The sequence below is a fragment of the Symphalangus syndactylus genome, chromosome 4 (assembly GCF_028878055.3).
Source record: "Symphalangus syndactylus isolate Jambi chromosome 4, NHGRI_mSymSyn1-v2.1_pri, whole genome shotgun sequence".
Lineage (NCBI taxonomy): Eukaryota > Metazoa > Chordata > Mammalia > Primates > Hylobatidae > Symphalangus > Symphalangus syndactylus.
The window spans coordinates 138,675,210-138,804,657 of NC_072426.2; the positions used below are offsets into that span (position 1 = coordinate 138,675,210).

At 38.8% G+C, this 129,448-nt stretch overlaps 1 protein-coding gene, 1 long non-coding RNA gene and 1 pseudogene across 2 annotated transcripts; 1 reads left to right on the forward strand and 2 right to left on the reverse strand.

The window, feature by feature from the left end:
* Positions 1–1,434: 1,434 nt before the first annotated feature.
* CPE (carboxypeptidase E) lies at positions 1,435–118,910 on the forward strand. Its single transcript, XM_055276329.2, has 9 exons — positions 1,435–2,093; positions 84,105–84,301; positions 87,410–87,577; positions 101,946–102,063; positions 104,129–104,311; positions 107,148–107,287; positions 113,615–113,714; positions 116,242–116,360; positions 118,227–118,910. The coding sequence occupies exons 1-9, from the start codon at positions 1,787–1,789 to the stop codon at positions 118,323–118,325; spliced, it is 1,431 nt and encodes a 476-aa protein (XP_055132304.1). The 5' UTR covers positions 1,435–1,786; the 3' UTR covers positions 118,326–118,910.
* On the reverse strand, positions 20,967–30,995 carry LOC129480394 (trifunctional enzyme subunit alpha, mitochondrial-like; annotated as a pseudogene).
* Positions 97,129–104,130, reverse strand: LOC134736520 (uncharacterized). Its single transcript, XR_010120601.1, has 3 exons — positions 103,996–104,130; positions 98,539–98,728; positions 97,129–97,729 (listed from the first exon to the last, which is right to left on the reverse strand). It is a non-coding gene; the product is annotated as an uncharacterized lncRNA (long non-coding RNA).
* Positions 118,911–129,448: the final 10,538 nt, after the last annotated feature.

The window sequence follows — 129,448 nt, forward strand, 5'->3', positions numbered from 1 at the left end:
AACACAGGACTTCAATGAAAATATGTTGTTTATGTGTGTAGTTACTAGTCAGTATGCCCCACCTCGCCACAAATTAGTGTGGTTACTCTAAATTGCTAACATGAAAATCTTAACCTCCTACTTCTGAAGTTATTTGGTTTTAGCTACTCAACTTTTTTTTTCTAGGTTTCCAAGTTTGCTGTTTTGGGCATGATTTTAGAAATATAATTATAAGTTTGATTTCAAACTTCTGACCATGTAATCAAGCACAGACTGGTCATAGTGGAAAATATACAATTTTTAGCTCTGCCTACATTGACAAAAAAAAAAATGGCTGGATCCACATCAATTCAACTTGAGTGCCATGTGTTTACAGTGACAGTTTCTCCCCAAAAACGCAAAAAAAAAAAAAAAAAAAAAGAAGATCCATGCTGCTGTAGTACATGTACATAGGAGTGTTTGAAGCCAGCCCCTCCAGCAGCACCTTACCAACCATGTCTGTGCTTTTATTTATGGATCCAATAAGACGACTTAAATATCCAACTCCTTTTCCAGGTAAAAGTTTTTATTATGTGCAATGCACTGTTAAACAGGTGAAGAATAAGCAAGTTTAGAAAAACAAAAAAGCCTAACATGAAAAATTACCCGCATGGTGTCCACTTTTCCTGCTCGGTTGCAATACCCGATGGATTATTTATTTATTTAGATTTGTGCTGTCCCTGAATCCAAACAGCAGCCTCTTTAGAGTAACATCTGCTCCAGACATTGCTCCAGGAATATAAATCCCGACTAAGAGGTGGGTATTTAAAGCTGTAAATGATTTTTTATTTTTACAATAGCTTTGCAAAAGGAATGGAGGTGTCATGTCATCGTCGGAGTTTTCTTAACAGGATTTAATCTTAATGCCAAACTAAATCCTTTGTCTAAAGCATCAGCAGAGTTGTACTTTATTTTCCCCATAGTATTAAAGAGGAGGGCTGGTGCAGGCACAGCCACATGACATTGCCTTATCTGTTTTGTCTGTTTGTTTTCTGGAAGAATCTAGGAATGTGCATAAATACAATTAAGGACAGTATCTACAAACTGGAAGAAAGCATTTCTATTCTCTTAAACTTCTAAATCAAAGCACTTAATGTTCTGATTTCCAGCAAGACCTTTCAATAAATGGAAACCCGACCCTTGGGTTTGTGTTTTGACTCTTGATACAGTTATGAAAGACGCATCAGGAGATGGCAAGTGGCTGCCAGTACTTCCTTTTTTTCTGGAATATTCTCTAATTCTTGGTGTATCAAGATGGAAACTGGTAGGCTTGGAATAGATGTCCCTTTAAAAGGCTCCACTAACAATACAAGAATATTTTTTCCATACGCAGTGACGTGGGTGGGTCATGGGTGTCTCAATGACAGTAACGTTCCCGAACCCCGGACCTTAGCTGTCATTTCACCTGCGTCGTCCCGGACGCCATTTGGCTGTTGACGTGGTTCCGAGCCAACAAATAACGCCAGCAGCCCTCGCAGATCCACGCCGGCCCGTCTCTCCGCCGGCCCCCTCCTCGCAGTGGTTTCTCCTGCAGCTCCCCTGGGCTCCGCGGCCAGTAGTGCAGCCCGTGGAGTCGCGGCTTTGCCCTTCTCCTCTGGGTGGCCCCAGTGCGCGGGCTGACACTCATTTAGCCGGGGAAGGTGAGGCGAGTGGAGGCTGGTGAGGAACTTGCCGCCCCCAGCAGCGCCGGCCGGCTAAGCCCAGGGCCGGGCAGACAAAAGAGGCCGCCCGCGTAGGAAGGCACGGCCGGCGGCGGCGGAGCGCAGCGATGGCCGGGCGAGGGGGCCGCGCGCTGCTGGCTCTGTGCGGGGCACTGGCTGCCTGCGGGTGGCTCCTGGGCGCCGAAGCCCAGGAGCCCGGGGCGCCCGCGGCGGGCATGAGGCGGCGCCGGCGGCTGCAGCAGGAGGACGGCATCTCCTTCGAGTACCACCGCTACCCCGAGCTGCGCGAGGCGCTCGTGTCCGTGTGGCTGCAGTGCACCGCCATCAGCAGGATTTACACGGTGGGGCGCAGCTTCGAGGGCCGGGAGCTCCTGGTCATCGAGCTGTCCGACAACCCTGGCGTCCATGAGCCTGGTAAGGGCGCTGCCCCCTGACAGCCCTGGGGGCATCCCGGAGGGCGGGCGGCAGAGGGTGGGACTGGTGGCGATGGGGGGAAGAAGGGATGGATGGGCCCGGGGTGCCTCTTGGTAAAAGGTATCTAAGGTGGAAGGTGGGAAGTGGGGGGAGGGATGGAAATGGGGAAGAACCCGACTTAGAGCGCCAGTGGCCCAATTTCTGCTTTCCTGTCCCATCCCCCGCAGCACCAATCCCATCTCCCCAGACCTTAGGCCACCCTCTAGTAAGTATAGGCTTGGGAGGCTGGGGTGGCGGGGCATGGGGGGGTAGCAATACAGAAAAAACAAATCCTGAAGCACGCAACCCCAGCGGTCGCTCTCACTTTGCTGTGTGAAAAACCCGAAGGAATGATTGCAAGTCCCCAGCAAGGGGGTTTGGTCTTCCTTGCTGAAAAGAGTAGAAAGATAAGGTGCAGAAGGCAGTGATTTAGAGGAAAGGAGAACGAGGGAGAAAGAGTCATTTATCATTTTTTCTCTAATTTCCAGAGGACCAGTTTATTGGCTCTGTGTACCCATCTCTACCTGTGTGTGCATACGTATTAGGTACACTCGCTGCTGTGGATGCTTGGGGAATCTTAGGGATATTGCCAATCTGGGGTGGTGGTGTATACAAACACGTTGGTGCCCATCTTCCTACCAGGGTGAAAAGTGGTTTCTGACTTTTGAAACCAGATTTTGAAACCGCACAAGGCCTCTCCAAGGAAAAGGGAGTATTCCATTTTCTCTGCTATAACCATTTGAGATGAATAGTTTGTGATGGGGTCTTTATTCCAACTGATGTTTACAAATAACCATCTGTATTCATCTTTCCTAGAAGTACGTTAAAGCACGTTTTGGTTTATGTTAATTGTGATGCATTTAGTATTAATAAAGAGGTATTTAAAAATGTTCTTGGGACTTTTTTTCATTATGTTTCTGCTTAGGAAATAATTTGGGCCTGGTCTTCTGATAATCAAGGTACAGCTAAAGTAATCTGTGCTAATAATATCAGCATGGGATGCTTAATTTTTGTTTAATGACAAAGCAAGCAAGAAAAGTAGGCTAAAAATTCTCAGTGCAGGGCCAGTATAGTTTTATAATGATACATAAGAACCAAACCAAGAAGGGATTAAAATAGGTGATCAATAGACATTTTGATCTTCAAATATATAGTAGATGGTTTGATCAAGAATAAATCTTCAGGAAATATTTCTTACCTTCAAATAATATAAGAAATAAAGGTTTGTGTAAGTTTGCTGTCAAAATTCTAAGATCAGATCCTAGAAAACATTTAATATTAACTACTCTGTCTAGCAGGATTCAGCATGTAGGATTGGACATTTTGAAACTTAGTTTCATAATGTTATCTGAAGAAAGGGAAAAATTTACAATGTGATAACTGATTTTCAGCTAAATCCAATAACCAAAGCCAAGATATCCTAGGCACGGTTAAAGCTAATGTAAGTATTTGTGACTCTCCTGCTGCCTACTTAATGAGAACCCTTTGTTACTCTATTTTGTAGATTGATCCCAGAGTTTTTTGCATTGTTACTTCAAGAGATTATATGAAAGCTAATGTTTAACTTTTTGTTGTTTCAAATTTGGAAATAAAATTTTAAAGTGATATTACAGTTAGAAAGTGATATGCTTTAGAAAATGAAAACAATGATCCCTTTGCTTAAGTATCTGGAATATATAGTTCATCAAGGTTTGCGAATCCTTCTTTTCGATTGCAAGCTGTATGAAGTGGGGACCCTGACTCCAGCACCCAGCTCATGTTTGGCACACAGCGGGCTTGAATATACATTATGAAATAATCTACATTATGGAAAAATACTGAATATTTAGTATGGAAAAAATGAATCCATCAATAGCTGCATAACACAGTGTATTAAAATGAAATGTTTAATTCTTCATACATACAAAATACGTTGATTGAATTCCTCTTACAGAGACAAACTCGGAAGTGTTGTACAATGTGTACTTTACAATTCCTTTTTAAATGAAGGAGACTCTAAGTCTATGGTATTACTAATAGAATACAAAATGTCTCTGTCCCTTATATTTTTAAAAGTAGGAATAAACTGTTATAAACCAACACTAACAAAACTACAAGGTGATATCCCCCTCCATCACCTTTTATGAGGGTCAAGGAGGTTAGAAATCTTCAGGAAACTAGTAAATATAGAGATCTGATCAGTATACAAGTTTGATGGTGCTTGTGTGAATTAACTTTAAGGAAGTTTGGATAAAGGAAAATGTTCACCATTCTTAAATGGCTTTTCAGTTTCTTTTAGGTTAAACTATTTTAAGAAGTAAAAAGGAATACGGTACAAGTGAGCTCATTCAGTGTTTTTTTTTTTTGAGCACCTGTATACTCAGTGTGGACCAGACTTCTGTGAGTCGTGCCTCTGCACGACCCATAGAAGATAACACAGAAGATAGTCCCTTGCCCTGAGGGGAATAGAGAATTGGGAGCTTGAAGAACAGCATAAAGGGATGTGAGGCTGCAAGATCGGCTTTGGGAGGACTGGAGAAAAAGACAGTAGGGTCAGCATGTCAGGGAGACTGGATTATTGAAGAATGGATGACAAAAGACAGGAAACGTACAGTTTGTTGACATTTACAAATTCCAAAATAGCTGGTATAGATATCTGTCTTCACTAGGACCCCTGCTTTTGAAAAAGGGCCAACTGTCTTTACTATTTTCACCTTTTAAGTACCTTATTTTTTGTTTGAAATAACATTTCTGATTCAGCTTTAGGAAATAATATTGAACTTAAGAAATGTGTTTACTTGACTGAAATTTTGAGGTGAAGTTGCTCATTTTTGTTTTATTTTCCAGCAAGAGAGGTGTCAGATTTGTTGATTAGTTTTCTTAATCTAGATTCTTTTCCTGAACATTAAAAAACCAGTGGATTTCTAAGGATTTAGTTGTCGTAACAGAAGAACTCCAAGAAAATACAACAACATACCCACATAAAGCCCTTTCTTGTGGTAGAATCAGCAAGCTAGAGGTTTGCTTCGTTAGACTAGCAGTTTTGGGACAGAGATGTTTGTTGATACAATTAGCTCTTTTCCTGAGCGGAAAGAAGTGATCTTTATACATACTTGGTACAGGACATGGGGTGTAGTTGAGCTTATCTCCTGAAAATGACTCTCTTTGCAAGATGTTCAACATTTGAATTCATCAAAAGGCAAAGCAAATTCCATTTTGAATTGGTCATCGAGGAATAGCCAAACCTATTCTGTGATGACATCTTAGGAATCAGCTTGATTGTTGACCAGCTGAATGTTGGGTCTCAGTCATCATTTTGTATCACTTCTGAGGTCTGCAAAAATCTGTTGAAAGAGGGTTGTGAGTAGCAGCCAATTTTAATAAGCAGAACCACAAATGGTCCTGTCACTGGTCTCATCTTCTCAGACATTGTTAAGTCTGGACCCCAGATGGGTTTCCTCTACACTGGGAGTTAGTGTTTGTGGCCCATTTGGAACTGGGATGAAGAATGAGCTTAGACTAGGCTAGGGGCTGATTCTAAGTGCTCAGATATGCCCCATTAGATATCATACCTGCTAGGCATGATCATTTTTCCCATTTTTCTTTCCTTTTACTTAGATTTTATACTTTTTTCTTATTTCCATGCTTAAGGACTCACGTATTCAAACCCAAATGTATGCCTTCCTAGGCATGTATATCCGTCATCGAAATACAGTACTCATAAAAGAAACCTTTATTATCTTATGTTTAAGTAATGGATTCTGTGTTCCCAGACCACTCCACCCAGAGTTAAATCTGAGTTAAGATTAATTTGCTTAAAACACTATTTCTTTTACATGTAGTTCAAGATAGCTTTTGGGAAGTAAATCTGATTTATAGCTAAAATGCTATCTCAAAAACATTCTTTAGAGCAGGATTTTTCTTTCTCAAAGGCTGGAATGATTATTTTGGACGTATTCCTCTCTGAATCTGTTAAAATTTAAAGTGTATAAATGCCAGTGTGTATTTGCCAAATATTGTGATGGAACGTTTAATGCTGGCAAAGTTTCCACACAACTTAAAAAAAGAAGTGTGGATTTTTATTATTTGTATGGCCTCTTTTTATAGCAGATTAGTATGTATTAGTGGCAAATGGTTACAACTAAGTAACACCTTAAAATTCGTGAAGATAGATGTTAGATCCTAGAGAAGAATCTGGACCTACCACACATAGTCAAGAGTTATTTTTAGACCTGAATGAGTCAACACAGCTTTTGCCAGAAGTGATGTTCTTGATTGACTTGTGATTGGTTAATGGAAGAGAAGGCAAGTTGGGCTTGCCCCTACACGATAGCCTTTGCTCAGACAAAAGAGGCAGCTTTCCATGACAACTGATTTCAGAGGTGGCAGACAACTCATTTGCTAGTAACTCCCTTACCGGCTTACCATAGGGGCGAAATCCTATTTCTAAATATTATTAAGAAATATGAAATAGCTCTTGTAACGGGTGAGACATTAACCTAGCTTTTCTCAAAGTATATTCCATGGAACATATATTCAGCACGGTTTGATAGGCATTATGTAAACAAAGATAAACAGGTTTGTATATTGAAAGACTTAACAGAGCTCTTAATAAGCTAAGGTACATTTCAAATCTCCAAGTTAGATTCGTACTATATAAGATTTCCCAGCCTTTTACCATGGGATCTCCTCCTCTCCCGCTGGCTGGTGGCTCACACCTGGTTGAGGCTGGAGGAGTGCTTAAGGCTAGGAGTTTGAGATCTGCCTAGGCAACATCATGAGATCCTGTCTCTACAAAAAGATAAAATTAACTGGGCATGGTAGCATTTGCCTGTAGTCCCAGCTACTTGGGGGGCTTAGGAGGGCGCTTGAGCCCAGGAATTTGAGGCTACAGTGAGCCATGATTGTATCACTGCACTCCAGCCTGGGCGACAGAGCGAGACCCTATCTCAGAAAGAAAATAACAACAACAACAACAATAAAAAAGAGAGCTTATCTTGGAAGTAGTGTTACACTTCCATTAGCCCATTATCATTCTTTATCATAGTATTAAAGATTCATTTGTCACAGGAGACTGGATGTAGAACAAAGAAAAAAATGATTCAGTTGGCAATTCTCCAGCAGAGGGCCTCATACAGGGAGCTCTTCAGGGATAGGGAACATATGTTTTCCATTTTTCCCCTCCATAAACAGCTAGTGTAGTGGTTTGTGTAGAGTAGGCTTTTAAGTTATGCTTAGAATCAGAGCATGATTCTGAGGCAATGAGGCAGAGGAGAAATAATTTCATTTGCTTTTTCCTCTCCCTGTCTTATGGAGCTGAAAAGGACACATAATTTTGATGAAAATGATTAAAGTTGGACAAATGCATCACGATTCTTCTTTTATTGTTGAATAGCTTCATGCCTTTAACTTTTGTTCACCTCTTTTCCTTGTGTATGACAAGGGAATACGTTAAGAACTCAGAACTCACAGGATCGCTGTGAGGCCAAAGTAGTGTAGTATATAGAAACACATTTAATGAAGTTGCTTACATCTGGTTATTAAGAAGAAATGCTAATTTGTAAATATTCTTTTTTTACTTTCAGTTGGTCTGGAAACTGCTCCATGGCCTTTAAGTCATTTAGCGTAGGCACTCTTGGCTGGCATGTCACGTGAGATCTGCCTCCACCAATCCTGCGGAATGCTTTCCTCTTAGAATGCTGTTGCACAGGCTTAGTTGATAGCCCTGAAGGACTTTTTCCCTCTTCTTACTGTTTTCTTTGTTCACAAATGTTTGTTTTTTTTTTTTGAGATGGGGTCTTGCTGTGTCACCCAGGCTGGAGTGAAGTGGCACGATCATGGCTCACTGCAGCCTTGAACTCTAGGGCTCAAGGTGTCTCCCTCCTCAGCCTCCTGAATAGCTGGACTACAGGTGTGAGCCACCACACCCTGCCTGTTTGCCTTTTATCAATTTTAAAATGTGGGACATTCTTGCTTTTCTTCAGTTTGATATGATGATGAACAATAATCATCAAGCAAGCTTGAATCAAGCAAGCGTCACTCAATAGGAACAAAGTGTGTGTCAGTATTTGAGAATGTCTTTATGGTTGTTTCTTTAGGTAGCCAAATAAATCTAGGGCAATATCAACATTTTCATTGGCAATCTGACTTATTTTTCTAAAGAATTTATGATGAAACTGCTCCGGTCCTGACTAACTTAGTCTTTTACAGTCTCAGCAGAAGCAAAAGCTCTTTGAAACCTCCTTTCTCCCTGCTCCCTAACTTTCTTACCCCTACTGGGGCTCTTTCTTTATGCTTCCATATTTCTTTGGAGAGCTGTAAAGAATTACAGTGTGGACTTTGATGTCAGGGAACTTGAGCTCAAATCCTGAGGCTTCTTATTTTTAGCTGAGTGTCCCTGGGCAAGTCAATTAACTTCTCTCTACCTCCCAAATTCATCACCTATGAAATGACAATAATGTGATGATTAAATGAGGTGGTAAATATAAAGTTCTTAATTCAATATGTGGCAACAATTATTATTACCTCATTATGGCATTTTCCATTGTTGGTCTACATGGGATAAATCTATAGACAAAACACAATCCCGGACAAGAAGAAGCTCCTATAGCTCCTGTAGCTTCTTGTGCTCTAGGATTGTATTTTGTTTATATATATTTTTTAATTCCAAATGTCTAGTATTATGCTTGGGATATAGTGGCCACTCAGTGAATATTTTTGAATAAATGAAGTTCCTCAAATAGGCAAAGATGCATGTCATAAAACAAAGCCATGTTGGTTGATGTTGACATCATGCATATTAGCATGCCAGAAGTGTGATAACAAGAAAGGATAGAGATGGTACTTTTCTTTTGCATATGCTTATTTTTTGTGTGCGCTGAATCCAGTTTTGCATAATGGAGAAATACACCAACGTGAATTACATGTCTTTTCAAGTTTCAGTGCTGAACTTGCTGTGTTTGTTGTCTCATATAACTGGACTAGTAAGGGGTTCTCTTCCTTTTGGAAGCGAAGGGTCTTCAGACATCTTAGAAAGTTAAGCTGCTTTTTAAGTGTTAAATACACATTTTAAAGATAATTGGTAAGCATTTATTTCATAAAATTTTGACCTTTAAAAACGCTGCATGAGACCTGAGTGTTAAAAACTAAGAGCTGTGTGGGTGTTTTTAACACAGAAGATATGCATCTCCAGGTTTTCATTTTCCTTTTTCTCATGAAATGGTATTCAAATTGTGCACTTCGAAATGCCACAGAGGAGGAGGTTTATCCGAGCTAGGTGATGGGTCAAATGAACTTAAATTTGAAACATGAGCTAGGTGATGGGTCAAATGAACTTAAATTTGAAACATGTTTAAATTTGCCCTTTTCTTTCCTTCCCATTAATTACTGGAATTGCCATGAGTCCGTTGCTCTGTGAAGGTTTCTCTTTCTTTGAACATTCAGGATATGGTGTTTTGTAAGTGATCTAACAGCCAGCTTTCTCTAATAAAACATGGCCTAAGAGAAGAGCCTGTTTGTGTTACTAGTGTCTTTTATGATTTTCAAATGATTTACCCACTTCTTTAACTGTCCCTAGATGAGTAATCTTTGAAGGGTAGGGTGGCACATGTGGAATATTAAAGAGATGGCTCTTAAGCAAAGATAAATGAATTACTTATGATAATACACCGTGGAACAACTTTCCACTACTGGTAAATATTTTGTTTTCTACAGAAATCTCTTTACTATCGAATCATTGCTAAACGTCATAGTTCTATAATAATCCCATTTGAAGACATTTCATTTCAAACACAGGCTGATTATTTTAAAATGGATGCAAATTGTTTATTTTCTAAATAAGCCTAAATATAACTTAAATTCAGGTTGCTAAAAAACCTCTTGCTGGCCGGGCGTGGTGTCTCACACCTGTAATTCTAGCACTTTGGGAGGCCAAGGCGGGCGGATCACGAGGTCGGGAGTTCAAGACCGGCCTGACCAACATGGTGAAACCCTGTCTCTACTAAAAATACAGAAATTAGCCAGCCGTGGTGGCACGTGCCTGTAATCCCAGCTACTCAGGAGGCTGAAGCAGGAGAATCGCTTGAACCCGGGAGGCGGAGGTTGTGGTGAGCGAGATCGCACCACTGCTCTCCAGCCTGGGCGCAGAGTGAGACTCTGTCAAAACAAAAAACAAAAAACCTCCATGTTGGTCAGGCTTGTCTTGAACTTCTGACCTCAGGGGATCTGCCCGCCTTGGCCTCCCAAAGTGCTGGGATTACAGGCATGAGCCACTGCGCCCGGCCCCCCAAAATTTCTTGCTGTGGTTATGCATGTCAAGGTAATTAGAAGGAACAATAATTATCGCATTTATTTGCTCAATGTAGGTAGGCAACTCCTCATATGTTCAGATCCCAAAGTGATGCTGACTGATTGGACCTATCCAATTTCTCTTCCTATATAGGCAAAGGTATTTAAAATCATAAAATCTTTCCTTCACTATGCAGCTGCTAGTCACTGCCATTGTGTAACGTTTTCTCCAAGAAATAGCTGATTTCTAGAACTCTGCTCAAAATTTGCACAAATCATAACCTTTAGCCATGAGTTTAGGGTAGTGAAACTTCAATATAAAGATCGGATTGTCACCTTCCTGACCCATGTCCTGAATACCCTTTTTCCCTTTCTTTTTTTAGCCAAGTGGTAATTTGTAAAACAACCTTTCTTCATAACTATTATAAAATATTACTGTGTGGCATTCCACACTGAAATTAACTTTCCAAGATGAAAATGTAGGCCTTTTTTAATAGAACTAATAATTTCAATGTAATTTAGGGAATATTTAATGAACACCTACTATGTCCATGCCATTTTACTTTACCTGCTGGTCACCATTTGAGGCAATGCCATTGCATTTCTTGAAATGTGTTATTTTATTTTTTGCTTTGGATTCACTCTTTCACACACATTGAGCTTATATTGCATACTGTATAACCAGTGGATACATTACTTGATTCTGCATAATGCCTGCTGCATATGATGCAGGGGTTGAAGGCTTCTCTGTCTTATTCTTAATGTAGGAAACACAGAAACAGTATCTGTAGGGGAAACTACTGAAAATGTTAAAGACATTTGCAAAATGAAATACTTTTTGTCCTTTTTGTGTTTTAGTTGCAGTGCTGGACATCTGATTTTAAAGTACAACAGTCCTATTCAAACATTTTCATTTGTCTCAGATCTTGACATTGTTCAGCACAGATTTTTTTTCTTTAAGTTTACTGGAGGAAACCAGTCTTATTCATTGTGGGGACTCAGTAAATGTTAAGCCAGATTTTTAACATAACCAGCATCAGGGGAATTAAGTTAATGCACTTTTGGAAACTGCATTAACTCCACAAAATCAACAAGACTTTTATAGAGCTCACACAAAGAGAAATCAGCTGCTACATGTATTTTCTCAAGAGTCAAATTCAGTTTTGGGAAAATGCTAAAGCCATAAAAATACATAGATAGATAAATCTCATGTGAATACTATTACATAGATATATAATGAATGATACTATGTAGCTAAATAGACTAAAATACTATCTAGACATGTAGGTTTTATTTAGGGTTCGATGACGGCAAGATAATTGTGAATGCAGAAGTCGTCTTTGTTTTAAATTTCAAATTAGTTTAACTATTTATATTTATAGATTTCACTCCTATCTATAAAATAGCCTTTGTTTTTCTTGTTTTTACTTCTACTCATAGCTATTGTCAGGAATTGAGAGTTTTTTCTTTAATCTGAGTGGTTGGTTCTTGTAAAAAATATCATTTCTCAAGAATGTTTTTTTCAGGAAGTTTTCTTGGGCTATTATTGTTCTCTGGGTTTTTAAACAGTTGGGCTAACTTTGCCTTTGCTTTCAACAGAATGCTAACCAGATAGCTTCTGAGATAGGTTACAACTTCATGGCTTAAAGTATTGGTTGTGCTGGAGTTGTCGTTCTCCCTGGAGAACAGTCCTTGAGAACTAATTTCATAGCCAGATATGCTAAAACTGTTAGAAGGTTGAGGTGGCTTAGCGGCCATTTATAAATTAAACTCTGTAAAATTATTTGGCAAATGAATATTATTAAATGCCACTAGCATAATAAATGAACAAGACCAAACATCTAGTGAAAATTATAATTTCAATTAGATTTAGGACATATTTTATAATGTCAGTGCTTTATTTTCACAGTTGCCAAATTATAAAGTGAAATGTCTTCTCGTTTCTTAAGGAGACATTTTCAAACTTGTCTGTCTTCTCCTGGAATCAAGATAGTGACCGCACATTTCAGCGTGAACTGTCCGGTGCACGTCTATAGTAGGTTCTCGATGTGTTGTTGAAAGCGTTGAGTGAGCGAACACTTTAGAATGAATGACACACATATTAGATCTAGTTATGCACACTTTGCCAAACCATAGGCATGCATGCAAGCACACCTGCTTCTCCAGCTGCAAGGCAAGTAGTTATATCAATACGTAATTCTGCCTTCCTTCTAGAACCATGACCTTGAGGAGAGGTGGCTATCTTTGGCAGATTAATTACTGTATCCACAGTGCTTGGCATGTATATTTTGTCACCAACTGGGTCTTATGTTAATGTTCCACTCTAGGCTGGTCGTGTTTCTTGTTCTGGTCTTTTCTATATTGAGCCCTGGTTCTGTGTTACCTTCAGTCTACTCAGTGAGATGCAGGTCCTCATTCTGTTCTTGCATTTAACATTAATTTCTGCATACAATGGGTCAGACTCAGTACTTAAAATACGGAGGCTTCCTCCTCTGGAAGAATTTTTGCCGCCATTTCTTTATTCCAAATGTATGAGCTGCAGAAAACTTTAGAGGTGTTGAACATGTGCAAAATACCTGATAAAAATGCTTCTATGTGTTAATGCATAGGAGGAATTCTATAAACTTTCCTCAAATTAGCCTCCTTCAAATTAGAATAACCTTTGGGTTGAATGTTATTAGATACTTAGAATGGTCTCCCCAATGTCCATAATGGGTTAGTTTCAGTATTCCACTGGTCAGTGTAGCATTGGGATTAGTAGCGTTTTTATATTTTCATATGTATGAGTAACACACATTTTTACTGTACTTGTCAAACCCGTTTCAATTTCTAATTTCCTCTCCACTAGTTAACTATGGAGTGAACATGAGAAACTTCATTAAAAGAGTATATTCATTTTACTCATGTGTCTAAATTTTTAGGTTGTATGTTGAGGACAACTCTAGGTTTCTCTCCAGCAGTGAAAAACATGAACTATGTGATATTTTTAATATTTTTGAGATCCTTTTCTATTGTTTCTAAACTTCTGAGTAGGCTTTTTTATATAGATTCAGAGTACTGGATAGATGGGAGTGAGGGCACCTTATGCCATTTTAACAAACATTTTCCCTTCTCCTTTGAGTGTATTTCAGTTTGCACAAACTGTATCTTAAAAAATTACACCTAATTTTCAGGGACATCAATTCAGTGTGAGGTATTTTTCCTGGATAGTTTTAAAACTGTTATTTTTGTTGCTGTTATTATTTTAACATTAAAGCTGAACTCATTGGATACTATAATTTTGTGACCTCTGTGTACAGGGAAAGTGAATCAATGAGTGCATTTTTTAAATGAATGTACAGAAGAGTGAGACTTGTTAATATTTTTTCAAAAATTCATTGGACAAAGCTAATGCATTCATGGGCTCCATAAAGATAGTAGTATAAGGAAAACATTCATACCTCTGCCAACATTTCCAAACGGCCAAGAAGGCTCCCATTCGTGGAACACGTTACATTTTCCACAATGTTCTCAGCCCTCAGACCAAGGTAGTAAGAACGCTTTATTATCAAAAAGGCCCTACTAACAACTTGCAGTGTAAATCATCCTAATTGGACAGATCACTGAGAAAAAACAAAGACATTCATTCACCAGACATTTGGAAATTCCAAGTAGAAATGCTTTCAAACCAGGCCACATTTGGAAATCAAACTCTGAGTAGTAGAGGGCTGTAAGCGAAATACTGTATCTTTTATTTCTGTATGTGTGATTATATTTGTAGCGTGAATGTACTTATTTAACAATAATAACTAAGTGCCTCCTATATGAGTGACATTCTGCAAATTGAAGAGGTATTTCAAAAGGGAGCAAGAAACAACAGTATTTTACCAAGTACTTTGTATGAAGGTATTGACTCTGATTCTTCAGGGAGTTATGAGAGAGTGGTCTACAGTGGAGGGCTTTCAGAAGGAGGTGGAGCTTTGAGCAGGACTTAAAAGATGCATAAGATATGGAAAGTCAAAGAGAGGACTTTATTCTAAGCTAGTAAAAAATCATTCACATTTCTTGTGTTTTTTTCTTCATTGTTCTGAATGTGGTGACATATAAGCATTCAAGATACATTGTGCCAGATAATTATGTTCCATTAACATGTGAAATTTTCATCTACAGAAAATTTTTGTTTGGAGAATGCAGTTTTGGGGGTGCTGTGCTTTGGGGCTGATTTCCCTCATCAAGACAGTAAAACTATTTGGGATGGAGAATACTAATATAAATATAATATACTTATATATATAGTATATATATAGTAGTGGATATACTAATATATAGTGTATATATACTAATATATAGTGTATATATAAGTATATAATATATATTTATATATTTACATATAATAGTATGTATACATAATATATAATATATCATATATCATAAATATGTGATATATGTATCTGTAATATGTAATATACATATTATGTATATTATGTATATAACATATGTAATATTATGTATATTATGTATATAACATATATAATATTATATATATTATGTATATAATATACATAATATTATGTATATAATGTATGTATATATTATGCATACATATTCAGAGCTAACCTTTGGGTATTAATGAGAGTTGGAGTCCAGAGCCTAGCATATATGTAATATGTAATATACATATATCATATATTTACAATATATGATATATTATATACATATATCATATATTTACAATATATGATATATTATATACATATATCATATATTTACAATATATGATATATTATATTAAATATATGTATATATTATATTAAATATATATTTATAAATTATAATGGAGCTTATACTTATATATTATATTTATATTACATTATTATGTAATTATGTATATTATGTATATAATATATATCATGTATATAATATATATGTATATATTATGCATACATATTCAGAGCTAACCTTTGGGCATTAATGAGAGTTGGAGTCCAGAGCCTAGCATATATGTAATATGTAATATACATATATCATATATTTACAATATATGATATATTATATTAAATATATATGTTTATATTATATTAAATATATATTTATAAATTATAATGGAGCTTATACTTATATATTATATTTATGTTACATTATTCCATTACTATAGTATAAATATTATACTATTATAATGATATTATAAATATAATGAAATGTTATCCATATTTTATTATATTTATATATAATATCATAATGGAGCTTATCCTAGTATAAGCTCCATCCCAAATAGTTTTATTGTCTTGGTGAGGGAAATCAGCCTCAAAGGACAACACCCCCAAAACTGCATTCTCTAAAATGAAAATTTCCTCTAGATGAAAATTTTACATGTTAATGGAACATAATTATCTGGCACATATATAGTCTGTTATAATATATCACATATATAAATAATATATATATAAATCAAACATAAACAGTTATATAGTATATAATTATAAGTAGAATTATATTAAGCATATACTAGATTATATTGTAATTAGCAACAATTGATTAGTAATCATTATACTAATTGATATCAGCCAGATATCAATTTTGATACTAATCAAAAGTATTGATTAGTAATACTTTTCCTCCCTAGGTAGCTATTATTGAGTACTCTCTAGTAAGCCATGGAATATAAAGATGTTATGTAATTTTGATTTTGTTAGGCTAATTTCCAGCAGTTAAGTATAGTTCAATTAGTGTTCTGTTTTGACTATGTAATTCAAAAACTATGTTTTGTAAAAACCCACAAAAATAAGAACAAGAACAAAAAAAGCAATGTCGTTTGAGTTATTGAAGGAGAATTCAGCCCATAGATTTTCTCCATGCTTTGGCAGCTGTTTTAGAGCATTCATCCAGCTGCATTTGTCTAACACTTGAATAATGATCATGCAGTTTGTCAGATGCTTTTGGGAGAGAAATTCACTATGCAGAAATATTTAGTATTTAACTAATTTTTCCAATTATAGGTTTTTGATTAGAGTAAATTTATTTTGAATTACTCCTGATGTTAAACCCAATCTTCATTAGTGTTCCATAGAATTGTGAAACATTAGAATTATAGTTTTTTCCTAGCTAGAAGGAGCACTCTCATTTTATAGATGATTAAGTTGAGCTTCAGAAAGAGATTAAACAACCTGCCCAAGGTTTTGAAGCCCAGGAGGCTTGGAACTCATTTTCTGATACACAGTTGGACACTCTTCTTAAAGTATTTCCCATAACAATGTACACAGTTGGAGAAAAGAACATAACTATTTCTTATTGGTCATGGAGGGTCATGAGCTGTTTATGTCTGTGAGGGCGTTACTGGAATGTAACTTATCAGTTATGTTTTCAAATCCTTAGAGCAGAGCTTCTTGACCTGTGTGCTGTAAATGGGTATGGGTGTGCCGGAGGTGGATGGACAGGGCCTAGGGTGGCAAAAAATCAGGAAAGCATTGAAATAAATCACTCCAGCACACTGTAAGTACATACAGAAAATGTTATTTTTCTTGGCAGTAGAATCCACTCTCTAGGAAGAAACAAGCTTTTGTTGGAAGACTGCTCTGATAAACTTTTTGGAGGGCTGGGCCTTCAGGAAGGCTGAGGACCTAAACTGGATAAAAGGGAGAGGGACATATTCAGAGGGTGTGTAGAGAGTCAGAGAGAGAGAGAAGAGAAAGACTTAAGGGCTGGTGGCTCAAGAGAAACTTTGGGGAAACAGAAATAATGGATGCGGACATCAGCAGATCTACAGTGCTCCATAATGATTTGTGGAGTAAATTACTTTGGGAGATGGGATGAAGTGCTTAATCTTGCTTTGAGTTAGGGACTGGTAAAATCCAAGATTGCCCAAGGAAGGACTGTTCCATATAAGTTACAATACAATTATGAAAACTTATTAGCAAAGATCAGATACCTACTATACCACAGTGCTTCTGCGAATAGATTCAAGTAATTTTTTGAATTTAAGCCTGGCATCTCCCACATGACTGACCATTTAGGAATCCTGGTCCTAAGAGAACATGACCATTGGGAGTGGGCCTCTGGGAAGGGTGCTGTGGTGTGCAAGGGCAACCCTCAGTTATGTGCACCAAGCAGAATGAATCATGTGTTGTGTCACAGGAAGTGAAGGGTGAATAATATAAATAACTAAAAATGGGTGAGGTTTCCTGTTAAAAAAAACATACTCGTGTTGATCTGTTCATGTGTCCGCATTACATTTCAATGTGATTGAGTGGGGAGGATTGCTTGGGCCCAGTAGTTCGAGACCAGCTTGGGCAAAATAGCAAGACTCTGCCCCATTAAAATTTTTTCTTACGTGAAAAATGTTATTTGTGCTGAAGGGGATCACATATTTGTTGAGAATGTTTTCCAAACCAACAATCATCACACAGTTTCTCAAAGGACGTTATTTCCAGGTTTGTAAAAGTTTTATGAAACTTATTAAAATGTTTAAGAATCATTGATAATATATTGCATGTTTAATGAACAGCCTTTATTAAAAAGAAGAAATATATAAAGGAACTATATCCGGAATGAAGAGCCTCCTTAAATGATTGGACAGAAAATAGTAGCATGAATTACTGTAGGAATTTAAGAATATATGATATACGTGTGAATGACGTTTTTTTGTTTTGATTTTTGTGCTATGAAAAACTCTACCAAAATGATTAGTTGATGAATTCTGTTGGTAATTTATAGTCAGGATATTAGCAAGCAAAGTATTCCAAAGTCTTCTGGCTGATATTTGTGTGAAAGGGTGTGTTCTCATATGAGCAGGAAATGGGCTAATAAGGCAATGAAAAGACTGGAGATAATTTCACGGTTAATTTGGGGTACAATTTATTTTGATTATATTATTTCTGGTGAAAGTATTAAGTCTGAATTATTCAGACAATTGCTTTAATTCTCCATTTGATATTTGACCTGTGCATAGAGCTAACCTTCGGGTATTAATGAGAGTGGGAGTCCAGAGCCTAGTCAAGTAAGAGATTAGGAAGCAGAGATGGAAAGAAAGTTCTAACTATGCCAAAGGTCAATGCACAGTACTGGTAATGATTTGACTGGGCAGTTTTATTAGCAGCCATTTCTTTGAAAGACTAATAAAAATGACTTACAGATTCTTTTCCAAGTTATCTTATATAAATGAATTATGATGAAAAGAATGTGAACCACATTTCATCTTCTTTCTTGTCTTCTGTTAAATATGTGTTCAGCTTAGAAATTAAATAGCACAGGATAGAACTTGAAATCATAAATTCTGTGCGTGATATGTAGTTCAAAGGTATTACATGATAATTCACATGTAGAGAATTGCACAGGATAGTTGGGAAATGTTTCTTAACCCTCAGAGAATGCTCGCTGGGCACACGCATAACGTGTAGATGCCCAAAGCATTTCAGAAGTAGAATTACGAAAAAACCCCAAAACACTTGTCATGAAAGGTTTGTGAACCTAATCTCGCCTGTATAGACTGGGCAAATTTTGATATTAAGAGGAGTTCTCCCTTCTCTTAAGTAAACAAAAACTAGATTGGCTTTCATCCAATCGGTTATTCTAAGACCACTGCAACTTTTTTCTCTCACAAAAAGGAGTTGCCCTAAAGAAGTTTCATTTGCTTTGCCCTCTTTTTTTTTTCTCCCTCCTCTAAAGGAAAAAAGGTATGTGTGTGTTGAAATCTAAAATATAGGAAAGTTTCCATTTAAAAATACTTTTTAGATAACCAGATTTGCTCTTCGCACAATGAGGTCTTTGGTCCCTGGGTGATATTTTATATCATATTCCTGAATTCTTTCCTGGAGTCATCTTTAACGGGGCTAGGGAATTTATTGGGTGCTGTAAGAACTGTTGGTATGACCCACCATGCTCTCTCTGTCTCTCTGTGTAACTCCTACAACTTGACTTTGAGATAGATCTAAAGAAGTGAGCTATCAAATGTTGGAAATATCAGGTAAGAAGTTACGATAGGCTGGTCATGGAGGCTCACACCTGTAATCCTAGCCCTTTGGGAGGCCAAGGCAGGCAGATCACTTGAGACCAGGAATTCAAGACCAGGAGTTTTCAGACCAGCCTGGCCAACATGGTGAAACCACATCTCTACTAAAATACAAAAATTAGCAGGGTGTGGTGACATATGCCTGTAATCCCAGCTACTCTGGAGGCTGAGGCAGGAGAATTGCTTGAACCTGGGAGGTGGAGGTTGCAGTGAGATGAATTGTGCCACTGGACTCCAGCCTGGGCAACAGAGCCAGACTCTGTCTCAAAAAAAAAAAAGATAATGGAGATTATTAAAAAGAATAAGATAGACGGAAATATAATATTTAAGGTTAAAGAAGAAGGCTGGATGTGGTGGCTCATGCCTGTAATCTCAGCACTTTGGGAGGCTGAGGCAGGACAATCACTTGAGCTGGGAGTTTGAGACCACTCAGACTCACTTGAGACCAGCCTGAGCAACATGGCAAAACCCTGTCTCCACAAAAAAAAAAAAAAAAAAAAAAAAAAAAAAAAAAAAAAAAAAAAAAAAAATTACAAAATATTAGCCAGGTGTAGTGGTATGCTCCTGTAGTCCCAGCTACTCAGGAGGCTGAGGTGGGAGGATAGCTTGAGCCCAGGAGGTTGAGGCTGCAGTGAGCCATGATCACAGTACTGAATTCCAGCCTGGGTGATAGAATGAGACCTTGTCTCAACAAATAATAAAAATTAAAATAAAATAAAAATAAGAAAGTGAAGCCAACTGAAAACAAAAAGTATTAAAACACAGAGAAAGTTAGAAAATAAAGTTTAAAGATGAAGTAGAAAGGCCAAGGAAAAATGTTTAAATGTTGTGGAGAGAATATGAACTTACTATATATTATTGCTCACACTTAAATAATGCTTGGTATATGCCAAGTGATGTTTAAAGGCACAACTTACCCACATATCCCTTATGGGTTTGGTACTATAATTATCCCCATTCTATAAATTAGGAAACTGAGGCCCAGAGAGGTTAAATGATTTATTTAACATCACAGGTTTGTAAGTGGCAAAACCAAGATTAGAATATACATGTATATATAGCTACATTCTTAAATACACAATTCAGTATATTAGACACCTATTTATTTTGTCTTCCTCCCTTCTGATATTAGCTCCTCTCTTCCCTTTTTGGGTAAATGTTCTTTCTTACCATGTGACTTCAGTGGGAGCTGTTGCCATGTTCTTAGACACTCTCTTTCCATGCTTTCGAAGTAAGCATCCTTTCTACCATCTTATCTTGATTATACAATGTTATTTCCAAATATTATTTTAGATTGTCTGCATTTTCATCAGATAAAACAGGATTATCTCCCTTTTATAGGACAAATAGTCATTTCCACTTAAAAATGGAGCTGTATTAAAAACAAGCTTTTGGCCAAGCATAGTGGCTCATGCTTGAAATTTCAGCATTTTGGGAGGCCAATGTGGGAGGATTGCTTGAGGCCAGAAGTTTGAGACCAGTCTGGGTGACGTAGCAAGACGCTGTCTCTACCAGGAAAAAAAAAAAAAGAAAGAAAAATTAGCCAGGCATGGTGGTGCATGCCTATAGTCCTGGCTACTCCAGAGGCTGAGGTGGGAGGATTTCTTGAGCCCAGGAGTTGGAGGCTGCAGTGGGCTGTGATTGCATCACTGTACATAGCTTGAGTGACAGAGCAAGTCCCCATTTCTAAAAAAAAAATAACAATCCCCCCCACTAAGGTTTTAATGTTATCTTGTGCATTCATGCTAAATAATTTGGAGGCTGGTAACAAAAAGAATATTGTTCTGGTCTCAATTAATTAATTATTCTAATTAATACATAAACTTATTTTATTAATTGCTTATTTACATCAGATATAATATTAGTAAAAGATTGATAAGAGCAGGTACCAGTGACAATTTTCTGAGACATTAAGATTTTTCTTTATATTTAGGACTATTAGCCTACAAGTGCTAATATATACACATATATACACACACATATACACATGCATACACATATATACATATATGTATATAGGTGTATAAATACATATAGGTACATATATACATATAGGTACATATATACAAATGTTCATGTGTATACATATGCATACACACACATTTAAATGGAGTATGTTTATCTAGAAATCAGGAAAGTTAGAAACTGAGAGTAAATAAACATTTAAAAATGGAAAGGCAAATGGCTTTTCAAGATAGCCCTGATTTTAGGTCAATGGAAAAAATCTAAGCAGTTATTTTAACTAAAGTATCTGGTGATCATAGCTTGGAAGATCTGGAATTTTAAGGTGGGTGGCTCACTTGACTTGACAATCCAATATTTTTTCTGAAGTAGGTGTTGCCATGGTGACAGAACGGCTTAGCAACTGAAGACAGATTTCATTGGCTGGCTGGCTGCAGACTTGCTTGTTGAATGGCATTAATATGTTGCCTCCTGCTGTTTTTTATGAAGGAGACCATCTGGCATTAGCTGTATTTAAAGGTACAGTTCTGTTCAACAAAGAATACCAGGTGATATACACTGAGGTGTTAAAAATAGGTTTTGCAGGCATTAGTTGGTTTAATCAATCAATGACTAAGAAGTTCCACTTCAAATCACAACCTAGTATAACCAATTAATTCATGATTCTAGGCTTTGACAGCAGGCATTAAAGGGTTTTTTTGTACTTACTTATATTATAAAAATTTAATTGCCTAAATATACTATACTAAATGATCATATTAATCTTGATGTGCCTAAAAATTAATCTACTTGATAAACTGTTCTCTCACTTATATGTTCATAAACCAGAGATGTAGTTTTAAAATAATGATTACTGAGGATGTTTAATATATCAGAGCATAAACAGCTGTCAGTTTTTCTTTTACTTTTGAGGGTGATAAAAATAATGGATTTTCAAGTAAGATATATTAAGATGTCAAATGCATCTATTCTACTAATTATAACTGTTGATTCTAAACAATAAATACCTGTTGTACATCTGTGAAAAGACATACCCTCTTTTTTATTTTTTGAGAGAGAGTCTCTGTCACCCAGGCTGGAGTGCAGTGGCATGATCTCAGCTCACTGCAACCTCCCCCTCCCAAGGTCAAGCGATTCTCCTGCCTCGGCCTCCTGAGTAGCTGGGACTACAGGCACACGCTACCACACCCAGCTAATTTTTGTATTTTTAGTAGAGATGGGGTTTCACCATGTTGGCCAGGCTGGTTTTGAACTCTTGACCTCAGGTGATCCACACGCCTTGGCCTCCCAAAGTGCTGGGACTACAGGTGTGAGCCACCGTGCCTGGCCACATATCCTCTTTTAAAGGAGTTCCCAATATACTAGGGAGGATAAGACAAATGCAGATGTTATGGTAAGACAGAAAATGACAAGTACCTTAAGAGTAATACAAAGCAAAGTTTGGGATTGAAGAATGGAGGACACGTTTAATAAGGATGCTCACCGAGACTTCTGATTGGCTTAATCTTGACCAGTGGAGAGGAGAGAAGAGAATTCTAGGAGAAACAGTAGCATTCATCAGTGTTATAATCACAGCCTCTCTAAGAGTGGGTTCCAAGATAATGTTCAGAGGATAATAACAGAGCACTTTGTGCTTAGACCTTGCTGTACATGTAGAGGAAGCAAAATCTTTACAAGTAGTCTTTGGCCATATCATGAATATGCTTAAATGCTAGGCTGAGGATTTAGACTTCATTTGTTCAGGAATTAATAGAAATAGATCATCTGTGAGTTGCTAATTTAAGAAAAAGATATTGTATGCTTTTGACATCTTTAGGGAGGTGTTGTGGACCCACCACCTGGAGAGAGATATATGGCCATCAGTTTGAAATGAAAATCATTTCATGGCAGAATTTGAGGACAGAGGAAAAGATTTAGGAGTCATTTGCATGACTGATGAGGGTGAAAATGGCGATTATGGATGAGATGACTGAGGGACGGAGAATAGGCAAAGGAGAGAAAGTGTATCAGGCAGAAACTTAGAACACACCAACATTTTTAAGATTAAATGAGCAAGAAGAGAGCAGAGAGATGTAGTCAGAGAAAGAGACAGCAGGTATGATTCAGAGCTGTAGTCTCAAGATAGGACTGGGGGCATATGACGATGCCCAGTGCAGTGGAAGTTAATGAAGCAGAGGATACGGTAAAGGTCATTCACTCCCAGCACTGGTTGGAAGTCACTGGGGACATTTGGGGAAGTAGTTTCAGTAGAGTCAAGAGGAATAAGTCAAACAAATGGATAAAGAGTAAGTGAAGGGCAGTTTCACCTCTAACACTCACCTGTTCTCTCACCCATTCATCAAACCAAGCCTTTCTTTTTTAAAGGCTAGTCAAGTGAAGCCGTGGGAGTAAAGAAGGAATAAACTAAGTTTTTTGAAAGATTACATACTATTTTCAACACACATTCATTCCTGAACTCGTATCATTGTGGCAGTCACTGCATTACTCTCTTCATATGGTTCTCACAAAGGGCCACTACTGACTTCTTAATCGGGTGACCTTATGTCTTGGTTTCCACCATATTCAGTGTTCCTGGGGTATTTGTTAATAGAGCCCTCTTTCACCCTCAAAACTGTGCTAGTTTGGATGATAAATTATGAGTTATCCCAGCTCTTAACCACCAGTTCTAATGAGCAGTTTTCAATCTTTATCTTACTTGACCTTATTTGATTTTTTTTTTCTTTACACAGCTGACTACTCCCCTTTAGTGTGACTTGAAATCCCACTTCTTTGATTTGTACTGGATAACTCTTCTGGTTCTCCTGACACCTTCTCAGTCTTTTCTGCAGCCTTCTCTTCTGTCCACCCTGTAAGTGGTGTCATTGCTTAGAGTTCTGTTCTTGGTTTCTTCTCTTCATTACACACCTTTTCCGTAGACAAGCTCACTCATAACAACAGGTGCAGTTAACTAGAAGCCAGTGATGGAAAAATATAACCCTTGTTTCTCCCCCCGAGCTTCAGATTTGCACATCCACCTGCCTAGTGCACTTTTACTATAAGTGATACTCAACATATGGACAAGAACTTGAGCATTGGAGTGAGACATAAGGCTGCCAGGTCTGCCATTTAATAGCTTAATGGCCTTAAAGAAGAAAGTCTCTATGTGGCTCAGCTTCCACTCTGTAAAATCATGAAACCTGTCACGTAAGGTTTATGTGCAGGTAAAATGAAATAGCACATGTAATGTGCTAAGCACAATTCATGGCACACAACATACACTTAATGAATAATAGAAATTATTATTATTTCCCAAACTGTATTCTCCTCTCATTATTTCTTGTCTTGTGGAACATCTGCCTTCCTGAGTGGAGGAGGGTTTCTGTGTGGGGGAACATGAAATACTTTTGGAAAGATTGTGATGCCACAATATATGAGGCCCTGGAAGCTGGACAGAGGAATTTAGACACAATGGTGGGTTACGGGGGCTTCTGCAGTCTTGTAAGCATAGAAGGATTCTGTGGAAAGTGGTGTTGTAGCAAAATTAGTTATTTTAATATTAAGCCAGATGTGTTTAAAGTAGGGGCTGGAAGGCTGGGCAAAAGGCTGATAGAGTAATACTGGCATGATTTGATGAGGACCTGGAAGGGTGTGGTGACAATGGAATGAAGAGGAAAGGATAATTAGGGAAACATGATAAATGGACAGATTATTTTATTTTTTATATCAGTTCTTTCTTCAGAAGGTTATGAAATATTTCCATCAAAAAGATATATTTAGTAAAAATGTAATACAGCTTCTTTATGGATCGAGAAGCCACTACTGTTTTGTACCTATTTATTTGTGAAAGAGCAGGAAAATGTGCTAATAATAATAGTGGCCAACATTTTCAGCCTGATTCTCTCAGAGTTTGCTTAGATGATCATTTACCTCTTCAGATCTTTGAAAGAATTTCATAAATGACTGGTCCCATTTGTAACCTTTATTATTCTCATAGTTACATAGAATTATTGAGATGCATACTTCAGTATTAAAGGATGTTGGTGTTTCTAGTGATTCTGGCCTGTTACATGACACCATGTGATACAGTTTGGATATCTGTCCCTGACCAAATCTCATGTTGAAATGTAATGCCCAGTGTTGGAGATGGAGCCTGTTGGGAGGTGTTTGGATCTTGGGGGCAGATTCCTCTTGAATGACTTGACACCATCTCCTGGTGTGAGTTCTCGCGAGATCTGATTAAGTGTATGGTACCTCCCCCGCCTTACTCCCTTTCTCTCCATGTGATGTGCATGCTCCCGCTTCTACCATGAGTGAGCGCTCCCTGAGCCCTCCCTAGAAGCCGCATAGATGCCAGCACCATGCTTGTACAGCCTGCAGAACTGTGAGCCAATTAAACTTCTTTTCTTTATAAATTACTCAGTCCCCAGTATTTCTTTATAGTAATTCAAGAATGGCCTAATGCACCATGTAAATTAAAATATACACCTGCAAATATGTCACAGAAAGATTTACTCTCCCCCGAAGAGGAGTCAATACGAAAACTTGAAGAATGTGGCGAGTGGAAAAACAGAAATGAGAAAACTACCTTTGTTTTTAAAAAATATTTTTAAGATATTTTTTCTTTGGAAATAGATTGTTGTTTTGAAATCTGGAATGTAAAATGCCAGACTCTTCTTCCGTTTTTCTGGATTTGAAACAATCGAACACTGGGAAATATCTGGTCCTGAACTAAAATGCAGGCACACCAAATTTGAACTCAGATTGAAAAAGTTAACACGGGGAATCAACTAGAAATTAACGGTGATTGTGAAGAATATTTTGATTGCTATTTGATTCTTTCATAGCTCTGTAAAACTTATGTAAGCAAGCTATTAAAAAACAAAAGCTGAAGGCGACTGTTTTATGATGTGTGTATCACAAAGGAAACCATCACCACCTGTCACTGAAACAAAGAAAGGCTCATGTCAACTAAATGTGAAAAGAAAACAGTGTAAGAAATTAAAAAAAAATCATATTCTTGAGGCCATGAAACACATGTTCCAGAAAACAGTTTATTAGAATTGCATTAAGTAAAAACTAATGTCTGCACACTGATGGGGAAGCAGTGTGGAGTGGTATGGAAAATGTTAGAGCAGTCTATTTTTGTAAAATCTGGAAGTTGGAATAACTCATCATTGGGGCTCCATCTCTAAAATCCTACTACCACTATTAATGTGACAATGATTTAATTGTTGAATGAAATTTAAATTGTAACATATGCCATGGGGAATGTGTTTTCTGGCTTGCTAACAACATGAAAAGAGGATGTTGAAAGCCTCTTGTAATTCATGTTTTTAATTTCATTCTTTTTTTTTTTTTTTTTTTTTTTTTTTTTTTTACAGAGTTTGGTTTTTATTGTTATGTGTTTGTCTGGGAGCAGAATTGCCCTCACCACCCCTGGCCACCCTGGCCTCCTGAGAGGAACAGGCAAAGAGATGGCTCCAGATGGCTCTTGGCTGCTACTCTAGGCCTCAGGGCTTATACAATGAGCACAGTGGGTTCCACCTTCCAATAGTGCAAACTCTATAATTCACAGTCAGACTTCACCAGGAGGGAGAGATGATCTTGGCTGAAGGCACTTTAATCAGGGAGCAAACCCAATGCCGGAGTTTGTCTTCCTTCTCGTTACTCTGATAAATCTAGACGCCACTCTGTTGGAGAACCAGCACTGCTGGCAGCTGGGTTTAGTGCACTGACTGAGTGAGGCATGAGGCCTGCTGACTGGTAAAACTTCTTGTTAGGGCTGTTAGCATGGTCAGCTAGCAGCTGGCTTGGGGTGAACTTTTTTCCATAGGCAGCCTCATACTTCTTGAGCCGGTCCACTATCTTCTGGGCTTCATACAGATCCGCAAAGCAGAAAGGCCCTCCAGGACGAGGTGGGAAGCTGAGCCCGAAGATGGCTCCAATGTCTCGCTCTGCAGGTGTGGCCAAGATCCCCTCTTGGAGGCACATGACTGCCTCATTCACAAATCTTGTCACCAGGCGGAACTGGATGTCTTCATCTGAGGAGACTGCAGACTTAGGAGGCATCTTCAGACTTGCTAAAATACTATCCATGTCAGAATTCGAATTCTTACTCTTCACACTCTCCTGATAGATGGAAAAGCCCTTCCCAGACTTGCGACCTAGGAAGCCCTTGGACACCATCTATGTCAGCAGTTCTGGGTTTCCACATCCAAACTGCTCCCCAAAGGCTTTGCCCAGATCTTTTGCCACATGTTTCGCTACATCCACGCCAACTTCATCCACCAGTGTGGCGGCACCCACAGGAAAGCCAAGGCTTGTGGTCAGGGAATCCAGCTTCTTCAGGTCAACTCTTTCCTGGAGGATTCAGATGACTTCAGACATCATGGGTGCAAGACACCTGGTGGTATAGAAGCCAGGTCCATCCTTAACCACAATGATGACCTTCCCCTGCTTGAGACCGACTGCTACAGCTGAAGCACTGGTGTCTTTGGAAGTCTTCTCGGTTGTGATCATCTCCAGCAGCTGCGTCTTGTCTGCGGGAGAGAAGTAGTGCCTGCCAATCACCTTCTCAGGTCTTTTGCTGACAGCAGCAATTTCACTGATTGGGAGAGGAGATGTGTTACTGGCAAAGACACAGTGATCTGGAATCACTGCTTCTACTTCCTTTAGCACTCTGTGCTTAAAACTAAGGTCCTCGAACACAGCATCTGTCACCATGTCTGTCTTTCAAAACCTTGGTAATCAAGCTTCCCAGTCAAGTTGCTGAAGATGGAATCCCTTTCAAATGATGTTAGAGCTTTCTTCTTTTCTTTTTTTTTTTTTTTTTGAGACGGAGTCTCACTCTGTCGCCCAGGCTGGAGTGCAGTGGCGCAATCTCGGCTCACTGCAAGCTCTGCCTCCCGGGTTCACGCCATTCTCCTGCCTCAGCCTCCCGAGTAGCTGGGACTACAGGTGCCCGCCACCATGCCTGGCTAATTTTTTGTATTTTTTTTAGTAGAGACGGGGTTTCACCGTGATCTCGATCTGACCTCGTGATCCGCCTGCCTCGGCCTCCCAAAGTGCTGGGATTACAAGCGTGAGCCACCGCGCCCGGCCAGAGCTTTCTTCTTTACTTTATCATTCAATCCTTTGAATACTTGTTGCTATCCTCGGCCTAGCCCAGTGAGTGTGGCATCTTTAAGTATAGTCTTTCGCCCCTTATCCACGGAGACTTGGGCAATGCCTGCTCCCATCATCCCTGCACCAGGAATAGCCAAATGCTTAACATCCTTCTGTGGAGCTCCAGATGTATTCTTCTTGCACAGGACCTGACCCTGGTAGAGTCCCATCAAGGCCTTTGATTCTTTGGTCATTGCAAGCTCTCCAAATTTCTGAAATTCAGAGAGATAACCAGCATCACTCCCTTGCTCAATTCCAGTCTTTACCACATCAGTTATTTTCAGAGGTGTGGGATAAAGCCCTTTAGTCTGCTTTCACACTTTTTCTTCCACTTTTTTGTAAATCTGTTGCCTGACAAATGGAATAGCCATGGCATACGCTGTTAATTTTTCCACCAATCCCTTGTCTCTCTTTGGAGAGATCTTCTTATCAGCTAGTCCTTTGGGAAAGTAATTGTGACTTCTAGGTATTTGATTGTCCATTCTTCTGGAAGTTTTAGTCCTGGTCCCAAACAACAAAAAAACAGAGGCCAGGTGCAGTGGCTCACGCCTGTAATCCCAGCACTTTGGGAGGCCGAGGCGGGTGGATTACCTGAGGTCAAGAGTTCGAGACCAGCCTGGCCAACATGGTGAAACCCCTTTCTTTACTAAAAATACAAAAATTAGCTGGGTGTGGTGGTCGGTGCCTGTAGTCCCAGCTACTCGGGAGGCTGAGGCAGGAGAATTGATTGAACCTGGGAGGCAGAGTTTGCAGTGAGCCAAGATCAGGCCATTGCCCTGTAACCTGACAGAGGGAGACTCTGTAAAAAAAAAAAAAAAAAAAAAAAATCAGAGATTTTAATAGGTCAGTCTTGAACTATGTGAACAACTTCAATTTATAAAAGGTTAAAAAAATCATTGAGTTACAGAACTATGAACTGACTCCTTTTTGATGCAGCCTGATTATTAATAGTCTTGTTCACAGCTGTGCCCAAAGCAGAAAATCACACCGGCACTGGGTAAGTAAACAAAACAGGCCAGTAACTCTGCCAAAGACCTAGCTATTAATGGCAATTTATTTTTATTACATATTTGGAATCTTGTCATCCCAGAAGGTGCTGAAATAGAAATTTAGTAATACTTGATTTAAGAGGCAGAAGTCCTATAAGTTTGCAGCTATTAAAAAATGGAAAGAAAAGAAAGGTTACAAAAGGGAGGGGACCATATCTGTGTTTACGTTTGCTCCTTTCCTCAAATGGAAGGTAGAATAATGTATTAGAAGATATTTTAAGTATTAATATCTAACTGAAACCTGATATTAGAGGATGAGAAAATTTTGCTGAAAATTAATTTTCTTTTCTTTTAATTTATGGTGTTACTATACCTTTTAGATTTAGGAAGGCAGAAAGACTGTGTGTGTGTGTGTGTCTGTGTGTGTGCACTTGCACTTTGGGGTTCTCTTTCTATGGATGTTTCAGGATCTGAGGATAAAGGATCACAGTCTAGCAGAAAGCTGGGTTTCAGGGGATGTCAAAGGTAATTTCATGACTATATTAGTAGATAAATCCAAGACCAGAGAGCATGCTGAATGGAGGACATTTACATAGTCTTTCCAATGCTAAAGGAAATAGGGAAGTGATTATTTCAAAATTACCTAGAGGATCTTGAGCACAGTATGACTTAAGATAAAAATCTAGCTCATTGTTTCTGAGAGTTGGCCTCTTTCTCCTCTCCAGAGGAAATATTTTTTTCCTTTTTTTCTCCTCTGTGGAAAGAAATTATTAATTAAAACAAAAAGACATTGTTGGAAAGGGAGTTTTTTTAGTCGCCTAAGAGAGGTGCTATTAGTACTTGTTTATTTAAAAATTGACCTTTGGTCAAACTAAACTATACAACTTTTTCTTTTTCAATCCTCCTTCCCTCTATCCCTCTTCCTTTCTTTCTCCCTCCTACTTTTTGCCCTTCCTCCTTCCCTGATCCCTTCTTTTATTTAGTTTATGTCATTCTACAGAGCTCACAGTTACCACGTGGTAGGTACACTTGACATTCTACACAGTTGGTAAATCAGTGTCATACCAGTTGCTAAATAATTGGCCAGGAATAGCCTTTATCACTGAATGCTGCTTCTCCTTTTCACTCTCCATTGAATAAAGACGGAAACCAGCTTTGCCTCCTTTTTGAGTGTGGCCAGTTGATTTCTAATTTGTCATAGCTCACATGGAAACCTTGTGATGCGCTTGAAGGGGTTTTCTCATGGAGACCTCAATACCTGTGGAATGTAGGGCACATGGCAAACAGATCTGGTTTATCTGATCAAATGATTAATGCAATAAAAAAATTATAAAAATTCAAAGTGAAAAGTGTGCTCTTGTTACTGTGTGTGGTAAGTAGTTTAGTGGATTCTGGTTCTACCCATTGAAGCACTATACCTGCGGCTGGCGATGGAGGTGAAAAACTTTTACTGGAAGGAATGGGAAGAAGGGTAGTGGGGGCCAGAGAGTCTCCACATTCCTCCAAGGAGGAGGAAACCATCTCTTTAAAATGACAGTGCTTTCCTTCCACGAAAGAACCATAATTTTTCTAATCATTGGTAACTATTTTGGTCTTTCAAATGTGTCAACATCTTGTACACTGGAACAGCCTCTGTCTACAGGCAGAGCAGGATTCAGCGATTTTTAGAAGGCATTTGGGCCCCAGCCAGCCTGAAAGTTGGGGTTTACAAATGTGTTACACGGAAGAGATTTTGTTTGAAAGGATAAAGCACATCATGGAAAAGTTGAGGAAGAAACAAAAGAGAAAGTTGCAAACTTACCTTTATGTTTATAAGAACAGATGTGTTCTTGAGAGATTGTGGATTTTTAAAAATACGATTTTTTTTGGTGGTCAGAAAATTGTAGACATTAAATACCTTTTTTAGTTATGTTGACACCTTACAATTACATAACCCTTTATAATTTTCAAATAAATACTAACATTAGAAAGCAATTACTACATACCAGGAAAAATTCTAGATGCTGGAAATAAGGCAGTAAATAAAACAGGCATTATTTTATTAAGTCCTCTCAATAAAACCTATGAATCAGTTACCATTATTACCTCTATTTTACAGATTAGGAAACTGAGGCACAGAGGAGTTGTGTTACTTGCTCAGAGTTTTCATAGTCAGGAATGGGGGAGTAACGTTTGAAATCCAGACTCTCATTCCAGAGCCTGTGCTCTTAGCACCACCCAGTCCTGTCTCAGGCAGGCAGCATTGCCACTGTGCACTTTATCCTAAAAACAACCCTCGGAGGGAGGTGGGAAAGGTGTGTTTCTTCACATTTAAAAAATATGAACATGTTTAAAAATTAAACAGTGATCTATTTAAATTCGTATACCGGGAAGAAGTTCTAGAGTCACCATCTTCACCTCTTCAGCGCTTCAGTCATTGGCTTCCCAGCCTCTAATCAGCCGTGTACGCCATTTCTTTTTGCACCGTTATAACCAGTGATTTTTCTCAAACAGAAAGTCTGTATTGTTCCTCTGCTTAACTCCCCGCAGTGGCTCACTGTTACACCTAGGATCAAACCCAGACTTCTTCGCATGCGCTTGAGATTCTTCTGGCTGGGTCCCTGTACACCTCTGCAGCGTCACACTTGCACTCTCTGAGCCCTAGCTCTACGGGGCTTTTCTCATTTTAACAAAACATGCTCTTTCTTGTCTCTCACATGTTGTATATGCCGGTTCCCTGGCCTCAACATTCTTTTCTTCCCCTCTTCCCTCTTACTCTACCCTTTTTAACTGGCTATTCTTGTCCCTTCTTTTAATCTGTACCTTTATGCCATGTCTCTACAGTGTGTTGCAATTGCATATCCACCTCCACTTTCCCTGAGTCCATGGGTCTGGAAACCATGTGATGCTGGGTCTGAAGCGAAGAATTGGGGAATAGAAAACGGGAATCTTGTTCACACAATTCTCTCCAGGACCCAGCATGGTGACCCAGAACATGTACATGTAAGGCATTCGTACATGTAATCAATTAGCAGGCATGTTTTGAACACCAGCTTCATTAGGAGTGATGCCATATTTGAGGCAGAAACATAGTATGATGGAGAATTCGAGGGGCTTTGGACTCATAGCTCTTCGTTGAATTCTGGCTTTATCAGGTACTACCTTGAGGCTTTAAACAAGTTACTTAACTTTTCTGAGCTTACTTTCTTAAATAAAAAGCAAGGATCACTAAAATGCTTTGGAAACTTTCATGTGAGAAATTGATGTGTAAATAGATAATTAAGGGACATGCTAGGAGTTATGTTACAGGCATGAACAGGAACACAGAGGAGGGGACAACCAACATAGCTCAAGAAGTCACAGAAGATGTCATGTAAGCCTTTTCTTTTTCTCAGAGCCTCTGGCATCGACGTGCCTGGAGATACCTGGAAATTGGGCAGCTGTTTATCTTTCTGGAAATGCTTAGTCAAAGGTCTTCTGAGCATGGGGATACAGGAAGTGATCTTCCATTCATGCATATTTATGATTCTATTCTAAGTTACATTATTAATAGCATTTGAGGAGTATTCTATTTTGATATGGACAAGAAAAATAGTTCACTTTGAAACATTTACTGAGCTCGCTTATAGCATATTGGGAAAAAAAGTCTTGGTTTTGTTATTTTTCTCAAAAGATTTATATGTATTTTCCTGCAATAATAAACCAAAAATAAAATCCATGAAGGATCTAGAACTTTTAAGGCTATGTAATTCATATTTTAAGCCTTTACTGTTTCATAAATTATTTAAATAATTTGAGGAATTACTATTGAAGAGAGTCTTAATCTGTCAAATTGATCAGATTGGATTTATCTTGAAAACAGTTCTGCATCTTTGGATAAAAATCTATTTTATTCCAAAGAAAGCTTTTTTTATGGCAAATAAAAGCAAAGGTATACATTTTTAATAATCTTATGATGAATAGGATGATCTGCTTTAAGGAAGAGGAAGTTTATAGAGTCAGAGTATACTTACACCTTAAGTCAAACGTTTGAAAAATGAAATTTGTGGCTGGACGCGGTGGCTCACGCTTGTAATCCCAGCACTTTGGGAGGCCGAGGCGGGTGGATCACGAGGTCAAGAGATCAAGACCACGGTGAAACCCCATCTCTACTAAAAATACAAAAAAAAAAAAATTAGCCGGGCGTGGTGGCGGGCGCCTGTAGTCCCAGCTACTCGGAGAGGCTGAGGCAGGAGAATGGCGTGAACCCGGGAGGAGGAGCTTGCAGTGAGCCGACATTGTGCCACTGCACTCCAGCCTGGGCGACAGAGCGAGACTCCGTCTCAAAAAAAAAAAAAAAAAAAAAAGAAAAATGAAATTTGTTATGATTCTAAGTGTAGTTTCTAATGTAAGAAAAAGTTAAAAGAGTGATGCAGTCAGGAAGCTTGGAATATTCTCTTGCATAAATTACATGTGTTAACAGCCTTAGCAGTATTCTCTTGTAGGCCACTTGGCTCCATCTTTAAGGTAGTTTGATGAATATTGACTGGTCTATAAAATTTGACTTAAGAAATGTTGAGCCAAAGTATCCTGGATAATATAGATATAGAGATAAAGTAATACACACACACACACACATATATTTACATATATACACATATGTACTTATTTACAGTGTGTATATAAAATAATTTAGAGGAATGCATCCAGAAACCAAATTGAGCTTGAAAAGTACCACCTCGGCCGGGCGCGGTGGCTCACGCTTGTAATCCTAGCACTTTGGGAGGCCGAGGCGGGCGGATCACGAGGTCAGGAGATCGAGACCACGGTGAAACCCCGTCTCTACTAAAAATACAAAAAATTAGCCAGGCGTGGTGGCGGGCGCCTGTAGTCCCAGCTACTCGGAGAGGCTGAGGCAGGAGAATGGCGTGAACCCGGGAGGCGGAGCTTGCAGTGAGCCGAGATTGTGCCACTGCACTCCAGCCTGGGCGACAGAGCGAGACTCTGTCTCAAAAAAAAAAAAAATAATAATAAAATAAATAAATAAATAAATAAAGAAAAGTACCACCTCACATGACTGCAGGGGCAGCTGGTTATTGTCTTAGGATATATTTGCATTTCGAAGTGAACTTTAGTGACATTACAAAATGCCAGATTGGAAAAACAGCCATTTTTTTAAAAAAAAAAAAACAAAATATAATTAGCACCACATGAATAAGTTTTCTCGTAATCACCTCATTATTACAAATTAATTCCAAATGAATATGTTTGAACAAGGCATTGGTTTTGAATCTTTAATTTATCTCCTCCTTAGCCTTGCTACTGACAAATCATAAATAGATATAATTAATGAAAATGTTAATAGGGCCGGTCCCCAAAATATCTCTAGATCACTGACCTTCTGATTGGTGGAAAAATCTTTGGAGAATGATCTTTACAGGATCACATGGCAGTGAGTTAATCTATTCTTCTCTATAAGGGGGCAGCAGACGAGTTCCTTCCTCTGTCATTTGTAGGATCTACTGTTATTCTCTGGAGAGCTATTGTGTCAGAATGGATTTGGATTATTTTTTAAAACTACTGCTACCTAGAGGGTAATTTTATTAAATTCCTTTATCATTTGGATTAAATACAGCAAAATGAAAGCAGCTCCTTCTGCTCAGAGGAGCTGTCACCACAATCTTTAATATTTTCTTAGTATTATTTTCCTTTAAAGTATGCTTTGGGACAATTAATAATGACTAATACTTAAATTTTCACTATGAGTAAAAGCTTTTTGATAAACATTTATTATATATTCCATGTCTCCCTTTTATTCTCTAATTATTTCACCTATTCACCTAATTATTTCGTAGCTCAAGTGTATAATTTAAATGATGTAGAAATATACAGATCAAAATTAATACAAATACATTTATATAGTGATGTGTTACATGTTGTATTTGTCACATATATAGCATATATTTGTTTGTCTAGTACATATATAGTATATACAGTACATATATATATTACATACATACATATAATACATATTTGTGTAATACACAGGTATAGTGCATATATATATTTGTCACATATATAGAAGTCCTGTGTCTTCTTTTTAGGTAACACGGGAGAATGAATGTATGTTTTTGTGTTCAGTCCAAGAATGACACAGATTTTTTTGTTTGTTTAGTTAGTTTTCTTTAGGATCTAGATCCCCCAGAGGTAAACACTAAATATAAAACCGGGAATTAGAAGCTGGACTTGGGTTCTGCAGTTCTAGGCATGGCGTTAACGTTTTTCTTAAAACTTAAGGCCCAGACTACACAAGGAATCTTCCCACCTGCACCCCCCTGCCAGCTCAGCTACTTCCCTACTCCTGAGCCAACTCAACCGTTAACAGTAACTGAGACGAAGGCATTGCTCTGAAGTAAGGTGTAGGGAAGCTTTCTGGCTTCCTTAATAAGTTACACCCTATCTTCTAAGCTTGGCGATGTCGGGAGAAGGCACTTGGGAGGGTCTTCACCGATCCTCTGGCCTTGACTCTGCCTACCCTTCATTCATTCACCTGCCCCTCTGGGGGCCCTGGGTGGTGACCACTGCCACTATTGGGCTAGCTAGTGGTGGGGGCACTGCTCCCCTTAATGCTCTGGCCCCTAGGGGAGACACAAAATATTGTTTTAAATTTCCAGTAGTGTAGCTCATGGCAGGCCGAGGCACTTACACAAAAGGGTGCTGGAGGCTTTGGGGTAACACAATAGAAATCATCAAAGGGAGAATATGCAGTAGACAATTTAGGCTCTTCAACATAACTGGCTTGATCTCCAGAGCCCCCAAACTCTGCTCATGCCAGGCTTTGCACATGCCATTTCCTCTGCTTGGACTGGTCTTCCCCATCATTGCCTGGCTATCTTCTTCTCAATTACTAGATTTCACAGTAGGGGTTCCGCCTTCTTGATTCCCCCGGCCTGGGTTATATAGGTTTGTCCTAGATAGTGTGGTGGCCCCACATATGCCTCCTCATCAACCTGTTTTGCAGTTGTTCATCCTGTTAGGCCATAAGCTCAGTGGCACCAGGGACCTTCTCTGTCTCTCTCAGCACTGTATTCTCATCAGCTTGGACAGTGCCTGGCACACAGTGGGGACTCAGAAAATATTTTCGAATGTGTGAATGAGTCCATGAATGAATGGAATTCAGATAAAAAGGGAATTCTGACCTCCAGCTTCCCTTTATCCTATGAGATGCTTTCTTCACTGTAATCTTGCAAGACTGGGGTTAGGTTTTATTTAGAAAGCTGGCAGGTTTATTTACAAAAGATGCAAATAAACCACTGGGCTTAGGGGACAGAAAGAAAGAGCCATTTTCTTAGACTAGAAAATAATATGGAATGGATTAGGGGGCGGAAGAAGGAATGGGTGAGTGGGGTGGAGGAATGCCAGCAGATAGGATGTTGATGGTTATAAAAATTGGGAAACTGTCCAATTCTCCTTAGTTTAGACTTTTAAAAAAATGAGTAAATTTCCTAGAAGTCAAGTGTAGCCATATAAAAATATTTGGACTAAGTTAAATATAATTCCCTTGGTATTACTGAATTGCCTTTGACTTGGAGACAGAGCTATTCATTACAGAGCAGTTTCTAAGAGCCTGGGCTTCACAGAGATTATCTCTTTTCATTCAACAATGTAATGAAGTAGGAATTATACTTCTATTTTACAGACGAAGAAATAGGCTCAGAGAGTTTAATTGACTTTAAGATTGTAAAATTACAAACAGTAGAACTGGCAGCCATTCATTCATTCCACAAATATTTATTGGCAGTATTTTTTTTATCATTAGCTTAGTCTTTTTTGATGGTAAAAAATTCATTTCATTTAGAACTATGATTTTAGCCCAGAGAAAGCGATGTAGAAAAAAGCAGTAAGTTAACTAGATCATATCAGTATAAATGTGAAGCCTCACCATTTTACTCATCCAAAAGTGTCTAGGGCCTTAAGTTCAGTTCCTTTTATTACAACTTTAATATTTTATCTGTCTTAAAAAAAAACATTAAATCTCCAGCCCCTGGAATCATGCTTGGAACATGGTGGGTACTTAATAAATAATTTGTAGTGAATGAGAAAATTGAGAACCGTTAGTCATTTTCTGTTCAGTATTAACGAAGTCTGACTTACGTTTTTGTTTTTGTTCTGTGTGGGCACATTTCACTGAGTGCAACGTGTGAAGGACCTCAAGATCAAATTCATGTCGTACTCTTGGAATTGAATTCTGACAGGGGGACTGAGAGTTTTTTGTCCTCTAAGACTTTATTCTAAGACAGATGACACCAATGTAGGTAGTTATTCAGAATAATGGACTCAGGAGTTTAATAAGGGTGTTGTTTAAAACGCAAATATCACCAGCCAGTGGTAAAGCAAACACATTTTGTGTGAATGAGAACAGCCCACTGATTGACATTCAAGACCCATCGGAAAAATCAGGAGACACAAGAGTGGGAAGAGTGCAGATTGGAGCAGCTATCCAAAAATACAGAAGGCCAGAAGGTGGTGAGAAAAATGTCAGACAACAGATTGTGGAGAAAAATAAACAAGCCAAGAAAAGTCCTATTTGGCCTTAAAAGAGGCAGATGGTGACAGGAAGTGTTCGGTGAGGAGTGATTGTGCTAAAAATCACAAAGTCTATAAAATTATCCATCTGTAGTTTGAGGTTTTTGGGGAAAATTAAAACTCTTTGCTAGCATTACAGGGAAGGGTGAGAGCACAGAAACAGAATATTAAGTAAGTGTGTATTTGTGTCAGGATAATAGAAATGAGAGATGCGTTACTCCATTAGAATAGAAGTTTTGTTTACTTAGAGATTGTGACCAAAATTATAAAATGTGTTTTGTTTTGCATAAAAGCAGTTGAACTTGTATTAAATCTGTTCTTTCCACATTTTTGATGTAAGAAAGAATTCTCCCAAGAATGTTAATAGGTTGCTAAGGTAGCAATGATAATTTTCTAACTGAAGGAATGTACTAAACATTTTTTTCCATTAGGGAGTTTTTTTGGAATGGGATATAGAAAATGACAAATCACAATGTTAACTTTAAAGCAAAGAATTTTAATTTGAAAGTTGAGAAAATATAGCAGAGAAAACTAATCATTTGGAATGGTATGAGAGTATTTGAAAAAAATATTATAAATGTTTTAAGATAGATGTGGTTGAACATTTAGAATTGGGAATCATTTTTTGATAGTTTGGGACCTAGTTTTCTGTGCTTAAATTTTAATTCAGTACTACTTACTCCATGGTCTTCTGGTGGTGTGCAACATGAGGAATCAAATAAGCCAGGGTTTTTACAACTCTTTTCTAGGTCATTAAAGCATTTCTGCTATGTGCCTGAATATGTCTTTGATTATGCATAAGAAATATTAGATGCTTCATTCTCCTTCTTTAGAAGAAATAGTAACTGAATATGTTGGATTCTTCTCTATTTTTGTTGTTTCTCTCTTAGATTTTTAACCACACTTGCTCAAGACTAAGTTTTGTATTTTAAGTTTAGATGTGTAAAGTAAAAGGCTGGGAGCTGTGTGTGGTGATGCTTCCTCTTTTTCTCTTGAGAACTGAAGGCAAAAAATTAAATTTATTATAAAAATTTGTTTTACTTTTAAAGATGTGATTTTCCAGACAGAGAAACAAACTCATGTATCGGTGTATTTTTTAATGAATTAGAATCATGAAATCTAGGTACTTTATGTAAGTCATTTTATTTAATCCTCAAAATAACATTTTAAAATAGTTATTGTTTTCATTCTCATTTTATAATTGGGGAAATGTAAGATCATCAAAACCAAGTTTCAGTTTCCTAAAGTCACACACCTAATAGCAGAGTCAGGATTTGAACTCAATTGTGTGTCTTTCAATGGCAGAAGGGGTTTTGCACATTAGATTACATAAGCCATCGTCCATTAGACTCCTTGTCCTTTGCACTTGTCCAAGAGTGGTCCCCAGGCACAAACATGCATGTGAGGAAAGCTCCCGAGGAGAATCTGATTCAAATCTCCAGTTGGGAACTACTACATCAAACATTTCAAAAATCAATCAACCAACCAATCAACCCAGCCTTTATTGTATGGTGGTAGTTAAAAATCTAAACTCTATTTTCTGCAAGTTGCTAGCCAATTGAACTAAACTTTTTCACTGGATAATATTTTTAAACATAGATTTAGAATGTCTTTTTATCAAATATGAAAATAAAATATATAATAGCTTATTTCTGGGATATATGCATACATAATTGTTTCCCACCTAATTTTTTTCCACTTTTGTAGCCTTATTATGTGTGACTGTCTTAATATCTCAAAGGGCTAGTGCTATCCTCACCCTTATTCTTAGATTTTATCTCTTTAATTATTTTCTTTGCTTTGTTATTCCCACCAGTTTGTCTTCTAGAAGGTCTTCATATCATGTTATCACTTAATAAACATTCTCTTTTTTTATTCTGAGTGAAAATGCACCAAAGTATAAATCTGAAAAAAAGTGAATATTTTATAACTTTTGTTTCTCAGAAAATTATAGCAGTTATATTAATATTGGTGATATACTTCTCATTGTAGTCATTCCTATGCAAACAATATTTTTATTGCTACTGTGGATAAATTATTTCATTATACTTTTAACTTGTTATTGTTGGAGTAAAACAACTATTTATTTTTCATATAAGTATTTTGTTTTTGGCCTTTTTGCTGAACTCTGAATTTTAATGGCTGTCCAGTTTGTTTATTTATTTCTTTATTTTATCATCTCCATTTTACAGGTGATATGTAGTTTATTTTTTCTGTTTTTTTCTGAGTGTACTATATAAATTGTATACAGTGTTGGTACTTTATATTTTTAAGTTTATACATCGTAATTTATTCCTATACATAATTGAATAGTTGAGAATTTCTAGTATACTGTTACATAGTATGTCTTTTCCCTGATTTTAATGGGAATGGCACTTCTGTGCTCATATGCATATTCAAGCATTCGAATAATCATTCTCCTGAAGTTGCAGATTAAGTACTTTAAGCATTTGGAATAATTAGTTTTTATTAAATATCATTTTGATTTAAGATAATTTTTTATTTATAGGATACTAAAAGTAAACTTTGGAGCAGATTTTTAAAACATACATTTCTATTTTCTGACATTTTACTTAGGTTTTCGTATGTATATTCATAAAGAAAATTGGCCTGTACTTCTCTATTTTATATAATTTTTATCACACTTAGAATTAGAGTTGTAATTTATCTTCAGGAAATAATTTCATTACGATCTACATATTTGTTAATGTTGTGAGAAATAGCTCAATTTGGGCCTGCATTATAGTGGAAAATTATACTTCTTAACACTCTGCCTGATTATTAGTTACTTCCTTTTAACTGCCTAAGGCTGATCCAATTAGCAAGACACAAACCTACTGAGTGTGCAGTAGTAAATTTTTCATCTTCTGTAGTCGGATTTGGAGTCTTCGTTGCTGTGCTCTATAGTTAAAAACAACACATGTATTGAAAGGTATACTTTTAGGACCTACATGCCTGGCCATAGCCTGGCCATAGCTCCTGGTCCTCCTGTGGGCAGAGAAGGGGCCAAATCTTAGTTGGTATCTCTTCTATGTTTGGTCAGCAAATAACCTCTGTCTCTATTCCACCTCCTGGACTTGACATTTGTAACTTTTGTCTTCTGTCTTACTGACAGAGATAGGGCTCATTCCTAAATTGGTGAATTGCTTGTTCTCCTCCAAGTTGTCCAAAAAATCCCTCACATTTGCCTCACAGCCCCGCATCCTTCTTGCTCTTACAATAAGGACCTTGAAGTTCCCTTGCCACCTTCACATAGTATATACCTTTTCACCCAGGAGAGGACAATTGGAGTTGTAGTTACAGAATTCTTACCAAAGTTTGATTTAGGCTAAACACTGTGCTCACATTTTCATCCATCTTATAATGCTGTTTAATATCATATCCTGATTTAGAACACAAATTACATAAACAGAAAGGCATATCTGATAGCTTGTGCTCTTATATGATGTTCTTCCATTTTTAACTAATGTTAATGGTGCATAGCATTCCATTTTAATGCCTTTTCCTCTATTGTTTCCATTGTATTGTTTTTAACCTAATTAATTATTTCTGTTTTTTAAAATAGTTTTGTAAGAAGTTAGTCTAGGTCAGCATTCTGCAAGCTGTTCTCAGAATACTAAAAAAAGGGCAAATAAGCTTGGGAAACTACTAAATACTCTCCTTGAGGATTCAAAGTACATATTAACATAAGAAAAGATCTAAGAAGTTTTAAAATAACAGGGAAAACTTTTGAAGTTTATTCAATGATTAAAAGAACTTCAAAATAAAGAACTTATTTGTGTAGAGGAAGGCTTTTTCTTGGCACAGTTATTAAAATTCTCTGGAATAGATTTTAATTTTTTTCTTAACACCAATTTAAGAAGTGCTAGTCTATTTCATCATCATTATTACTTTAAATAAGGAGCTTAGGAAATTGCTTACTCAATTCATCGTTGTTCTTTCATCTCATTTATTATTTTTTACATATATTTTAATTATTTTTTATCTATTTAAGGAATCTTCTCTTTACAATAAAAAATTGTTTGGTTCATTTATTTTTATATTTAAGCAGGAAAGCAGGAAAAGAATTAAAGTTATGGCATTATCTCTGAGTATCCCTTTGAACAATCCTAAAAATTTTTATATTTAGCGATCTCATTATTGCTATTGTAAACCAGAGTATCTGAGATAAGCCTCAGTCAATTTAGGAAGTTTATTTTGCCAAGGTTAAGGATGTACCTGTGACATAGCCTTAGGAGGTCCTGATGACATGTGCACAAGGTGGTCAGGGCACAGCTTGGTTTTATACATTTTAGGAAGAAATGAGACTGAGACGTCAATCAGTATGTATAAGATGTACACTGGGAGGCTGGGCGCGGTGGCTCACGCTTGTAATCCCAGCACTTTGGGAGGCCGAGGCGGGCAGATCACGAGGTCAGGAGATCGAGACCACGGTGAAACCCCGTCTCTACTAAAAATACAAAAAATTAGCCGGGCGTGGTGGCGGGCGCCTGTAGTCCCAGCTACTCGGAGAGGCTGAGGCAGGAGAATGGCGTGAACCCGGGAGGCGGAGCTTGCAGTGAGCCGAGATCGCGCCACTGCACTCCAGCCTGGGTGACAGAGTGAGACTCCGTCTCAAAAAAAAAAAAAAAAAAAAAAAAAGATGTACACTGGGGCCGGGCTCAGTGGCTCACGCCTGTAATCCCAACACTTTCAGAGGCCGAGGCAAGCGGATCACAAGGTCAGGAGATTGAGACCATCCTGGCCAATACGGTGAAATCCTGTCTCTACTAAAAACACAAAAAATTAGCCGGGCGTGGTGGCGGGTGCCTGTAGTCCCAGCTACTTGGGAGGCTGAGGCAGGAGAATGGCGTGAACCTGGGAAGCAGAGCTTGCAGTGAGCCGAGATTGTGCCACTGCACTCCAGCCTGGGCGACAGAGCGAGACTCCGTCTCAAAAAAAAATATATATATACACTGGGTTGGTCCAGAATGGAGGGACAACTCGAAGAAGGGAGGGGTGTTCCAGGTAAGGGACAAACAAACATTATTTTGAGTTTCTGGTAAGTCTTTCCAAAGGAAGCAATCAAATATACATTTATCTCAGTGAGCAGAGGGATGACTTTGAGTTCTGTTTGTCCTTTGTCCGCAAGAAATGTCCTTGTGGACAAATTGTGAGGGAGGTATGTAGCTTTTTATCTTAGTAGCTATCATTTTTAGGAATAGAATGGGAGGCAGGTTTGCCCTAAGCAGTTTCCATGTTGACTTTTCCTTTTAGCTTAGTGATTTGGGGGTCCTTTCATGCTATTTTATAAATAAACTATTTTTAATTTTCTTCTTTGATCTCATTTTTTTTTAAAGTTTTATGCCTATTTTCAAAGTTTTATTAATTCTCAGCTTCATCATATGGTTATTAGAGAATGTGATCTATAGTCTTTCTTATTTATAAATTTATAAAATTTATAAACCTTGTTTCTAAAATTTATCAAAATTTCCCTATGACAAATTATGTAATGAGCCATTGTATTTCATGTATATGCCGGAAGGTGAGTTCCCTGTTGCTAGATTACCAGGATAAATATATGTTGGTTCATTTTATTTTTTAAAAAAATCTCTACTGTCCTTATTATGTCCACTTGACCTGTTGTAAGCAGGTGGAGGTGGGTTGCTCTCTTCTGTAATTGTGTTTATTTCCTACTTAGACTTCCAAAGGTTTTTGCCGTATATATTTTCTTGCATTTTTTTTTTTGGTTATTTACTCACTAGATATTTAGCCTTTTCAAAATATGAAGTGGCCCTTTCACCTAAATACTGCTTTAAAAAATATTAAAGTCAATTTTGCATAATTAGCTTACCTTACTTGTTTTTTATTTTGGGGTTCGTTTGATATGCGTGTACATACTCTGTTTTTTTTTAATTCTTTCCGTGTCATTTTATTTTATGTATTTTTATCAGACGTTGTGGAATTAGTTATTTTCTCATAATGTCTTAGGCTTTTTTCTTTTGATAGGAAAATATAAATGATTTATATTGATTACCATAATTACCAAGTTTGATCTTATTATTTGTATGTTTTTATTTTTTATTACTGTTTGCTTTCTATTCTGTATTTTGCAATAAAGTCCATTTTTAAAATTTTTATTTATGTTTATTTTTATTAATTTATTTTTTTTGAGACGGAGTCTTGCTCTGTAGCCCAGGCTGGAGTGCAATGGTGCCATCTCTGCTCACTGCAAGCTCTGCTTCCTGGGTTCACGCCATTCTCCTGCCTCAGCCTCCCGAGTAGCTGGGACTACAGGCACCCACCACCACGCCTGGCTAATTTTTTTGTATTTTTAGTAGAGACGAGGTTTCACCGTGTTAGCCAGGATGGTCTCGATCTCCTGACCTCGTGATCCGCCCGCCTTGGCCTCCCAAAGTGCTGGGATTACAGGCGTGAGCCACTGTGCCCAGCTCATGTTTTTTACTGTGAGTTTCTGAAATGATTTAAAAAGTAGAAACTTTTTTTTTTTTTTTTTTTTTTGAGACAGAGTCTAGCTCTGTCGCCCAGGCTAGCGTGCAGTAGTGCGATCTTGGCTCACTTCAACTTTCACCTCCCGGGTTCAAGTGATTCTCCCTCATCAGGAGAGATTAATCCCAGAGGGATTACAGATGTGCACCACCATTCCCAGCTAATTTTTGTATTTTTAATAGAGATGGGGTGTCATCATGTTGGCCAGGGTGGTCTGGAACTCCTGACCTCAAGTGATCCGCCTGCCTTGACCTCCCAAAGTGCTGAGATTACCAGTGTGAGCCACTGTGCCAGGCCGAAACCTCTTTTTAATTCCACTGTTGCTTACTATAAGATAAAACCTCTTTATTGTTATGAAAATGTAAATATTATTTTAATATTTGTTGGTTTTTTGTATCTAATTAGAAGTTTTTACTCTGACTTTTAAGCTAGAATATTTTTATCTTGTTAAAAAAACACTACCGTTTCTTCTTCACTACATCTTCTAGTTTCTTGAATTAATTTCTTGAGTCTAATGAATTTATAGAACTTTGCTCAAGCAATATTTTGGACCAATATTTCCTTTATGTGTTTACAGTTAGAAGACAGGGTGAAACCAGCTTTGCCTGCTTCCTGTTTAGGAAAACGGAAAATTCTACCTGCCCAGTTTTTAGTTGGATAAAAGGAGCAGAAGTAAAAAAAATAGGGTGCCAGATTTACTAGATATTGACAATAAGGTCAGATCATCCAAAAATTGATTAAAATCAAATGTTTAAAAGCAAATATTTCCTCAAAAGAACACTTAATTCCAATAGAGTCCGAGAAGAAGTTTTAGAAGTAGTTCTCAAATGGGTGAGATCTTGCTACCTAGGGGACATTTGGCTTGTCTGGAGACATTTTTGGTTGTCACAACTCTGGGGAGAGTAGGGATGGAAGGGCAGGGAGGAGGTGGGTGCTCCTGACATCTGGTGGAGGCCATAGATGCTGCTAAATATCCTACAGTGCACCAGGCAGCCTCTCACAACAAAGAATGATCTGGTCCCAAATGTCAATTGTGCCATGGTTATACCTGTGTAGCTTACATGCTACCTATTGTGCCTGAATGAATTACTTACCTAAAGACTTTAGCAATACAGTTTTCTATATTGCTGTCTCTGTTTTGGATTTCAGGGCTCTCACAAGCTATGATCAAGAGTCTTCAACCAAATTAAAATAATGGATCATTTTCCCACACTGAAAAATATTCTCTAGGGGAATGTCTTTCAACTCTAGAATTTTAAGCTCTATTCTTAGTGGTTTCATATCTATAAATACTGTTCCTTCAAGAAGGATATGAAGCAAGCTTTATTTCTGTATTTCTAAAAAGTAAAATTGAACGTTAGATTATTGAAACAATTATTTTTACTGAATTACGGTTTAAGGTTAGCCTTTGTTTTATATATAATGATTTCTTCTGTTTAAACAGGAAAAATGTTAAGTCCAGCCTCCAGCTATGGTGATTAAGTCATCTCAGTCGCTGTGTGACATCTACTTCTTGTTTCTTTCCTTGCCATTTAATACTTAAAGTGTGGTGCCCCACTCGTTTGCCAGCAGCAGTATCACATCAGACTCTGCTGTTAACAAGGTCCCCAGGTGATTCATATGCACATTAAAGTTTGATATGCACCTCTTTTGGCATTGACTTTACTTTCAGTTTCATTGGCCTGTTTTATGTAATGTAAAATTGTATAGGCTGCCTCAAATTCTTTTAGAAGTAGGAAAAGGCAAATGTCTTTTGTGTCTGTCTGAAGTAGGCAATTTCTGGATTTCTTAAAGAAATATGCACACTCAAAGGTTTGAGAAAATTCAGAAAAGTACAAATAATTTAACAGAGTTAACCCTTTGTTATGGTCTCACCAGTGCACTACAATGTAGCAGTCTCTTGTGAGGTATCAGCTAGAGTTTTTTGTCTCACAACCAAGAGAATTAAGGAGCATGGCCACAAAGGGTGAGGTTGGAGCAAAAGTTTAATAAGTGAAAGAAGAAAGCTCTCTGAGGCAGAGAGCGGGCCCGGAAGAGAGTTGCTGTTTTTACAGTTGAATGCAAAGGCTTTTACAGGAAACCAATGCAGGCTGGGAGTCTCATTTGCATAAGGTGCAAATTTCTGGTAGCTCCACTCCGTCATCCTAGTGCACATGCAGGCCCTTAGCTTGAGTTACTCCATATTGCTTTGTTCACTTTACTGTGCACGTGTTAGAGGACAGTATTTTCCATTGTGGGCATATCTGGGAAGTCACCTGTGTAGGCTTTCTTATCTGTGTGGCTGTGGGAATGTCTTAGGCAAGCCCCCCTGTGCAAGTTCCTTTATCTGTGCCTGCAGCTTGATTTCTCAGGCTATTCTTTTGATTGAAAGAATTCAACTGAGGACCCATCCTAATTGGCTCCCTGATCAGTTTCTTCCTTTCTCTTCTCTCACTTTGGCAATTACCTTTTTGTTTTTTTTTTCTGTGCATATGTCTTTGTATAAATTATAGTTTTGTCCAACCTTTTTTAAACATTTTGTCATAAACATTTTCTCAACCATTTTCTATAAACGTTTTCTCAACCATTTTCTATAGGTATTTGTAGGTAATATCAATGGTTGCATAATATTCCATTTTATGGACATGGCATAATTTATTAAATCACTTTATAGGGTATAATTTCTGAATTAAAAAGAAAATTAATATGGGCATTGGGTAAGAACCTACACATATTTTGCATTTTTTTCCTGAATATTAGATCCTCTAAAGGAGATTGTCTTCCACAGCAAGTACAGAACTCCCTGTCTATGATGGTTTATCCTCCAAGGCTCTGATGGAAGTATTCCATTGTATCAGTCACACAAAACAAAAGTGGATATAATACTTCTCAATATTTTCCATTGGATCTCCTCTAGCAATAGGGAAGGGTGATTTAGAATCTCTGTGAATCTCAGGGTGTAGTCCAAAGCACCCATACGTTGCACATTTGATATTTAATTTATATGTAATTTTCTTCTTGAAAAAAATGTGAATTTGTATTGCATTCTATAATGTATGATGTTGTTTATTACTTATGAGTGAAATGGACACTATAAGTTCTATTTCAGATTATGCATTTTTATGCTATATTTTCATCTCTCTCTCTCTCTTTCTTTCTTCTTTTATTTCTTTTTTATAGACAAGGTTTCGCTCTGTCACCCAGTCTGGAGTGGAGTGGTGAGAGCATAGCTCACTGCAGCCTCAAACTTGTAGGCTCACGCCATCCTCCTGCCTTAGCCTCCTGAGTAGCTAGGACTATATAGGCACATGCTGCTATGCCTGGCTAATTTTAATTTTTAAAATGTTAATCTTTAAATTTTTTTCATTTTTTGTAGGGGTCTCACTTTGTTGACTGGTCTCAAACTCCTGGGCTCAAGCAATCCTCAGCATCCCAAAGTGTTGGGATTATAGGCCTGAGCCATTGTGCCTGGCTGTCCTGTATTTTCTTAAACTCCTTGTCAAGGTTTAAGTACTCCCAATATAGAAGCAACCAAAGAATTGAATTGTTATTCAGAGAAAAAAGACTTATCTGTAATGGGAGATAATTTTCCCTTTGACATCACAGCATAAAGACAACTTGGTCTCCCATATACATGATATACATGATATACATGTATTACCCATGGTATTAGTTTCCTGTGGATTCTGTAACAAATTACCACAAATTTGGTTGTTTAAAACAACGGAAATTTATCCTTTACAATTCTAGAGGCTGGAAGTTTGAAATTAGTATCACTGGACTGAAATAAAGGAGTTGTCAGGGCTGCTGTTCCATCAGAGTCTCCAAGGGAGAATTCCTTTCCTTTTCCAGCTCCTGGTGGGTGCCAGCATTCCTTGACTTGTGGCTACACCACTCCAATTTCTGCCTTTGTGGACACATTGTATTCTCTTCTTTGTGCTTGTAATCTCCCTCTTATAAGGATAGGTGTGATTGCATTTAGAGCTCACCCAGATAATCCAGGATAACCTCCCTATTGCAAGATCATTCATTTAATCACATCTGTGAAGATTCTATTGTTTCTGCCATATCAGGTAACATTCACAGGTTTCAGGGATTAGTGCATGGATATCTGTTGAGAGGCCATTTTTTCAGCCTACCACACTAATCTTTACTCTTTTCCTTAATTCTGTCACTCTTCTGTCCTGTGTTACTTATCTATTGCCACATATTTAACCACCCCTGCAACTCAGTGGCTTAATAACAATCATCATTTGATTTTTTTCATAACTCTGTTGGTCAGCAATTTGGGTTGGGCTCAGCTGGAAAGTTCTTCCGAAAGTCTTTTCTGAATTCACTTAGAAGCTGCCTGGTTCAAGTAGGAGCTTCACTTATGTCTGACTGTTGGTGCTAGTTGTCAGCCAGGCCATGTGGACTCAGGGAGTTATGATTCTTTGGGGGCAATTAGGTTAACAATTTTCAGTGTCTCCTATTTTTAATAATTTTGGAAATCCAAGTTTATACAAAAACATTCCCATTTATTGGAAAAATTCTTTGCTTTTTTAAACATACTTTAAAAATTATTGCTGGGTGTGGTGGCTCACACCTGTAATCCCAGCACTTTGGAGGCCAACACGAGTAGATTGCTTGAGCCCAGGAGTTTGAGACCAGCCTGGGCAACATGGTGAAACCCTGTCTCTACAAAAATACAAAAATTAGGCAGGTATGGTGGTGGGCACCTGTAGTCCCAGCGACTCCAGAGGCTGAAGTGGGAGTATTGCTTGAGCCCAGGAAATGGAGATGGCAATGAATCAAGATCGTGCCACTGCACTCCAGCTTGGGTGACAGAGTGAGACCCTGTTTTAAAAAAAAAAAGTTATTAAGCTTCTGTCATGTTACAAACACTTGAAGTTTATAGGAAAGATGAAATACACATATACATAATGTAAAAACAATAATAAGCAACCAAGACTGATTATAAGAAATTATGTAATTGTTTATGCTGTGCTTGTGCTTTTGGGTTTTTAAAAATGCTGTATAGATGACTAACAGGTAAGAAACATCTTATTCTTAATACCTAATCCCTAAGGAAATCATAACTTATTTGGCATGAGGCCAACCCTAATCATGTTGGGAGAAATTCTGCAGGTAATTTTCATGTACCTAGAGAATTTCTGATTATTTGAAAGCTGAATAGAAATATCAAAAAATAAAAATAAAAATAATGCCCTTATTATTATTGTGCTCTTTAAAACGAATTAATTGTAGTCTTTTTGAAAATCAGTTTTTAGTAGTGGCAGAAATCATATAGCCTAGAGACAGTTTTCATTTTTTAAAAAATATTGCTTGTAAGTAACCATATGTGGCCAAATTGATTGCATGTGTTGACTCAATTTTTGGAAGAAGTATTCTTAGTCATACGTACTACAAGACCTTCTTGTTCTCTGAGAAAAATGTCACTTTGGGAAATTTGCACAAAAAATTTTCAAAGTAGTTCAAAACAACATGTGACAAAATAACATAAATTTTTTTGGGTTGAGTTTCCAAATGTAAGTGCTTGTGTGGGATTTCAGAATGATGTTTATACATATATTCTGCAAGATCCCATTTCACTAACATTTTGAAGGTAATAGATGAAAAGTTTTATTAATTAAAATTTGAGTTTTACCATATCTGACATGAATCCCAAAAAGAAGATAATAAGGACTTTCAAAAATTTATAATATAATTGATTGTTAAAACTGTGTGGTGGTAAAATATAGTTTGCACTTCATGTTGGAGTTTGAAAAAATATAAATCAATATGAAAGTAATTTTTATTATACTTAATATATGCTTCATAAAAGAAATGCAAAAAGAAAATTATTTAAGGATGTACCTTTCAGACCTACTAAAAGAGAATGAAATTTAGGGTGACGAAGCTGTATTTCAGAAAAAGAAAAAAAATGAGAAAATGACTTAAGTTAAATGTTTGGATTTAGTCTGAAGACACCAAGGTTGAAGAATGCTGGCACAGTGCAGAGGAAATTAATGATGGAATGGGACTCTGGAAAAGGCCTGTGCCACCACCTCAGTATTACTGACCTTACCTTTCCAGAAGAAGCTCTGACCTCAGTGGTTGCTCATGACCAGATTTCTGCTCTTGTCTTTTCCAATAAACTCGTCTCACCTGGATGGAGACTTTGTGATCATACCTAGGACAGTTCTTCAGCAGCCTGAGCCCCATTCCTAGGGACTTTCCAATGTGTCCTCTGCCTTTTGCCTTTCTTATCGTAGATCTCCTGATACTGACCTATAAGCTGCATTTTACTAAGGTTCAGGAGCTGTGTGGTTTGAGTTACCTTCACACCTATCACTTCCTGTGCTGGTAAGGCTTACTGTCTTAATGTGATACCTCTGTTTTCCACTGTCCACACGTATGTGATGCCACCTGGGTTAGCCTGGCATTTGTTTTTACATCTGCCTTCTCCCACTCCAGCTATAGGTTAGGTGTGTTAGTACTACAAAATTGATCTTGCAAAAAAGGCAAAAGGACCGGCAGAACCGATGTCCTTTTGTACATGACAGGAAAGGAGAAAGGGAGAGAGGGCAGCAACTATGTTTAGGGTACTAGGCCAGATAGTTTCCATATAGACTCTCACTTTAACATCTATAGCTCTCTAGGAAGCAGGTGTGAATAGCTCCCTTAAGTAAGGACACATAGTTAATAATAGGGGGAGATTTTCTGAAAAAGACCAGGCGTTTTCCACCACAACGTGCTGCTTCCTGATGAGTTTGGAACATCCGCAGTGGACAGATTCTGTTTTTTTCTGTATATATTATATAATCATGGTAATTGAAATTAAGTACTGAAGAACTTGTGGAACTTTTTGGCAAAGATATCTGAAAGCTGATTTGATTTTTGTTGGAGTATGAAGACGGTAAAATATGGTAAAGTGTGATAAGGAGCCATAGAGTAATAAAAATAGCTAAATGTATGAGAAAAGATCTGAAGGGAAGGAAAAATATTAAAGGCTTTACAGAATAAAGCAGACATTCCTATGTGTGTCAATAGAGAATATAGGTAACAAGACAAGAGAGATGAGTGTAGTAGATGGAAAACAAAAACATCTCTTTCTTTTCCTCTTACCCCACCCTACACCCCAATTAAAAAAAAAAAACCCAACACCAAATGAAACAATCCATGTAAGACAAGCAATATTAAGGCTATCAGTATGATGCCAGAGAAAAAGAAGGTCGGGGAAGACAAAGACACTCTCAAAACATATTTCAAGTACTCAGAAAATGAAAAGCTGATTGGTGAAGCAAGACCTATTCGCCCTTGTCTCTCTTCATACCATGTTTTGTGATCATAGCCACATTCTAGTCATTGTGCTGGGCACTGATGACAGATGTGCTAGGCAAGAAGACACCACACAAAGAACTGAAAAGAATTGCAGGATTTTTAAATCATTTGTGTGTGTGTGTGTGTGTGTGTGTGGGAGACAGGGTCTTGATCTGTTGCCCAGGCTGGAGTGCAGTGGCACAATCTCAGCTCACCATAGCCTCCACCTCCCAGGCTCAAATAATCCTCCCACCTCGGCCTCCCTATTAGCTGGGACTACAGGTGTGTGCCACCATACCTGGCTAAGTTTTTTAACTTTTTTATAGAGACGGGGTTTCACTATTGCCCAGGCTGGTCTAGAACTCCTGGGCTCAAGCAGTTCTCCTGCCTTGGCCTCCCAAAGTGCTGGGATTATAGGCATGAGCCACCATGCCTGGTGAATTGAAGAATTTTTAATAAAACTTTTCAATAGTCACAACAATTTCAGAGAGTAGGGTAAGAATGTGAGTATCCTCTTTTTTCCCCCAGTAATTTATATGTTTCAGATGGATTATTCATATTCATCTCAAAGTTCAGGGCCCATTCCTGATCTGCCCCCACTCTCTCTGTTCATCTTTGTTTCCATGTGGCCTAAGCAGCACAACCCGCCCCCAGCTGCTCCTACCAGAAACCTGGGAGTTTTTCCAGGTGCCTCCTTATCCCTCCCACCAGCCCTCACCAAGCACTGTGAATTCCACATCTTCGTTGTTCTCTAATCTGTTCACTGCTCTCCATGACCTCCACCGCCAACCTAGTCCAAGCCAACAGCCTCTTTTGCCTGGATTTGTCCAAAGACAAAATTACAACAAATTTAGTTTAAAGCTCTCAATTGGCTTTATTGCAATTCTAGAATCAGGTGACACTTCATCCCATAAAATAGAATAGGTGTTTCAATGACTCTAGCAGAGGAGGTTGACTCTAGAGACAGAAAAAGGGCTGAAGAAAGAACAAAAGTGGATTGGTTATTTCAAAGATACTTTCCTTTTTAGGCAGGGACAGGGAGACAGAGGAATAGAAAGATAATGGATTGGTTAAGGATTAAAAGTGAGGAACTTCATTTTCATACTTACTGGCCCATTTGGAAAATTGGCTGTTATCTCTCTCCTGATTTCTTGGAAGCTCAGATGACTTAGTTTTAGTTTGGTGACATGGAACTCAGAACAAGTGACTCCATTTTGATTTTTGGCCTGGTCTCTCGGAGCTCAATGCAGGAACTTAGTCCAAAATAATGGCCGCCTATAGTGATTATTTAACAGACTACCACAATATCCTCTGACTTCTTTTCCTTATTATCCTCTCAGCCCCTCCAATTCATTCTCCACACCAGGTGTGGGCAAACTTTTTCTACAAAGGGCTAGAAAATAAATATTTTCGGCCCTGCCGACCATACGGTCTCTGTGTCAACTACTCAATGCTGCCATTTATAGGAGAAAGCAGCCATAGCCAGTGCATAAAGAAACAGGTGTGGCAGCGTGCTAGTAAGACCTTATTTACACAACAGACCACAGCAGGATTTGGTGTTCTCATCACAGTTTGCTGAGCGTCCTTGTTCTACACTGAAGCTAGGAATCCTTCTTAAATGCGAGGGATATCCTGTCAGGCCCCTGCCTAATGTTATTTAATTGACTTGCTGCCGCTCAAGGACATGCATTCACAATGTCTTAACCTTGCTTATTTTGAGCCCCTTCCTTCTTGCTCATTTTGTACTTGTTCTTTGGCTTTCTTTCATTCAGATCCTCGAAAGCTCCTTTCTGAGCTAGGACATTTGTACAAGCTGTTTTACAGCTCCCTGGAAATCTTGACTTTTCCTAACCCCTGCTCAACCTTCTGTCTTTAGCTTAAATGTTACCTTCTCAGGGAAACCTTCCTTGTCTTTCCAGACTGATTTTGGTTTTCTTCTACTACATCCATACTTTTTTTTTCATAACATTTATCTCAAAATTTTAAAATTAAATAAAAATATTTGTGTGACTGTTTAGCATTTAGCTCCTTGCTAAACTGTCAGCTCTCAGGGTCAGGGAACATGTGGGAATTTTCAACTCCGAATTCTCAACATTTTGTCTAGTGCTTTGTATAGTGGACAGTTAGCAAATATTTGCTAAATAAATATATTTAAATCTATAATTTTCATCTCTAATGTGAACATTGATATTGGAGAAATGGGTGAAATAGAGATGTTATAGTGTTCACCTATCAGCTATAGAGAGCACACAGATTTTGCAAGAAAAGCTTTTAGGTTGAACCATATGAAACTACCTACAATTGACTACTCTTGACCTACAAAAAAGGTCATTTCATGTGCCTTAATATAATACTAAATATTATATACTCTTTTTCTTTTGGCATCTTACTTTCAGCACCTAAAGAACTCAGTGGAACGATGAGTACTAATATGGCACCTGGCACATTGAGCACTGTATTTAATAAGCTTTTGATGGATATGAAGTTTTGGAAGTAAGAAAGAGGGAAGCTGCCAGTGTGAAGGGTATATGCAGGAAGAGGAGCTATCATAATACCTGGTTGTGTGATAACACAACATCTGCCATAGCTTGGTTTGCTTGACCCCTCCAAATCTCATGTTGAAATTTGATCCTCAGTGTTGGAGATGGGGCCTAATGGGAGGTATTTATGTCATGAGGGCAGATCCCTCGTGAATGTCTTAGTGCCGTCCTCACCGTAATGAATGAGTTTTGCTCTGTTAGTCCCCTCAAAACCTGTTGTTAAAAAAAAGCCTGGCACCTCCCTTCTTTTGCTCTTGCTTTCTCTCTCACCATATGATCTCTGCACATGCTGGCTCCCCTCACCTTCTGCCATGAGTGGAAGCAGCCTGAAGCCCTCACCAGAAGCAGATGCTGGTGGCATGCTTCTTGTACAGCCTGCAAAACCGTGAGCCGAATAAACCTCTTGTCTTTATGAATTACCCAGCCTCGAGTATTCCTTTATAGCAACACAAATGGACTAAGACAACATCTTTGAAGCTAGTTTGTCAAAGTTATAGGGAAAAAGTTGGAAAAGCAAGAGTCTCAAATAAGTTATACAGCCTCAATGAAATGAAAAAGGACCATGACTTTGCATATAATGGCTTTCTGAGAAAGTTGAAATGCTAATGCCTTTCAGGCTACAGAAATAGAAAAACTAACTTTGGAAAAGAATTCAGAGAAGCAAAAGAAGAAGAGATGAAAGCTTGAGTTTGTGTTTATAAGAGCAGATATGTAACTAACTTATTAGTGGAACATATTATGGGTTATTATATCATAGGAAAATAATTATAAATATGATGTAAAATATTAATACCTGAAAGTTTTGGAAAGTAAAATAGCATTTTTTCTGTATAATAACTTAGTATAATTCTTAGCCAGGATATGAGGACTGTGACCTCTTATGTGCTTTTGTAGTTCTGTGATTCCATAAAAGATGTAGAAGAGAAGCAAAAAATAACATTACGCATAAATTTGAACATGTTTTGTTTACCATATATAATATGTGTGCTGACATTTATTTACTTTATGTTTCTTGTACATTTTAAATATCAATCCATGCCATTTTATAGCAAAATCTTTGTCTTTGATTCTTCACTTCCTGTTGTGAATCAATTCCAAGAAGGCTTTACTCTGTCACTCCGTTAAAGACTATAATCTTCATCACTGTTTAGATCACCAATGGCCACCTTCTGGCTAAATACAGTAGTAATTGGACAAACGGTTGACCCTACTGACCATGCTTTCCTTCATAGAACACTTTTTAACCTGGTTGCCAGGGCTTGGTTTCTTGGCTCTCTTCCTACCTCTGGGCTGATTCTTCTTTGCCATCTTTGATAGTTTCTCCTCAACTTCTGAAACTCAAATATTTAGAGACCCTAGCACTCTGTTCTTGGCCTTCCTCTCTTCTTTGCATACATTTATTAGGTTTATGACTTTCAAACTTATTTTGATCCCTACATGTAAAAAATATATTTTTGCAGCATTTCCCAGCACACACACACACACACATATGCACGTGTGTGCAGAATCCAAGTTCTCTTTTCTATATCATTAAAAAATCCTCTTTATACCCACTAAATTGATTTTACTACCCACTTAGTGAGTCATGACTTGCAGTTGGAAAAACATTTTTCTAGGTGATCTCATGTAATCTCATGGCTTTAGATGCTGCATTTATTCTGATGGTACCTAAATATATAGGCATGACAGTGTGGGATTGTAAAAATATGTATTGCATAGAAACCATACAGAATGATCTATGTAATCAATGGGGAAAGTTATGATTGTTTCCTGATCTTTACAACTAGACAAAATATTAAAAACTCATACTATTGTATGGCTGAGTTCCAATAAAACTTTATTTACAAAAAACAGGTGGCCAGCCCATACACTGCAGTTTGCTGAACCATGATCTAGACTATTCCAAAGACTTTTTGGAAGAATCATTTCTGGATCATCTTAGACAGAAAAATCTTATTTATTTATTTAGAGATGGGGTCTTGCTATATTGCCCAGGTTTGTCTTAAACTCCTGGGCTCAAGTGATCCTCCTGCCCCAGCCTCCTGTGTAGCTGAGACTACAGGCATGTGCCAATGTGCCTAACTGAGGAAAAATAGTTTTAAAATAAATCTTTGCATTAAGGAAAAAGCTTTTGTAGAGTCGAAGAGGAAAAGCTTCTACTTTGCCCTCTAAAGGTTTACCGAAAACACTGAAGAAAAGGCAGATTACTAAGAAAAAAAGGCATGCAAAATTTATTTAATGTGCATAAGCACAGGAGACTTGGAGGAGGAGGATTACCCAGTGAAGTCTAGGTGCTTATATATCCTTCTTTATAGGGAAGCATGAAAGTGGGATCCTGGGGACCTGGTCATGAGGACTGCTGTTCTCTATGTTGTCTCCTTTCTCAGATAGGTCCTTCTCTCAGAAGAATAAATTCCCACAAAAGTCCTTAATTGAGTGTTATTGCTCTGGCTAGGGTCACATGCTCGTATCTGAAACAGTTGCTGAGGTCAGAGATGAAGAATAGTGATTCTAAGCTCTGGGTCAGATGGACTGAGATTGAAGAAAATCATGGTGCTGTGCCTCAACACCGGAGAAATTAATTCTGGTCCAGCAAAAGCTTCACATGTCCCCTCTGGACACCATTTAAGTAATATTTTCAGATATTTTTTCAGAGCCTGCATCCTGTATTAAATCAGCTCTGTTCTGTCATTGTCCCAGATCCTGTATCTGCACCTGAGTTTCTTGTTATCTAAGGGAATGGAAGTTGAAAGGGAATTAAAGTGAAACCCTTTGGGTCAAACATTTAATAAACAGCAGCTCAGGTAGTCTGCCAGATCCTGAAGATATAAAGATGAAGTGGGAAGGCACAGTTGTGGCTCTTGAGATCATTATATCTAATGACCTCAATTAGATATAATGAAACGAGGACATAGAAATATGCAAATTCAGGACAATATAATATTTGCTATGATATCCTCATGCATTGGGTATGATGGGAGGAAAGACAGTCAGCCAATCTGGGAGCAATCTGGGAGCAGGGCGTGGAGTGTGGAGAGAATTCAGGGAAGGTGTTCTAGAGGAGCTAACATCTGAGCTGAATCTTGAAGTATGAGTAAGAGTTTCTGGATGTAGAAGGGGAGGCATCTAGGCAGAAGGAACAGAATGAGCGCACATATGGAGAGGAGACAGAGCATGGTATGTGACGAGCTGCTGATAATTTAACATTGCTTCAGGGTGAGGTGTGAATCAGAAAGTGGCTGGAGGGGTGGAAGAGACTAGGTGTTGGCACTCAACATAAGTTGCCTAGTGTTTAGATTAAGTTCAGATACAAATGAATTCAGACTTTATCCTGTGAGAATTAAGGAAATCTTGAAGGCACTTACTTAGGGGAAGGATATCTATGGATGAATATTTTAGAAAAATCACTCTGGCAGTTGTGTGGAGGAGGCAAGATCAGTTCTGGAGGTGGGAGGACAGACAGTTTAGGAGACTATTTTAACAGACCCAGTGGGAGATGATGAGGGTAGTGGATGGGAGAATGTTCAGAAGGGAATGAGTATGAGAAATATTGGCAAAGTTTGATAAATGGAGTTATGTGAGGGAGTTGTTTTGCAGCACAGGGCTTTCCTAGATATGAGTCCTCAGGTTAGGAAGGCCATTTAGGTCTAGAGAAAGTGACAGGTGTATTTGGTAGTACAAAAAAGCCTTGAGGAAAGAGTAGGGGAAACAATTGGTCATCTATCCTTCTTTATTTGAGGCACAATTTCCCCCTCCATTGGTGTATTTTATCAACATGTATCCATTGAGAATCTTCTATATGATTGTCACTGTGCTGAGATTCTAACTATGAACAAAGTGATCCTAATCCCTGCTCCTGGGTCCTACAGTTTAGTGAGGAAGACAAATGGATAATTTGAATGGGTCATTTCAAACATGATGAGTGTTACAAAGTCACTAAAATTAACATGATTTTAAAAAGATGAAATAGATCTAATGCAGTGGAAGAGTTCATCGTGACTTCCAGGCTAGTGGGTAGTAAGGATTGTAAAGGCTGATGCCAGCTTCTTTGACTGGGGCAATACTTTATTGGACTGATTTTGGATTTCTTGGCACTCATGGACTGTAGAGTTTGTAGTAGAGTTTCAAGAGTGCTTGCTCAAAGGATGTGCACAGATGGCAAAAATCAGAGGTAGAGATGCATAGTTCACCTCTAGTTCTAAGGCTGGCCCCTTTAATATTGGGCAGGCCAGCGGATATGCAAAGCTCCATATCTGTCCTGGTGTTTTAAAAGAATAAGTGTTTCCAAAGGTGTCTGATTTGCAGTCAGGAAAAAGCTTAAACCTTCAGAGAATCTGTCTCTTATAATTCTGACTTAGAAAAAAGGGAATAATGAGAAACACTTCATTTGCCTTTTTCATTGAAGATGCTTTTGGGTAAATAATCTAGCATCATGTTTGAAAAACCGACCAACCAACCAACCAAACCAATGTTAACAAGAACAATAGCAAAACAAGAATAACAACATAAAAAACAGTTGTCTAATAATTCCCAAAAGTGGCCTTGGGTTGAGCCAACTTTAAAATTTAGTAAGGCAGCAAAAAGATCATGTGAAAGAGAAATCGATAAGGTAGAAGAAGGTGGTGGGGGGAAGTAGAATTAACTGCGAAAGGAGAGTAGACTGTGTCTTTGTTGTTTGTCATTCTGATTTATAAGTCAACAGAAATTCATTTCCTAGTTAAATTGTTAGAAATAAATTATTCATGGAAGAGCCATCTGTGTTCTCTATTGCCAGTTTCTCCACATAAAAGGAACAATGTGTTGCGGCAGAAGTCGGCTGAAGCTTTTTTTTTTTTTTTAATGTGACTCATGTCACTTTGAAGATTACTTTCAAACTTACATCTCAGTTCTCAGTGTGACAGGAGGTTCATGTTACTTTTCTTCCTCTCACAAAAAATCCAGAGAGACTTCTAATCAAAGAAGGATATTGATACTAATGAGAGAATATATATTTACAGTTGCTGCTAGACATTTCTATATATAAAAGATAGGGGCAGCAGTCTGATTGGAAGAGGGGAGCAGTTTATGACAAATAGAGCAAATGTCAACGTTCTGGATAAAATCATGTTGAGGCGATCAAGGAACCGATAGCATGATGAGAAGGCTAAAGCACTCCCCAGATCAGCTCGTGAGCCCATTAAATGAACAAAATGCAATTCCCTTGTTTATGAAGTTTATTTCTCTGTTTTCTATAATTTTTTGTTTAGCTTTTAATACCTTAGCTCAAAGATCATCATTTGCATAGTGCAATTATATTGTTACATAGCTTTGCATTAGATGTCCATATCAGCCTTTCTTGCCTTCTTCAGTTTTTCCTACTATAAACATTGTGGATGTGTGTGTGTTTTTCTGTTTTTACTTTCTGTGTATCCTTTCTAGGTTCCCAACGTGCCGCTCCTGCTGTGAAGGCTTTAACCAGAAAAACTCCTAGTGTTCTTCTGCCAGGGATAAATCAGTGGGAGGCAGGAAGAATGGTGGTTTTAAAGTTCATCTTCATTATTATAGAAAATAACTTTGTCTCTTTCCTTATCTAGAAGTTAGATCAGTTTGAACTGAGCCCCTTGTAATATAGATGTTGGCAATATGGAAGTGTACCAGAGTAATCATTTGCAGAGAAATTAATCAAAGATAAGTTTCAGAATCCCCTTAGCTGCTGCTGCTGCTGTCACAACCCCCCTGCAAGCTATGGTTTCTGGAACAGTGGTCTGGTGTGCAGGATTTGGAAAAATGCCACTGATTTCATGATTCATATGCATACCATGGAAACAAACAAGAGCAAACTTCTATAATAATTTATGTACTTTAAGCCTTATCCACTTTGTGAGATTTTTTCCTTGTACCTTCCCAGCTGAGTTCCTGTAGCCCTTTATAAACATTAACATCATTGCTGGGAGAATTCCAAGGAGTGAGTCAGAAAATACCACCTCTGCCCCTATGTCACCGATTTGGAAATATTTGCCTTGAGGGGTTGTCCTCAGTGACTTCTGAGTCCTTGATAGACACTAACTAATTAGCACTTGAAAATTGCCTCTGAGACCTGGAACTTGTTGGTTGCCAGAGAGGCTGGTGTGCTCCTTCTTTCACGTGTGGCATTAGCAAATGCCGGTGTGGTATAAATCTTAAAAATTCAACTCTGACAATCTAATCTCAATAATAAAAGTATAAAAATGCTATTGCATCAATGGAAATACAGATGTCACTGGATGGCAAATGCATCAGTACAAAGGCACATCCAAAGGGAGGCAAAGTCGGAGAGGCGCATGTGCTGAGTTAGATCCTGACTGCATACCTGGACCTTTACAGCAGTATTCCCAGGGGGTGACCACATGTTTGGGTTTGCTCAGGATGGCCCCATTTATGACTGTTTCCCTGGCAGAATTAATCTTTGAGACCCCATTCGCTCTCAAGAATCCTGATTTGATTGTTAATCTGATAAATAGTGAAAGTGTTTTTAATGGCTCAAATAGCATAAAGAAACCCAGAGAATCTGGAGAATCAAAGCAATTTCAGGAGGTGGCTCCTCTAGATCCTGAACTCCTTAACAGCCCAGATTAGTAGCACTTGACAGACCTTGGCTTTCCTGTGACATAGTACATCCCAGTGACTCCATTTGCTACAAAATGGAGCCATCATTTGAATTTCCATCACAGCCTGTCTCGGGAGCAGACCACTGTGGTACTGGAGTTTTGGGGGCTCTCTCAAGCCAGCTTCACAGACTCACTAACCTTACTTTCCAAGTAGCATTCTAGAACCAGTAATTATAACTTTCAGGATGGGCATTTTCCATGAGATCCTGGTTCCAATTACTCCTAATTATTTGTTACGTCATATTTGAGTTTTCTTTTTACAGATCTTTAAAAAATTTTCCTTCGGCTCTGAGTTGAGTCAAAATGTTGAGTCAACTTTCATCCTAAGCAAGATAGAGGGCATGAATTATGGTTGAGGACTTATGCATATTTTGACCAAATGAAAATGACCACTGTTTCTCCAGCCCAATTGCTGCTACTCTAGATTGTGAATGCAGATACAGTCAAAGTGACTTTTGTAAATGCTTCGAATCATGACTGATCATCTTTTTCGTTGGTAGAAGAAGTAGGAATGCATTCATATTTTATATGAAGGATAGCATTCTTTTTGTAAATTCTTGCTATTTAAATAACTTTTCTGGTTTGTCAAAACCTTTTCAAATTTTTCCAGTTAAAGTTTCTTTCTACAGCAAGACAGTGAGTTTGGGTTCTTTTTTTTTTTTTTTTTTTAGACAGTGTCTCGCTCTGTCACCCAGGCTGGAGTGCAGGAGTGTGATCATGGCTCACTGCAGCCTCGAACTTCTGGGCTGAAGCCATCCTCCCACCTTGGCCTCCTGAGTAGCTGGGACTACAGGTGGATGCTACCACGCCCAGCTAATTTTTTAATGCTTTTGTAGAGACAGAGTCTTGCGATGTTGCCCAGGCTAGTCTTGAACTCATCGGCTCAAGTGATCCTCCTGCCTCAGCCTCTCAGAGTGTTGGGATTACAGGCATGAACCACTGTACCCAGCCTAGCAAAACATTGAGTTTTTATACCAAAAATATACGGCAGCTTGTGCTGGTGTATCCACAGTACTACTTCCACATTTCCTTCTGATATTCCTCAACTTATCTTCTTGAGATGGAAATAAACAAAACATACAGGAAGTTCATACAAAAGTGCTGAATTCAGTTTCCAGATTATAACAAGGCCCCATAAACATCAAAACATCAGAGGCTGATCTGTGCTGTTCAATATGCTACCCACATATAGCTATTTAAATTTAAATTAATTAAAATTAAGAATAAATAAAATCCAGTTGCTCAGTTGCACCAGCCACATTTCAAGTGCTCAAATGTTATTTCCCAGGACAGTACAGAGAGAGAAAATTGCCACCACTGCAGAAAGTTCTACTGGAGAGTGATGGTGTAGGAATACGCAGACCTTATAAAAAACAATCCTTTTATTTTCTGGTGAAAATGGAATTGAGCCAACCTTTCATGCGTTCTTAGTTCTGATTCTGTGCCATTAAGTCAGAGCACTATGAGAATCACTATATTACCTTGAGGAAGAACAGTGAAAATTTATAGTGGTGCAGCTGTCCCAGAATTCAGAACCCATGATCTAGGAGACTTTAGATTTCATGAAAGTAAGGTCTAAGCCTACCTTGTTTTTCACTGCAATCCCTGGGTCTGGCACGTAGTAGACATTCAATAAACACTTGTATAATGAATAGTTGAGGGAACCGAGCAAGGACCCATTAAAAGGGCCTAACTACAAAAACATGGGCATCTCTTGGGGTTTAGATCATTTTTGAGGGTTCCCTGGGAATCATGAGAAGGGGCAGGCAGTAGCCATTGGAGATTTCTCCTTTGTAGAAGCCACAGCACAGCATAGGGCAAATGGCATTCGCTGAGTAGCTTCTCCTTTTTCTTCTCTTTCTTCTCTGTCTCCTCTCCTTCTCATCTCCCTATTCCAACATCATATCAAATTGCTTATTCTGTGGAGCATTTATTAAATGCCAGCCATTATTCTAAGGTCTTTTAATAGATTATTTCATCTTCCCAGTGATTCTATTCTATTGCTTTGCTAAGGCTACCATAACAAAATACCACGGACTGGGTAGCTTCGGTTGAAACATTTATTTTTTCACTGTTCTGGAGACTGGAAGTCCAAGATCAAAGGCAGGCAGGTTTGTTTTCTCCTGAAGCCTCTCTCCTCGGCTTGCAGATGGCCACCTCCTTGCCGTGTCCTCACATGGCCCTTTCTCTGTGTATCTGCATCACTAGTGTCTCTTTCTGTGTCCAATTTTCTCTTCTTATAAGGACACCAGTCAGGTTGGATTAGGATGCATCCCAACAGCCTCATTTTAACTTAACCACCTATGTAAAGGCCTTATCTTCGAATATAGTCACATGCTGAGGTACTGGGGGGTAAGGCTTTGCTATGGTCTGAATGTTTGTGTTCTCCCAAAGGTAATTTGTTGAAAACCTAATTGCCAATGTGATGGCATGAGGGGAAGGGCCTTTGGGAGGCGATTTGTTCATGATGGCTGAATCCTTATGAATGGGATTAGTACCCTTACAATGAGACCCCAGAGAGTTGCCTTTTCCATCACATGAGGACACAGCCAGAAGGTACCATCTACGAACCGGAAAGGGGGCCTTTAGCAAATGCCGGCTCTGCCAGTGCCTTGACCTTGGCCAGCCTAGCATTCTGAACTGTGAGAAATTCATTTCTCTTATTTATAAGTTAAGCAGTTTATGGTGTTTGTTATAACAGCCTGAACGGACCAAGACAGGCATCAACATATGAATTTTGAGGGGGCACAATTTAGCCCGTAACACCTACAAAGTTGGTATTATTATTAGTCCCACATTATAGTAGAGGAAACTGAGGCATGGAGTAACCTTGCCCAAAGTTTAACAGCTGGTAAATGATGTAACACAGATAGACATCTCACCAGTCTGACTTCAAAGCTTGCATTTTTAACCATTAGAAGGGGTACTGCATTTTCTTAAATTGGGAACACATTTGGGTTTGAAACTAATTAGAAAAAGATATCATCAACCAGGCGCAGTGGCTCACGCCTGTAATCCTAACACTTTGGGAGGCCAAGGCAGGTGAATTGCCTGAGCTCAGGCATTCGAGACCAGCCTGGGCAACATGATGAAACCATGTCTCTACTGAAAAAAAAAAAAAATTAAAAAAGAAAAGAAAAAGATATCACCATGAGAGGTAGATCATTGCAGCATTGTAGGTGATCTGCCTCCCCAGGTGGGGAGACTGGGTACAGCTATTGCTGCCCCAGCTTCTGCTGTTCTTCATATGCTTGTCAACTGCAGTGTCTCCAAAGTTCCTACCAGCTCAGCCATATTCTTCCTCCCTGCCCTCATTGCGTCTTTCCCAGTTTTATCTGGGAGGGAAACTTGTGGTGGGTAGAGAGATTCATCCTGAACTGTGGCAATCTTCAGTTGCACAAACCACGTGAATTACAGGATGGCTGGAGCAACTGAAGGGCCAGATCCCTAGTCATTGCAAGTCGGATAGCTTTCTCTCTAGTTACTTTGTTTTGTAATACTAATAAGAATAAAAATTATTTTAACTTCTTCCATATGTATTATTCCATTCTCTTTCTTCTTCTTTTTTAAAAAAATTTTTTTGAGATGGAGTCTTGCTCTGTCACCTAAGCTGGAGTGCAGTGGCACGATCTTGGCTTACTGCAACCTCTGCCTCCTGGGTTCAAGCCATTCTCCTGCCTCAGCCTCCCAGGTAGCTGGGATTACAGGCATGCACCTTGACTAATTTTTGTATTTTTAGTAGAGACGAGGTTTTGCCCTGTTGGCCAGGCTGGTCTCGAATTCATGACCTCACGTGATCTGCCCGCCTCGAACTCCCAAAGTGCTGGGTGTATATGTGTGAGCTATTCTCTTTCTTCTAAGAATATATAAATTTATTTTCCCTTTTTCTGTTTTTTTTTTCTTTTAGGCACAGCAGAAGTTCTTCTATTTTATTGGTATTTTTTGTTTTGTTGGTGTTATTTATCCTTTATACTGCATCTTTAATTGTTTTTTAAAATACTAAATTTGCTTTTAGCTTTTAAAATCTCTACTCCTACCTTCTTTTGTCTGGTTTTGGTATTTTCTTTGAATTTGAAAAAATGAAAGAAATGACAAAGAAAGTTAACAGCTTTTAAAAATAATGGCAATAACAAGTTAGATGCAGAAGTAGAAAAATTTCTTTTCACAATTGTATAGCCAGGAATAGATTTAACAAAAAAGGTGCAACTCCCACATGAAGAAAGATGTGCTTATTGACAGGACTTGAATAAATACAAATTGAATTCACGAGAAGATGTAAAATCATGAAAATAACAGTTCTTCCAAAATTAATATTTGATTTAATAAAATTCCAACCAGAATTTTATTAAGTAAAAAAATTATTTTCAGGTTCATTTGAAATAATAAATATATTAGAATTCCAGAAAATATTTTAGAAAAGTGACTTATATCGGCGCACTAGTCCTACTGGCTATTAATACATGGTTCTAAGATTCTTTTAGCAAAACAGCTTGATATAAAGTCTGGAAAAAAGCAGCTATTATAATAGAATAAGGTCCAGAAATAGATTAAAATATAGATGGAAACCTAATTTATGATAAAGGTAGAATTTAAATTCAGAGGGAAAATGATGTTGGCATAGTTGGCTTCTAGCTAGAATAAGGTAAAATGAAACCACAACTTCACACCATGTATATATAAAATATACATGTGAGGTGGAATAAATACTGAAATGTCAAAATCAGAATATAAAATAATAGAAGAAAAATTTTGATTATATTTAGTTTTTCTTTAAAAACCACAGGAAAAATCCATAAGCCATTTAAGAAAAGAGTTGGATAGTTTTCACTAACAAAATTATAAATTTCTGTGTTGAAAAATGCACAACATAAAGTAAGAAATACAAGTTCAGACTGAGAAAATATTTTCAATACTGCATTATAAACAAAAGTGTAATGTACTTATACAATGAGACTTAATAAAGCATTAAGAAACAGAAACAATAGGCAAAGCATAAGATTTGGCAAGATACATTGGATGGAATGCAGATGGCCAATAAATGTATGAAAAAATGTTTAACTTTTTAAATAAAAGAAATACAAATTAGAGTTTTTGTTTTGCTTTGTTTTGTTTGTTTTGAGACAGGGTCATGCTCTGTCACCCAGGCTGGAGTGCAGTGGTGTGATCATGACTTATTGCAGCCTTGCCCTCGTGAGCTCAGATAATCCTCCCCTCAGCCTTCCAGGTAGCTGGGACTACAGGTGCCCACCACCACATCCGGCTAATTTTTGTATTTTTTGTAGAGGTGGGGTTTCGCCATGTTGCCCAGGCTGATCTGGAACTCCTGAGCTCAAGTGATCCACCTGCCTCAGCCTCCCAAAGTGCTGGGATTACAGGCATGAGCCACTGCGCCCGGCCTAGAGTTATTTTCTAATAGTTTGGAAAAAATAATAATCTTTATTGCTGGCCTTAGAGTGAGTAAACAAATCCTTTCACACATTACGAAGGGGTGTGTGAATTGCTACAATTCTTTTGGGAGAAGCTATTGAAATATAAAATGCATATTCTCCTCAAATCAACAACACTGCTGTTAGAAATCTTACCTACTGAAATGAAAGCACAAGTATGTATTGATAAACAAATTATGCAAAACTTAACAATGGAGATATGTTTTGAGAAATTCGTTGTTAGATGATTTTGTCATTGAATGAACATCAGACTATACAGTAGAGCCTACTACACACGTAGGTTATGTGGTATAGCCTATTGCTCCTAGGCTACAAACCTGTCTGGCATATTACTGTACTGAACACTGTAATACATTGGTAAGCATTTGTATCTCTAAATATAGAAAAGGTACAATAAAAAGACAATATGAAAGATTAAAAATTTATACACCTGTATAGGGCACTTACCATGAGTGGAACCGTAGGACCGAAAGTTGCTCTGAGTGAGTCAGTGAGTGCTGAATGAATGTGATGGCCTAGGACATGACCATGTAAAACTGTAAACCTTAAAACTAACACTGGATACTTTGGTTACACAAAATTTATTAAGAAATATTTTTATGGCCAGGAGTGGTGGCTTCATGCCTGTAATCCCAGCACTTTGGGAGACTGAGGCAGGCGGATTACCTGAGATCAGGATTTCGAGACCAGCCTGGCCAACATGGTGAAACCTCATCTCTACTAAAAATACAAAAATTAGCCAGGCGTGGTGGCACATGCCTGTAATCCCAGCTACTTAGGAGGCTGAGGCAGGAGAATCGCTTGAATCCAGAAGGCAGAGGTTGTAGTGAGCTGAGATCACACCACTGCACTCCAGCCTGGGCGACAGAGCGAGACTCTGTCTCAAAAAAAAAAAAGAAAAGAAAAGAAATATTTTTATTTTTTCAGTAACAAATTAACCTTAGCTTACAGTAACTTTTTTTACATTATAAACAAATTTAAAAAAAAATCTTTTTGACTCTTTTGTAATAACACAGCTTAAAACACAGAAGCGTTGTATAGCTGTACAAAAATCTTTTCTTTCTCTTATATCCTATAAGCCTTTTTGTTTTTTAAAAATTTTTATATTTTTCTACTTTTTAAATTCTTTTTTTAAAAAAACAAGGACACAAACACACACATTAATTTAGGCCTACACAGGATCAGGAACATCAAAACATATGCCCTAGGCAATGGGAGATCTTCAGATCCATTATAATCTTATGGGATTGCAGTCATATGTGGGGCTAATCATTGACTAAAATGTCCTTATATGGCCTATGACTGTACATTCATTTTATTAAATATATGCATGTCTATATTCATATATACATATACACAAGGATGTTTATTGCCTTTTCAGAAGGTTCATCAATAGGAGAGAGGTAAAAATTATTGTGTATTTATAAAAGGAATTGTTACCCACTGTTATGAGGAATAAGATCTAAATGTGTTGACCTATAGAGGGGTAGAGAGAGGAAAGGAGATTATGAACTTTTCAAAAATAAAACTTCAGATAATTTTATTTGTCACAGGAGAATGCATTACTTTTCATATTAATTATAATAATGGTTACCACTTATTGACCCTTACTATGGACCAAGTATAGTGGGAATTTACATATATCATTTATAATTCTCACAAGAACATGCAAGAACAATGTCTTCAGTTACCTATGGGGAATTGAGGCTCAGATTGGTGGTCAAGTGGTGGAGCCAGGATTCAGCCCCTGGCCCATCTGCTGAGAAAGTCTTTGCTATTTCTTCTGGTTCCTACCATGGCTGCATCATCTTCTGTGTGGGCCCTAACGGGGAGCAGGAAATGCCCCACTTCTCTCTGGGCATGGGAGCCATGAGAAGGAGGTCCCTAACATGTACAACCACTGCTGGTTTTGGTCCTGGGGAGAACTAATAAAGAATAAAGCAAAACAAACCCTTCTTTTATCATTGGGAGCATTGTCACCAGTCCTAACTGACCACTCCACTCTACCACACCCATAGCAATGTACTGAGTCATTTTTGATCGTCAGTCCACTATCCAGTGAATTATTGCATATTCATAAGCTAGAATATGGACAGTCAGGGAAGGCCAACATGGAAGAGGTAAGCACCTGAAACTTGATTAGGGAGACAGAGTCAGAGGGTAGTGATGTTCTTTGGTTGTGGTGCTACATTGTGGGTTGTTGAGTTCCAGTACTGCTGTGAATAAGCTCGGTGGTATAGGTGAAGATATTTAAACTCCTAGTGCCCTAGGTTTTCTCATCTGTAAAACGTAGACGAAAATAATTCCTACTTCTTAGTATGTGTTTGTGTGCACACATGCCCATGCACATGTGTGTATGTGAGTGTGTATTAAATGAATTAATACACAGAGAGCCCTTAGAAAAGTCCCCACCACAGGGAAAGCCCAAAGTACATGAAGGCCATTATTATTATTATTATCAAGACCAATCTTCAGATTCTAGGTCTAATAGGTTAGTTTACTTTTGGCGTGATTAGCCTATGATTACCAATGTCATAATGCTAATGCCTACATTTATACCATGAGTTTAAAGAAGGATAAGATCAGATTGAGGTTAGTAACCATTTGAATTCTGACATGTTTGTGACACAATAATGTTCACGGGCGACACCAAAAATGTTGAATTATCATTTGCTTTCTTGAATACCGGTTTATTTTAGGAGAGGCCTAATTTTTTGTGTGACTCCTGTTAATTTTCATGACTGTCCTTGTTGCTCTATTGTCTGTGTCTTTTCTCTCTTGGATGTTGGGGAGATGAGCGATATGTAGACGGGAGAGGTGAGTGCGAAGGCAGAAGTGTGGCTGGTGAGTGTTGAAAAGAGACTAACAGACCCGTAAAGAAAACCACAGCATTTCCTACCCTTGACGCTGAGATATGCGATGAATATATCTATCTGTTGATAGAGCTGTTTAGGTTTTTGTTTATTTGTTTGGGTTTCGTGCAATTTCATGTAAATTTTTTCTGGTAATTTTTGGTTATTTAATTATCTTCCCAGAAGAGAAATTCTTTTTTTTTTTTTCTGGGTTTGAGGCACATTTATTTATCTTTTTCTGAGTTGTTAAGCAGTTAGAAAATTATTTTAAGTCTTTTTTTTTGATACACATGATGATTTTTATCAGTAAACTTGAAAACAGCTGTTTATTTTGGTCACAAAGAAATATTTTAATAATGCTTTTGACAAGATATCGCAAACCGTCTGAATAGAGAATCTTAAATAGCTTTAAAAGAATCATGAACTTATTAGCAAAAATAATGAAGCTCAGTATAACACTTAAGTTGACATTTTGAGATTGTAGATAATGTTTACTTGGGACACACATGAAATTAAAGGTGATTTGTTAGCATTTAGTAACTGTCTTTATTTCTTCATTTAAGCCAGATGTTTTATATTTTATTTAGCAAAACATCTTAATATTATTTTTAGTTTGGAGTGTTTGTAGAATATTTAAATTAACATTAAAAAATTCCTAAGGGAAGGAACAAGTGAAATACTAATACAAACAAAAACTGTTATAAAATCAGAAATGCCAAGATTTTGGGGGGGCTACTGTGTATCTATTTAATTATCTACTTGATCTTATACGCGATTTTGTCTTTCATTTTATTACTCTTCTTCATTGGGAAGAAAAAATCCTCTCAAGGTCCTATCTCAGTCCCTGAAGAAATAAATAAAAAAGAGTAGCAGAAGATGAATGAGATTGAGTGGGAGGTAAAATTAGAACGGCTGCAATCAGTAAAAATCTTGAAAGTACTTTAGTGAGAGAACCATAAACAAAATATGATAGTGCATATCCTATAAGATCCATGATTACTCATAATTTATTCACAAGTACATTAAAAATGTAAAACCATACATAATTATTTAATGTATAATTAAAATTTAAATATTGAATTTGAAACTGGGACAAGCAATACGCTTTCCTGTCATCTGAACAGTTCTGGAGTATCATAGGATTATTTCATGTCTGATAATATTCCATCATCTTCCTGTATCTGACATCAGATTTAATACACACAGCAGATACTTTTTGATCATACAGTTTAGCATTTATAATGCATCTTAGAGCTGAAGCCACATAGCAGCCTTGAAAATTATGCTGTATGCCTTTGAATGGGTGGGCACTCAAGTAGGTTGGAGTAAGAAAAAGCACTCAAGTGTTTGTCGTTGTTAATTATTTTAAAAGTCAGTCTCATTTGATCTCTCTTTCTTTCCCCCGCTCTTGATTTTGGAGGTTCCAAATGGCCTTTCTCCACTCGAAGAGTGCCTTAGGCCTGCAGGATAGCATGGTCCACTGACCAGCCGCATGGCATCCCAGGGGAGCTTATTAGAGCTACAGGCGCTCAGGCCCCACTCCAGATCTGCTGAATTGGAATCTGCATTTTAGTAAGATCTTCAGTTGCTTCACATGACATCCAAGTTTGAGGAGCCCTACCATATGGCATAGGTCTGAATCAGGCCAATATTATTGTCTATATTCCTGGAAGGTTTGCTTAATTTTCCAAACTTGTTTGAGTTGTGTAGCTTTTTGAATGATCCCAGGGGCTCCTGATATTCCTGTTGGAAGTTTCTAAGTCTCCAACAGGGAAGATCATCTATATTATTGTTACCAGTATGAGTAACAACAGTGGGTGATATGATTTCCATTTATTAGCTGCCCACTAGTGGGGCATGATGCAAAATGTCTCATCTGTGTATTTCACCTATAATCCTCTCAACAACTCAACAGAAGAGGTTTTATTATTTATTATTTATTTATTTATTTACTTGAGACAGAGTCTTTCTCCGTTGCCCAGGCTGGAGTGCAGTGGTGCGATCTCTGTTCACTGCAACCTCCACCTCCCAGGTTCAAGTGATTCTCCTGCCTCAGCCTCCTGAGTAGCTGGGATTACAGACACATGCCGCCACGGCTGGCTAATTTTTGAATTTTTAGTAGAGACAGGGTTTCACCATGTTGGTCAGGCTGGTCTCGAACTCCTGACTTTGTGATCCACCCGCCTCGGCCTCCCAAAGTGCTGGGATTACAGGCGTGAGCCACTGTGCTCGGCCCAGAAGAGGTTTTAAGAAGACAATTTACAGAAAAGAAAACCGAGGCTAGGGGTTATTTGTTCAAGGTTAAATATACAATGTTAGTTTTGAAATCAAACCCAAGTTTGTCTCCCCTAAGCCACGTACTGCCCCCCAACCCTCGTTTTTGTTTTTGTTTTTGTTTTTTTAAACAATACTATATTGCTACCATGCCACTTTGGTCCTCTTGCAGTAAGGAAGGGCATATAAAAGTGCCCAGTTTGTCTGGGATCGGAAAACAAGCCTGTGTAGGCCCAGAGAGACAAATATGGCATGTTCTCATGAACATGCAAGAATTAAAGTGGATTTCACAGAAGGAGAGAGCAGAATGATAGATACTAGAGGTTGGGAAGGGAAGGTGAGAATGAGGAGAAGTTAATGGACACAGTTTGCTAGAAGAAATAAGTTCTAATATTCAACACTACCGTAGGTAAATTATATTTAATAATTTATTGTGCATTTCAAAATAGCTAGAAGAGAAGAATTGCAATGTTTCCGGCACAAAGAAGAGATAAATGTTTGAGGTGATGGATATCCTATTTACCCAAATTCGATCATTGCATATTGTATACATGTATCAAAATATCACATGTATGTATAATTATATATTTATGTACAACTATGATATACCATTAAAAAAAGAAAATAAACCTGTGTATAGGCATATGCTGATATTTATTGTGACTCTTATTTCTGTTTTCTGATTCTGACTTATAAATGTCTAGAATAAGGTTCCTTAAATTTGTAAAATCTTTGTACATTTTTGTGATTTGTTTTTTGGATTTTTTTTGCAAATATGGGGGAAGATCATTCATAGTTTTGTTTAAATTGAATTTTCAAAAAAGGCCATGACCCATGAATTGTTAAGAGCCATCCCCCAACTCAGCCTGTACCTTCATGGCCCTCAGCTGTTGAAATGCCCACCAGTCTGCTGGCATCATTGCATCCCTCCCAATTACTAGATTTTCCCACTGCCTTCTTCCCAAATCATTCCTTCTCAATCCTGCCCTGGCATCAGAATCACCTCTAGACCCTGTACAGAATACAGCTGCTCGGGCCCCTTCTCAAACCTTCTGAAGGATGACCTTGGGAATGGGGCTCAGAAAGCTGTATGTTTAAGAAGCTCCACAAATGATTCTGACCCAGAGTGCTGTAAGTCAGTATAATTTTCTTTCTTTTTTTTTTCTTTTTTTTTGAGATGGAGTCTCACTCAGTTGCCCAGGCTGGAGTGCAGTGGCACGATCTCAGCTCACCACAACCTTCGCCTCCCAGGTTCAAGTGATTCTCCTGCCTCAGCCTCCTGAGTAGCTGGGACTATAGGCATGTGCCACCACACCTGGCTAATTTTTTGTATTTTTAGTAGAAACGGGGTTTCACCATGTTGGTCAGGCTGGTCTCGAACTCCTGACCTTGTGATCCGCCCACCTCGGCCTCCCAAAGTGCTAGGATTAAGGCATGAGCCACCGTGCCTGGCCAATTTTCTTATTTTCTTTCTTTCTTACTTTCTTTCCTTCTTTTTTTTTTTTTTTTTCCTTCCTTCCTTCCTTCCTTCCTTCCTTCCTTCCTTCCTTCCTTCCTTCCCTCCCTCCCTCCCTCCCTCCCTCCCTCCCTTCCCTCCCTCCCTCCCTCCCTCCCTTCCTTCCCTCCCTCCCTTCCTCCCTTCCTTCCTTCTGTCACCCAGGCTGAGTGCAGTGGCATGATCATGGCTCACTGCAGTCTCAACCTCCCAGGCTCAGGTGGTCCTCCCACCTCAGGCTCCTGAGTAGCTGGAACCACAGGCATGCACTACCATGCCTAGCTAATTTTAAAATTTTATGTAGAGACAGGGTTTTGCCGTGTTGCCTAGGTTGGCCTCAAATTCCTAGGCTCAAGTGATCCTCCCACCTTGGTTTCCCAAAGCGCTGAGATTACAGACATGAGCCACCACACCCAGCTTCAATTTTCTTTACAAACTTTGAACAAAAGGAGATACTTCATGAATGTCTTCTTGTGGAATGATCTCCTGGAGGGAGACCCAGAGCAGCCCCGTCCTCCCACAAGAGACTCATCATCATCTAGATCTAGCTTTCCTGGTAAGATCCTAACTAAAGAAAGAGAAGGGAAAAGAAGGTATTTCCACCTTCACTAGTTTATAAAAAAATAATGTCAGAGTTTCAATATTTACAGAAATGCCCTCACTTTTTGAAATGCAAGTATTTGATGCTTTCACAAAAGCTAGAATTTCTTTACAAATACCCCATACACAGTGGTGTGCTGGTAAATGTTTTACAGTCAGCTCTGATTTGTAGCATTGCCTATTTCCATGGTGTAAATACTCCCACCCTGGCCAATTTGAAGCTACCAACTTGGCTCATAAATTTCCTGAAAATTAAGAAAGCCTCTCATATGCCAGTACAAGCCTACTCCATCCCACCACTGCATATGGAGAGTGATTATCTGGGAGAGATGTCTTCTGGATTTCTCCATAGGCTCAGGCATGTGGAATGATTCAGAGAGCTGCATTTGCTTGTTTATTCTCCTTCAAAACATTCTATTGCGTGGCCTACTCCTTCCAAAACCAGTGCATGTTCAACACCGCAAGTCTTTCATGATGATGTTGAAAAAAATAACATCTTGAAGATGTTTTGACAAATTAATTTGACTTTTGAATTATTTTCCTTTTGAGAGAATAAAATGTTACAAAGGTCTCCTGGGAAGAGATTGTTCAAATAAGTTTTTATATTGTTGATTTTGTTTTAGGTAGTTAATGCTACTACCTCTTTATCTGCGGGTTAGTAAATTGACGTTTTCCTCCTTCATTTATCTGTGTCTGCTAGAACTGTTTGATATTCTTCACCCACATAGGTTCTGATGACATTACTTTTACTCATTGTCTATTTACCTTTGAAAGGATGAGCTGTTCATTCATGGGCATAAAGAGCAATGACTGAGGAAATGGACTAGTGTTTTTCCGTTTATTTTTATAAACATGCCTTAGTTCACTATGATGATCTACAGTTTTCTCTTTGTTCCAGAGAACTATCAAAATTGTCACCGACATTTATTGACAACCATGATTTGTATAGGACGGTTTTAGAGACTTGAATACCAGTAGTTTGTCAAGCAAGATACAGCGCCTGCTTCTCTAGAATCAGGGGATGTTTAAGAGGTTATCTAGTCCAGCCTCCATAGCTTGTCTCTTAGATATCTTTCTGCTTCTGTGGAAATTAATGACTCCTACTGACTGTAGATTTGTCTGGAGTTTTGCAGAACAAACAAAATCCTTCCCCACATAACAACCTTGGAAAACTTGGAGAACTTTCGGCCTTTGGAAACTTGATGCTGCCCCCTAAACTTTTCTTCTCAACCTATGAAATGAGCTTCTCATGGAAATTATTTTCCAAAATAGATATACAAAGCGCAGTAAAATATGTTAATGAGAGAATCAGCTAAATTGATTCACTCGAATCATAGTCGCTGCCACAAGCCAGGTGCATTCCTGTTTTCATTCCATTGACTCTAGTGTTACTTCATTTACCTCTGTTTTGTGCTTAACTTCTTAGACAAATTTATCTTTCCAATTTATCTTATTTGATAAGAATATTAGTGAAAGACAGCAGAATCTTCTAAGAGAGTTATCTAAGATAACTAGAAGCGAATAACTCTAAAAGATGCTTCAAGGTCCAAAAACCCTCTTCAGTAAATAAATGCACAAAGGCATTTTGATAAGCATTTGATGTAGCCAATAACTATTATAGCACTTTAAAAAATAATTATGGTCTTTTTGGTGATTAATATGTACAGAAAGATTTCAAATCACGAAACTAAATCATTAAAACGATCTCTGCCTTATCTGATTTGTATATTAAAACTTCTCTGTGCTCACTTAACAATGTTCTTAAACAAGTCAAAGGTTTTGTGTTTCTTTTGTTTTTGAGACGGAGTCTTGCTCTGTTGCCCAGGATAGAGTGCAGTGGCATGATCTCGGCTCACTGCAACCTCTGCCTCCTAGGTTCAAGCGATTCTCCTGCCTCAGCCTCTTGAGTAGCTGGGATTACAGGCGCCTGCCACCACACCTAGCTAATTTTTGTATTTTTAGTAGAGGCAGGGTTTCACCATGTTGGCCAGGCTGGTCTGGAACTCCTGACCTCAGGTAATCCGCCGGCTTTGGCCTCCCAAAATGCTGGGATTACAGGCGTGAGCCACGGTGCCTGGCCACAAGTCAAAGGTTTTTCTGAATCTGAAGGCTTTCATAGGTAGCTTCTTCTTGGATGGTAATAATAAGGTGTTTTGTGATACTAATTTTAAATTATTGATTTCTGTGAATTTTAAATGATGAATTTATATGAATGGGAATGGAAATTATATTGCCTTTTTATTGTGAAGGTTGTCTTGTAGGATAGGACTATAGAGAGAGCAGAAGGAATTTTGAATATCTGATATTATTGCTGACAAATATTTTAGAAAAACTATATAATAGGTTAAAGTAAATTTTCTTCATTGATTTAGTATGGCTAATATTTAGGGCAAAGGGTGATATACTCTCATGAGTCAGTAACTGCTAGGATAACTTAATCAGTCAAAAAATTTTCACTAGGCCTCTTTACCACCCTTCCCCCTAAGTTGAATTCATAGTGATGCAGTGCTTTGGAAAACAGCTCTGTATTAATACAAGGTAAAAAGCCACCACAAAATAAAAGCTTCTTTTAATTATCCTAGCATGAAATGAAACAAAAAGAAAAGTGATAGGGTAGATGCTAATTTCTTCTTTCTCTCTCTCTCTCTCTCTCTTTCTCTCTTTCTTCTTTCAGACAGAGTCTTGCTCTGTCACCCAGGCTGGAGTGCAGTAGCGCTATCTCGGCTCACTGCAAGCTCCGCCTCCTGGGTTCAAGCGATTCTCCTGCCTCAGCCTCCCGAGTAGCTGGGACTACAGGCGCGCACCACTATGCCCAGCTAATTTTTTTTTTTTTTTTTTTTTTTTGAGATGGAGTCTCACTCTGTCGCCCAGACTGGAGTGCAGTGGCGCAATCTTGCCTCACTGCAACCTCCGCCTCCCGAGTTTAAGCAGTTCTCTGCCTCAGCCTCCCGAGTAGCTGGGATTACAGGCACCCGCCACCATGCCTAGCTAATCTTTGTATTTTTAGTAGAGACGGGGTTTCACCAGCTTGACCAGGCTGCTCTTGAACTCCTGACCTCGTGATCCACCCTCCACTGCCTCCCAAAGTGCTGGGATTACAGGTATGAGCCACTGTTCCAGGCTGTAGCCTTATTATATTTCTTATAATGTGTTTCAAAATTCTTCAGATTTCTTAGACCTCAGTTTCCCGTTTTGGAGAATCTTTGGAGAAACCAGAAGCCATCTATCCCAAATAATTGCTTTCCGCATGCAGTGGTGGGTTGGAGTAGGCTTTTACTGGCATATGAGAGCCTTTTTTAATTTTCAGGAAATTTGTGAGCCAAGTGACCACACATTAGTAGCTTCAAATTGGCCAGAATGGGAGTATTGACACCATGGAAATAGTCAATGCTACAAATGAGAGCTGAGTGTGAAACATTTACCAGCACACCACTGTGTATGGGGTATTTGTAAAAAGTTTGTAGCTTTCTTTTGTGAAGGCATCAAATACTTTCATTTCAGAAAGTTAAGGCATTGCTGCTAATATTGGAACTCTGACATTATAAACTGGTGAAGCTGGAAATACCTTCTGTTTTTTGCTCACCTCTCCTTCTTCAGTTAGAATCTTAGTAGAAATATTTTAGATGTCATATGTAACTTTAAAATTATATTAATAGCAAATGCATAATATTACAAAATGATTCTGTAATATGTCTCTGCAGAATAATTCTGTAATATAGTCCATCTTGACTGCCCATTAAAAATCAGATGAAGCAAGATTTCACTTTTAAGATATCATGTTGATTTGGTTGTTTTCTAAATTTCACTCTGAAGGAAAAAGCAAGAAGAGAGAATATAATGCTGTCATTTCTTTTGTAATCATTTTTTATTCCTTTGCCTTTTCTTGGTTTCCTTTCCCCCTTTTTTTCTTTACTTTTTCCTCATTTCTTCTGTAAATGAGTAATCTGTTTTTATAACCATACTAACCCCTCGTGTTGTTTATTGGACCCCTGGAGACTTGCATTTCCTTTAGGAATATGCCCAGCATTTTTAGGCTGCTAAAATACGAGCCAGTTAATGATGTTCTTATTGATGACGTCTAGGAAACTTGTAGGGTTCAGTTACTGCAAGAATGATTTACAGGCTATAATAGGTTAGAATGCCAAACAAGGGGAAACAATTAGTAGCACTAATGCTTTAACCCCAGGTTTATCACTGAGAGAGGATCACTGATGAAAAGGCCCATCTGTTCCAAAGATGTTTCCAACTTGCTTGTATAGCAGTTTGTAAATCAAATCAGTGCAGTGATTGTGAGGCTTCTGTAGCCATTTGTCTATTTTTCAAAATCACTGCTTTTGTGCACATTTTATCATGATATCTTTGAAAAATGGGGTTTTACCTGTGGAGATTACACTATTGTTATTCAGCATTATGTTCAGTTCATTACATGTACCAGGAACACGTATTTTGAAATTGTCACTAGCTCCAAGAATTATGTAATCAGTGAGTTAAATATATAACTTCCAAATGAATTAGTGGACCTATATTTTGGCAAAAATTTGTTGTTAGAGGAAGAATAGATTCATCCAGAGTGAGTTTCTTCTCTATTTTCAGGATAAAAGGTGGGAGAATTCTGTTACTATAATCAAGTTCTTTCTTAAAATACCCTTAACCTACTTTTTTTCCCTCTAAATAATGATGCTCCACTTCTTACATAGAATTTCGCAATTTACAACCCACATTCACATTTGTTATTTTATTTCCTGTTGGATATTTTCCCTCTGCTGTTTTCTTCCCATAGAAAGGCCATTGAATAATTGGCTCTAAGATTTGAAAGGAGTCTTCAGATTATCTGTTCAATTACTGTGCCTAGTGATCAGCCTGTCTGTTATTTCCAAAAGGAGAAGAAAATGTTAGATAGGTAGACAGACTGATCATGGGGCTAAATAACAGAGTGAAAGTAAATTTTCTTTTCATAGGAATGGAAGACAATATTATTCTTTACTTTTGTCTTTTTATTTGATCATTTATTTCATGCTCGCCCTACTGACCTGTGGACTTCTGTTTCAGTGGCTCTCTGGTCACTTTAAGGCATAAATTCCTTTTACCATTTGGGAACATTGCTAACTTGCCCCCAGCTTCAAATTTCACCCACATGGATGTGAGTTTCTGGGGTGTAAAAGAGTGACATTTTATTTTTGAGGCAAGAGACTTCTTTAAACCTGCTTTTTAAACTGATTTAGTTATTTCAAGTCATATTAATACAAATTGGGGCAAATTAAGAGTTACAAGTCTGGACTTAAAATCATTTGCCTGCTCTGGTTTGGAATTTATGCAGCTATTTCTGCCTTAATTAAAACTGTGGATATTTTTAAAGCTTAGAATTTATTCTTATCTTATTCTGACGAGAATGCAAATCCAACCAGGCACATTAAATGTTCTGTGATACGGATGGAAAAAGATAGAAACTCGGCCCAGCCAGGCTGGATTTGGTTTGTGAGGAGATCATCTTTTAATAATGGCTTGATTGATGATTGTGTGCCATGTGAAGTAACTGGAATGCTGGATGGTTACATGAAATTGTGGGAAAATTGACACAATGGGGAAAAGATGCTTGCTGAGCCTATGAAGCGCAACCTGTGCAAATATGATGATTCCTCAATTGCAAGATCAGGAACTCAGGATGACTGTGTAAAAAGGAAAATGAAGGCCGGGCGTGGTGGTTCACGCCTGTAATCCCAGCACTTTGGGAGGCTGGGTGGGGGGTGGGGGCGGATCATGAGGTCAGGAGTTCGAGACCAGCCTGGCGAATATGGTGAAACCCCGTCTGTACTAAAAATACAAAAATTAGTTGGGTGTGGTGGCGTGCACCTGTACTCCCAGCTACTCAGGAGGCTGAGGCAGAAGAATTGCTTGAACCCAGGAGGTGGGGCTGCAGTGAGCTGAGACTGCCACTGCACTCCAGCCTGGGCAACAGAGTGAGACTCTGTCTCAAAAAAAAAAAAAAAAAGAAAAGAAAAGAAAAGAAAGGATAATGAATTAGTGAAGAAAATAAGATGAATATAAAAACAACCATCCCCAGTGTCCTGAGGGTAGTGCTTCTTGCCGCCTTCCCCGCTCCCCCACCCCGTTGCTAGGAGAGAGATGAGTTAACGCACAGGGACGTGTACATTATACCAGCTGGATCTACGTACCTGGCAGCTGCAACCTGTTAAACCTGTGGTTTTTTTCTTCTATGTAAACACTATAAACAGGAAGGCAAACGTCATCCATTTATGCAGAAGAGAAAATTGATGATGAGAAACTGTCACTGCTTTGCTTAAAAACGTCTAAGGTAAAGAATGTATTGACTCAGAGAGGGCCATTCAAAATCTAGTCTTCAGTTTTATTGCTATTTCTGTATTAAGGATTCTGAAGGCAAAATTTCTTCAGAATCTGTTGTTTAGACTTTACAACAAAAATAGCCTTGGGGAGCTGCTTGCCTGGAGAGGTTTTGTGGTGACTATGGGAATTAATCTTCTTGATGGGAAATCAGCTGTTCACAATACTGCTGCCTTCATTCCCAAAGAAGAGTTTCCATTCCTACCCGGAGATGTTGGCTAGAGCAACGAGCCACTGAGGCCTCCTGATATTCCACCTGGGGTGCAGCCTCCTGGAAGCTGCCTCAAGCCCCCTTCAGTTACTCCTTTATTCCCTTCACTGTTCCAGAAGGGTTTTCAAGCATCTGCAGCTGCACCTCTGTCTCAAGGGCAAGCTCTACTGTCAGCCACGCTGCTGCAAGGATGGGATTGAAAAGCAAGACCGTTCATTTACTCTTTCGTTCACAAATTTATTGAACTGATATTTAAGCTTAGAATTTATTCTTATCATATTCTCACAAGAATGCAAATCCCTACTATGTTCCAAACTCTATGTGGGGGCACAGGTGACACACTAGTGAGCTAAAATAGATCCCATCCCAGGACTAATAGACCTTACAGTCTGGTGACAGAGGGGTTAATCAAATAACTACATTGATGAGTGTATATTTTCAAACTGAGGTATTAAAAATAACAAACCCAGCCTGGGCAACATGACAAAACCTCATCTCTACAAAAAAATTAGTTGGGCATGGTGGTGCACACCCATAGTCCTAGCTACTCAGAAGGCTGATGTGGGAGGATCACCTGAGCCCAGGAGGTCGAGGCTGCAGTGAGCCATGATTGTGCCACTGCCTGGGTGACAGAGTGAGCCTCTGCCTCAAAAAAAAAAAAAAAAAAAAAAAAAAAAAAAGAAAAAGAAAAAGAAAAGGAAAAGAAAAGAAAAATAACAAAGGAACTGGACCTAGACTCAAGATACTCCAAGGAAGCTGTGTTTAGCCATACTTAGAAGGCTATGCAGATAAAATATGTGAATGCGTGAAGCAGAGAGTATTATAGGCACGAGCCCCGTGGCTGAAAGAAGGATGGCTGAAACACAGGAGGGAAAGGCTGGTGCCTTGAGAGGCACCACGCCAAACCACATGGAGGTTCAAGATCTTGTAGAGAATTTTGGTCTTTATCATGAAAGCAAAGGGGAAGTTACTGATGGGTTCTTAGGTGAAGGTGACCTGAGGAGGGTTGTGTTTTAAAAAGAAAGCTTTGGCCTTGGGAAGAAAAAGAACTGGAGAGAGGCCAGAGGTGTGGGAGGAATATCCCAGTTTGGAACCTTGAAGCAGTTTAGTTACATATCCAACATTCCTTCATCGTTGCCTCACTCCTGAACATTGTCCCTTGCATGTCTGAGTCTTCCTCCAGACTCTACATTCCTTCAGTTTAGGAATGCTGACATATTTGCTTTTGGATCCCATGTAGTGTCTGACCCTGGGATTTGCATGTATGTCCAACAAATGCTGTATTTAAACAATGAGGCTCTTCCCCATCTCACAAGTCACGTTAGTTGGCTTAAAGGAACATAGCTCTTCTGTATTCCAGTGATAACATTATATAGTGATCTGATTTATTCCAGAGGACAGAAGGGATTAGCGATACACTTGCCTTTTCTTTTGCTGTCACATGTGCCTTGCATTTTATTTCCATACATTAATATCTTCAATATAATGACCTTTGTTGTCCTGTCTTCATGTCAACCTAAAGCATTGTTATTGTCATTAGTGTTGCTACTGCCTCACAAATACATAGATATATTGAGGGAGATTTTTCCTGAGAGAAATCTGCAGATTTGAAGAGAAACCATGTCATACATTTTCTGAGTCTGAAAATCAGGAGTTGCAAACATAAATGAGTAAAGCAGCAGTAGGGAATGGTGCAACCTGTGGCAGAACTAGGGGGAGCATGCTCTATCCCAAAGCATTCACATTCGAACACAAAATATACTGTGCTAGCTAAACCAGACATCTGGGGGCAAATGTGGCTTAGTGACTATGGGTTTGTTGTTTCTTCTTTAATTGATTTAAAAAAAGATTTAAACACAGAGAAGTTATAGAAATTTTCAGTGTAATTAGGGGTTGTGGGCCAAGCTTTATTGAGTGACGTGAAGCTTCAAAGTTGTTTTTGGGGAAGGGAGCAGGACCAAAATGCCTCCTTAGTGCAACTTTTTCAAAAAACCTTGTGAAGCCGGCTTCTAATATTCCCCTGGCTACTTGCTCTCTCTCTCTCTAATGAGCTGCTGCAGTTTCTCCTGTGCTGCAATCAAATGAATACATCACATAAGTGAAGGTATAAACTGCATGGGTTTACAGAAAGGAAGAAGGTTATTATTACCTTTGAAATCAGAAGCCAAGAAAACATCTCTTCTCACACCTCCTCATCTCTTCTCTTACTTTCTGGGCAGTCCCTAAGGGTAATTTTATTAGAGACTCTCCCTCAAAGTGAAAACTGAGGGGTGTATAAATAGCCCTGATCCTGCTCCCACCTGATCCTTAGATTAAGATTAGCATAAACTCAGGCTGAGAGGTCACCACAAGGTCATAGTTTTCTGGGGTGAATAGTCACTTAATTCAGGCACTCAGGAATCTCATGCAAAGAATGCTTAGTTAAATATTTCCAAGAGAAAAATAATTCCAATTTGCTTTCTTATACCAAGAACCATCAGTCTTAGTGATTTTGTAAATGGGAGAATCCTTTCCACTGCAGAAATTGGGCCCGTGGGATGGATGAAGCAGAAATGAGCAGAACAACAGGATTAATTGCGATCACTTTGCTGCTACGTTCTGCAATTTCATTACTACTCCTCAAACGCAATGGAGAGTCTCACAAACAGGCAACAGTGACTTTTGTTAGTATTCTGAGCCCTTCAGCAAAATATATCCTCTTTGGGCTGATTTATACCATATGGATAATAAAAATATACACCTTACACATTTTAGTGGTCTGTTGCGAAGAGAAAATTAGATTATGTATGGCAAGGAACTTCACAATGACAAGATAATGTGATGTAATAATAATATTAAAGAAAATTATAGGAAACACATAGCACTTGCTATTTGCCGGGCACTGCTCTAAGCATTTACATTCATTATTTTATTTAGTTCTTATAATAACCTTCCGTATGGACTAGAATCTATTGTTATCTTTAATTTTTAGATGGAAAAACAGAGCCACAGAGAACTGAAGTAGCTTGCCCAAGCCTAGACAGTAAGAATTGGTGCTAGGATTTGAACCCATGCAGTCTGGCCCCTCTTAATCACTATGATTTAGGAATAAAAACAAAAAAACAAAAACATAGACTTTTAAGTAAACCAGAAGACTAGCATTTGAATCCTGGCTTCACAGGCTGTATAACTATGGAGACAGTCTTCTTAAGCAGTCTGAACTTCAGTTTGTTTATCTGCAAAATGAAGTTGGATAATAATCCTTATTTTTAGATGTTTGGTCAGGATTAAATAAGAAAACATGCAAAGCACAGTGTTTCCTAGGAGGCACATAGTGTGTTATTAGTTATTGTGGGTGAGATGATATGTTAGTCTTGTCAGACTGCCATAGCAAAATATCCACCGACTGGCTGGCTTAAACAACAGAAATTTGTTTTCTCACAGGCCTGGAGGCTAGAAGTTCAAGATCAAGGTGGCAGCAGGGGTGGTTTCTGGTGAGGCCTCTCTTCCTGGCTGCCACCTTCTCACTATGCTCTCACATGGTCTTTCCTCTGTGCAGAGGAGAGAAAGAGGGCTCTGGTGTCTCTTCATCTTTTTATAAAGACCACAGTCCCATTGGATTAGAGCTCCACCCTTATAGCTTAATTTAACCCTAATTACCTCCTTAATGCAGTCACATTGGATGTTAGACCTTCAACATACTAATTTTGGGTGAATACAGTTCAGTCCATAACAGGTGGGTGGCTGGGAGGCGAGGAATAGAAAGATAGAAGGGGTATTTTAATGTCTAAGGTAGATTTTTTTATTTTTAAGGCATCACTGCTGGAGGAAAAAAACCATCAGATATTCATAATACATTTGTAGGTGTACAATATATTTGGCACTGTATGTCATAGAAAACATCTCCATGCTATCTATTGTTAATCTTTTAGGTGAGCCTGAATTTAAATACATTGGGAATATGCATGGGAATGAGGCTGTTGGACGAGAACTGCTCATTTTCTTGGCCCAGTACCTATGCAACGAATACCAGAAGGGGAACGAGACAATTGTCAACCTGATCCACAGTACCCGCATTCACATCATGCCTTCCCTGAACCCAGATGGCTTTGAGAAGGCAGCGTCTCAGGTGAGTGCCAGGCAGCTCAGATCAGGCGTGCTTTCTTCGTTTTCTGTATGTTTGTACATACATGTTTATCTAAAAATTATGCCCTCGCACAAAGCTTACAGATGGTGCAGTGGAGGGCATAAGTGATGCATTCATTATTAAACTCACTGGTAAGAAGATAGCTCAGAATGAAAGGGATGATGGGTGAGTTTTTCCAGTGAAGACTGCAAATCAGAAATTGTGTTAAGAAGTTAATGTTCTAATAGTGTTCTGTTTAATGTTTTTCAATAAATTATTCATCCACTTTTGTGACGAGGTAAGTTTTCTTTTAAAAATCGACAAATATGAAAAATATCTACTGCCATTTGTTGAAGAGTAACGCCATGGGTGTATGAGGATGAGCCAGTGTCACAGCGCCCTCTACTGAATATAAGGAAGAAATACTTTTGGCCAGAATAATGTTTTACTGATGTTTACTTGGTTTTTACATATGCTGAGTAAAGTTAAAAAACAAGCGAAAACCCTACCTCTTAACTAAAAGTAATTTAATATATCTTCGCTGTTAGATGAACTGGAAAGTAATGCCTTTTTAAGAGAAGATATATGGCGTGTTTTCCTATTTTATTGGACGGGGTGGGGGACATTATATTTGCTGTTTTCTACAGTTTAAAATAATTTTCTTAGTCTATGGGAACATGGGAACACATTCAAGTTAATATTTAGTATGTTTATCTACAGTTAAAAAATCCAATGACATAGTTCGACATTGTAAGAAACCCAGTGAATTTCTGTAAATAAATGTAAATTGATATGATTTCTAAAGTTATGAGAGAAAAATTCTAATAATATGTAAAATTAAAGTATTTAATATTTTAAGGTAATATTCAGAATTTTTAGACACATGGGCAACAGATTATCATTGCTATTTTCTGTCTTATAGATTTTTATCCCTCACCGTCTAAGGTATCTAAACTTCCATGACTTAAAAAATGTGGGAAATATATCTATATCATGTGATATAATTTAACAGTAAAACAAGAAAATTCACATTATAAAATGAAACAAATATATTGGAAATTTATTAATTTTCCAGATTGTACCATTAGTTAAATGAAGAGTTTAAACTGGAGAGAAATTCCTCAAATCATAAAGCCCTAGAACTTTTGTTTTAGGTTCATATTTTTTCATGAAGACTATAAGAGGGAGACATGTTATTAGTCTATAACACATGTTAAATTCATTTTAAGCTTCTAATCTTTAGTTATTTATTCTTCTAAATATTTAAAAAATAGGTTGCTATGATTTATAGAGGCAATGAATATTTTACTTAAATCTAATTATAGAATGACGTGCTTTGAAATAGGTCATTTATAACTAGTGAATATATATTGTGAAATTTGATAAATATCTCTTTATTATTATTAACATTTAAAATATTATTCATCAAACGTATTTTCAAAATACCTATAACAAGTACAGTGATGCATCTCTTAACAATGGAGAAGCGTTCTGAGAAATGCAACATTGGGTGATTTTGTCGTTTTGTGAACATTCTAGAGTGCACCTACATAAACCTGCATGGTGTAGCCTACTACACACCTAGGCTATGTGATATAGCCCGTGGTTCCTAGGCTACAAGTCTGTACAGCATGTTACTGTACTGAATACTGTAGGCAACCGCAACACACTAGTAACTATTTGTGTATCTAAACATAGAAAAGGTACAGTGAAAATATGGCATAAAAGATAAAAACAGTACCTTTGGACAGGGCTCTTAACCATGAATGGAGCCAGAAGTTGCTCTGGGTGAGTCAATGAGTGAGTGGTGAGTGAATGTGAAGGCCTAGGACATTACTGTACACTACTATAGAATTTATAAACACTGTACACTCAGGCTACACTAAATTTATAAAAAATATTTTTCTTCCTTCAATAATAAATTAAACTTACCTTACTGTAACTTTCATTTTCTTTTTTTTTTTTTTTTTGAGATGGAGTCTCACTGTGTCACCAGGCTGGAGTGCAATGGCATGATCTCGGCTCACTGCACCCTCCGACTCCCTGGTTCAAGCTATTCTCCTGCCTCAGCCTCCCAAGTAGCTGGGATTACAGGCACGTGCCATCATGCCCAGCTAATTTTTTATATTTTTATTAGAGACGGGGTTTCACCATGTTGGCCAGGATGGTCTTGATCTACTGACCTCATGATCCACCCGCCTTGGCCTCTCAAAGTGCTGGGATTACAGGCATGAGCCACTGCACCTGGCCACCTTACTGTAACTTTTTTACTTTATAAACTTTTAAACTTTAAAAACCTTTTGGACTCTTTGTGATAACACTTAGCTTGAAACACACAACACATTGCAAAGCTGTCCAAAAATCTTTTCTGTCTTTATATCCTTATTCTACAAGCTTTTTTCTATTTTTAAAGCTTTTAATGGTTTCTTAGTTTTTCAAATGTTTTGTTAAAAATAAGACACAGGCTGTGTGCAGCAGCTTATATCTATAATCCCAGTGCTTTCGGAGGCCCAGAGGAGAGGATTGCTTAAGGCCAGGAGTTTGAGACCAGCCTGAGCAACATAGTGAGATCCTGTCTTTACCAAAAATAAAAAATAAAAAACAGCCTAGCATGGTTGTGCACACATGTAGTCCCAGTGCTTTGGGAGGCCAAGGAAGGAGGATCACTTGAACCCAGGGATTTGAGGTTACAGTTAGCTGTGATTATGCCAATGCACCCAAACCTGGGCAACAGAGTGAGACCCTGTCTCTTAGAAAAAAGAAAAAGAAACTAAGACACAAACACACATATCAGCCTAGGCCTACACAGGGTCAGCATCATCAAAATGTCACTAAGCAATAGGAATTTTTCACCTCCATTATAATCTTACGGGATCACTGTTGTATAGTCTGTCAGTCGTGGTAAGAAATGTCAATATGCGGCCCATCACTGTACTTTAAATCTGATACCTTCATGTTTATATAAGTAAAGTAGTAAAAATGCTGATATGGGAGGGCATTGTTGAAGTAAGTAATCTTAATGGTTATCTTAAAGAGCATTGATAGAGACCTTAAATAGAAAGTGACATAATAATAAGCAACTGATGATTTTTCTCTTTGACTTTTTTTTAGCCTGGTGAACTCAAGGACTGGTTTGTGGGTCGAAGCAATGCCCAGGGAATAGATCTGAACCGGAACTTTCCAGACCTGGATAGGATAGTGTACGTGAATGAGAAAGAAGGTGGTCCAAATAATCATCTGTTGAAAAATATGAAGAAAATTGTGGATCAAAACACAAAGGTAGTGACCATGGGATAGTCTTCTTGGGTTCGTCTCTAGCCTAAGGAAATATGTTCCAATATCTTCATCATCATGAAGGACAGAGGAGTAACATCACAGCTTGTATGGAATGGTTAACTGTGGTTTTGAAAGTCAAGGCTGGAAGGGCTGGTGCCATTAAATTAGTCCTGGCCCCTAGAATTGGGCCGTAGGTGGAGAGGAGTTGGAGGTGCAGATACAGGGAGGAACCCAGTTGTAGGTTTCTTAGAAAATCACCATGGCCTTCTCAGAGACCCTTTATTAGCTCATCTGATCAACTCCTCCTGCCAAATTTACACTGTTGCTCTTTTTCTCTTTTCCAGAACTGTCTCCTCCCTTGCTTTACAAAACTCTACTTTCTCCTACCTCTTCTACTGTCTTTCAAATCACTACCCAGTTTTTTCCCCTGTTTCTTCTACCTGGGCATAAATGCTGGCCATCTTCAGGGTCTCATCTGATACCTTTATTTGCTTCCCTGGGCTTCCCTCCTTACCTGTAGTTTCAGTGTTGTCCATTACACAAGGTCTCCCAGATCCGTGCCTCTAACTCCAGACCTTCCACAGAGCTTTATGTCTCTGTTTTACTAGCTAACTTGGGTTCCTTTAACTGGTGGAACTTGATATCTCAAGCTCAGGTTGTCCAGAAACAAATATTTTCCCTTAGAACCACTGTTCTTTCATTTATCCCAATCATCAAAGCTTTTGATTTTTCCATCTCTGTCACTGCTCACCAGTTACCACCTCTCAGTGATTTGATCTCTCTGACACCTCTTCCATTTCCGTTCTTCTGCAAACTCATTCCCCTGCCTCAGCTGAGACCCCCACAGTCTCCTGCTGTGACTGGCGCGGTGGCCTCCTACTTGTGTTTCATGTCCAGCTTCTCCCAACTCCATTCTATCTTCTCAAATTCTCAATCTTCCAGAGTGACCTTCACACACAAATTATTGCTCTTTTGCTTAAAAAACCTTACCAGCTCTCCACTGCCCAGAAGATAAAGTGAAAACTCAATGTGATGGTTAAGTATGGAGACTCTAGAGGTAGCCACCTTGGTGTAAATCATGGCTTCATACTTGCTGTGTGAACTTTGTAAAGTTATTTGACCTCTCTGTGCTTCGGGCTCTTCATCTGTAATATGGAAGTGATAATATCTACCTCATAGGATAAGGATTGAATGAGTTAATACACATAAAGTACTTGAGGCCAGGACCTGGAACTTTTATTACCATTTCAGTGTAATTTTTTGGTACTCTCTCTTTTGTAGCTCAGGGCTAGGTGGACACATTTACATATCCACTAAACATTTGGTGCATCTTTGAAACAACATTGTCATCAGTTACTTGGAGGAGAAATTGAGCCCATCTTGGAGAAAAGGTGAAGAACTGCTGTCAGCAGCCCTCTATTCCTTCTCTATTGTTCTGGGTATTTCTGCTTTCATATGTCCACTATGTCTAGTGTCTTTCCTAAGTGAGAGCTCGCAAAGTACAATTTCTCCATTTTATTCTAGTTGCTGGGTCATTCCAGCACCTCTAGGCCCCTGGAAGCTGCCGGCTGGTTTATTCCTTAACCTGGCTTCGATACCCTATAGACTCCACTCATACCATCTCCTTTGTGCTCCTAAACATACCATTTTCTAACAATTTTATGTCTTCAGATGACTTACTGCTCCAACTGTCTAGAATTCTCTTCTCTTTCCTTCCATGCCACTCCCTCTGTGAAGTCATCCTCTACTCTTCAAGACAGATTCTTTTTTTTATATGTTCTTCATCTATACTTCCAGTATAGGCTTATTGTTACATCCAGCTTTATATATGTCATTTGTTTATACAGCTGTTTTCCCCTTTGATTCTAGAATTTGATCACTTGATTCTAAGAATTATGATTAGTATTTGATTAATCATAACAGGCTGAGGGCCTGTTATGAATAAACACAATCCAGCTCAGCAAACAAATCATAATATCTGAAAAAGAGGGCCACTGCAAGTAAGCAGCTAGGAATCCAGACAAGTGTTCATCATGGGGCTGGGATGCTGGATGAAGGATCCAGGAGACAGGGAGTCTTAGGTTATTGGTTTAAACTTTTAAAAACTCTCCTGCCTATATATGGGATTCATTGCAGAAACATGGGCTGAGCCTATAGGTGGGGGCTGGTCTTCTTAGTGGTGGCAAATCCATGCAGGTCTTCAGCAACCTCAATTCTTGGCTCCTCAGAAGAATTCGACCAAGAGGCATAAGGCAGAGTGAGATACTAAAGCAAGTTTTAGAGCAGGAGTGAAAGTTTATTAAAAAGTTTCGAGCATGAATGAAAGGAGGTAAAGTACACTTGGAAGAGGGCCAAGCAGGCAACTTGAGAGATCAAGTGCACTGTTTGACCTTTGACTTGGGGTTTTATATATTGGCATGCTTCCAAGGGAGCAGGAGGTTGTGTGTCTTTTCCCCTGATTCTTCCCTTGGGGTGGGCTGTCCACATGCACAGTGGCCTCCCAGCACTTGGTAGGCACTGTATTCACAGTGTGTTTACCAAAGTTGTATGCATGCTCTCTTGAGTTGTTCTTCCCTTACCAGTTGAGTGTTCCTACTAAGTTGCATATTAGTTAATCCCTGCCATTTTGCCTCTTAGTATGCTTAAGCCCACTTGCCCAACTCCTGCCATCTTATCAGGAAGCTGATCACCAGTTTTAGGCTTTTCTGTCTGTTGAGGGACTGCCTTTCCCTGGCACTTGCTGCAACCAATTATTATGTTACAGAGGCCGTTTAACAACCGCCTGACCATCACCTGATGGTCCTGGTGGTCGGAGGGCCCTCTCTTGTCCTGTCATGTCTGACTACCTACGTACCATAACATCTCCCCCCTCAAGAGTCCAAGACCTCAATTCTTTGGGGAAAATGGATAAAGGTCAGTCTTCTGTAACTGCTTCCTGCTGATAGAGGGGTGGTGGTGGTTGTTTTGTGGGTCTTCACCTCTTGCTAGCTGTCAGGGTAGGATGGCTCCATGGGTTGGTGAAAACAGTATCCAGCCAGGCCCGAGGGAGAAAGGGGTGGAATTTTGCCTCTGTCATGTCTTGTTGATGGGAAGTCTAGGGGTCCTCTATAGAAGGGTGACTCTTGAATACTGACATGATGGTGTCTCTCACTGAGGATCATCTGGAGCTTGATGGCCTGAAGGCAAGAGGAGACAAATTAGTTTCTTAGATTTAGAAGAATGTCAAAATGAAATAAGGGGGTGAGGACAACTCCAAAAAATCCTGAGGCTGCCAACATGCTCAGGCAACTGGTGGCTATTGTCATGCCTGCTAGGACTTGCGTGGATGGGATTACAAGCCAATTCCAATGTGTTCCCAGACTTAGAATATTGACCCAGATTTTTACATTACCCATTCCTCTTGTTTCTTCTGAGCTGTGGCCAGAGATCACTGGTTGGTTCACAGGAATAAATAGGATTAGTCTAAATTGCAGACAAAAACTCAAAAACAACTGATGAGAATAGAATCTAATACCAAGTTTTTAGATTATAGTCTGTTATGTTCTTGAAACATAACTTTTCTGTCTTCAGTCCTCATTTTTATTAAAAACAAATCATGATAGGACTGATTTGTTTGCAAAATAAGCATTAGTCCTATCATACTTGGCCTGATTATTTGCATAAAGCACAGCAAGAATAATTATTTGCCATATAGGCTCCTTTTTAAATTGGCTTTGATGAAACTTCATTCTATAAGTTATCTCAGATAAGACTTTTTAAATGCCTTGAGCCCAGCCATGGGTTTCTGCCATCAAATACCTGCATGAATTGGGTAAATTCCTCTCCTCTTGAGGTCCTAAGATAACCTGGGGCTCCTAGGCCTATCAGAAAGTGACATTCTTTACTCCCCATGGATCAGGAACCCTGTACAGGGACTGTGTAGACAACTTATGAGGCCAGTTTTCCCAAGGGGTTTTTATTGGCTCTATGAGTCATATTTGATTCCTTAAAGGAGAGCATGCCATTCCAGTCAAACCCTTGGTAAAATAACCAGTTTCTCCAATTGTGCCCTGTTGCAAAAGAAAACAGATTACTATTGCACTTATGCAAATAACTATATTGCCATAAGTTAAGAATACTCACAAATAGTTCCCAAATTCTGGAGAAATCAGGTAGAGAGAAATATGCTCCAAATTTTGTTTACACGAGTACTTATTTTTAAAAGCTGTAAATAGCTCAAAAGAAAGTTTTCTTGACTTTGAAAAACAAAGGATCAGCAATGTTTTAAGCAAAAAGTCATAAAAGGATTATTTTAGTCTTCTTTTAGTTCAGTCCATGCACTTAACTCCTGTTCTGCCTGATATTCATGAACACTTCAGCTCTCTATGAGATTCCTGAAAGTTCTTTCTCTATTCTAATGTTACAATCTTTAAAGTTATCAGCAACCTGCATTCAAGAGTGCCTGTCAGAGTCCTATAGTTGAGTATAAAGGCCACCTTTTAAAGAGGATTAAAACAAGACAACAATTGTGAATGAGAAAAAGTCTTAGGGCAGCCACAGTCAAAGACACAGTTGCCAAGAAAATTTGTTATCTCTGTGGCACACAATTATGTAGCCTAACAATTATAATTATTACTGACAATGTATACTAAGTTATATCAGAATTATAGGAGCTTTGTATAATTTTGGAACACATACAAATAACACATTTATGAAGAGTAGGTCAATGCTTTACTAAAACTCTGTTGTGCTTTTCAATTTGTGGAAAAACTGAACAATAGTTCTTTAACTTTAGCCAATATGATTAAGCACAGAATTTTTTTTTACCAGATTAATCTTTCACAAACCTTCCACAACTTGCTCAAAACTTCAGCTTTATCCTATCTAACTTACAAAAATCCTTTAACTCTCTAAACTAGTCAAAAAAATCCACACTTTTATGGCTTTTTATATAATCTTTTACTAAAACCACATTCTACTTTCCTTACATGCCTTGCATGTAAAAGTTTTCCAGTAGTCTCAAGAACGTTACACTGTTAACTCTTAGCAACTTTTACTTTTGGTGAAAAACCTGCTAAGTAAGTGATTCTGACTATGTACTAGGTTTGCAGCTTAGGACACCAGACAGAAATGCAGAAAAGGTTTGACTCTTTCTAGCATCTAGGGGGCATGGGTAACTCTGTATGTCCTCGGGACTTACGTAGCTTTAAAGGCAGCAAGTTGTACAGCTAGGAGTCAGAGTAGCAGTTTATGAAGCATTTAGTAAGCCTAATAACTTTTAAAACCATATAACTTCTTAAAAATAAATTCTCTTTCACAAATCTTTTCATAACTTACACAGACCATCTATGACATGCTTGGACTTTCTGATTTGTCCCAAACATTCCTCTTTTTAAACAACCAGTCATTTAATTTAGGACAAGAATTTACCATACAAGATCCTTTCTCATATAAAACTTCTGTTCTTTATAATCTTCCTTACCAAAAATACCTCTTTCTCTTTATAGCCTTTGAATTAAAGTCATTTTCCTTCTGTTAGGAAGTTAAGGTTTGTACTGCATGTTGCTGTGTGAGGATTGTGAAGGGGGAGCAGAGAAGAATGAGGTTATCTGCATACTGTAGAACTTATCCTTCCTCAAGAGATTGCTCAGTTAGATTTTTGCTGGGGCTTGTCTGAATAAATGTGGGCTATTTCTATATCCTTGAGGTAGGACTGACTAGGTTGAAGTTATTAGTTAAAGATTTAGGTAACTTTCCAGAAGAAATAGAGCTATTAGAGGGAAAGATGAATTTAGAGGTTGGGTAAATATTAATCAGGCACCCATCTTGCAAAGCATATTTTTGCCCAAATAGTGTGAAACTTTTCTTTCAGAAGGAGGAGGTGCCATTTGCCTCATTACATGGCAGAATTTGGAGAAGAGTTGTTCAGAGAAGGAGATTAGCACAGAGTAGGCAGCTCTTAAATCCCAAAGGGAAATTTATAATTTTACTCCTCCAGGAGTTTCTCTTGGCTTTGTATTGTTGATGACTTGGAAGCCAGCCAGAGCAGAGAGCCCCTTCAGCTCAAGGCCATTAGGCATTGGGACTCTGTCCCAGAGCCCTTCGGCCCTCAGGGCATCCAATTTCCAGTAGCTAAGCTTGTGGCAGAGGGGGCAAGCTGTGCTAGGCTTCCTCTCATTTGTCCCATTGGGGCAGTTTGCCTTCCAGTGGCCTGGCTTCCCACACCAATGACAGTTACTTGAAGGAGTGTTTTTAGGGAAACCTGGATGGGGGCTGGAGAGCTTATAAAGCAGCCAATAGTTGAGCATGCCTCTTGTTTCTGCATTTTTCCTTCTCCTTATCTCTATCCTCCTTATTATGCTCTCAGTTATGAAAGACTGAGGAGGCTGATTTGAGGGTTTCCTGCATAAGGGCACTGGGTTCCAAGGCTGACTTTTGTATTTTCTCCCAGTTCATTTTTAGGCCAAACGGTATTATAAAGGAAAGCTAGTTTTTGTTTTGTTTTAAGGTTTGGGGGACTCAAACGTTTCTGTTGTTGGGGATGCATCTGAGGGGCATATCCTGTGGTATAGAGATATGGTTACCCATCTGTAAAGAGGGACCGGAGGAGAAAAAAAGGAAAAAGGAAAACAAAGGCATCCCCTCTTACTTTCCTGTTATCCTAAATAAGCATCTCCCATTCATCCTTAGGGTTCTGGAATGAACCAGTCTTACCGTGTACCCATTACCTTGGTTGCATCTCATCACAATTACCCACTTGAGAACAGAAGAGATACTGGAGTAAATAGTGGGACCCTTGTTCATCCTTGGGACTCTGGAATAAGCATTCTTACTGTATACTCCTAACCTTTCCTTCATCTGTTTTAATGGTAATCTGTTAACCTAGAATCAACCTTTATCTCTGTCCTATGGGTCTTTTGTGACTGCAACCTTGGGCTGGCCTATGTCCTTGTCTCCATGATCTTATGGTGACTCACTCAGAGCATTGTAGCAACAAAATGATTGTCTATTTTTTCAGATTTCCTTCCCATGTTCTTTAAGTAGATGAGAAGCCTATTTTTCAGCTAACTGCCACAAGATGGCTGGATTTCTCTCCCTTCAAATATGACCTTGAAGGTCTTGGTGCATATTAAGAAGGGCATGGAAGTGATTTGAGAAATGGAGGCTATGGGAGGAAGTGAGATAAAGACTCATGGAAAGCCTTCATGTGCTAGTGAAACGGCAACATTTATTTGCCCTCTTAACATAAAGTAGTAACCTCTGCAGGACTTGAGGCTTAAGGTAAGAACTCACAAATGGCAAAGGAAGAATATTCCCTCCTTTCAAAGGGGTGTTAACTCAAAAACAGCAAGTAAGTGAGATCCTTAAAGGGCCACAGTGAGGCCCTATATGCAGGCAGACAAAGCACTTCAAAAGTCACTGGAAAACTTAGCCCTGGAGGGTAACAGGGACAAAAAGTATACGATAAATCGTAAGGGCTGGGATTCCAATTCGTGTCTATCCTGGCAACGTGCCACCAGACAGGGGACGAGTTGGAGATCATCTGAGCTGATGGGGTAAAAACAAGTATAAATCTCGGGGGATATCTGCAAGGGAGCCTATGTCTTTGCTGCTACACAAATGCAGCAAGAGCCATGGGCACACAAATAACAAGGAGTGTGTGTTTAAGAAGTTACATGGCATGTGACGTGAAAGCAAACAAAAGGCAGGCTTGCCCCGAGGCAGATGGTCTAGCTGGTGCACAAGGCCATTTGAGAATACAAAGGAGAATAGGAGGTGAATAGGTGGAGTAAAAAGGAGAATAGGCAGTGGTTTTGGGGAAATAGCTGACTTTAGTTGAAAAAGCAGAGGAAACCCCAGACATTGCAGTGTTAGGCTTTAGTTCTACCACTCTTGTAAGCCTCCCATCCAGGAGGGCCATTAGTGTCTGAATTCTACTCGGTGTGAACTCCAAGTTCCTTCCACCCCTCTGAGCCACCCATTAGGGTGAATGGAAAGATCAGCTAGGGGGAGCAGAGCCATTGTGGCTGAGAAGAATTGTTCTAGTGGTTGGTCAGTAAGCAGGAGAGCAAAAAGAGAGAAGGAAACTGCATACAGGGGTTGAATATCTCCAGCCAAAGAAGGTGAGGCATAGAGGTCCGTTACCACTGGGAAACATATCCAAGTCATGTGGCACAAAGGTATGTTACCAGTGATGAATCCATATGGGTTTGCAGCAACCTCAATTCTTGCTTCCTCAGAAGAAAGAATTAAACTGAGAAACATAAGGCAGACGAGAGACGGAGGCAGGTTTTAGAGCAGCAGTGAAAGTTTATTAAAAAGCTTTAGAGCAGGAATAAAAGGAAGTAAAGTACACTTGGAAGTGGGCCAAGTGGGCAACTTGATAGATCAAGTGCCCTCTTTGACCTTTTGACTTGGGGCTTTATAGGTTGGTATGCTTATGCTTCTGGGGGGTTGTGTCCCTCTTCCCCTGATTCTTCCCTTGGGGTGGGCTGTCTGCATGTGTAGTGGCCTGGCAACACTTGGGAGGGGCGCTTGCACAGTGTGTTTACTGAAGTTGTGCACATGCTCACTTGAGGCATTCATCCCTTACCAGTCCAGTGTTCCTAGAGGAAGGTCATATACCAGTTAAACTCTGCCATTTTGCCTCTTGGTGCGCATGTATGAACCCACTTGCCCAGTTCTTGAGATCTTATTGGGAAGCTGCTGATCGCCAGTTTCAGGTTTTTTAATCTATTGGGAGACTGCCTTTCGCTGGCGCCTGCTGCAACCAATTATTATTTTAGAGAGGCAGTTTAACAACCTCCTGCCCATCACCTAATGTTTGCCTGACATTCCTGGTGTTGGGGGAGGGCCCTCTCCTGCCTGCTCATGTCTGACTAGCTACCTACTGCAATAATCTGAGACAAAGCCTACCAAAGGCTGAGGACATTGGCAGAACCTGATAAGTGAGTGACTTAAGCTTTCCTGTTTCTGAGTCATGGATACACGTCACTGTCTCAGCCTGAAAATTATCTTTCATGGGAGAGGGAGAGCCAGAAAGGCGGCAGGCTGGGGTAACCCCAGGTGAAAGAGGGCAGTCCTTTGTGATAAACCATGAGGGCTGATACAGAAATGGAAAACTTCTGGGAGCGGAGTCCCCGTATTAGCCTGCAAGCTTTCCCCATTGCTTGCATTGACTTGCCTGTGCTGTCTTTGTTAAATCTGAGAAACGAAGAAAATAATTCCTTCCACCTATCATAGAAGAATGGTGAAATCAACTCATGTTGACAGGATATTTGATTGTCAACTTTGTGCAAGCACCGTTATTTCTAGCCAGCACTACCTTCTCCTTCCCCAGCTGAACCTGAATATTTGCATAATCTCTAGATTAGATGTTTTTGTATTTCTAGCTTAGGCAATACTTATTTAAAAGAGGCATGTTCATGGTACTATTCTTTAATAAGAGCTTTTATTTAAAACAAACTCAATGTGACTTCTTTTCATAAAGGTAAATTAAAGAAAAATACATTAAAATGAAAGATTAGTCCCTTTTTGGAACATAAGCGAGATTTGTTTACTTTACACTAAATCTTTAGTAAACTTACTTCATAATCATGGGGTGATATTGCCTGTGTCTAGTTCATTGCCTTTTTCCATTTTTGTCTGTAAGTGTGAGAGTGTTTTGACCCAACCTGGTACAAAATATATAGCAGGCATTTCATTAATGTTATTATACATTTCTCTTCCCTCTTCCCCTTCTCAGCCTAATATCTTGTATTTGTATCCCTTATAGAGGTTCTTAAATGTCAAGATTTATTCTTCTGTTTGGTGGAACAGGGAATCAGATTAATAGAAAATAGAAATGCAGATTCCTCCTCCTTTGTATAGTTGTGAGAAAAAAAAAAAAGAAATTCGTATTTCCCACGTAAGCTGATCCAGGCCTGGGGTGTGTGTGCTTCAGGAGGGGGTGGTGGGAAGGAACTTCATTCTTGTGAAGCTCTTCAGATGCTGGAGGTAGCTGAGACACATCCACTCGCTCGAGATCCATGCTCTCCTTGTTCTTCTGAACTTCTCTGAATAAAAGCTCTCTCTTGCTCTCCCAGACTTCCTTCTCTAAGTCGTTTGTCATCTGCTCTTGAGCTCTTCAGCCTGGTCACCTCCACTGTTATCTGGGCTCAGTACATGAGCCTTGGCCTGAAAGCAGAGTCAATTAAAATATACCCAGCCATTTATTAAGTTTACCCTGACTTTAATAGCTAGAGTTGTGAAGAAAACTGAATAAATAGAGCTTCAACATAATCTAAGAACAAAAGGCATCTAATTATAGAGCATCATATTTGAGCTGTATTTATAATCTTTAAATGGAAAGTTTAAAGAAAGGCCACAATTGTTTCTAGTTTCTATTAAAGGCTCAATTTTAAAGGTACTCCAAAGTCTTCTCTGTGGATCAGTTAAATATATAATTATACTACACAGGAGTCTCAGGATTTAGTCAGCCTAAAAGATTCTGTTAATAGTCAAAGGGAAACTTAGTTTAATTTATCAAATTGTAGATAAATGTTCTTGCTTTTGAACATACTGGTAACATGCATATAAGCAATAGTGTATGATGTAAGAACTAGTAATAGGCTAAACCTGATAGCTTCACACAACTTTGTGTATTTAGGGCTGTATCTTTCAATTTGTTTCAAGAACAGTTTCTTTTAAAAGTTTTTTATTGCAGAATTCGTATTTTATTACAAAAATTAAAACATACAAATAAGGAGAAAGAAGAATCCATTACCCTACAATTTTCAGTGAACACCATTAACATTTTGATACGTACCTTTCAAAATTATTTTTTATGGCTGTATCAACCTGTAAATATATGGTGCATGCTGTGCAAGCCATTCTGAACACTTTTAGGTGGATAATAAACACAGGAATACAGTCTGCCTTGGCATGGCTTTGCCTCCTAACTCCCACTAAAACCAACCCTCCCTCCCAGAGAGTATTTTCCTTACCCCCAACAGACAGGCCATGGGTACTTCCAACTTCTTTATTTGTACTATTCTTTTCTCTCTTCTTCTCCTATCCCAATTCGTCCCTAGGCTTGGTGAAGTTCCACCTCCTTCCTGAAGTCCTCAATGATTCTCCAAACCACGGTGATTTTGCCTCTTCTAAGCTTATCGAAATATGAATATCTGTCAATATCTGTCATTGGGTTAAAGAAAATAGAGCGAATGAGAGATGTACAAAGAAGAGGAGGACTGAAAATAAATTCAGTAGTAAAAGAAAAACTTTTGAATGGAATATTATAGAAGAGTGTGTTAAACTCATCTCATTTAATATTCATGTCATGTTAGCAATTGGATATAAAAAACATAAATTCACTTAAAAAAGCATATGCATTATAGAATATTTTGATTTCATCTCCCGTATTAGTTATTTTTAGGTTGATTTAAATCAAAATATAATAAGAGTGTATTTCGGATCCCTGTGGAAAGAATGCACTATTGAATACATGGAATTGAGACAAATCCATCTCATAAATATCAGCATAGATCAAAATAAATTCTAGACACTACAATTTAAATTTAAAAAGTATGAAACTAGAAAACTTTCGTAAGGATATAATACTTACAGGGAGATAGAACTTTCTAAATTTCTTGTATAGGCACTAGCACATAGTGGTCACTTAATATTTATTGAACGAATGAATGAAATGGAAAAGCAAAGAGACCATAAAGAAAAGATCAATTGGTTTGATGTTACATACTTAACATAAATATTTTAATGCTCTGTATTTTAATTACAAAATTTGAAAGGTACATGGCACACTTAGAAAATATTTATAGTGTGTAGTAGAGAGCTAATTTTTTTTACTAAACGACTCTTGCAAGTCAGAAAGAAAAGCTCTGCATTTCTCCCAGCACTTTGGGAGGCCGAGGTGGGCAGATCACAAAGTCAGGAGATCGAGACCCTCCTGGCTAACACGGTGAAAACTCGTCTGTACGAAAAATACAAAAAAATTAGCCGGGTGTGCTGGCAGGCACCTATAGTCCCAGCTACGTGAGAGGCTGAGGCGGGAGAATGGCGTGAACCTGAGAGGCGGAGCTTGCAGTGAACCACGATCGCGCCACTGCACTTCAGCCTGGGTGACAGAGTAAGACTCTGTCTCAAAAAAAAAAAAAAAAAAGCTATGCATTTCAATAGAAAAATTAGTTAAACCATATAAATATGTCACAGAAGAATAAATAGAAATAATCACTAAATATAAAAACTGTTCTAGTTTAATTAGTTAATTAAAATAATGCAAACTTTAAAAATTCTATGGTCATTAATCAAAGTGACACACTTTAAAACACATAATAATTCCATTGTTCTTAAAAAGATTAGAGATGGAAGGCTTATTATACTGTTGCTGGTTATATTTCTGTACCTCACAGGAATGCAGTTTGGAATACATTTTTAAATGTAAACAGTTTTAGCTAATATAGATTTTAACTTAAACATTGTTAGCTAAAAACGTGCTTAGCTTTTGGTCAAATCATTCAATTTCTAGGGATTTCTTTAAGGAAAGTACAGATTTGGACAAATGGTAGCTACAAAGGTGTTCATAGTATTTTTAATTTTTAAAATATAAACATCCCAGTATCACCTCTTGGAGATTACTAGTACTAGTGTAGGGGCTGTGGAGCCGGCCTGGCTGGGCTCGAGTCCAGCCTCTGCCAGTACCAGCTGAGTGGTCTCATGCTGTTCCCTAACATCTCTGCATCTCACTTTACTTATCTGTAGGAGGGGGGAAAATGTAGTCCCTATTTCACAGAGTAAATGAGAGAATTGAATGTCTGACACAGAAAGTATTTAATAAGTATTAGCTATCATTTTATTAGTGTTTAAGAATGGTATATCCAGACATTGGCTACCACTCAGACATTAAAATATCATTTTAGAAGGGTATTTAATAACATGAAAAGGTGTTCATTATCTGTCTTCAAGCAAAAAAAAGCAGTATATAAAATGGTATATAAATGATCACATTTAAAAATTATATAAATACATTGGGAAAAGACTGAAAAAGAGATATATACAAATGTTAGTAGTGGATATCTTTAGGTGGTAAAATTATGAGTAATTTTAATTTTCTTCTTTGTTCTTATCTGTGTCCTCTACATTTTCCTCAATGGATATATATATATATATATATTTTTTTTTTTTAGCAAAAATAAGATCTACCAACCAAATGAAAAATAATAAAAACAACCTCCTACTCTAAATCACACTTTTCCACACTTAACAGTAGCTTATGTGAAAATAGGATAATTTTAATAGACTAAAGCTGATACACTAAAAACAGCATGAGCCTTATGGTTTCACTGACTGGATGTGAACTCTTAGCTGTGTGAACTTAGATATGCTGTTTAACACACCCAACTTTCAGATTCCTCCTTGTGAAATGGGTATGAATATCTTTGCAGATCCAATGCGAATGTTGAAGTGCAGTAAAATAGTTCATGTGAGAACTATTCATAAACCGAGCAGAGCTATACAAATATGAGATCTTAAAACCATCAAACCCTACTGATGCCATTAGATTTTCTGTCCCAAAGAAGGGCATGGATCACATTGCCAGTAAAATCTTTTCTTTTCATCAGAGAAGCACTTGGGGTTTGAGAGTCTTCCTAGTTGCTATTAAAAACTCATTGCAAAAAAGTATCAAGCTTTTGGCTCCACATTATTTCTTTGGTATACATTTCTTTCTTCCTTTGTTTTGCTTCCCAGATATGAGGGGGCAGTGAATCATTCTAAAGACTTAACATGAATTCTTGAAACTTGCCTTTATTTTAAAATTTAAGATGACCATTCCAAAGTAAACATATTTTACAGTCCACTTTGAAAGAGACTCAACCTAATATTCTTTGAGAGGAACAATGTTTGAACTAGTTGAGGGAAGTTGGGAAAATAATAAGCAAAATTTGGAAATAAACCTTACCACAAGTTTGAACCACCACAGAGGACAAATCTTGTCCTGCAGTTCAATTATTTTCTTTTCTCCTCATATTATCCTTAACTATTCATAATAACAATGTGTGAACCACTACAGATCAGACAGCGACGTCCCACAATTTGTGAGGTGCATGCTGGTTTCCAAGTTACAAAGAGAGGAAAACTGGCAGCCCACAAAAATAAAGCTTTGAAAGAAATTTAAACACTTTTGAAACATTTTTTATTGAAAATCTGAGAAAGTTAGACATGAGGAATGCTGCTCTTGTAGGAACCTTTATTTTTTTCTGTGAGGACAACCGCAAAGTAGTTAAAGTATGACCAGCTTTCAGTTTTTTCCTTTACCTTTCCTATGTCTTTTCTGTCAAGTGATCATACCAATGATTATTAAATTTATAATCCTTTTAATCTCTCATCTGAACAGCTTGCTCCTGAGACCAAGGCTGTCATTCATTGGATTATGGATATTCCTTTTGTGCTCTCTGCTAATCTCCATGGAGGAGACCTTGTGGCCAATTATCCATATGATGAGACGCGGAGTGGTAGGTATTCTTTCTGCTTCTCTAATTGGTTCAAAGTTTATAATACTGTACAAGGGTTTATAGGATGATTTCTGTAATATTTTTTTAAGGACCTGGACGTTAAATGATTTTTGCCTGAAGAAAGAACTATGTTTAACAGGAAGCTCTCCTAATCATTTCATATGGTGTTGGCATATCTATTTGGCAGAAAAGGACTCACTTTTTCAATAGTTTAGGTGAAGAGAAATGTGATCTTGACAGAGTACCTAGGCAACAGAAAGGGAGAAAATACACGTCATAAACTTGGGTCACTCTTGGACACTGATAAAGTGGAGAGATTACAGAAGTGTGTAGGTTCATGTAGAAGATGGCTTAAACATGGGGGCAGCCTCTTGGTGCTTGATCAGGGCCCCTGTGGATCTCTACATGTGTCTTATTGTGTTGACACAGTTTTGCATTTGGGACTGTTTCTGGTGGTGTCAGGGAGGGGAAGTGGTGCTTTGGCTTTCTCTAACTAGTTTTAGTTAAGCTTCAGACAAGGCAAGCTTTAGCCAGATAGATATTTTCAACTTGATTTTTGTTGCTCCAAGGAATTTCCTGCTTTGGATCTATTTTCAGGGGCCTTTGAAGAGTTAGCTCTTTGTAAAAACAGGATGATTATTTTATTTTATTTTTTTAAATTTTAGATTCGGGGTACCTGTGTAGGTTTGTTACACGGATATATTACATAATGGTGAGGTTTGGGTTTCTAGGGTACCCATCACCAAAAGAGTGAAACCAACAGGTAATTTTTCACCCCTCACTTCCTCCCATCCTCCCCACTTTTGGAGTCCCCAGGGTCTATTATTTCCACCTTTATGTCCAGGTACACCCATTGTTTAGCTTCCACTTTTAAGTGAGAGTATGTGGTATTTGATTTCTGAATTATTTCACTTTATAATGGCTCCCAGCTCCATCCATGTTGTTGCAAAATACATGATTTCATTCTTTTTAATGGCTGCTTAGTATTGCATAGTGTATATGTACCACATTTTCTTTATCCAATCAACCATTGATGGACAATTAGGTTGATTCCATGACTCTGCTTTGGGAATAGTGCTGCCATAAACATATGAGTGCACATGTCTTCTTTATATAATAATTTCTTTTCCTTTGGATACATACTCAGTAGTGGGATTACTAGGTTGAATGGTAGTTCTATTTTTAGTTCTTTGAGAAATCTCTGTACTGTTTCCTATAGAAGTTATATTAATTTACATTTCCACCAACACTGGTGGGAATCCATGCCAACATCTGTTGTTTTTTGACTTTGTAATAATAGCCATTCTAAGTCATGTAATATGATATTGTGGTTTTAATTTGCCTTTTCTCTGATGATTAGTGATGTTGAGCATTTTTCCCAATTATTTTGACTGCTTGTATGTCTTCTTTTGAAAACGTCTGTTCTTGTCCTTTGCCCACTTTTTAATGGGGTTTTTGGGATGATAATTTTAGATATTGGAAACTGAGGGTTGAAGAACGTCTTTGGGGAAATAACATTGTTAAATAAATTTGAAGATTTTGTGGTTTGTTGATAATTGGGAAACTTGTAGGCCTGCATAATTTATAATGCATGAATAAGAACACAGTGTATCAAAATATGTTATTTATTTCTATAATACATACAGGAGATTTAGAAAATCTAAAACCAGATATTGAATTGTATATATGAGAATGATTCATAGTGGGTATGAGGTTAGTATAGGTATATTTTTTAAATTAAAGATTTTAACGATAAAAATCTTCCTCCTATTCTCCCAGGCCTAGTTTACCATGACTTTATTACCTTTCCCTGCGAAGCTTTCAACTCATAAGTAGAATGTACATTCTACCCAATTTCTACTTTGTAGTATTAGCAATGGAAGTTTTGTAACTTAAAAACTAAGTGTAATTATTTAGTATTTATACTTTTACCTCTTTCCCATAGTTATGTAGCCAAAAAAATACATCAGCAATACAATTACTCAAAACTGAATCCCTCTTTAGAAAACATACAGTGCTGCTTGGTCCGTGTGCATTTCTTTAATCTCGTGGATTTGTTTTCTAGGTAGTGCTCACGAATACAGCTCCTCCCCAGATGACGCCATTTTCCAAAGCCTGGCCCGGGCATACTCTTCTTTCAACCCGGCCATGTCTGACCCCAATCGGCCACCATGTCGCAAGAATGATGATGACAGCAGCTTTGTAGATGGAACCACCAATGGTGGTGCTTGGTACAGTGTACCTGGAGGTGGGTTTCCATTGTGCTCTCTGATTATGTGATTGTAGCTTATTTACAATGACCATTTAGGTTTAGAGAGTGATTTAGATTTAGAGAATCTTCAATCATCCTCCATCATTAAAAAGTAGACTGAATCTATAGTTATTCTATTAAAGTAAACTTTTTGCATGAATGATTACTATGTATAATTTTGTTTTTGTGGATTTTAAAAATTGTGATGCTAATTGAAGAGATACAGGAAATGAATTGAAGACATTCATTGGGAAAATAATAAATTGAATATTGTTAATGACCCTACTTTTCAAATTCAAGCCTTAGGGAATAAGATGGCATCCTTAGTATATGCCAGTCATGCTCTTTCACTGTAGGTAAATATATATTTTAGAGGGCTTGCTTTGGCTTTTAGCATAACCTGGTGCACAGTACTTTTTTATTAAATGATGGGTTAACGGGGAGTATTTGACATGGAATATTTAGTTTATGTTCACTATTCTAATAATCCCTATGAGATCAGGTAGCTTTTTGCCTTTTAGTCCGAAAAGGAAGCAGTTGCCATGTGGGTCGGCAGCTGCGGGAAGCCCCTTCCTAGGTAGCCAAGGCAGCTCTCTTGCCTTCCTTGTCCCAAGGCGGACTTTACAGAGCTCTTATTTTCACTAACACTCAAGGATGAAGAGTGAAATGCGAAGATATTTATATATATTTTTACTTTTCTCTTTGCCTGAGAAAAATTTTCTATGGCCCACCTGGAAAAAGAAAATTTGTTAGGACAATAAGCAGCATTAGCTAATTGTAGGGTATTGGTATGTTTAATATGCTTAATTTTGTTGAATTATGTGCTGAGAAAAATATTCTTTCTGATACATGTTAATTCTGTTTTTATTTATATTTTGCATTTTATCCAGATCCGACTTAGTAGTCTTTCCCCAATAGCTTCAGAAATATGATCTATGTCAAATTTAGGATTTAGAGCATGTCTAGTTCATCAGATGGGAAGTAATTTTATACTTTAGTTTTTATAAAAACTTTAATGACTTCTTGGAATTCCTTTTTGAACAAATAGTGTATTGTCAACAAAATATGAAGTAATCTATATCAGTAAAATACTGATAATAACATTATTAACAATAATAATACTATTAACAATAATAATAATATTAGTTAACGATTATGTCTCACTTAACTAAACAGTCAAAGGAAGCTCCGTTAGTCTTCAGTTCTGTATATAGTGAATAACATTCATGTCTTAGGTCAGGTTTTCTAGAAGCAGAGCCTGAGATAGGGATTTGGATGCTTGTAATTTATTAAGGGAGCACTTTTTAGGAAAGACTTTGTAGGGAAGTGAGGGAAGCAGGGCAAGGAAGGGGATAGAGCTAAACAGGGGTGTGGTCTCAGGCAAAGTCCAGCTCTGGCCTGAGCCATTGGAAGAAGCCTGGAGCATAAATTAGGGGCAGGTTTGTTTCCCCTTGAGAGAAAGGGACCAGCCTTTGGTGGCTCCATATCTGTCAGCCATTGGTTGTGGGGTGCCAGAAGGAATTAGGGGTGAGAGATAAGAGGATGTAACTCCCAAGCCAGGTGGGAGATTCTGGCTCCCACCTGCAATTCTCTGGAAAAGGGATCGGGGGTAGCTGTGAGCTCTAACAGCCAACACCCGTAGCAGTTTGGGTCTGGATGCCCTGCCTCCATAAAAGCAATCTGGTGGGCACTAACAGCATCCTCTACTAATTTGAGTCAGATTTAAATTAAAATTGTTCTGGATGCAGAATATTCTCTTTGGTGCTATTTGAAGTATTGTTATCATTATATCTTGTATGTAGTAGATACTCAGTGATTGTTGAATTAATATATAGTGTGAAAGGAAATTAAATTTTGGGACCCCAAATTCATTTAGCTAAAGGGAAAAGTCAAGCTGGGAACTGGGTCACACAAACCTGCCTCCCCATTTTGGTTTCTAAATAAGATGACTACCAGATGAAAGGCTACATGCCTCCCTCATATTTTGCCCACAGGGAAATTCCTGGTGTGCTGTTAAAACTTCACCATGGCCATGTAAATTGATAGCTTATCTTTACAGGTGCAGGCACCCCAGCCCGCCAGACACCAGTGCATATCCAATTGCTCCCCTACCCCATTTTGTCTGCGTTATCTTATGTAAAATGCACATTCCCCACATTTTTCCTCTGCCCCCTTTGGTTTATGTGAAAACTCTGTGCTTATCAATATCCCACCCTCTCCCCTTTCAATTTAGAGCCCTCAAAATCATCTTCAGAGAAAGGCATAGACCTGTCTCTGGGGCGCATCCTTAACTTTGGCAAAGAAATCTCCTAAAACGATTGAGACTTGGCTCATCATTTTCCTTGATTGACAATAGTATATTGCCAAGACTCCCAATCCCTCAGGAATACACTATGATATTGATTGGGCTTAAGGAACAACATAGTATGTCAGATCATGTCACATGAAGCTCCAAGTTCTTCTCCAGTAGAAAGGTGGACTTAGAGGGATGTGCATTTCTTTAATAGATCAGTAGGGATGAAGTCTTTTACCCTGTTGTCTTCTCCGAAGCCCACTCCAGCAATGTGGAAGGTGGGTGATGTCTGCATTAGCACTCTGCAGCAGCAAATGCTTTTGCTTAGGAACCTTAGAGTTTGTGCTTTTAAGGTATAACAACCCCCGACCTATGTTATTCAATCCCTTACAGCAGACAATTTCCCTTAAGTTTTCCCACAGGCTTCCCAAATGCCCTGGTTTGTGTACCTTTTACTTGGTTCTTGATTCAGAAGACTAGCCTGTGTAGAGTTTTAGGCTCCTTGTGCATATTTTGACTTTCCATTTGGCGTTTTGGCAGGGATGCAAGACTTCAATTACCTTAGCAGCAACTGTTTTGAGATCACCGTGGAGCTTAGCTGTGAGAAGTTCCCACCTGAAGAGACTCTGAAGACCTACTGGGAGGATAACAAAAACTCCCTCATTAGCTACCTCGAGCAGGTAAACACAGTCCCCAGCATAAAATGCAGGGTTTAGAAGCATTCAAACCTGGCGTACAATGGTCTTGTAAGAGGAGTCCAGGAGAATCCGTCTGGTGCAGAATGAGGACGCCATATTTGGAAGGCAGGTGTCAGCAGTGTTTCAGTTAGGCTTTTATTTGTCATAGGTTTTGTGGCTCATGACTATTCACCAAGAACTGACTAAACTGGAGCGTATACAGAAAAGACGTAGACTCTTGTTTCTGTTTGTATTATTCTAAGCAAGGGCAATCCTAGGACTCTCTCCCACCCTGATCACTGTGAGGCATCCCAGGCAGAGCCAGAACAAAAGTAAGGCAAGTGAGGCACCTAGAATGGAAAATTTAAGGAGGATTTTAATCTTAGGGGCATGCAAGTACAGGATTAGCACTTGAGAGTGAGTGTCTCTTTAAGTTTTGAGCTGTACAGGCCTCATCTTTCTCACCCTGGACTCAACTGCATCACAGGTAATAATAATAATGATAATAATGAGTTATGTTTATTGGTCACTCACTATTTCCCAGGCATTATACTAAATGCCTTTTATGTAAGAATTAGTGCATTTAATCCCCACAACAACCTTATGAGGGAAATGATCATCGTCATCATCATTATAATCATCACTAAATTAAAGATGAAGAATCAGAGATACAGAGAGGCTAGACAGCTCACCTGAAGTTGCTTAGCTGGAATCTGAATCCAGGTTGTCTATTTCCAGAATCACCATGCTATACTGACTTTCAGAACAGAATCCTGGATCTTTACCAGAGAGCCATTTATGTAGCCATTCCAATGTGATCCATATAGAATTTCGGGGGATCTCGCCATCTGCCAGAATAAAATCCTTCACCTACTCAGGCCAGTCCTCTGCCAACCCCACCCCCTGCATAGTATGTAGACGCTGGCCTCAGAGGCAGTGGCGGTGGAAAGACCTAAGACTGTTCATTCCTGCAGTGCTTTGCCAGTCTTCAAATTTTATTCTGGATGTGGTCATTTACACCTAAAGTCAAGTAGAGTGATGTTAGTTTCATGTGCCAACAAATAGTCCAGACTGATCTACTAAACTAATTTGACATAGAAAAATGCTGTTAAATAAACATTTAAGTATTTATATGTATATATGCACATACAAACATATACATATAAAAACAACACTTTTTTTAAAGTAAAACCAGGAGTTGAATCCAGTTTCTTTCTCCACCATTGCAAGGCCCTGTTGCAGTGGTCCCTGTATCTTGCTATGGCCTCCTTTGAATAAAGGCTACTCTACAAAAAAAAAAAAAAAAAAAAAAAAAAAGCAGAAGCAAAATCAGCATAGGAATTCTTTTACACATGTCAAATATCCATACACTGTAATACCTTACCAGGGACTATCATGGAATAGATCCACTGATGTCAGACGGTTATTAAAGAACACTCATTCCGCAGGATTCTTTTTAAATCAATGGATTCCTGCTGCATGTTAGCTTAAAAAGGTATTTTCCAACAACAAAAAATTAGGATAAGTAGTCCACGATGACTCTAGAAGAACTTTGGTGGGAACCCCTACAGAATGTCGCCTTTGAGGAGAGCTGTATTTGGATGGATCTTCTAAGAGCAAAGTTAACTGAAAAGTATGTTTTTGGATAGAGGAAGTAAGATGGGACTGATTGGGGTGTTCTCCACTTAGATATCAAATACAGTGCTTTTTATTTTAATAAATATTTAATAATATTTAAATTTTTAATAATATTTGTCTTAATACTCCTTAATACAGTGCTTTTAATTTTATGTATATATTTTTTCAACTAAAATGTGTTGACTAGTTTCACATCCCAGGCATTCTGTGAGGCACTGGGGATAGTGACTGTCCTCAGGAAGGCTTCACATGAGTGCTGTCAGAAACAAGAATACCTAATCACAAGACAGGAGGAGAGCTGGCTGAAAAACAAGAAAAGCTTAGCTACAAGGAGCAATAACAGTACACAGGAGGGGACCTAACCCAGTCATGGGAATTTGGAAAAGGCTTCTTGGAGCTGTGCTATAAGATTTACTAAAGTTGATGTCAATAAGATCATCACTCTGATTAACAATTTAAAAACATGCTTAGCTGCTGTTTAAATCATCTCTTAGTTCTTGAGAAAAAAAAAATACAAAACAAATAAAACACATCTTCTTATCATCAGGAAAAAGGAGATTTGTCATACTTAACGGTAGCAGGTGGGCATGCATCCAATTCATCTGACAGTAATATCAATTTATATATAAATAAGCTAAAAAGAAGAAGGATAAAGTTATACAATCCTATTTTATGCCACGCAGAATAAGAATTTGCTCTGTCCACAGATCCATGTGATCTACCTTGATATGGCATTGTCATTAGGATGCAAACTGTGTCTAAGCAGTGAGTGGTATTTATAACCAGCTCATCTAGCTTGCATCGTAGAACACTCCAGTTTAGGAAAACAAAGGCTGATGAAAAATCAGTGAGGGCTGCCAGAAGTTCTGTGTTGTAATTGTTGTCTTGACAATGGTGGTGATTAGTAATTGAACACCTGGGCCTAAATTCTAAGCTTGGACTAGTTTACAACTCATGGAAAATAGGTGATTAGGAGATCTATTTCTGTAATTGTCTGAGAGGAAATCCCTTGCAGAGTTTTAAAGAGATGTTTGCAGGGACTCGAATTGTAAAGCTAATTAGAGTAAAGGGTTTGCTAAGAAGAGCCTCCCTTCCACTCTGTAGCTTTGAAAGAGTCTAATTCTCAAAATTCTCAAAAAATTTCTTAAAGAATGGTTCATGTGCCAGGCGCGGTGGCTCATGCCTGTAATCCCAGCACTTTGGGAGGCCGAGGCGGGCAGATCACGAGGTCAGGAGATCAAGACCGTCCTGGCTAACACGGTGAAACGCTGTCTCTACTAAAAATACAAAAAATTAGCCGGGCGTGGTGGCGGGCGCCTGTAGTCCCAGCTACTCAGGAGGCTGAGGCGGGAGAATGGAGTGAACTCGGGAGGCGGAGCTTGCAGTGAGCCAAGATCACACCACTACACTCCAGCCTGGGCAACAGAGGGAGACTCTGTCTTTAAAAAAAAAAAAAAAATGGTTCATGGACAGCTGCATTAGAATCATCTAGAGTTCTTATTAAAAATGAGTTTCCTCTCTTACCACTAAATCACACTCTCTGCAGGGCAGGACCGACGAATCTTCATTTGCAGCAAGCTATCATTTGCAGCAAGCTATCTGCGTGACACTAAGTACATGAGGGTTTAGGGGTTATAAACAGTCCTAGCAACAATGGAGAATCTTCTGGATGCTTTTTCAGCCTTCGCTGAAACTGAGATGTCCTGGAATCTGGGGAGCAATCGTGTAGGCACCACAAGTGTAGTAAAATAGCTTCTCCAGGCATGAGTGAAATTTGGACTTTCGTGATTTCTTTTGCAAAAGCCATACAATCTGAATTTTCCAGTCTGAATTCATGGGGAGTTGACACAGCCCATACACTTCTACTGAGATTTATTACTACACTGAAATTTTTCAAACAGAAAAGTTGACATATCACAGACAGACATTTACTTCTTTAACTATTTGTTAAACTGCATATTGCACATATTGCAATATAAGTCTTGGATTGCAGAGGCAGAAAAAAGTAAAGCCATGAATATTAACCTAACATATTTGTGCCTAATACAGGCAAATAATATATTCTTGTAGTGGTTGATTTACTTACTTTACAATGATGTGGAAATTAGAAACTTTCTTTAAGGCTTATAATATTGATAGTTTTAGGATTATAGTGCCTCAAGAGGAATAAAGTACTTGGGTAAATCCTCTTTTATCAGCTAGCATCTTTCTAAGTTTTATTGAACGGGGCCTCATTTTAAGAAATTTAGAGTTTGGGTCTCTACATATAGCCCTTTTCTTCTTCTCTACACCTTTTCTGATTTTTCATCTTTTAATTCAGAAGGTTAAGTTTTCGTGTTTCATGTTTTCCAATGGCTAAATTTCAAACTCTTTTCAATTTTGGTTGGTTAATTCATAAATAAGTTACGGAGAAAAGTTAGAATTGAATAAATCTTAAATTTTTAAAAATATATTTACTCTCTTTACTATACTGGTTGCCAATAAAATGATCGTTATTACTGACAACAGGGATAGACTTTTCCTTTGCATTCCTTTTCATTTGCATTTTCCTTTGCATTTCCTTTGCATTTTCCTTTGCATTCCTTTTCATTTGCAACATGAAAAAAATTACGTTATTTTTATAGGGTGTGAGAGGTTTCATTTTTTTTTTTTTTTTTTTTTTTTTTGAGACGGAGTCTCGCTCTGTCGCCCAGGCTGGAGTGCAGTGGCGCGATCTTGGCTCACTGCAAGCTCCGCCTCCCGAGTTCACGCCATTCTCCTGCCTCAGCCTCTCCGAGTAGCTGGGACTACAGGCGCCCGCCACCACGCCCGGCTAATTTTTTCTGTATTTTTAGTAGAGACGGGGTTTCACCGTGGTCTCGATCTCCTGACCTCGTGATCTGCCCGCCTCGGCCTCCCAAAGTGCTGGGATTACAAGCGTGAGCCACCGCGCCCGGCCTCATTTTTTTAAGAAAAATGGCACACACAAAAAATATTCCTGGTAAAAAGGGACATCTTTTTGATAAAACAGTGTACCATGCCGAGTTTATTCTTTGATGACAAAGGGTTACAGGAGACTTATCTGTCTTCTGTAGGGAAATAGTCAAGTATTGTAAGTAGCGAAAGACAATTTATTTTCTATAGCCAGATTGAGTGAGGCACAACCTGAGCATTAGGGAGGTTGGTGCATATTTTGTTAAATAATCAAGTTTAATGAATTACCATTTGATATTCTAGATGTGGTACTTTCTTTCTTTTTTTTTTTTTTTTTGGGACGGGGTCTCGCTCTTTCGCCCAGCCCAGAATGCAGTGGCGCAATCTCGGCTCACTGCACACTCCGCCTCCCGGGTTCACGCCATTCTCCTGCCTCAGCCCCCCGAGTAGCTGGGACTACAGGCGCCCACCACTGCGCCCGGCTAATTTTTTGTATTTTTAGTAGAGACGGGGTTTCACCGTGTTAACCAGGCTGGTCTCGATCTCCTGACCTCGTGATCCGCCCGCCTCGGCCTCCCAAAGTGCTGGGATTACAGGCGTGAGCCACCGCACCCAACCACAGTACTTTCTTAAAGACCTGAAGCAACTCTGTCACTTCAAACACATATTGACTTAGATGAACTGTCTTTCCAAAATAAAGAGAAAAGCAGTTTTTGTAGTTTGCAGTGTATTAAATAATAGCCAGTTGATGACTACAACTTAATTTAGGGGGATTATTCTCAATGGCAGCTCTCCCTTCTTCTTTCTAAATCAACATTCTATTTTCTGTTATGAGGTTCCCTAATCTATTTTCAGCCAAAATAATGTTAATAGATTTAATGCAAAAGCAGTCACAGTATATATCTTTTTATCCACAATGAGCTAATATTGAAGGACTTTTATTATGATATCCTTGTTAATTGACAGTAGCCATATAATGAATACACAGGTGACCAAAATTAAAAGAGTAAGTTATGAAATGCGCTAAGACTAGAACTTTACACATATTGTAGCAGGACGAGCTGCAGACAAAACCCCCCAGACACCCAGTTAAAGAAGGAAGGGCTTTATTATTCCGCCGGGAGCATCGGCAAGACTCCTGTCTCAAAAACCCAGCTCCTCGAGTGAGCAACTCTTGTCCCTCTTAAGGGCTTACAACTCTAAGGCGGTCCGCATGAGAGGGTCGTGATCGATTGAGCAAGCAGGGGGTACGTGACTGGGGGCTGCATGCACCAGTAATTAGAACGGAACAGAACAGGACAGGGATTTTCACAGTGCTTTTCCATACAGTGTCTGTAATCTAGAGATAACATAACCGATTAGGTCAGGAGTCGATCTTTAACTATCAGGCCCAGGGTGTGGTTCCGGGCTGTTTGCTTGTGGATTTCATTTCTGCCTTTTAGTTTTTACTTCTTCTTTCTTTGGAGACAGAAATTGGGCATAAGACAATATGAGGAGTGGTCTCCTCTCTTAATATGACACTTTTTTATGATTTGGAAGGTACTGAAGTCTTTTTTTGGATGCAAACAAGATATTAATTTTCATTTATCTATTTAGGGAAAAGCAGAATAAAATGCACAAAAAATTCAGTCGCCTTTTGTGTGTGTCTTGATTCTTAAACAATGGAGATCTATGGTATTTGCTGGAAAATAAGGAGATGCTTGATATGAAACATATTTAAGGCCATTTCTATAAATTTATAGGTCATATTAATTTTTTGGTTATTTTTGACCTTCACAGATACACCGAGGAGTTAAAGGATTTGTCCGAGACCTTCAAGGTAACCCAATTGCCAATGCCACCATCTCCGTGGAAGGAATAGACCACGATGTTACATCCGGTGGGTCTTTGCCATAATTGGAGGCTCTACGTTATGTACAAGAGCATAATTACTAATTATCATAATTATAAGTCTTATGTTCTTCTAAGCAAAACAAATAGCTCGTATCTCTACAGCGTTTCTCAGCTTTGATCTGGTGAAGTTTCGTTTGTGGAGCCCAGGGCGGCTGCTGCGTTAGAAATCTGAGTGCAGCAGGTGGCGCCCTTGCCTCAGCTATCTCGCCCCAGAGCTGGGAGGTGGTGCCACAGGCTGCCGATGCTTCGCAGTTCTTCAGGCAAAGGAAAAGGAGCTGCTGGAATTAAAATACCAGTAACTTTCTAGTTTCTGTTAAGAAGTGCTAACGAGCTGCGAATGGGGAGACCGAAGGAGGGAGCGGAAAGAGGAGGAAGGAAGAAAACTGCTGCGGGTTGTGTGTCTAAAAATTCTCACACAGTTTTTCATTTAATCCATATAATAAATCCGCAGGGATTCAAGGTTAAACAAGAGGCCGGGCGCGGTGGCTCACGCTTGTAATCCCAGCACTTTGGGAGGCCGAGGCGGGCGGATCACGAGGTCAGGAGATCGAGACCACGGTGAAACCCCGTCTCTACTAAAAATACAAAAAATTAGCCGGGCGTGGTGGCGGGCGCCTGTAGTCCCAGCCACTCGGAGAGGCTGAGGCAGGAGAATGGCGTGAACCCGGGAGGCGGAGCTTGCAGTGAGCCGAGATCGGGCCACTGCACTCCAGCCTGGGTGACAGAGCGAGACTCCGTCTCAAAAAAAAAACCAACAAAAAAAAAAACAAGAACTTATAGGATTGAGGTGCGATGTTAGTGACTTCTAGGTTTTGAGCTCCATTTCCATTTCCCCAGTTTGAGGAAAATGATGCATTTTTCTGGCAAATCTACCTACTCCCATTAATAAACATTGATCCCGGTCATTTTAGTTTGTCATTTGTTGGGATCTTTTCAATAATGACAACTTTTTCTTTTTGGCTATAAACTCTTTACAATTTTTTTTAGACTTTGTGACAATTAACCATTAACTTATGTCCCAAACCACTCTATACCATCAACTCTTTCTTAACCTTCACATTTATAGCTTGGATTAAAAAAAAAATCTTTAACATTTGTCTTCTAAAACTCCATTCATTCTTCATTTATCAACAGTCCACTAGGTGCCAGCCAGTATGCCAGAATCTGTGCCAAGATGTTACCCCATGTAGCCCCTTAGCTGGGAGGGTGAAACCCAGCGTTAGTATCCCTGTCACAAGAAACCTGTTAGCCCTAATGCGTCATACAAATATTTTCTCTGCATTCCATGATATGAAATGTTTAGGAAAATCTAACCTAGGGAATAAACAGGTGGGAAGAAATTAAATCGGAGGAGGGGCTCTAGAATACTCCACCTTTTCAATGGCAAGGTGATAATAAGAAGGAACCAGCAATAGAACTGAAGGTGGAAAATGAAGTGTGTTGTCCTGGAGGCCTTGAAGTGCTTCAAGAAGGAGGGAGTGAAAAAGCGTTAATTAAGATGAACCTTGTGAATGAATCCTTGGATTTAGCAGTTCAGAGGATTTTGACAAAATCTGTTCAATGGAGTGAGTGGTGGGATCCTGATTGGACTGGGTCCAAGAGAGAATAAGAGAAGAACCATTCTGAGATTGAGAACATGAACAAACCTTTCCAGAAATTTTGCTATAAAGCAAAGAAGACAATTGAGGCACTAGCTGCAAGGAGATGCGGATTTAGAGGTAGATTTGATGATATGGTGATGGGGGCTTAATTTTTTTGACTATACCTATTTTTGCAATGAAATAAGATGTAAAGTAACAACTGGGAGGATGAACAGGATGTGTAGGGGTGTTAGGAAAAAGGAGAAGGTGTGAAGTGTCTACGAAAACCTTGCTCTTCAAAGTGTGGCCTCTGCTTGAAACCTTAGCATTGCCCTGGGGCTGGTCAGGAATGCAGAACCCGGGAGCTGGAATCAGATTTTGCATTTTACCAAGTTTCCCAGGTTTGCACCCAAGTTTGAAAATCACTGACTTAGTCAAATGGGAGATTGAATGGACTAGGGTGCCAGTGTATTCTAAGTCTTTAGACATCTGAATTTCTAACTAGGGCCTCAGAGATCCTACAGGGGCTACCTTTGGCCCTCACTCTGTGAAGATTCTCTGATCATCAGGTCTTCACCTGGCAAGAATCAAAACATGATGGCTGTATGTTCTGACCCTGCTGCTTGGGGAATTCATCTGTCTTTTTACCTGTGTTGCTCCTGATGTGATTAGAAGGTCTATGGTTGTATAAGGTTTATTAGACAATTTAACATTGATATCTATAAAGTTGCTATAAGAAATGAAGTTTATAAAGAGAGTTTCACACCCTATTCAAAAAAATTTCATTAAATTCCCTATATATTTACTTCAAAAATTGAGAATCAAAAAAGTTGAACTGAGCTAGACTGGGTATTCCTTAGATGGCGTAATTATGCATTGTGTAGTTCTGCATATTTCATGTGCTTTGTGATTTGATGTTCTGCTTTCCTACAGCAAAGGATGGTGATTACTGGAGATTGCTTATACCTGGAAACTATAAACTTACAGCCTCAGCTCCAGGCTATCTGGCAATAACAAAGAAAGTGGCAGTTCCTTACAGCCCTGCTGTTGGGGTAAGTAATCATAATAATAGCCAAGCACTATAATAATAATTAAGCATTTATCATTGTCAGGCATACTTAAGTGATTTATATTTAATCTTCATACTAGCCCTGTGAGGTAGGCAACATTGTTATCTCCACTTAACAGATGAGAAAACTGAGGCTTAGCAAAGTTAATATGAAGCTCTCTCACCATTTCTCAGTTTTTGAAGAGATTTACAAGAAAATGAAATAAAACTTTAAAAAATTAAATTTTTATTTGCTAACCTTGATTTCTATCTCAATAGGATTATGTTTCATTTGCCTTTTTATCTTTAGCACCTAGCACAGTGCCTTTCTCAATAAGTATTTGAAAAAAAATGATGCATAAAAGAAAATTTTAGGTGGTAACCAAACACTTATTTAGCATATTTTTTGTGCAAGGCTCTCTGTGCTAAGTACTATCAAAAACCATATCTTATTTAAGTAGATCTCATTTGTTTGTTAGGAAGGTGATGGTGATAAGACCAAAACTTCTCTTAGAGCAGAATTTTACTACTACCTTTGTATTATATGCCTGGGACCATGGGAATACCTGTAGGATTTCTTGAAAGTCTAAAAGCCTTACTTGAAAAGAATTTATTTTTTTTGTTTATGTACCCAAAACTTGGAGTATAAATGCTGATTTATGCAGACAAAATATCTTGAGTTTTTAACTGGTACATGGTTTTGATTGTGTGCATGTCTATATTGGGCTGTATATGTATTAAAATCAAGAGATATATTTGGGTAACTGAAACCTGGAAAAAATGGCCCCGGGAACAAGTTGTAAAGGTTCAACTATTTTGATCCTTTGTCTTTCTGGCAAGCGTTAGTGCAAGGATGTAGTCAGTGTAATCACGATCCAAAATAATCAGGCGTTTAAGTGGCCAAATCGAGAAACTCTTAGTTCCATCTGGGATGGGGCCTGAGAGGATTGGGGTTGGGGGCTGCCTACTTTGAATAGCCTTTTATGTGGAGTGTGTGGCTTCTCCCTAGACCTGATGAAGACTCCCATTCACAAAGAGAGTGGCTTGGACACATACTTGCTTTTGTCAGTTTCTTTAACAAATTCAAGATTCTGGAAAGCAGAACCTTGTGGTTTGGGATACCAGCACGCTGAACTGTATTCTTCCACATTCCCTCCCACGTTAGGAGAAGATTCAAGGCTGACAGGAGGTGCTCACTAAATAACCAAAGGCAGAAAATTAACTATAAGTTACATCCCTTTTTTTTTTCTTTTCTTTTTTGAGACAGTCTTGCTCTGTCACCCAGGCTGGAGTGCAGTGGCACGATCTTGGCTCACTGCAACCTCTGCCTCCCGGGTTCAAGAGATTCTCCTGCCTCAGCCTCCTGAATAGCTGGGATTTCAGCGTGTGCCACCATGCCTGGCTAATTTTTGTATTTTTAGCAGAGATGTGGTTTCACCATGTTAGTCAGGCTGGCCTTGAATTCCTGACTTTGTGATCCGCCCGCCTTGACCTCCCAAAGTGCTGGGATTACAGACATGAGCCACCGTGCCTGGCCAGTTACATCTTTTTATGAGGAGAAGAGACTGGGGCAGGAATTTTGTTGAATTATATCTGTCTTCAAAGCTATTAAATCAAAGGACATTTCAAACATAAGGCTTTTGAATTTTGCTTTTGAATTTTTTTCCCCTGAAAATATCTTTTGTTTATCACAAGAGATTTTTATTTCAGGATTTACTTTAATTCAGGCGGCTGGATTGAGTGTATACTGAAACTGCTCTTATTTTTTTATTTCAATTTAAAAACACATGCATTTTTTTATTTCAATTTAAAAACACATATTATCAAACATGCAGTTTGATAATAATATGCTCTTGATTTTCTCTTTTAGGTTGATTTTGAACTGGAGTCATTTTCTGAAAGGAAAGAAGAGGAGAAGGAAGAATTGATGGAATGGTGGAAAATGATGTCAGAAACTTTAAATTTTTAAAAAGGCTTCTAGTTAGCTGCTTTAAATCTATCTATATAATGTAGTATGATGTAATGTGGTCTTTTTTTTTAGATTTTGTGCAGTTAATACTTAACATTGATTTATTTTTTAATAATTTAAATATTAATCAACATTACTTAAAATAAATAGCCTCTTGGGTAAAAATATAAGAACTTGATATATTTCATTCTCTTACATAGTATTCATTTTCCTACCTATGTTACACAAAAAAGTATAGAAAAGATTTAAGTAATTTTGCCATCCTAGGTTTAAATGCAATATTCCTGGTATTATTTACAATGCAGAACTTTTTGAGTAATTCTAGCTTTCAAAACTTAGTGAAGTTCTTTTACTGTAATTGGTGACAATGTCACATAATGAATGCTATCGAAAAGGTTAACAGATACAGCTCGGAGTTGTGAGCACTCTACTGCAAGACTTAAATAGTTCAGTATAAATTGTTGTTTTTTTCTTGTGCTGACTAACTATAAGCATGATCTTGTTAGTGCATTTTTGATGGGAAGAAAAGGTACATGTTTACAGGGAGGTTTTATGGAAAGAATAAAAATTGACTTCTTGCTTGTACATATAGGAGCAATACTATTATATTATTTAGTCCGTTAACATTGCTTAAAAGTTTAGGGTTTTCTCTTGGTTGTAGAGTGGCCCAGAATTGCATTCTGAATGAATAAAGGTTAAAAAAAAATCCCCAGAATGTGTATTTTAATTCTCTAAGATTTTTGGTCTGGCGTTGTGGTCTTGTGATGAAAACATGTATCCTCTTAATAGTGGCTTCTCATGTGTTCATCCTGTACATTTTAAAATGTTAAGCGACTGCTGTGTGCTAAGCACTGCATAGCCTCTATGTATGTTATGGTGGCAGGCAAAAGGTTCTGATTTTGGATACAACCTTTAAATAAATAACACACAAATTAATGTTTGGACACAAACTCTAAATCAGTAACACACTGGTTAATACGTAATTATGCATTGCGATAAGTAAAATGACAAGAAAGAGTAGGATACAGAGAGAAAGAATGACAGAGCAACTTAAATTAGACTGGGTGAGAGGAGACAGGGATGCATCTTAATGCACAGACCTAGAATATTGAGTGGGCGTGAGCAGTGCAGAGTGCCTGAGTGTAGGGGTGTGTGTGTGTGTGTGTGTGTGTGTGTGTATGTGCATGGTGGTGGTGGTATGGTTAATGCTGCAAGTGTAAGTTTTGGTTAAAATCGTGCTGTTATAATAGTAGGCCCCCACATATATCCTGGGTTAAACACAATGGAAGTGTATTTTTTGCTCAGGTACCTATACTGGAAAGAAGACAGAAAAATGGGGTGACTTTTCTTCACACAGTGTGGGACCACGTTCTGGGATCCATTCTGACAGAAGATCTGCCATCTTCTGCACACATCCAACAGTGCTGCATTGGTAGTCATCTCCATTGCAACCAACAGGAAAGGGGAAAGATCAAGGGGGAGAATGTAGAGGGTGTTCTTGTGGGCAGGCCTGGGAGTGGTATACATTACTTCTGTTCACATCAGACTGCCTGGAATTGTACACTCTTTGGCCACAGTAACTGCAAGGGAGTCTGGGAAAGGTAGTCTAGAAGTGCACCTGGGTAGGTAAGGAGAAGTGGACTTTGGGACAGAATAGCAGATGCAAAGGCATTGGGGTAGGAAACACATGGCTTGATGGAGACTGAAGGACAGATGTACAATTGCCTAAGAGAAGCCCGCAGAGTGAGAAGAAAAATGAGATTGAAACTGAGCTCTGAATAGCTTCAAAATTTTGCTTCTTGAGGTTTAGATAAGATAGGATAGACCGGAGTATGCTGCCATAAGAAGCAACTCCAGATCTTAGTGTTCTAACTTAATAGTAATTTATTTTTCATGCAAAGTCTGTAGGTCTACGTAACTCTCCAGGAACTTTGCACTGCGTGCTGTGACACGATTACGTAGAATGTTTCCACCTGCGGTTCCGCCATCTCAGTACAAGGTTTCCTCAGTCTCCTGTGTTGGTCACAGAAGAAGATAACTGGGGCCACTTCTGCCCACAGCTCACAGGTCAGAGCTAGTTACGTGGCCTTGCCTAACCACAATGTTTGGTAAGCATTGTCACTGCCGTAGTCCTCTCACTGCTGCCAACACAACTTTGCTCTCCTATTTCCAAATATAGGACTCACTCTGCAAGGGAGACGACTTAAAGTCACATCAAATCATGGCTTTGAGCTTCAATTTCAGGATCTCTGAGTGACCTCACAATAGTATCTATGTCAGGTCTGTACATGGCCAGTCCTGTTTCAGGGACAAGTAAACTAAGAAGACAGGTAAAATGCATAACTCACCCACAGTGTGCAGTGGTAGAACAGGATCAACATAATGTGAGGAAACACTTCCACAGTGGTGAGGAATGAGGGGGGCCCAGCATTCAGGCCTGCAGCAACTCAGAAATCTTGCCGAGCAAATACTTTATGGGCCTCCTATTTTGGGGGTGGAAAATGTTTCTGGTTTCAGAATTCATTCTACACTTTGGCAAGAGCTTTCTTTCTTTTCTTTTTTTTTGAGATGGAGTCTCGCTCTGTCGCCCAGGCTGGAGTGCAGTGGCGCGATCTCGGCTCACTGCAAGCTCTGCCTCCCTGGTTCATGCCATTCTCCTGCCTCAGCCTCCCGAGTAGCTGGGATTACAGGTGCCCGCCACCACGCCCAGCTAATTTTTTTTGTATTTTTAGTAGAGACGGGTTTTCACTATGTTAGCCAGGATGGTCTCAATCTCCTGACCTCATGATCTGCCTGCCTCAGCCTCCCAAAGTGCTGGGATTACAGGTGTGAGCCACCACACCCAGCCAAGAGCTTTCTTTTCTTATTGTTCTCCATGGCCTTGACTTTGCTCTCTTAAACTTCTCTCTGTTCACTCAGGACCTAGGTTGGTGGAGGTCCCTACCTGCATAGCTGTACCATCTGGAATGTGGGACCTCCCCACTTAATGCAGAGGGAAGGGAGGAGAGACTGGAACTAAGGAGTGGACCTTCTCATTGGCTTAGCCTGGAGGTGACACATGTCACTTCTGCTCATATTTTGTTGTCCAGGACTAGTCAGGTGGCTTTGCCTAACTGAACAGAACGCAGGAAATGTAGGGGAGGATGCAGGTTGTATGTCTCCACTACAGGGCCATATAGGCCAAATGGACTACCTATTCGACTGTTGGAAGGAAGGTGTTAGGTCCACGTAGTCTTGTCTTTGCACCCATTTTTCTTGATAGAGGGCTTCAAAGCTCCCTGTCCTGGTTATGCTGTTAACATGCTCCAATTTTATCTAATGGCATAGGGGACATAGAATTGGGCACTATTGGCCGGGCGCGGTGGCTCATGCCTGTAATCCCAGCACTTTGGGAGGCTGAGGTGAGCGGATCACAAGGTCAGGAGATCGAGACCATCCTGACTAACATGGTGAAACCCCATCTCTACTAAAAATACAAAAAATTAGCCAGGCGTGGTGGCGGGCGCCTATAGTCCCAGCTACTTGGGAGGCTGAGGCAGGAGAATGGCGTGAACCTGGGAGGTGGAGGTTGCAGTGAGCCGAGACCGTGACACTGCACCCCTGCCTGGGCTACAGAGCAAGACTCTGTCTCAAAAAAAAAAAAAAAAAAAAAGAATTGAGCACTGTTGGGAGGGAAAGTCCTTTCCCTGGTCTCATGTTTTTGTGTTGGAGGACCTTCATTGAAATACAACTCTTGGCCTGTAGTCTCACCCCTCACACACTCCTTCCAGCAGAGAAATCAATTATCTAATTGCTAGGTGGTGATGGGGTGCTAGCTAACTGGGTAGAACAACTCTATCAAAGGACTGTAAATGTCCCATTTTCCTCCCTAGAGACAGCTCCAAACTTTCCTTTGGGTGCAGAGGGAGGCTTTGGATGTGTATTTGGATAGAGGAGAGAGTTGGCAGTCACAGAGTATTAATAGGCTCTTTGGTTCACAACTCTAATGTCATTTTCTCCAATTAGTTTATCAGTAATAAAGCTGACAGTTTAACCTCTTGTCTGTCTATTGATCTGTGTTTTATTTTTCAACTGCTTCTGAACTCAGAAGTAGAAGAAATAGGCAACTTATACTGAATGCCTAAAATTTTTAAGAGGCGTAAATATGTAGTATTTTAGATTTGTGGCTTTTTTTTTTTTTGTAAAAGTGAAGTGGGGCCAGACGTGGTGGCTCATGCCTGTAATCCCAGCACTTTGGGAGGCCAAGGAGGATGGATTGCCTGAGCTTAGGAGTTTGAGATCACCCTGGGCAACATGGTGAAACTCCGTCTCTACTAAAAAAATACAAAAATTAGCCAGATGTGGTGGCAGGCACCTGTAGTCCCAGCTACTTGAGAGGCTGAGGCAAGAGAATTGCTTGAACTCCGGAGGCGGAGGTTGCCATGAGCCAAAATTGCGCCCCTGCACTCCAGCCTGGGTGACAGATGAGACTCTGTCTCAAAAAAAAGAAAGTGAAGTAGGCAGCACCTTCCTCTTTTGACTACTCTCCTTCTTTCCCTTCTTCCTCTCCTCCTCCTCCTTCTCTTCATCTTTGTCTTCGTCGTCTTCTTTTCTTCTTTCTTAGGATTCCCTCTGTGGTCCAGGCTAAATTTCAGTGGCCCCATCATGGCTCACTGTAGCCGTAACCTCCCAGGCACAGGCGATCCTTTCACCTCAGCCTCTTGTAGCTGGGACTACAGGCACACACCACCGCACCCAGCTAATTTTTGTATATTTTGTAGAGACAGGATTTCACCATGTTGCCCAGGCTGGTCTCAAATTCCTTGGCTCAAACAATCCATCTGCCTTGGCCTGCCAAACTGCTGGGATTACAGGCATGAACCACCACACTCGGCCTATACTTCTCTTAATTCAGTCTAAGGTGATACTGACATTTATTTGAATTTAAGTCACATTGTTGTTTCATATAAACTTAGCATAAATGAAAACTCTGAACTAAGATTTTTCGATCTGGTTTGGAAGTGAAGGTTAGAGCAGTCAGGGATATGGGAGATACATGAGCTGAGGCTTAAACAGATGTGGATTATGAACAAGAGGATCAAATTGCTTTAGGTAAGAAAAATAAGAAGAGAAGGGGACTGAGTAGTTGATTTTAATGAAATAATGAACATATTTTGAACTTCACTTTTTTCTCTGTCATTGACAATGAAAATCAGACACATTACTATGGGAAAACAGCTAATCTTAACTCATTTTGATTTCCAATTTTTCACATAAACAAAGGTAAACATTACTTGCAGAAAGGGAAATATGAACTTTGATATTCATATTTTATTTATACAGACAACTTCTGAAATCTTTCCATGATTTGGTGTTGTGGGAGGCTGAAAATCATCATTTGTTCCAACATATTGCTCAACTTGTCTTTTCAAAATTCTCATGACGATTGTCTTCTGTGGTTAGGACTGGATGGCATTTGGAGTTTCTGCCTCAAAAATGTCAAGATAGAATATACCTAAGCTTTTACGTCTCACCTTGTACATAACACTACATCCTGGTTTTGCTGTTCTTAAGTAAACATCTTTCTAGGCACTTACAAATGGTCTGATTCTTTATTCTTTCATTTTTTTCTCCTAGACAATCAGCCTGTGAATCAACTCAATCATGACTTGAATTTCTAGGGTAGTACATAATTCTAGTTTTAATTTAAATCATTGCAAAATTCCCTGAGGATCAGTGTTTTTAAAAACAAGTCAAAGATTTGGCTTAGCTGGGTTAAGGGTCATCAGTGTGACCCAAGCTGATATTGGCTATGGTCTGTAATGATGACTCAGAAAAGAAAAATCCCCCTGATGAAGCTTACTGAAAATTTCCATGATGTCAGGGGCCACAAGGCTGTAAGCTTTTGGAGGGTGTCATAGTTTCTTAGACCTCTTACACATTATCCTGTCTTAGCTCTTTTAGTATTCTACCTCCTTCCTTTTCCTTTCTCCATTCTTTCCTTTTGAAGATTCATTCAGCAATTACTAAGTGCTCACCCTGTGTTATCTACCAGGGATTGCAGTAGCACTTTGCTATGGTCTATGGTCACCACCACCATCACTGTAATCATCATCACCATCACTAACATCCTCGCCATGAGTGAGTGTGTGTCATATGCTGCACTCAGCGCTAGACACTTGAAATGCAGTGTTTTGAAACCCAACTACAATATTTTAAGGTGAGAAGTGATGCAGCTTTCCTACGCAACAGATGAAGAAAGAGATTCAGAATTTAAGTTAAATTTCCCACTTAATACAGCTGAAATGTGGCGGAGCAAGATTACAGCCTACGTCTGCCTTACTTCTAGTCCGTCCTGTTTCCACCTTACCTCACTTCTTTAGCACGGCCTGGAAAGAATTGTGTACTTCTTCATTAAATGTGTCTTTGTTTTATATTCTTTTGACTATTCACATATGCTGATTGCTATACTTTGGGCTTCAGGGGAGTATTTATTGCCTATTTTGAAAGAAGGCCCTTTAAATATGATTTTAAAACATTTTTCAAGGAAATGCAATAGCTCTTTTTTATTGCTTCTTGCCATGTGGAATTACTGTAAATCCAATTAGTTTGATCAAGTTCCCTGTAGGTGTGGTGTTGTTTGGCACAGATGTTATGTTTGATCCTGACATTATGCAGTAGAGAGACATGTTTCAGGATTTGCCAGGGTGGTCAGCAGAACAGGGCAGCTGAGGACAGGGACGCCTGGCATCACAACTGCCTCCTGGTCTCCCACATCCCCCAAGAGGGAAAGGATTTCCTAGAAAGCCCACCCAGCTGCAGGGTTTGGTTGCTGACGTTCTGTCTGTTTTGAAGTTATAGTCAGGGCAGGCAGCAGCAGGGGTGGAGTTAGAGTGTACAAAATGGAATATCAAGAATCCTGAAGTCAGCAACAAAATTAACGTAGACAACACTTGAAAATAAAGGAACATAGACCCTTAACATGCATAGTGAGGCTTCCTCTCCTGGGCAAAGGTTCCATGTTAGTATATAATCTGGAAGGAAGGCTGCAAGGAGGGTCCCGTGGTGCACATATTAAATGAATTAACATATGTAAAGCACTTAGAAAACTGCCTGGCATGTAGCAAGTGCTCAACAAATGCAATCACTATTATTATTACTTAATAATGTGTTATTATTACTCAAAGATGGGTTACTACTGTTGCTCGAAATGTGTTTTATTTTTATTGTTACTGCTCTTATTACAAGGTAAGTTGTGAGACTTGGTACTCGGAAACTAGAATCATGGAAGAAACCCAGGTTAAAGACCCACCGGTAAGGCCACCTCACCACATGAGGTGAAAACCTAGTTATCAGAAGAGCGATAGTGTAGTACTGGGTTATAGATAAGAATCTTTTCTTTTGTTTTATGAGATGGAGTCTCGCTCTCTCACCCAGGCTGGAGTGCAGTGGTGCAATCTCAGCTCACTGCAAGCTCCGCCTCCCAGGTTCATGTCATTCTCCTGCCTCAGCCTCCTGAGTAGCTGGCACTACAGGCGCCCGCCACCACGCCTGGCTAATTTTTAGTATTTTTAGTAGAGACGGGGTTTCACCGTGTTAGCCAGGATGGTCTTGATCTCCCGACCTCATGATCCGCCCGCCTCGTCCTCCCAAAGTGCTGGGATTACAGGTGTGAGCCACCACACCGGCCATAGATAAGAATCTTAGAGCTGTTAAATATCCCTATGCTAGATCAAGATGGGTCTAGGGACCTAAAGTTGGCCGGAGCCTGCTGGTGGGATTCAGTGCGGAGCAAACAGGTAAGGTAACTGGCTTCCCGTTATACAAAAAGTTATTTTTTTTTTGTTTTATTTTGTTTTGTTTTGAGACAGAGTCTCGCTCTGTGGCCCAGTCTGGAGTACAGTGGCACTATCTCAGCTCACTGAAACCTTCGCCTCCCGGGTTCAAGCAGTTCTTCTGCCTCAGTCTCCCAAGTAGCTGAGATTAAAGGTGGCTGCCATCACTCCTGGCTAATTTTTTTGTACTTTTAGTGGAGACAGCATTTCACCATGTTGGCCAGGCTGGTTTTGAACTCCTGACCTCAAGTGATCTGCCCGCCTCGGCCTCCCAAAGTGCTAGGATTACAGGCATGGGCCACTGCACCCAGCCAAAGCTATTGTTTAGTAATAGTTTTAATATCAACTATAGCAGTACTTGAATAAGTTAAAATCATTTAAATAATTATTTATATTTTATCTCCTCATCACTATTTAATTGACAACTATTTAATATTGAGGCCAGAATGATAAGATGAGAAAAGAGAGATAAAACCACAATGCATTTATATTTCAAGAATTGTGAGCTTAGTGTCCACGTTGCATTGTTAGAAGCTTCTTGGAACAGTTGGTGTCTCTGAAATGTTATCACCTAAGGGTCCACGTGGAGATGGCAGTGATAGAAGATGAAGAAACTTTGTCCAGATGTTCTGGGTAACTGGAATGTGAATATCCACAGGTATTTGTTGAAAGAATAAATGCATGCCAAGAGAAGGGGAGGCACAGTGAAAGGTGAGCGGCACATACTTGAACAAAGATGGCCCAACATTCACCAGTAAATAAAATCAGAGCCTCATCAGTAGCATGCAATCGGACACTTACTCGGCAAAAAACACTTGCTGAGGAAATAGCCATAACGTTTTACTTTATAAACACTTAAGATATCCGTGTTGCAATTGCTACAAAACTAGGAGAAATGTGGCTTTTTCCTCATATTTCTTTTTTATATAATTTTTCAGAATTAAACAATGACTAGCACTTTGTCTTGAAACTGATGTGGCTGAAATCCTTTTCATGAACTTAGGAACTAACTGACTAAGGAATAGGATATGTAATGAATGATTGAGAAATCACTAGTTGATTATCATAAACCAAAACTCAATACATGTACAAAGTATGTAAACCGGAAAATGATCCAATGCCTTTTTTTTTTTTTTTTGGATAGCTGAATCAGTGGTTGAGTTTGTCAAGTTGCATGAGTTTGACTGTCATCACAATGCAGCGTTTGCATAGTCCTGATTACATGACTTACAATTTTCCAGTGAACCCTCTGGCTAAAACTGCTCTTTCTTCTTACCCACATTTACACTAATATTTATTCTAGAAATTCCTGAAAAATCAGTCCTGACACTACCAGGCTGAGTTCTGTTCTCTGCCTTGTCATGGAGCTATCTAAAAGCAGCTGGCCATGGTCATTCACCTATAGTTACCCTTTGCTCCAGAAACTTCGCTGCAGCTTCCCCTGTGTTTATTTTAAACCTTAAATTTGAAGAGCAAGATGAAGAGAAAAATAGCACTGAGTCTAACCAGGGCTTCATAAATGTGTTGCCATGGCTTATCTCGCTACATGAACCACTGCTGTGGGATTTGGGGTCTGGTTAGGGAAGATTAAAGCGGTGGGTGGTGCAGCATTCTTTGCTTAAAACCTAAAATACACCTCCTTCTGCATTAAATACACAGAGGTATTTCAAAGCCAAGTATGTGTGTAATTAAAGTAAAGTTGCCAGCTTTCTGTGTGCACCTCAAGATTCAGACTGCCACATGTGCTCTTTGTCAAGCCTTGGGAGGGCCAACAAATACACTGAGCTGCCAGGCAGATGTGAAAAGAAGCATTAGATGCTGGAGTTCCAGTTGAATCCTTTGGCAGTGAACAGCCCTGCAGGCTCATGCCCGCACAAACTTGGTTATGCATCTCCTTCCTTTTATTCACAGACACAGAGTGAAGTTACAGCTCCTGGTAATTTCAGCACAAGGCTCTCAATTCTTGACTGGGGCAGCAGGGAGCCGGCATCCGCATAAGCTGGATATGGCTTACTTGAGTGAATGGATCGCGTGCCCAGTATTGACATCCCAGATTCTTGAGGGTTGTACCTAAATAAAAAGGTGGAAAAGGAGAAAGTCTTTTTATTTCCATCCAGGAATCACTTTCAAACCCAGTATCATTATTCATGAGTTTTTGCAACTTAAGCATGGTGCCTCTTTCACTTGCATTTCTACTTTCTGTTTTCCTAATCACCTGTCTCTTGGGTACATTTTATCTGTCCCAAGTATCCTTACCTTCCCTTTGCCTGTCTTCTTTCCTTCTCTTCTGTCTCCCCTGTCTGTACTTCTTTGCATGCTCTCTCTCTGCCTCTCTGGACCTCTCTGGGTCACAAAGGCATTTAGCGAGGAAAGCATCTGAGGCCAAACAGCATAGATTTTCTCTTCCTCCTCCTCCCCACAGGTTCTTCCTCTGGAAGGGGGCTTCAGAGGAGAGGATCTTCTTTAGCTCCATCCTCTTGCTGGGCAGCTTGCTCTCCAGACAACTCCCTCGACCTGTTCCACAGCCCTAGCCTTCGTAACTCCCCAACCCCAGCCCTGACCCCAAGATTCCAGGTCCTAACTCTGGCCTCTGCCCTGGCCTGTCTGAAATCAGGTTAATGAATGAAATAGAAATAGAAAGTCAGTCAAGAGTTAGGTTGCTTCCCTCACCACTGACAGATATGTGACACTTCAACCAACTAATTCAAACTCAGAAGATCAGGCAGTATGGTAGGACTGAAAGAGCCTGGGACTGGGATCGGAAGATCTGAGCAGTGGCTGCTAATAAAGTGGCTAATAGTGTCTAATAAAGGAGCTTGGCACCTGTTGGAATCTGAGTCTCCTCATATGTAACTAGAAGACAGTTGAGCTGCTATTCAAATATTGATTAAAGTTGTTTTCCTGATAACCTCGTAAGTCTACAAAGGAAATTTCCTATGGAACGTAAGAGAGAGTCAAAAGGGGAGGCAAACTAAAATCTTTATGTTGTGATATTGAGTATGTTTTGTTTAAAATGTGTCATGACTCAGAAATAGCTTTGTACTGCTCAGCAAATCCTGGCCATAAAAGAGCTGTGACTCCTAAATATTAGTGATGTTGACTCCTTGAGCAAGACAAGCAATCAAGTCCTTGGACGTGTCTGCGCCACCGCCACACTCCTGCAGAGTGAATCTTAGAAATGTCAAGAAGTCGCTGGGTTTGACGCAACCGCTATGGGCAGAGGAATCAGTGAAAACTGGCACTGATATTGGAGGGTGGGAGCAAGGTACTGGGGGCAGGGAGGTGACAGGCTGCCCTTGGTGTCAAATC

Coding starts and splice junctions, on each gene's coding strand:
- CPE (XM_055276329.2), top strand. CDS start 1,787: ATGGCCGGGCGAGGGGGCCGCGCGCTGCTGGCTCTGTGCGGGGCACTG. Junction 87,578..101,945: donor TTGTGGATCAAAACACAAAG/GTAGTGACCATG, acceptor TCATCTGAACAG/CTTGCTCCTGAGACCAAGGC. Junction 116,361..118,226: donor CTTACAGCCCTGCTGTTGGG/GTAAGTAATCAT, acceptor TTTCTCTTTTAG/GTTGATTTTGAACTGGAGTC.